This window comes from Chelonoidis abingdonii, chromosome 22 (genome assembly GCF_003597395.2).
Source record: "Chelonoidis abingdonii isolate Lonesome George chromosome 22, CheloAbing_2.0, whole genome shotgun sequence".
Classification (NCBI taxonomy): Eukaryota; Metazoa; Chordata; order Testudines; family Testudinidae; genus Chelonoidis; species Chelonoidis abingdonii.
This window is the reverse complement of record NC_133790.1, coordinates 5,934,059-6,077,403: the sequence shown is the minus strand read 5'-3', so window position 1 is coordinate 6,077,403 and position 143,345 is coordinate 5,934,059. Positions and strand designations below refer to the sequence as shown.

The 143,345-nt window shown below is 48.7% G+C and overlaps 1 protein-coding gene across 1 annotated transcript; it reads left to right on the top strand.

The window, feature by feature from the left end:
* The first annotated feature begins 44,798 nt into the window (after positions 1 to 44,798).
* CUX2 (cut like homeobox 2) lies at positions 44,799 to 139,007 on the top strand. The gene is made up of 21 exons (XM_032800608.1): positions 44,799 to 44,906; positions 48,967 to 49,014; positions 74,337 to 74,415; positions 87,929 to 88,066; positions 91,579 to 91,702; positions 95,734 to 95,810; positions 97,572 to 97,638; positions 100,427 to 100,475; positions 102,692 to 102,796; positions 105,435 to 105,626; positions 106,987 to 107,045; positions 107,569 to 107,617; positions 107,721 to 107,820; positions 109,042 to 109,701; positions 113,376 to 113,477; positions 118,827 to 119,569; positions 121,287 to 121,446; positions 125,549 to 125,818; positions 126,569 to 126,757; positions 128,165 to 128,438; positions 135,001 to 139,007. Exons 2-21 carry the CDS (start codon positions 48,979 to 48,981, stop codon positions 135,827 to 135,829), a joined length of 4,302 nt encoding a protein of 1,433 aa, XP_032656499.1. The 5' UTR covers positions 44,799 to 44,906; positions 48,967 to 48,978; the 3' UTR covers positions 135,830 to 139,007.
* The last annotated feature ends 4,338 nt before the right edge of the window (positions 139,008 to 143,345 follow it).

Sequence of the window (143,345 nt, the reverse complement as noted above, 5' to 3'; positions counted from 1 at the left end):
TAGGCGCAGGGATTTCATTTTTTTTCATTTCTTTTTTTCTCCCCTTGCTCATAGAAGGGGCTACTCACATTTTCCCAGATGCTAAATAATCAACATAATACTCGGCACTTGAGGCTTTAGAGTCAAATTTGCTGGCTTATATTGGTGTAAATCAGGAGCATCAGTGAAGTTACTTTGGATTTACATCAGTGCAACCAAGCTCAGAATCTGACCCTTAGGAGCCATAGCCACATGGTATGAAATTCATCTCTCTGCAGAAGGATGACATAATTTCACAAAAGCCCTCAAAACAGGGCATAGCTCTCTGCACAGGCTGAATATCATCTGTAGTACTCAAACACTGGTTAGTCTCATCCCCGCAGGTGGCAGATCTACCTCTATCCCGGTATTTCTGATGCTGCTAATTCTTATGCCCAACAGGCTTCAGCATAATATTGTGGCATACAACCTCATTGCTGCTTCTCCACGCCATGTGAGTGAGGTGAGGAGACACAATTCTGTTGCTATTGGGCTGATCGTGGGCAGCAGACGAAAAGGAACATGGTTTCATGTTAACATGAAGACAATTTATTTGAGTCCATAAAAGAACTAATTACTGATGCAGAAGATCATGTTTCGCCAGTAGCTCTAAAACAGTGGCGTCTTCAAAGCAATTCTGCAAGATAACATTCCTTGCTTATACGGTATCTGTCTTCTGAATTCTGGGATGGAACAAATGGCGAGAGAGCTGAAATACAGATAGACTGTGAAGTTTAGCTGCCTGGTCAGAATAAATATGCTTCTTCCAGAGAGAGGGGATTGGACAGAAAGATGCTGAAGGGAGTTAGCATTTAATACAGTGGAGATACAGCTCAAGAACCGATCATCCTTATATAAAGACTATCCCTGTAAAGCGGCCAAATTGACTAAGGCTGTGTTATCTGCCATGTAGATCTCTGCCCAGGAGCAACGTGGGCATGCTTTCCTCTCCCCCCACCGGATTCCCTGCTTTCCATTCATGAATTGGCGTGAGTAGTTCCCATTTGGGGCTGGATCCTCCCTGTTGCTGTCTCTTTATAATTCGCTCATTGCAGCTGAATTGGATAATGAGAGATTCAGAGTGGGTGACTATGCAGGGTTCACACAAGTTCAACAAGAGACTTTCTGCCCATTTCTGTTTAAATTACATACAAGCTAGACTCTCTTCCCACTTCCCCCCACGCACCAAAGGGCCCAAAATCAGAGGGTTATACCTTTTCCAAATAGCTCAAGGTCCAACTGTGGGCTAACAAAGTATATATACAACGCTCAGGGCTTTAAGGTAGAGCCCCTCCAGCCCAGCTCCGATGTGAGTAATCACAGGTCATCCTCCACCCTTCCAAGGAAGGCTGACAGCCTCACCGTTTTGATCATCGGCCCTCCTTGGTACAGAGGAATCCTTTATCCTGGGCCCCATGGAGGAAAATGGGACCATACTATCTCTGAAAGCGGGTTCCCATAATCTAAGGCAAAAGGATTTTCTTGCTGTCATAAGGGAGAAGTGGGATGTGCACTCAAAAAGGCAGAGGAAAGAGGAGAGGCCCCTACTCCCTGTGAAGAATAGTAATTAACACAAGTTGTTACAAGAGAAATATTTCCCTTCTGTGGAGGCAGAACATCCTCCCCCAGGAGACCAGGGACACTTGGCATTGTTCTTCCACTGTGTGCAGCCTTGCCGAGCTCTGGAAGGAGCCTCCTAGACACCAGGACTCTAAGGCCCTGATCCTGCCCTGAGAGCAGATGTCTACCTGGCCAGAGCCCCATTGATTTCAGTGGGCGCTGCACTGGTGCAGGATTCTGCCCATATGGTTTTCAGAATGAGATCAGGGCCTAAGGGTGTGTTCTAAAGGGGAGGGGAGAAGGCATTCCCAAAATACAATAGCTGCTCACAACAGCCCTGATCTAGCCATCCCTCCCTCCCTCCCTGATCATGCTTTAGTCTCTGAGAACTGAAGATGGTTGAAAAAATGTGATGGAACAGATTTTCACTGGAAAATGCAGTTTCATCAAAATGGAAACATTTCATGGGAATGTGTCAATTTCAATGACATTTTCAATGGGAAAAAGTTTAAATGGATCTGTTCCATGTTCTCGTTTCATCTTTCATATGACTGAAGTATTTTAAATATATTTTGTATGTTATATATTTCACATTATATTCTAACATTTTTGACATTATTGAAACCCAAGCATCTCCTGGCCACCTCCATCCCTCGTGATGGGCTTAACTGGCATTTCCCAAAATTTCCATTCATTCTGCTGGGAAGTTTGAAATGTCGGTCCTTTGGGCTGGTTCAGACCAAACCCAGATGTCAACACGTCAGAAATTTGCTTGGAACTAGAAATTCTGTTTTCCGACCGGCTCTGCTGAGAGTCTCCTAAATATTTGTGAATTTATCCTCCCAACCCTCCGTAATGGAAAGCACCATTACCCTGGTCTTACAGGTGGGAAACTGAGGCATGGAGAGGTTAAGGCTGTTACTTTACAAAGAGACGTAGGAGAGTCAGTGACAGTTGGGCTCCCAGCAAAAGTGATTTGCCCAGACCCACCTGCCAAGAAATGACTTCAGATCTCCTGAGTCCTGCTTCAGTGCCTGAGTCACCAGGCCATTCCCACTCCCTGCTAGCACATGTTGATTCTGTAATGATATGTTTTAATTCCTGAAAATGTAAATTGCGGTGGCTTTTTTAGCTAAAGAGATTTGAAGGGCATTAGGCAGCAATGCAAGCATTACAGAGCTTTGTGCTAATAGAGATTTGGGGTGGGAGTGGGAGCTGCACATGTATTTACTGTGAGAGATTCCGCAGGTGGGTGGAAATCATTAGATTTCTGCTGTGAGGCTGCAATTTTCGGCTTTAGGAGTCTTTCATTTTGAATGAAGTAGTAAGTTATTCATTCAGGATGCAGATCCCTTCCTTTTTATTTCACATCTTCCCAACTCAAGAAAAAAATCTCCCTCCTTTCTCCACAGTCCCCATCAATTCCCTGCCACGGAAATGGTAACAGGCTGCATGGTATGTAAAACAGACTCTCCCGGGCACAGGCCTTGGAGGATTTTGAAAAATTAAATAGGATTGCACTTCTGAATTGAAATGTACAAGTCCGACCCGTTAGTCTCTTAAGTTACCTTCAGCATTTCCACAGCAAACCATTTCCACCCCCTTTGCCTTTCCCCTCTCCCAGGTGTAGTAACGTGCCCTGGTTTAGACTGCATCGCATTAAGCGGTGTGTCTTGCTCCCGTAAGATGACTCTGCTAAGATGCCTTCTCTGTGGCTGATCAAATAGAGCCCAACTGAGGGGATGCAGTGTGTACTTGAGAACACTAGGGGGAGCCCCAGCAAGGGCAAATAATGAGTCAGACAGAAGTGGGAAGGAAAGCGGGTGAATTTACCATCTACAGATAAATCTCCTGCATTCAGCAGTCGGCACCTTGTCCAACAAGCTAACAGTGTGATCCTGAGTGGGTCTAGAGACCCAGCCTGAGGACTGCCTCCTACAGAGACTCTCCGCACCATTCAGGACTGGGCCTTGCGGGCTTAAGCCTGCTAGCTGTGGCCTGGATTCAGGAAAGCACTAACGCGCGTGTTTAACTTGAATCACATGCCTCACGTTCCATTGGCTTCAGAGGGAGTTAAGTCCCTGTGAAGTGCTTTCCCACATCTTGCCACTAGTGCTCTCAAAACGTCCGTGGCCATTGGTGGGAGTATTAGGTATGCGCAGATAGTTCAGACCAGTCAAGCCTCGGAAAAATCATAAGATTTTGAAAAATTATTAAACGTTGGGCTGCTTTGCTTTCTGATTCCTGAGCCTTTAGCATGCTCTTGGGTCACAGTTTCAAGCTTTGCTCTGCAACTGAGACTGTAAGTTCTTTGGGTCAGGGACTGTTTTTTCCTTCTATATCTGTACAGCACCTGGCAGACTGGGCTGTTGGTCCATAACTAGAGCTTGCAGGTGGTGTTGCAGTACAAATAATAGAAACCAGGAGGGCTAGAAACTTTTGTTTTTTTTAAATGAAAGCTGAGATTTTCATTTGATCTCTTGACTCCAGGAGCTGGGGCTTTAAATAAAAATCCCCAATACTTGCATTAAAATATCAAGAGTTGACAGTGCAGCAATGGTACAATTGATCCATAAACACACACCAATCACAAGCTGCTTAAATAGTTAACCATCTCTCCTGAAGTCAAAGAGCACTTTTCACCTAGTCAAGTTAAACTACTTTTCCCTCAGAGCTCAGGCTAGCTAAGCATTGCTTAAAGAGACACCTCCCCCCTGCACCTCCCAACCCACCCATGCAATCCCACGTTTTCACACAGGCTCAGATGTTTTCTTCACTGTATCCTCAACTAAGCAGAGCAACCTTCTAAATAATTAATTGTTAAGCAGTTGGTCTTGGAAGTGGAAGTCGGTTTGATGTAGGAGGAAGACAAAACACTGAAATGTTTACTGGAAAATTAGCTGCTACTCATCTTTTTTTGTATAAGCCCATCTATATTTTCTTGTCCGTTTATGGAGAAGTGAATAACTTGGTTATAATGGTAATAAGCATATGGGACTTAGGAATCTTTGCTACAGTGCTAAGTTTCCATTCACGTGCGCTCTGCGGTATACGTGTGCTCGATGGATTTGTTGTTTGGGTTATGGTAGTGCCTGGGAGACCCATGGACCAGGTGCTGCACAAACACAGAACAAAAAGATAGTCCCGGGGCCAAAGAATGTCTCTAATCTTCCACTTAGATTGTACAACAGCCGGAGACAGGCAGGCAGACGGACAGACAGCAGAGTGCAAAGGACCAATGAGGTATGGGTCAGCATGATAGACAGCGCTTGATGTACCTGCTTGCCGAGCTTGGCTTAATTTGTAACTCAAATAGCAAAATGTATGTCATCCTAAGCTTTCTTCTCTGCAGGACCCCCTCTGCCCAGCTCTGAGACCCCTGTGCCCCACAGAGATGGCAGGAACCCTCTCAGCAACAATCCCGATTCTGAAATCTGCCTCCCTCGAGTTTCCCCACAGCCCCAAACCAGACCCCATCCCCTCATTTGTGCTGGGCTCCCTGACAGCCCCAATCCAGCTCCTGCAAACCCCCAGCTCCTTCCTACCTCCCACATAGCTCCAGCCCAGCCTTCCCATCCTCCAGCTTCTGCCAGCTCCCTCCCTCGCTCCCTTCCAGTTCAGGTCAAGCCACCACCGCTCTTCCTCAACCCCCTTGCAGCTTGGTTCTGTCCAGTTCTCAGCTCCCCCAGCCCTGAACTAATCACCCCTCCACATCCTCTTAGCTCCCCTCCTGCCCCCCACTTTCCTGATCCACCCTCAACCCCGTTACAGGCTTCCACAAGCCCTCCTCCAGCTCCCCACCTAGGACGCCTCCAGCTCCACTCCAGCCACCCCCTTCTTTCATCCCCCCAGCTCTGATTCCAACCCCCTTCCCCTACCTTCAACAGTTCCGATCTAGCCCCCCAATCTCCCCAACCCTCACCAGTCCCCTGCCATTCAAAATGGCTGATGCTTTCACTTTTGCTCTATCTTTTGTGGGTGGCCAACATATCCCATCTCTGGGCCGCTCCTGCGCATCCTCCAGCGCTGAGATCCCTCCTCCTCCACACGTCCTTGCCGATCACTCATCCCTAGGGCTTGGGGCCACCACATCTGAAGAGCCCCCAACCCACTCGCTCCTGGCAGCCCCTCTGGTTGGGCCCCTGAAACCTGTGACATGGAGAGGTGAAGTGACTCACCCCAGAAGCGCACAGCAGCAGTGCTGGCAAGATAACTCTGGAGTCTTGATTCCCAAGGCGTATGTTTCATTGGGGGTCAGTTCTCCCCATGGTGGAGAGCCAGCAATAGGGACTGCAGAAGTGCCCTGGCCTCTGCACGGGGTGAATTGTCTCTGATGCCATTAGCAGTGACAGACGTGTCCTTTCCAGTTGCCTCTTTGGCTAGTAACTTCTTTGAGCCCTGCTAAGGCCCTGGAATCTGACACGCTGCTGTTTGTGTGCAGGGCTTGTATTGATCACTTTATTTGCCGGCTTCCTTTCCAGCTCTTTCTGGGAAATACTCTCCACTGGTGCTGTTTCATTGCTATTAATACCCTTCTCTAAGTGACCTGGCACGTGACCTCTGGAGCGGGAGTATGGCTGTAAGTTCTCACGCTGGGGTCCCATCGCGTCGGAACGTTCCTGGCTTTGAGGTTGCAGCAGAGTCTGATTTTCTTCCAGTGAGAGAGCTGCTGCTCCTCACCCCAACTGCCAAAGCCTCCAGGCTGAGTCCGCTTGGGCAGCCCCCCTGTTCTGCAAGCAGAGGGGGTCAGAGAGGCAACCACAATCGTGTGGACCTCAGCTGCTGCTCCATGGCCTGCAACACAGGGGGGCAGAGGACTTGGGAGGACCCTGCAAGGATGTCTGCATGGCAGTGTAAAGGGGAGGGATGGTGCCAGGACTAGATCTGGATGATCCCCCAATCCACCCAGGTTATAGGCTGTGAAGGCTGTTTCAGCTATTGCTTGGAGTAGCCTCCAGGGACCAAGGTTTGGAATGCCCCTGATCTAACCTGGGTGCCCCTGGAACTGTCCCGGGGTCTCAGGAATTCATCCTCACTTGCCCTGCCCAGCCTGCCCCATTGGGCTGAGCACAGAGCTCAGCATTTGCCTCTCTGGGTTTATGGCTTGAACCATTCCTTAAAACATCTTCCCCCATCTTCTCCCAGTGGTAGAGCTCCCTGTTGATTTTTCATTTATGTCAGTGTTTTATGGATGCTGCCTATTGCCGTGGCACCTGGGTGCCTCCCATGAGTAGAACACATCCACAGGAGTGTATAGGATAATACACATGCAGATATTGCCTGTGCAAATAACAGGGGCAGTTAATAAATAAGCTACATGGCCCAGTGGTGTTAGTCCATCGCTAAGTCCATGGACTGAATACATGGCTAAGCTGAAGCTCATTGGACTCAGATTCAGGGGGAGGATCTGGAGGCAAATTTCTGCATATGTGACTGATCTTTATTCTGGAGCTCAGCTAATCTGCCAGATTCACACACTCAGTCTCTGAGGGATCTGAAAGCCAGATCCAGATTTTCCAGCATAGTCCTGTCAGTCCCCAAATAAGATGTTGGACTTGTAGGATGCACCACCAGACAGGGGCGTGACCTTGCTGGGAACTGCCACAAGGAAGTTGCTGAAGGGACTGGGCCCACATTGGCTCTCGGATACCCACCTAACCCTTCCCCTGAAATCAGTGGGGTCACAGGTGTGTCGGGGGAGCAGCACAGTTTGGTCTGGCGTTTGGAATATTCCTGCCAGAGGAATCTCTTTCAGTGCGTGGCTCTGTAGAACCACGGTTCCAGGCAGGAATACAGTCCAATTGTATAGTCTAATGTGATATCAAAGTCACTAACGTGATTATGCTTTTATATCATATTAGAGGAAGTGAATACTAATTCAATACAAAATACTAATTCGGTAGAACAGAAAATTGCTGAGAGAATAGAAAACTGCTTAATGTGCTGAACCTCACATTCCAGCTCCAAGTAAATACAATGTGTTTCCCCCCACCCCCGAGTTATTTTCTGCTTTCTGTTGCTTTGTGGCATAGTTAACTTAAGATATGTGGAGTCAAATGTCCCTTGGTGAAGCTTTGTGGAAGCCAGTGGAATGAAGCCAGAGATGAATTTGACCCATGATGATGATAGGGTAACCATGACGGTGACTTAGAATATTGTCCCCAGGGCCAGATCGGGCACCTCTTACTGTGGGGCGTGCTGCTTACTCATACTGTAGTGAGACTGGAGTTCGTGGGCCCACATGCACCAGTGAATGCTCCTCAACCGAAGTGAGGGCTGTGGAATCGGACTCTAAATGGATTCTTCTTTTGATACAAGTGCAGCCTTGGAATTGCAGCAATGCTTAAAACTGTGCATTTAAATATTATTTAGTTGCAGTAGTGTCTAGATTGTTTGAGATGCTGTCCAACCGCATAGTGCAAACACACAGGCCTTATTCCGAAGGGCTTGCAGCCTAACTCGGCAAGATAGCCAAAGCGTGGGAAGCAAAACGACTAGCAGGTCAGTGGGACGAGAACCCCCATGTCCTGATTCCCAGCCAGTACCCTAGACTAATCCATTGAGTCCAACCTGTTACTCTGTTAAGTACAGGATTAGTATGGTAATGCACCTTCCTTGAAGACATCAGGGAAATTCCCCTTGGAGTCAACAATAAGATCGGGTCCTAGCTCTCTCTGGAAAATTGGGAATTTTTAAATGTATCAGAAAGAAAACTCATTAGCAGAGCAGGGCAATTGTTCCTCATGCTGCAGGTGTATGAAGAACAAAGATTATGACCAGCATCTAAGCATCCGCTGAGCTGTGGCATTAGCTTGCGAGTGAAAGGTGTTTTATCAGTTAAAATGTATTTTAAAAGGCTTTAGTTAACTTGTCCATCATTAATCATCAGTCCACTCCATATTAGTTAATATAATTCATTCATTTTGGGTGGAGGGTTGTGAGCTTCAACCAAGTAGAAACACATCCTAAACTCTCACCAGTCTAAAGCAAATACAGAAGTCATGAGAACAGATTCGACCGTACAGATTTGCATCCTAAACCAGTTCTTGGTTTAGCTCGTGAAGGCCATGGGAGTTTCTGCATTGACCTCCGTAGGATCAGGATCAGGATCTGGGCCTGGCAGCTGAAGGCTGTTACTCAAAGTGTATTTAGGATCGAGTGCTCCATAAAGCAAGCCTCCTCGCTGGGTCTGATCCAGGAATGTGCGTGGGTGGACTCTCTAGAGTACATTCACAGCTCATGGAGAAAGGCATCCCATTGCTTGTTCCTATTGCAGACACACTGTGCTTTCCTTGCGAAGTTTGGGTGAAATTGGAAGGTGCCATTGACTGAGTCTTTATGTACCCTCAGGCTCTAGCCGTCTTGTGAACTGATGGGCTGCTTTCTTGCTGTAGGATTGACAGGCATACATGATCACTAGAAAGTCAGGATTATTTGGTGCCTTTGTCTCCCCTAGCAACATGCCACCCTGGAACTCCTTGGTGATTCCAATCAGAGAAGCCCCCAAATCGCTGGCTGATCGGACCCATTTTTCAGTGTTGCCGGAATACTTTCTGCATGTATGGTAGCAATACCCCATCATAGATTACAAAGTCATGCATTCCATGGAATTATCTGTTCTTTTCTATGACCACATAAGCTGTGCTGCTGCAGGTTTGCAGAACAAATCTACCAGGATTTAATAAGTGTTGTAGACTTTCATAAAGTCTACAAGTTTGATAAAGGTTGCTGCTAATGCAAAATATACAAGACAGAATACTTGATTTATTCCTCTTTTATATTAGTTTTAATTATTGCTCATGTGAATTTTAGGGCCAGATTGAGAGCCCTAGAGACTGTCCAGGGAGAAGGTACAGCACACTCAGTGGCAGTGCAAGTCTGATGTGCCTATAAAATGTGTGCCACATCTCCCTCTAATGGCTTGTCCATATAGAGGATAACAGCCTTCTGCTGCTGCAAGTAACAGAGTTACTCCTTTAGCTCAAGTGGAAGATGTCTGCGCTGTGGTGCTGAAGAGTCCAGATTGGAAATCTGCTGACAACCTTTAAGGGTCCTTACGCCTGTTTTCCTGTCATCCTGAATGGGCCATGCTTCTCGTTAAGTAAGGGAAATAAATTTCTATGGCTCCTTGAATTCTCTGCTGAGACTGTCATCAAAGGAGCTGATGTGTGATGATGTGGACACTCTCTCCCATGATGAAATGGACTCAGACCCACCTAGCTCATTTTGCACAGGTGTCCACTTATTGAACGTCAGTCACTACCAACCCGCACTGGATTTGAACCTGCAGCCTTAGCCGGAGGGAAAAAAGCTATTGCCTGTTACTGATCCCCTGATCCAGAAAGTCCTCCTTTTCCATTACCATTTACATCACATTGTAAATCTTTTAGGTGAACGTTACATCTGTTATTAGGAAAGGGTGGAATGAAAGGTCTGTTTACATTGTCTGACTGAATCATCTGGTCTCGGGTCACTTTGAACAGTCCTGAAGATAGCTGGGATTCGGAAAAGTGAAATGAACCCCTTGGAGCCTGCCTTGCAGGGGGAATCCATTGAAGAACACTGAGTTCCTGTAACAGACTCTCCAGGAGGGGAGGAATTGTAGGGCTCCAGGATTTAAAGGGGAAAGTAGTGTGAGTAAGAGGGGATGTGAGCCATAGTGAACACAGGTGTGATGTGTGAATCCTTGCAGTCTAACCCCAGCGCCGTCCCCGGGAGCAGGGCAGATAGTGACTCTGAGAGTTGCAGTCTGGTTCCTGAAAGTAATTTGCACCAGCCCTCACAGGGTCTCAGATTACTCCATGTGAGCACATGGGGGTGTGGAGCCCAGGTTCCTTTCACTCCCCACCCACCAGCATGGGGTGGGAAGTATCTGCTCTCTCCCCACACAGACTGTAATGGTATGGGTAGCACATGCAGGGATTTAAAGGGTCTCTTCACACCTCCCCTTAGCAGGTGCACTGGAAGGATCACAGTTGAGCCCTGAATAACACAGTTTGGTTGTTTGTTTGTTTTTTTTTTTTTTTTGGCAGTGTGTGACTTTATTAGCCCCCAGGTGGCATGCAGGTTGAGCTCTGTACTGCACTCGGGGTGGTGCTATGTGCCTATAGCACTCGTCTTGGCTTTGGTTCACACAGGCTTCGGTAATGTAGCTTTGTCAAACATCTGGATGGTTCTGTCACTCACAGCACTGCCCAGGCAGCAAGTGAACAGCCTGTGCCCAGCGGGGCTGTGTGTATGCCATTCAACTACTTGCCTGGGGAAGGAGAAATATTTGTCTTTCACAAATAGTCGAAAAATTAGCCTTTGGATTTAGGGACCTGACTGAAAAGGCTCGTTTTCCTTTTCAACGTGTGTTTTTAAGCAGCTAGAATAGTCTGATTTTATTCTGATTCTGTGCAAATGGCACCGTGGGGCCTAGATGCGACCGTTTATGAGAGTACTAGAAAGGTCTGTAATCTGTTGGTCATTATAGATATTGTGTATATGAGAGAGAGATGTACGTGTGTGTCTCTCACACACACAGGCCTGGATTAAAGAAGTTTGAGACCCTCTGCACTATGGAAATTAGAGGGACAGAACATGTGAGATGCAAGATAATCACCATCCTAGGCTGAACTGCAGTGTCCCACCCCCTCCGACCTCCTGGAACTGGTTCTCAACCGGGGTGGTGCATTGGACTTTCCCCGGGGCATGGTGCATCGAGCCTTCTGATGGGGGTTATGGTAGAAGTTGGGGAGTCAAGCGCCGGGCCACATTGCCACTCACTAAGGTTTGGCCCGGTTGCCCCGCTGTTAAAACAGAGGGCAACTGAGCCATCTTTGAGTGAGTGGTACTGCGATATGATACACGGATGCAGCACCACTCGGGGATTTTCCTGCAGTGGTCGGGGGACCCCTGAGATGGTGGCCCTGTGCAAGTGCATCTCGTGCCCGTTGGCTAATCCAGGCCAGTGCACGCCCCCCAGTATAGTCTGATTGTTTTCAGTGAGATCAGTGAAGTTACACAAGTGTAAAACTGGTTCCTGTGAAATCAGAATCATTCACATATCATGAGCCAGGCCCTAGCAAATCATGAGATCGGCCTAAAAATTATGAGCTTTTAAAAGCCAATAATCAGTGTCGGGTTCCTTTTCTTTGCCTTCTCATTTCTGAGCCTTTGGGGAGGTTTTTCTCCACAACCCTAGGGGCAGAAACTTACTTAAAAAACCCCAACAACAACCCTGAGATTCTGACATAATCACCTGACTTCAGGAGCTGAGGCTTTATGAAAATCACAGGAGTTGGCAACACCGGAGAAGTGTGTGTCCTGCTCATCCAGGAGTGACAGAAAGAGCAAGGGAGAGAGATTTGCTGGCCAGTATCAATATAGAAGCAGAGAACAGAGGACTGGAGGTGTTGGCTTTTGTGTCGAGATTCTGTTTTGAAGATTAGGAGCCCTTTGTGCTCTACAATCTCCGCTGTGCTGCTGTAGGTCAGTCAGAACCCGTGATCAAATTGCATTAATGGTATTGATGCCCAGGACTGTTAATCCCTTCCAGATTTCCCTGGTGAAATTTCTGTAGCACTTTGAAATTGAGGGGAACATGGATTGATTGGTGGGCTCCTGCTTGACACACCTGGGAGGAGCACGCCTCTCCCAGGTCTTCTAGGCTGGGACATTCAGAAGCCTCGTTTGTAGGTGGAAGGTCTTGACATACCTGCTGGCCCCTTCTCAGTCTGATACGCGGAGCAATGTGGTTTCTGCAAATGGTACTGTCTGTGACGGGATGTTTGCCATCTCCTGGCCAACAGGAAAGAATGAGTGGCCAGTCCCCGAATAACAATCCGATCTCTACGGCACTCCAGTATAAAGCCAGTTCTTCTGAACCAAAGTCAGTTTGTTAACATGGCACCTGGCAGCTCCACCTTGATGGCTGCTCGGTGGGTATTTTTGTTGTTACAATGCCACAGAGCCTCATCTGGGCCATCTGAAATGCTCGCTAAGGTTACTGCTGCTGACGTCAGCCTTGGTAGGGGAGCAGAGCCCATAGACTTTCTCTCCCAGAGCTAGTCAGCAAACCAAGGCTCAACATGGTGAATTCTGTGCTATTTTGGGGTACATATCACCCCAGCCACCCCTTGTGTGGGGAAAAAATCATGTCAGCTCCAGGGTTCTGAGTATGTGGGCAAACCAATTCCGAGTATACTGATTCTGAAGGGAGGAAATGAACCTTTCCTCCCACCCTCAGTCCCCAGCCTTACTGCCTGTGATGCTTGTGAAATGTGCCGGAGGCAGCCAGCTTCCATCCACAGATCAGGTGCAGTGGTGCCAGTCAGCTGTGCAAGCATCCCTTAACTCTGGATGAATTCGGTCTACATTCGGTTGACAAGTCCTAGCTCTCACCAGATGAGGAATGAAAGGCAGAGACCAGGGTTTCCCATTCAATCCTGGGACCGCCAGTAAGGACGCTTGTTTGTGCCATTTGCACTCCCATCTGGCCTCTAGGACCTGGACTCAGACAATGAGCTCCGTACATGTACCCCATCACTGAACAGCCATTGGACTGTAGCTAGGAAAGTGAACAACCCCTCTACTGTACCTTACACCAGCCTGCTAACCACCAGGGCTGCCCTGTGCCCACTGTACACTTGTTTTGCACACCCAGCGCATACCAGCTTGGTGCAAGTCGCACTCCAGTAGCACTTATTCCAGATTTACACTGTTAATGGAGAGCAGAATTAGGCCCACTTACCCCTCGTGCGTAACATGCAGCACCATGAACACGGCAGGCGAATTTGGTCCTGAGATTGCTGTGGGAGCTGCAGTCACGTCTTCCTGTCTGCGTTTGCCGCCTGTTTCCCGGAGCTGAAAGTAGGCCTAGAGCATTGAACCATCCCGTGTCTCAAAGGAAACTGCACGCACCGAACTCAATGGAGCTGCACTGGCTCACGCCGATGGGGCAAATTCCAGTCATTTACCCCCAGTGCAGCTTCCATTAAATTTAGCAGGAGTTGTGTTCCTGTAACTGAGATCAGCATTCGGCCCCTGGACAGGGATCCTGCCAGTACTTTAAACAGCCCAGTCCGCACACCTATGTACACAGAGCACATCGATCTATTCAGAAGTGTAAGATCGCTTGCCTAGTTCAAAGTGAGCTGCAACTGGGAGTCTCAGCGTTTTGGCGCTAATACGGTAGCAGAGTCTTATTGTATTAGCAATTTCCCATCAGATCATGTCATATTAGTATTGGATTGTATTAGTATTTGTTTTCACTAATGTGATGCGAAAGTTGCTAATATGATAAGACTTCTGCATTGTATTAGTGAAAACAAATATTAATACGATAGGATGGCAAATTGCTAACAAGAAACTAAGTTGCTAATCCGACATGATGGGTCTCCTGGAAAAATGGGTTGTAGCTTCCTGTACTTTTCCAGAACCACCTTCACCCGTGCTCAGAGGGGAAATGGTGAAGGACATCTCCACTGGGGCCTCATGCAAACCTTAGGCAGAGCTGGATCCAAATAGCCAAGATGACATTCGAGCCTGAATGCCCACCAACAGTCAGTGGTGGGGAGGGGGCTGGTAGAGGATAATAATCATTAACAGCAAATCTAGGCCCCTCAATGCCCGCTTAGAAGCAGTGGGCCAGAACCTGCTCGCCTTACCCCGATGCTGTTTACCTTGCTGAAGGAAGGGAGCAGTCCTGTTGGTTTCACGGGGAGGGCTGGAGTGAATTGGATTTGCAGCAGTGGAAACAGCTTCCTCCTTTGTACAGTTAAACAGCGCAGTTATTAGTCCAGTGCACTAACCTTTGGCTGCTCTCTGCAGTGTGGTCAGTGGTTTAGAGCCACCGTTTGGCCCACATTGTTCCCTGCAAAAGGCTTGGTGGTTTTTAAAGAGAAAACATCCATTATGCGAGTGTGAGGATTGACGCACTGAAGCTGCAATAGCCTGGCCTGCTGGTAATACGTGATTAGAGGATTCTTAAAACTCCACTTACTTCCTCTCTGGTACATAATGACTCTTTTGGACTTTGAGTAGGATTTTATTTACTCCTTAATCCATAATAGTTGCTGAAGAAACACTGCACGGTCTGTACTTAGACCATTTCAGAGATGCATATTACACCCTGACTAGAGCTCAGCGGTTGCAGGTGCTAAGTCTGGTTATGTAAACTTTGGGGTTTTTAAAATAATACTATGACAGGTCGTAGGTCTAGCATGCAAATATTGGAATAAAATCCCCTTCTGAAATGATGCTGAGATGTTGCTTGGCATGAACAGTGGCTGATATTGGGACCGTCTAGGCCAGATTAGTGACCCATTGGTGAGCAGGTCCTCGTGTTAGTGGTCCCATTTGAAGTTTGCCCTTCCGAGAGGGAGCTGCACCGGCTTTACTCCACGGCTGCATAGAGCCAGTAACTCAACTGTGTTAATAAATCATTGATTGTAATATTTGTTTAAAGGACTTAGACTACAGGTAAGAGTTTGATATCCTTACTCATGTGGAGTAGCATCTTACTCCATAAGTAGTAGCACTGACTTAAACAGGATTACTTGTGGAGTAAGATGCTACTCAGTGTGAGTAAAATCATCAGAAACTGGTCCGTTGTAACAAACTACAATGGGTTAGATCCTTAGTTGGTGTAAATCGACTTAGCTCTGTCAATGGAGCTACTTTGATTTACATCAGCTGAGGAATCTATCTTATCTGTCTCCCTGCCAGGGATGTTGTGAAGGCCAAAAGTATAACTGGGTTCAAAAAAGAACTAGATAATTTCATGGAGGAAAGGTCCATCAGTGGCTCTTAGCCAAAGTAGTCTTGGATGCGACCCCATGCTGCGGGTGTCCCTAAACCTCTGACTGCCAGAAGCTGGGACTGGATGACAGGACATGAATCATTCAGTAATTGCCTTGTTCTGTTCATTCCCTCTGAAGTTTCTGGCACTGGCCACTGTCGGAAGACAGGATAGTGGGATCGATTGGTCATTGGTCTGAGCCAGTATGGCCATTCTTATGTTCTTATCTATCTATCTAATCTATCAAATCAAATCAAACAGCATTTGAAATCTGTGGGCTTGACTCTGATTTTTCACCTCCACTTCTTTTCTATGGGATCAATTTAGTTAGTTGGAGGAGCGACTTCTGATTTACACTGGTGTGAATGAATTCAGAATTCAACCCAATGGAAGTTTTCCTATTAACTTCAAGGGCAGCAGAATGAGGTCTTGGAAATGGACATTAAACTTGTTTAAATAAAAAAAAAAATTGGAGAGAGCCTGCTTCATGTGCCTGGTTCCAAACTGGATTGACTCATTTATGGTCAATTATAATTCTCTGATGATAGAATTTAATAAAAGAATTGCTGACCTACTGTTAACTATAGTAGAGCAAATGGCATTGCTATAACTTTGGTTATATTACTGCTAACATGGCACTGTCCACTAAGTCTGGTTGAATCATCTCCTAGAAAAGCCCATTAATTCCCTTTTTGTGGAAAATGCCACGCTTTATTTTTCCCCCTCTTTTAAAAAACACTTTTTCTAGTGGTCTGCACTATAATGTTACAGAGATGTGATCCGATACTCATCGCACTTACTTTGCTGTAATTCAGGAGTAACAGATCAGAACCTGAACCAGTGGGTGTGATTCTCCTCTCACTTGCACCAGCAACTATTTCTTTCAATGGAGTGACTCCTGACTTACCCCAGTGCACATGAGAGGAGACACAGGCTGAGTGCCTTTCGGATAACAAGGGAAACTCATCACATCACATTCAAAATATGGTTGGATGCCAGCCATCCGGGGACACGTGAGCATCTTGCACTGATATATGGTACAGCATCCCATGGGCTTAATTGGGTTCTGTTACCCCTGTGGAATTCCAGTGTAACAGAGAGCCCAGTTTGGCCCATTAACCTTAACATTTACTGGTCATCCATTTCCTTCTGTGGAAAAATTCAGTTTAACGTGGCTAGCAGCATCCCCATCAATGCCCCTGCTATGCTCTGTGTTGGAGTTATTATTAATATAGGAGACTACCGTGACACCAGTCTGACCACAAATTCCTTTATTAAATCTCATACTATTTCTACTGTTGCTCTGAACATGTCTAATAAGCCTAAATACTAAGCAATTTATTACATCCAAACAGTAACAGGTATTTAAAGCATTTGATTGAAATAGTCACAAATGAGCCAAACCCAGGGGTGCTTAGACACATGTTGGTCGGCTCCAGCATGGTCAGGCAAGTATTAGCAATGACCTCCTTTAAGAGTTTGCTTTTTGACACCTTTTAACAAACAAGTGATGTCATTGCCAATGAGCCGACCTTAGCTAAGGTGAGATGAAGCAGTTTTTTATAATATCTTAAACTTGTACAGCCAATTATTTATTGCATCAGGTACCCAGGTAACCATGATTTCTTTCTGTTGCTTCAGCCCAAACCTGAAATAAGATACCAGTGGCGTTTGGAAGGGTCACTGCGAGATGAACACAACTGTTCTGTCTTATGATCTCATTCTTTCTGATCACCTGCTATGGGCTTATTGCTCATGCTAATGTCCCAAAGCAAATTACGACCATAGTTCACCCAGGTCTAATGTGGGCCAATATTTTTACACTATGGAGCTGAACTTAAGAGCTTGGCTACCCCTTAAAAATGTTGCTGCTTTTATTCTGCCGATATAGTTACAGTGGCAAAAGAAAATCCCTAATGTGGTTGCAGTTATATGAGTATAAAAGTTCTTGTGCTGGTACAGGGTGAACCTCTCTACTCCAGCACCCTCTGGATCTGACCGGTGCTGACCCAGAGAATTTGCTGAACCACAGGTCAATACAGTACTGTAGTGAGCGGGTCTCTCTTTATTTTTATTTCACTGAGGCAGATAAACAGAACAACGTCCCGAAGTGCCTTTTCCAGTTTCTGCAACTATTCCACCTTTTGCTGTATCAATATTGACACATTAGCAGCATTACCAACACTTCCACGGCTTGCTGGTCTCTTAAACATATTTAGGGGTAAATTAGAGCTAAATAGCACAGAACACTGAGAACCAGGACTGGTGGGACTTTGCCAGACCACAGGAAACTTGGCCCCACCCACAATAAGTGGCCATCCGGCTAACTAAAATCATGCTGGACCACAGATGTTGCTGCACCAGAGAGTGCAGGACTAGAGGTTCAACCTGTGTAACTTGTTCTGATTCAGGAACCAAAATAAGCTATGCCAGTAAAAGGACTCTTATACCGGTATAATTGAATCCATTCTAGGGTTTTACAGGTAGAACTATGTTGATTTAAAAAAAAAATCATCCCATAACTGACATTTATACAGTAAATCTTCAACGTGTAAACCAGTCTCAGTGTGGTCTGCTTTTGTCTCTTATCTGACTCTATTCATCTCTCAAACATCTTGCAGAAGTTGTAGAAACCCCGTGTCACAGGTTTAACACACACACCAAATAACAAGCAAGTAGGCAGTTCATTGCTAGGTCCACTTTTCAGTATGTATCTTAGCGAAGAGGCAACATAAAACTGATGGAGAGTCCTTGCTCTCACATTTAGCGTGTTTAGGGGTCACTTCCTCCATCAGTGTGAACTCGCCAAGAGGAGAATAGATCCCTTGGTAAGCAGAATGGACATGAATTTATGGGCAATGTTCAGTTCTAGCCCACTCTGAAAGAGATGACAGAGAAATCAGCTTCTTAGGGAGCCAGGATTTCATGCTTTGTCTTTGGCGCTAGTGGATGTGGTGCTTTTGACGAAGATTGCCTCTGCGTTGTGATGAGCATGTTCTGACATAATAAGTAGTTTCCTAATTTTCTTCAAGGAATCTGAGCAAAATATCAATTTCTGTCATCAAGAGACAGAGTAGGCGAACCAGAACTAAATAAAAATAAACATTAAACAATTATTGGAATTTAGGTTTATTTTAAAAATCAACAGGGGTGAGGGAACAAGCCACCTATTAGCTAGAAAGAGTTACTGTACTTTTTAACGACATGCTGCTTCTTGGCTGAGTCTGGGATTTGGGCTATATAAGTGGTGCCAACCCTGGATATTATTGATTAAAGATGATGCATCAACGTGCAATTATATTGCAGTTTGTGCTCACTGTGGTAGCAGCGCTGGTCTCTCATTTGTCTGTATGAAGATTGCTTTGTTTACCTTGCTCCGCTGGATTTCATTTGCTATTTTTCCTGCGTTATTACTGGTTGTGGTTATCTTAGGAATTAAATGCACTGTGTTGCACAAACTTGATTTTCTTTTTGGTCTCTGATCTCCAGTGCTAGTTGCTGTCTGCCTTGACTGTAATATTATTTTAATTTGTGTCTCTTACCCAGTACTTTCTGTGCATACTGATAATTCAAGAGAAGTCAGTGCTTTTATGAGCCAAATCAATGCAAATAATGGGCGAATGTTACTGTACTTTTCCATAGTAATTGATCTGCCTGGACCTGATATTGCGTTGAAATATACAAATGGAGCAGCAATCCTACAACCTGGCTTAAAAGAATATGATTACGTTGGGTTATAGGGAAATAAATTTCTTGTTTTGAAGCGTCATGATCACAAAGAAGACAGTAAACTTCAGCATTGAGAGGCTCTCATTAGCTGCTTAGCCTGGGGTCTGTGATGCCCTGAAATGCTGCTTGCTGACATTCTTAGGTGGACAACAGATAGGGGCCATGGAGCAGTGACACGGCCTTTGGGTTTCCACTTGTGGTTCTGCAGAATTGGAATGAGGACAATGCATATTTCCCCTCCCGCTCCCCACTGGGATTGTAGGACTGGCAGAGACGCTCCTCCGTGGGGTCCAGAGAGGGAGAAACCCTGCTAGGGAGGCAGCTGAGGTCTGGGCGAAGCAGAGTTTGTTCGTGCACTAGGAGGGGCTTGTGTGGCATATGCTGGAGACAGGCAGGAGAGGGGCTGTTTCCATGCATCCTTAGGAGCAGCAGAGGTACACGCAAGCCCCAGCCCAGGAACGTCTTTCTGCCCAGTGTATTGTTCAGTTGGAATGTCGGGTGTGCGTTCAGTGCTGGTGGCAGAAGCCCACTGACAGCCTTGGAGTGCAAAGGCCTCGTTTATCCATAGAACAGGCAGGCCCAGGTGGCAGCAGAGTGAGCTTTGCCAGCATGGCTTGACCTCTCCTTGGAGGACCCAAATCTAGGCCTAGAGCCAGTTCAGGCTTCGTGGCCTATTCAATCAATTATTGCCTTACCAAGACTATCAACAGTCATTAGGGCTAGTTCTGGCAGGTAGGTTCTGACCACTGACTTACTGGACTGTGACCACCAAATTGGTTTTATGTGGGCCACTAAACTGCCATTAGAGGCTAGCAGCTTCCAGTCACTCCCAGCCTCATATGCAGTTGATCCTTTCTTTTCAGTTCATTGCACTGAGGACGTCCTTGTTTGAAGATGGAGAGGGATTCCTGCTTCCCCCCAAGTGGGTTAGACCACGACATGACTCCCCTGCCAAACAGCACAAGTCCTCCCAACAAAGTGCTCACTAAACTGTACATAATAAAGTTGGAACATTTTTGCAAAGCATTTCCAAAAAATTTGAAGCAAACCTTAGGATGAAAGTTACGATGTAATCTAAATGTCTCTGCTCTCCAGCTTTCCACATGCATGGAACCTCATGGATACCTTGCGGGGATTGTGCATCTTAGAATCAGTCTATAATGCAATCAATTCTGTATATCCCCAGTGAAACAGCAACATTTATTTAACGTCTTTTATAGAGCAGCTGAGTTTTATCACAAATCACATTCCATTTCTATTCATCAGGGACCCCTTGAAGGCTAAAATGCACTTACTTTTCTCAGAGGAAATTTACCAATTCTTCAATAAAGACCCATTTGCCTCAGTATGTAAAATTGACACATTTATTGAATATTAAACATTTGTTGGTTTATTCCGTACTTCTTCCAACTTTATCTGCTGCCCTGAAAAGTCGTTAGGGGAAAGATATATCAAAGTTGCAATAAAGGCCTATTTATGCACAGAAAGGAGAGATGTTTAAATTTCCTGGCGAGACAGGTTTTCGCATTTGTTTGGAGATTGCTATGGTACCGCTTGAATGTAGGTGGTAACATTAATCCTTGGAGTGACCTTGTTTATTTCTGTTATCTTTGTCTTTGGTAAACAGTTGGTAGCCTTAGTCTCTCTTATGATTATTCTGTGGTTTTTAATAAAAGCTTCAGTTTGTTGCATGAAGATCTGGGTTGTATAATAATCCAAAAGGCGTAGTAGTCTCCCAACAATAAATTGAACTAATTAGCATGAGGTCCAATAAAACAAGTTTTTCTTTTATCACCGTTACTAAATGCTGTTGTTAATCAATTAAAATGTATTCTAGTCATTCTGTTTTTCCTGCGCTGTTGTGGGTTTTCGTTTAATGGCTCTGTGTATCTTTAACAATTTTGTTAATGTGGGAAAAGATTGAGCTGTTACATTTAAGTTCTGAACTCCATGTACCCTTCCCGTAGTGAACAGTTGGGTGCACGGACCTCAATTTGTCCCCATTTTCTGCCATTAAGCCAGGTACCTCTGTATGTGGTTTACTGTTAGAATGAGGGGCATGGTATTTTTTTCTCTTTTTAATGGTGAGTGATTCCTCTTATCCTGAAAACATAAGGATAAATACAAGTGGTTATCCTGGTGATGAGCAAAAGATTGCCATTGTTCATGGCAAATAATTAAGATCGCCACCTTTGAGTCTTATCCTGCCATCATTACTCAAGCAACAGTAATTCAAAAGAATACTACAATAATTACCCAAAGCACTGACCTTATTGTAAGTTGTAGTGGTTAGACCCACTGCTTTGGAGCAAACAGCAGGTCTTTTTGCATACAGAAAAAAGTTCCAGTTGTTTGAATGGGTGACCTGCCTGAGTAAAGACTAGGAAACCAGGTCCTTTGCTTATGTATCTTCCATTCAATTCCCTTTCCAGCTCCCCTCTTCTCTTTATTTAATTAACCTGGCATAAGTGGAAAATGCAGACTGTTGTCAGGTTGTCGTGTATTCTGAATAATTGTTCCACCTATAGTAAATAACTAAAGAAGGATTGTTAGATTGGAAATTTACCCTCTGGTTACTTCAAGCTCTGCTGTGAGTGGTCAAAGTCAGGACATTTTGTCTTGTGGAGAAATTTACAGACTATTGAATGTCAGCATTTCATGACTACCCGTTTAATGCCAACTGGTTTTAGGTTCCAGTCTGTTGATCTGGAAGCACATAGTAGTTTTGGATGAAGCCATTCCCCTGCATTGAGCTTTTCCCCTGCAGCGTTGTAATCCCAAATGGCCTGGTGCTAGCTCATGAGAACTAGAAAGTGAAACTGACCCGTCCGATTCCTTTGGCCAAACTGATTGAAATTAAAGCATGAAACGAATCATGGGATTGGTGGCAAACATCCTGCCCTTTCCCCATTGAAGTCTGTGGGAGGTATGTCATTGACCTATCTGGGCATTGGCTCAGGCCTCACATATCTTAGATTATAGCCGTGATCTCAGTTCTCAGAATCTCTGGTGTAACTAACAGAACAAACAGAGTCTTACGCTGGTCACGGAGGTCCACTTTTCTAATGGACAATGTAAGAGATGCCCAGATCCTCCGCCAGCTTGCTCCTGTCGGCACCCAGGCGCAAACAATGGGCATCCAGGGACCTAGCTTTGCTCCCTGCTATTATAGGGCCCATCTTCAAAAATCAGGTCCCTAAAGCTGTGATTTTCAAAGCTGCCTAAAATTGAGTAGCAAGCATGTGTCTGCATCCTGCAAATGGCTTTGAAAATCTCTATCTAGCCCTTAGCCAAGGATATTGCAATACAAGTGGCTCTTTTAAAAACTCCCTGTGAGCTTCTCCCTGCACTGCCCCTTCTCTAAGGCAGCACAGTTCCCCTGGAGTGAGGATGCTGAGATTTTAGGGGCACTTTCTCTATTACAGCAGTGCTCTCATTTCTCTTTAGTTTATAAAACAAGCTGGCATAATAAATGTCATCTGAATAGAACTCTGCTAAACATACCACATCTTGAGTGTATAATTAAAATAACATAGCATTGCTTCTCGCTCCCTGGAAGTGCCGAAGTAGCCATAACATTGCCCTCCCCAGTGCTGGGGGGTAGAATGCGCTGCCAGCTTTTCCTGCATCAGAGCTCTGCCTGTGCTTGTCATTCATCCATAGCTTTTGCTGGCTCAAGTGTACACTAATTTCTCAGCCTCCTTTTTATTCCTTTTACTTTCTTTGCAAGAAACAATGTAAAAACAGTGGGGCTTGGTTGTCTCCCCATCCCTCCCAAGGGGAAGGGGTTTAAAGGCACAGTAGGCCTTTAAAAGGAAAGGCGGAGAGTTTAAAAAGTAACATGAGTTTTGTTTTGTTTTTAAGATAGCCTCTGTGTCCTGAGCCTCAATGGATGGCATGAGTATGGTGGGCGTTTCTGGAGCGTTCATGCCGTCCAGTTTGGTCACCTTCGCCTTCCTGTATTCTGGATAGCTTTGTAATCATGCTAGAGCAATGGCTGCGGTATTTTTCAGTTCCTTTTCCCTTCTCTGCATCACTCGCAGCCTGGAGGGCTGTATGCCCCCTCTAACGCTAGAGGGTATGTGCCTGTTAAGCCAATCCCTTGCGAATGAAGTAGAGAGGGCATCAGTGCTGGCCTCTCACCCTGTTGTTGTTATAGGTAATAATGGTAGAATCTAGAGGCCAGGGCTGCATTGTGTTAGGAGCTGTACAACCGTAAAACAAAGAAATAGCTCCTGCCCTGAAGAGCTTACATCTGCCACATGGCGAGCTGGCTGCGGCACACAAAATGGTGCCTGGGTGCCTCTGAGAGCACAATGATGAGGTAGAAGAAAAGGGAGGTTTATTCATCATGAAGCAGTTATAAATTGCCCTCCCCTGCATAGCCTTTAGATAAAGAAGGGTAACAACGTTCCTTTCATGTTACTGAGGAAGAAATATCACAAAGCAGCTCTCTATAAAAATAACTTTTCCAGTGCACAGAAGGGCTCTTCTTTATGGGTAAGGGAAAGTGCTTAAAATGCTTAGAGGGAATAAACAGCTTTTAATGAAGTTACATTGCCACATAATGGGTGTCATAAAATTGCCTTCATAGTACAGGGTCCCAGGATGGCTTTTATTATTGACTGAGTTGGAATCCTCTCTGTAAAGCTCCAGTAGCTACAGAAAGGAGAATGCAGAGTCGTCTTAAATTACCTGATTGAAATAACTGGCGAAATATTCTGCTTTGCTGCTTTGTTGAAGGGAAAGCTGCCTGTGGGGTGGTCTGTCAGACCTGGTTTGCCGATTCTGAAGAACACAGGAGTTTCATTGCAGCAAAACAGATGTTCATCTTGTTTCTCTATAGGCTGTTTGATGAGAAATTTATTGCTCTTCTGCTGGGCTGGAGCTCCTCTGCTGTGGAGTCTATTAGCCAGACCAGCAGCTGGCAGGAAGCCAGGAAAGCACTGTTTTGATGAAACCCATGAAAGCTCTGGTTCGAAGGCGCCAGTAATAATGCATTGGCTAGACTCTTCTGATTGGGCAATTGATTGCTCTGATTTGATTTATTGATCAATACCCTCAAATTTGGCGTCTGAGAAGCTGAACTAATCTTTAACTGCTGTGAACATCTCTGCCTGGTGGAGAATTAGAACTGATAAGGAATGTATGAAAGGAATCTGAACTTATCTTAATCACACAGTGCCTCAGTCTGCCTTAGCCGAGAGAGAGTCTGTGTGCAGAACACAATCACCAGGCAGAACAGAACAGATCTATAAATTGATGGAATTCAAAGCCTCCAGCATCGATTACCATTATAACAAACAGTGGCACGCAGAATGTCTGATTATTTTTAGACAAAGATTCTGTGGTCTCAGCAGCAATTTTGCTGATGCTGTCACTGTGTCAGATGTCTGTTGTTGATTGCAATTAGCTGCAATACAAAAAAAAATTAAAACTATCCCTGCCCATAGTTTTATTTCCATTTATTAAATCCCCTCCTTTGTTTGCCTTCTCGTAATGTCTACAGCTGGATGAAATATTGTGTTACCAGTAGAGATCTCCCATATTCAGTTGGGTGTAATCACTTTACAGATCATTGGATTATATCTGATATGGTTCAAATGATCCTGGGGAAATGTGGGACATTTACTCTGGCTTGTTTAAAATGGTCCCAGTTTTGGTCTGGAATGCTTTTGGTTTTCAAAACAGATCTCCAAACCTCCAAATGGTTTAATTCTATTTAAAATACTGGTTTACTCCCCTCTCACTCCATCCCATCATTCCATGTTCCCTTCAGCAGTGAATGTTAGGTCCAATGAGGATCTGTTCTTTCTTTTTTCTTAAATTTTGTTTGAAGTTGCAATAGCATAACACTGAATAGTTTAAAGAATTAATTTTTTCGAATGGAGCCCACATTTTGGAAGCATTCAGCAGTAAATCACACCTGAGAAGCAGGCTCCAGGTAACTGTGGATATGAACAAATTATCCAGAACTCTGCAGTTTAGTGTTCCGTGGGGCTATGTACTGGGATTCTTTCGTTGTCAAAGTTCATTCATCATCTTGATGATTTCCAGTTTATCTCTAGTTTCAGAGCCATTAGCCGAGTATCCTGTATTGCACAACAGCTGAAAACTTGCGACTGTCTAGGGGGTGTCTGTGATTGACAATTCATAGCCGAGCGAGAACATGTAGGACTTGTCTACACTATCAGAATGACTATGTGAAGGAAATGTGGCTTTAAAATAACCATTTTTAAAATGCCTTCCATGGCATAGCTTTGCTCCCTGCATGCACAGGCGTAATGGCAATTAAAATGGGGTTTTAGAAACCATTCTCGAAACTAATCAGATGCACCAGGGAAGGCCAAAGCCATTGTAACTGACTGTCTGTCCAGCACACACATAAGCTGCATGTCCAAGTGGAACATACAAGCGGGTGCTCGTTGACTATCAGACGCGGTGGAAAAATGACCACTGGGCTGAGAGAATTGTATATTCCTTTGTTCCTTCTCAAGGAGAAACTTCCCTTTGGAGTTCAGAGGAGTCCAGACTTGCTTGCCTTGGAACAAAACAGATTGGGCACAAAGAGATTCCAAGAGAGTCCATGGAAAGGCCCTGCAGCCCAGGAGACTGGAGAAGGTGGAGGAGGATGTAAGAACTCAGAGCAGCTCAGACCATGAAGCCTCTGGGGGCTGCTTGGATACCTCATATGCAGCCCCAGCACCTCATAACTTACCTTCAACAATGGGCATAGGCCTCTTGAGGTTAGCGCAGAACCATGCTCCCATTCCTTCCCAAGAACGAGTGTCTTCCTCCACGACTAGGCTCCAGCAGTATAGTGCCTTGTTTCCATTGCTTGCTGAGATTTCCAGGTTACTTAGCTACTGTTGGCTGTAACTAACATCAGAACAAACCCACTGGACAAATGTCCCTTGGAATATATTGACACAGGGATGGGCTGGACTTATTTATTCTGAAGATCAGCTTTCTTCTCCTCCTTGTCACCCCTGCCCCATTCTCTTCACCTTCTGCTGCCTCCCCTTTTTTCGCTGGATTTCATAGTTGTCTTCATAGGTGTAGTTTGACTTCTATATCCAGGGGCAGGGGGCAGCTCCAGTCAGGCCAACGGGATTGCATGGGGTGGGGGCAAATTCTGTGCCTGCCCTAGGCTTGCAATTTGGGGGAGAAGGGCAATGCCCCCTGCCCCACAAACTATATCCATGGTTGTCTTCTGAGATGTTCCACATATACTTCACCTGCTGGACTTCCCGACCCTTTCTCTCTGTCTCTGAACAGCAGCCTCTTGTTCATGAAGGCCAAGCTGTGCAGGAGTTGAATGCCGTCTGGACTCCTTTAGGGAGTCCCGTTAGATCCTGCTACACCCTACACAGATTTGGTCTAATGCTGTGAGGCACTTCATCGCACGGAACTCTACAGAGGCATAGCAATTAAAAATGGATGCCAGGAGCAAAGATGTCAGAAAGCAGCCACCTTCATGTACACACACAAAACCCAGGTGATGTGTTCTCAGATGGTGCTATCGTGATAGTTATATTTATTGGGGGGTGGGGGCAAAGTTGCATCAACATGTAGAACATTATATGTGATTCTATTACATCCTGCAAAGTGTTGGGGAAGAAAAGAATGGAAAACATCATGGAGCATATAGACCTATGAAAAGTGTAGGGGGGGGTGGGAAATCAGCTGCTGTCCTTACCCCATACTAGATGACATCCCTGGCCACTAATCAAAACCAGGGCTCTGTTGTGCTAGATATTGTACGTGCATAATGAAAAGAAGGCCCTTCCCCCATATAGCCGGTACTCCATGTAGGGTGACCAGATAGCAAGCATGGAAATTTAGGCTGGGGCAGGAGGTAACAGGCACCTATATAAGACAAAGCCCCGAATATCAGGACTGTCTCTCTAAAATCGGGACATCTGGTCACCCTAGTTCCACTGGTCCAGTGTATGTTACATGTTGCACTCCGTGTTCTAAGACCTTGTTACAGCTTTAGCTCAAATTGTATCAATTCATGCTTTAGCTCGGAGGTCCTGGCTAGTCCTGGGAATGGTTACTTTCCCGTTAACCAAGTTCCATCCATGAGCGCTGGGTCAGAGAGCAGATTGCCCAAAATAGACGCCTTGTGCCACGTTCCTGAGACCTTAACTAAGTTGTCCGAGGTCTGACACTTGCCATTGGACACAACTGGTAGATTAAGGGAACAGAAGGCCATCTTCTTCCTGTACGTGTCTGCATGCTGTGCAGCTGATGGCGAATGCGCCATAGCATAGGAATTATGCATAGCTGGCAGCTGGTGTTTTTCTTTCTTTGGGAAATCTAATCTATTGATTAGCTTTCCTCAGAACAGCATCAATAGACTGTATAATGGCATGGCTGGTGCCTATGGCGTCTCCCCCACCAGTCTGAAAACCTGCTGAAGCCAAGAAGCCTACATCAGCTACGTTGACTGCTGCAGCCCACGCATGGCTCCACCTAGTCTGAGATTCTGTTTCCCCTTGTCGTTCCTAGCAGAGCTATTGAAGCTTCTGCTCATTAAACAAATACTTGTTGGAAGAGCCATTCCGTAGGCAGGTTGAGAAGAGGTTGCTTCCACCAGACGTTGTTTTGAGGGGGATCTTTTCCTTTTCCTTCTCCTTGTCCTGCTCCTGCTCAGATCCCTTCATCACCACCACCGCCAGAACTAGAGGAACATCCCGCTTCCCAAAGGGTTCCGCGAATGTGGGTGACTGCCTGACAGCAGCATTTTAGAGGGAAGTGAATTGCTTAGTTGTCTGTCTGTCACTTTCTGCTGGAGTCCGTCACTGTAATGTTTGGTCCAGACACGTGCTTTCATCCTTTCTCCTGGATGGGCCATTTTGGGGACACACTGCTCTCTCTCCCCTTTTTACACTGGCAAGACTCCGACTCCTGCAGGAGTACAAAGGAGACTTGCGGGATAGTGTGGGTTGTTCTTGGTGAATTAGGTATCTTGTGCCGGGGCGGGGTGGCACGAGCAGCTGCATGCTAACTAACCCTTCTGGGCAAATCCCATGCATATTAACGAGAGGCTTGTGATTAATGTGTCTTCCTTGCTGGGTTTAATGCGGCTGATAAGACAGGAGTCCCTCAGTGGGGAAGGCAGAACTCCCAGCTGCTAAATGAATCAGATGCCATTTAGGTGAGTGAGTCAGTGGAAGGCCAGGAATAAGATTTCCTCCCCATCTCACTTTACAACCCAGCAGGACACCATCATTACCAAGTGGAAAGTGGAGTCTCTCAGAGCAGCAGAACACCCCCGGCCTGCCTGTCATCACAACATTGGGGCAGTAAGTGCTGGCATCACATCACCATGGCACAAGATGTTGATGCAACATCATGCTTGCGTATCGGCCCGATTCCCCTCTTTATCCCCTCCTGGCTACTGAGGGAGGCTGGAGCATTTCCCCTTCTTGGCTGGTGGGCTCTGCTTCTGTGTGCATGGACACACGTGACCTGTGCAAGAGGGAGCTGTAAAATGAATCTGCCACTACTGAGTCCATAGACTCATCCCTCCCTGCTCTGTCTGCGGCGCACACACCAGCAAGGTCCCTACTATCATTCTGCCTAGACTGCCGGAGAGGGAGCGTGGTGTGTGTATGAATGGACCCAAGAGCCACATGCATGCAGCAAAGTGTCATCTGGAGTGCGGCGATGGGTCAGGTATCACGGACTGAACCCATTAGCCACACCACAGGTAAATTTCCCATTAAAACGATCCATGGCCATAGCTGTAAGATTGGGGGGGAAAGGGGGTTAGCTGATCGATTGCAATAATGAATTGCATCCCAGAAATAGTTCTGAATGGCTGCTTGGCTGCTGGTAGCTGAATTTAAAGGCCTGGTTGGCTTTGAGCCTCATAACTACTTCTGTCAAACTGCAACAGCGTTCATCTGTAAAATATGCAGAAGCAAAGCTGAATCTTATTTAGCACTGTCCTAAGCATAGATCTGACCTTAGATGCCAGTGTCTTTAGGAATGGATGTCTTACAGTTGTCAAGAGCGCTATTATATACTGCTGTTTTATTTATTTCTTCCTGGTTCAGTGGCCAGAGACGCTGTTCTAAGAAAATGACCCCCACCACCAGGCTGCGCCTTGTCAAGAGGCATGGCTGGGTAAGACAGAGTGATCTAAGCTTGAGCAATCTTATTGCTTCCTTTTTGAGTGCCACATCACTTTTAAAAATATCGTTTGGGATCCATTCTGAGCCTTAGCTGCTGCAGTTTTCTCAGGCACCTGTAAAAATGGAGTTTACTCCGTGCATTTTGACAAACATTTGCCAGATTTTCTCTCCCCAGGCCGTGGTGAAATGATGCATAAAGACAGATTCCTTAATTTCTTGCCAACAGGATCAAAGGTAATGTAGGTCCCAGATTTTACCTTACCTTTGTGGCCGATCCAGGCATTGCATGCGTTGCCATGGAGAGTGATCTATTCACAAGAGGAAGCACTTTGCCTGGTAGCAAGTGCTTGTAGAATTGGGGCCTTTCATTGTTACTTGGTGGGAATGGAAGTGTCCCCCAGAACATTTGTGTACCCACCTCTTTGGGTATGAGCCTTGGGAAAACTCCAGGCTCGATTTGTATCATTTGCTAGCAGGAGCAAGGCAGGCTGGGGAAACCTGGCAGAACTTCTGGGATCAAGGGAGGTGCCGAATCGGGAGCATGTTGACTCTATGTCATGCCCTTCCCAGCTACCCAATCCCACCAGAGTTTCTCCACAGGTATACTGTGCTTTGGGAGGGACCCTGCATGGCATTTTACCCCTCGCACACCAGGATTACGTGGTGTGAAACAAAGCTGACCCATTGCCAGGCAAAATATTTCTTGGCTTGTCAGTCTCCTCCAGGAGGGCAGATTCCCCTTCTGAAGAGGGCTGCATGGGAGGGAGTTATCGGGGGAGGTGGGCCTCCTTTGCTGTCTCCAGGGCTTCAGGTTTAGTGGGGGTCAGTGAGGTGAACCCTCTGGCTGCTTCATGTGGCGGAGGGATGGAGCAAATCCCATGCCTAGTAGAATGAGTGGAAACCTGGTGGACATTCTCTCTCTATCTCTCTCCAAGGAATGCATATGGCCACTGTTATCATGGTAGCTCACCATTCCTGATATCCTTGAGGGAGCTGGCACGTGCCCCAGGAGGCAAACAGAGCTGAGACGTGCTGCCCTGTGTCCCTTGGAATGCCCGTGGCTGCAGTGGCGGGTAGCAGGGAAGTGTTGCAAATACTAGCATGCTAGAAACCAAGGAGAGTAGCATAAAATGCTGCCAGGAGATGAGCTCCGGGAGCGGCTTCCTCCAGCTCAAGCCAAGGAGCGACAGCTCTTTTAACTCGCACTGCCACCTCCTAAAGAGTTCTGTCCCACCAGGTCTCATCAGGATAAATGGTCAGAGCTCTGCATGGGGTTGGAAGTGTGCAGCTCCCTTGAAAAACAATGGGAGCTGCATTGCTAAAGCCCCAGGCAATGCTCTGTAAAAGTTGCCCTTGGTCTCTCCAGGCAGCTCTCTGTTCTCCTCCTCCACCACTTTTTTTCTTTCCAGTTTTACCTGGGATGATGATTTCTCTGGGAGGAAGGAGAAATCGAAATCTGGGGGCAGCTGGAACAAAGCACCAATTGAAGGGCTTGGGAACCTGAGCTGGGCCTGCAGCCTGCGTTGTTTTAGGAGTGCGAGTGGCTATTGTTCAATATACAGAAGTGCCCTGTATTATTGGGGGAGCAACAGTGGTCCCCTAGAGTCACCTAACACTTTCCGTTCTAGACATTCATTTTTTGGAGAGCGCTATGGCTTGAAGCATGAACTTGAAATTTGACAGGGGCTTGGAGGGTCCTGGAGTCAGGGAGGTGCCTTTTGCTGTCTCCCATGAAAATCCAGCCAGATTTGGGCTGTATAAAATACGCAGCAATTGTATTTAAAAGGTATAGCAGTGTTAAAGCCTGATTCTCCTTAACTCTGAGGCTACTTGATAACTCTCTGACAATGCAAAGATGCCTTAAATTGAGCATACAATCTCCTTCATGCTGCCAGAGCACAAAGGAGTCTTTGTGTAAATGACAGTCAGGCCCTCCAGCCTTATCTCAAAGCACTTACAAAAGTGGGAAAGTTGCATTATCCCCACTTTACAAATGGGGAAACTGAGGCACAGCACTGTGGTATCTAAACTTGCACAGCACATCAGTGGCAGTGCTGGGGATAGAACCCAGCTCTCCTGATTCCCACTCGCCTCCCTCTCTGCTGCTGTGTCCAGTAAAGTGAAAGCACCATACCCTTTCTGAACATCTTTCTATTAACTCATTTTGGGGGGAGAGAGAGCGAGATTTTTTTTGGAAAACTGATGGACTGTGACTATGGTAAGATGTTTTCAAAAGGAGAAACAATTTACAGTAATTAGAAATTTATAAAATATCTTTAAACATGGCAGGAAAAGGGATAAGGAAACACTTGCTGCAGTGTAATCAGTTATTAGCAGCTGATCAATTATCTCCATGGATAGTTGCTGCTGGTACATGAGACACGTAATAATAGGACTCTTGATTAACTAATTTGAATATCTTTTGAGCACAAATTCCAAATTCTCTTTTTTCTCCATTGTAACGGATCCGTACATCTGTGAGATAAACGCTGAATGAATATGGTAATGAATATTATTCTGTAAATGCAGCCCTTGAACACTCCCATCATCATTACAGCTCCGTCGTCGGGAGCTGCTGTAATAGATCTAATAATAAAGAGGGCTAAGTGATGTGAGGAATCTGTGATGGGTGGACCCAAGGTGCGGCATTCCAGGCAGAAAAAGCAGCTGATAGCTTAGGAAGCAGAATAACGTGTCATCGAAGGAATGGGAAACATGGCCATAATTCATGGGAGTGCCAGCTGCGTCTGTGGAAATGAGATTGTTGGGTCTGATCTGTTTACAGGGACTTTGGGCTGAGGCCACTGGGTCCTTCAGATGTTATGCCATCAGTGGAATTGATGATTTTGTATAGGGTTCCCGGGTGGAAATGAAACCGACATGTTATCCTATTGCCCAAACCTAACCTAAGACGCCCATCTCCACTAAGGACTGGGGATACCTCTGTTCTAATGGAAAGACTCCCTCTGACTCCAGTGGGCACTGGGTTGGGCCTCATTTTAGCCTTTCGGCTTGAGGTGCTCTCCTATTGGACGGCATAATCCAAGGAGCCTGATTCCACGCTGGGTTGCGTCCTGTGTCGTCCCTGACATCGGTGCAGCGTGGATGTAGAACGCTGCCCGATCGGAATGGTCGTGCCTCGGCCTGACTCTGCACGGGTGTAATTGCTACGCAAAGCAGCCAGCTGCTGAAGCATGTGTATTCTGCCTGGTGTTTTGACCTCCCAATGTGCCTGCCATATAAAGAAGAGCAGGGCAGCAAAACACGAGGGCCTGAAAAATACTGAGTGACTGGTCTATAGTGTGTGAGCTGTGGCTGCCAACTGGACGTTCGTCCATTTCTGTGGGGCGCCATAACACCGGATTCCCTCGGGGGCAGCTATCTGTATAATACGTTAGATAGCATTGCTTGATATTTTGAAACACTGCTTTTTCATATCTCCTCTGGAACGGAAATCTAACCCGCGTCTCAAATCTCAGCCCTCTTAGAGATCCCATTACAGCCGTTTTGATAAAGTACTGTAAACCGAGATTCCATTTTAGATTGTAAGATCATATCACTTATGTTTCAGCACAGTTTGAGTTAAGATTATTTGTTTCACAAGGTTCTGAATGAACAGGCACATCGTGGCCTGCTGATTCTTCTCACCGGACAAGACAAATCTGGAGATTGGCCTGAGCTGATTGGTGGCAGGGCCTGGCGAAAATTATCGATAGCAAATGCACTGCAGGAATTAAGAAGCTGCTATACTTTTTTCAAGGGACTCTGATTCTTCTTGCATTTCTGTTTTGCTTAAATGTGGGAGGTGAGATACAAAATGAACTTGGCAAATTTTCAGCAAGAAAGGCCCGGTTTTAATTCCTGGTTAACGGGTATAAATCTGGAATAACTCCACTGAAATCATTGGATGGGAAAGCGATCAGAGTTTGGACCACAAACTCTTAATTCACTTTATAAAGCACAACCTGGAAAGCAACATCAGGTGAGTAAGGGGAAATGAAATCTATTCTCAGTTATGCCCATTGGAGCCAACTGGATTTCATGAGTACGACTGATAGCAAAATTGGGCCCAACAAACTCTTCATTTCACAGGGAGAGTAAGGAATGGTTCATGTCTGTCAGATAAAATGAAGTCTGTTTCAACTGCTGCTGTTACTCTTTTTTCCCAATGTGCTTGGTTCCTGGTCCTTTGTTCCAGCCATAAGTGAATTCATCAGCTATGGAGTGACTTCTGCTGCTTGATATTTATTCGGGTCCTGAAATACTAATAGATTCACATTCCAATAATTCTCTGTGTTCCCCAGAATATTAGGATTCATGCCAGGTCTGAAAACTGAGAACATTTGAAAGCGAGAGTCCCAGAGCCGCTTATACATATGAATACTGGTTTTCTCACCATCGTAATTTCCCTCCTCTCTTCTATTGTGCTTATGTACCTGCTCCCCACTGCCACCTTCTGATGTACCCAATGTCTTTCCTTTGGCTGTATTGGGCCACTGGCCAGTACTGCATCCTGCTCAGCCAGGAAGTGGTACCTTAATGGGGTACAGTGTACAGTTCATTTCCCTCTTCCCCAGGGGATTGAGTATGATGCTGGGCTTCAGTGTTTGTGGGCTGGTGGAGAAGGGGCTTGAGGTCTCCATTTTTACCTCAATGATGGGCATCTACCCCAGAACACAAGCAGAGTTAATTATGGTGGTATATCAAATAGGAGTATGCGGGGGGTGAGCCAGAAGCCTTTTTGTAATGCCTGTAACATGACTTTTGCTTTTGAAGGAGAGGAAATGGCTTGTATGGACTAGCAAAGGACACCAATTCTGTCAATGGCAGGATCCCATAGGCTTCTGCAGTAGCAGGGTGGGCACTGAGAACCACTGGGTTAAGGTTTCAGATAAAACTAAAAAGACACAGTTTGGTGGTTTGATCCCAGATTAGAACCTTCTGATCCAGCTCCCGCTGGAGTGAGCGGGAGCCTTTGCATTGACCTGAATGAGGCTGCACCTGGCCCTCCTGAGGGTAACTGGAGCACCGATCCCACCACCTGTGAAATGAGTTGGGAGTTCTGCCTGCGCAAAGGCCGGAAGAAGTCACAGCTGTTTGCGCTCCAGAAGCTGTCCCTCATGCTTGGTGGCTTTGATTTCTTTCTGCTGCTAAAGTGCAATAAACAGAGTTTAGCTGGAGCTGTGCAGAGGCAGATCATTGCATTTTGTGGAGGATTTTGATAGTTCAAGATTTGGTTGCGTTCCTATTTCTAGTGAAAACCCAATATTCTGAGAGTGAGACCTTAAAAGGGCTGGGTGCCCCACTCCAAGCCTGCCGGACTGCCCTAGACTCTGGAGGCCTTGGGGTCTCTGGCTTAGTTTGCCCAGCAGGCTGTCCTGCAGCCACACACCATGGAAGACCTGGGCCTGCCCAGGATCCAGGTAGGTTTCTGGCAGGCAAGGTTCCATCACACCGCAGCCTGGATTACATCAGAAATTAGTCTCCATGGAATGTTGCAGTTTTGACAAATTGGCATATTCTGATGGAAAAAATGGTTTTGTCTGTATTTGTTTGTTCAGCTCTAATATATAATCCACAAACCAACCACCTGAGAGATGGGGGAAGGGAATGAGCCTAGAGTAGAAGGAATTTCAAGTCACCTTGGAGATTCCAGTGCCTGGGAGACTTCTCAGCTCCAGTGTTTCCTTTCTCCCCCTTTATTTGCTGGCTGGCTGGGATCCACTTTGAGTTTTCAACTTCACTGCTGCTTGGCTAATAGAACCGATCGAAAATTTCCCATCCAAACAAATTGACACTGGAAAATGACATTTCAGTTAGATCGAAACTTTCACCAACAAAAAATTTCATTTTTTGGGGGGATTGGTGACCTACAGTGTTTGGGTTTGGGGTTCTTTGATGAAAAAGGTGAATTTTTTTTCATTTCCCATCCAGCTCTGTCTAGTAACAGTGCAAGGTGGGATTTTCCAAAGTGCTTAGCATTTCCTAGCTCTGTTCCCATTGGAGTCAATGAAACCGAGCTAAGCGTTTTGGAAAGTCCCAACTTGTGCTCATGCTGGATAAGGGTGGCTATTGGTTGTCACCTTGGTGGGTGGAAGGGGAGGCTGCTTTTTTCTGTTTGTTTTAATACCAGAAGCTGATGAACTTTGGTGAGGGTTAGGCAGCTGGAGTGCTGAGACTACCCCCTGTGATGCTGCCCAACATAGTCTCATTGTTTTCTTGCACTCCTCCATCTGTCTGTATCCAGCTGTTGTCTCTTGTCATATACATTGACTGTAAGCTCTTTGGAAAGGGACCATCTTTTTTAGATTAGATCATGGAAAATAATGGCGGCTGTATCTGCCAAGACATTTGACCATAGACTGGACAGAACACTGGAAAATGCATTGTTCCCCTGGGAGGAAAAGAGAGGACCTAGAGAACCTTATGGATCACATTTTTAAATAGCATCTACCAGGTATCTAACTGTGCAGCTTTAACTGATCGGGACTGCAGAATTGGGGGTGCAAATTATGGCATCTCTTTGACTGCACCCAGTTCTTCTCTAGTCCAGGTTGTCCAGTGCAAATTGTGCTGCTCAGGTATTGAAAAGTGGGAGGGTTCCATTCCATCCAGAAATGGCCAGTGGCAAATTCCCCTTGCAAAGAGGAACTCCCAGCTGGCACAGAACTGGCAGAGAAGGCTCCTGTCCCACCCAGTGTAGGTGGAGTGCTGGAGGAGCAAGGGGGCATGGTGGAGTGGAGCTTTTATGTTGATTCTCTGCTACTGTAAATTTAGAGCAGTCCCGTGGCTGTTCTACTTGATGTTCCCTGCCCACCCATGCAAAGCAAAGATGTAGGGTAGAACAGAGCTCTGACGATCTAAGTACTTTTGACTGCACAGGGATTCATTTCTAGTTGGTGCTTTCGCTCTTAAAACATTGGAGAAAGAAAAAAGATTTGTCTGTAAAAATAACATAAGGTAAACCTGTGCCACCAAACTGAAATAAACCCCCCATCTGGTTGTGGCATTCAGTCATCTGTTCTTGAATTCAGTTGGTTAGCATTGTTATTTAAGTACCTTTGCTTATCACTTTTATTTCCTGCCGGTAGAAAGGAAGTCCTCGTGGTGGTGGGTACAGTTTATAGGTAATTCAGCTCAGCTTGGTGGGGATTTAAACATTAGTATCGATGCTAAAGTTTTGAATAAAATATAGGTCGAGAGAGGGGTATTGATTCTTAAAGGTTTTTTTCTTTTTATTGTAGCAGAGAAGGGTTGATGTATTGGTGAACAGGAAATAAGAATGTCCTGCGCTAGTACATGAGACTGCAGATGAGGACAGATATGCTAACAGAGGAATAAGTCAGGAAAACTATCAGGAAAATGTGTCTGGAATTGATCATTTGCAGCTTGCTAGAGTCGGGTGATGCTCGTATGCAAAAGGGCAGTGGACCTAGGCTAAGAACTGGTAAGATCCCAGACACGGAATGTAGCACAGAAGGTTTCAGATCATGGCATATTAATTTCTTCAGTTTAAAGGGTATTTTTTGATTCAGTTAGTGACTCCACCTTTCTGGACTCTAGTACCTGACTGTCACAAACTTGGGAACAGCAGGTTTGTGTGGGCCAGAGCTGAATTTGGATCATAGCTAAGGGATGTTGTGAGCTGGGCTTGGAGGGCACAAACTAGTAGTATTTCTCATCTGTTTTTAAAGTGGAATTTTTGAATGGAAGAACTTCAGTTGTCCATGCTACCTACCTCCTCTGAAATCAACTGAGTAGCCCACAAAGTAATGGTCAATCCAGTCTAGTTACAAGGGCGCGGTTTGATCCCTAGATACACTACAACTCCAGCCTGCTTCCATTGCATACGAGACCTTCCATTGCCACGTCCTTGGGCTTCACACTGAGCACTTGGGCTGCCCAAAGTTTTGGGCTGCTAGTGACTGGCTGTGCAGCCCTGCGTGGGATTGGGCCCTTATAGAGCCTCTCCCTGCTCAATGCACAGCACGAGCCAAACCTGTCTCCCAGACATCTGTGGAGATGGCCATCCCAAAGTGCTCTGCCCTCTCCTAAACCCCCACAATTCTCTGTCTGTGGCCTCAGCAGCCAGTACAATGTGAGACAGGGGCCCGGGTTTTCCCAGAATGCACCGCTGCAAGCATGCAGCGGGTGTGGACAGCTCAACATGCCAGACACGAGTTTGTGCTTCTGGGTGGAATGCTGCCATCTGGACATGTTGAAAAAATGGTGACTTGTAGCTGCTCTCTCTGGAGCCTGTCAAACCCTGGTTATGCTAACGGGATTCTGTTTGCAGGTGGGACTCTAAACAATGGGACCTATACTGTGCACATGTCACATTGGGCCAAATGTAGGAGTTACACCTGGAATGAGTTTGTGTTCCCAGGCCAGAGAGTGGCTCTGCAGCCAGGTCTGCTTGGCGGCTCATCTGTCAGCAAGAGAAGGTGGCCAAGAGGTGGATCAGAAGTACTGGGGGCATTGGAAACTCAGAGGCATATTTTGCAGCCCTCTCTAGCCAATGTATGGTGCCAGTGTACTCCCTTCACTGCTGGGGTGCGGAGCGCTGGCAGCACTATCCTGTACTGCTTAATAGCATCATTTCCCTTAGGGGATGGGGGACCCCCAGTAATCGTGGGACCCGCAGATAACCCCAGCCTGATCTTGTGTTTAATTCAGGCCTGCTGCGTGGCTCCACTTTCCCAGCATAGTGTTGCCTTGAGGCTAACATACGCAAATCAAATAGCTAGCAGGTACCAAGGGCCACTACCTTCCACCTCGTGGTCGGAAAGGCCCCCTTTCAGCAAAGCTCTTAAGAACACGCTTCAGTTGAAGTGTGTGCTTAACTTGCATTGAAGGCAAAGGAATGGAAGCACGTCCTTAAAGTTCTGGGCGTGCTGAGTACGAGCCTCTTGTCTGAATACAGAGGGTGTAGCCGTGCTCCCAGGGTAGAGGTGCCTGGGGTCAGATGACTCCCCGAGGTGTGAAGCCGGGGAGGAAGAAGTTCATCGTGTGACATTGGAGCCTGTCTTCTGGGATTCATAGAACCTCGCTCCCAGTTCTCTGAAGGGCTGACTCTGAATAGGCAGTCGAGGTCAAGTGGAAGCTCCGTGATTCTGATGTCAATTTATATGTGCTCAGCTCAGTTCATTAGAAGTGTGATTGGCTTCCGTTCCCCATCCAGAGGCCTCTCTTTTCTGTTGGCATGGCCAGAAAGCACAGGCCAGTCCTACATTTTGCTTCCAATGGGGAGGCTCCAGTCTGGAGGTGGGGCAGATCAGGCAGAGAATTGGTCCTTAGCAGAAATAAAGGGATGTATTTAATTGTGGCAAAGGACCTCTGGTTTCCTGACAAGTTGTACTGTGGAGGTGACTGCGTTTCAGCGCTGGAGGAAGCGATTCCCCTCTCACGGTTTGTACCGTCTGATAGGAAAGTTCGTAAAACACCTGGGGATGACAGGCACTTCATGCCACACATGTGAGATCGTTGGTGTTATAGTGAGTATCAGTCTGAGGAACAGCTGTTCTGCTGCCCATTCATCCCCGCTACAGACTCATCCCCGGGACCTATCACCCGCACCGCACACGCAGCCCCTACTGACACAGTGGGAGCTTGGCATATGGTGCCAGCGCCAGTATGCTGGTACCCCGATCTGAGAGGTCACTTTGACAGCCAGCAAACAGAAGGATTCTGGCTGGAGCATTTAGGTTTGGCTCTGTACTGTCCCAGGTTTTTTATCTCAGGGCCTGTCTGGCTGTTCTGTTCTGTTCTTATTTATAACCTTCCTAAACTGTTTGGAAATGTTACTGTGCACAAAACCAAACCCATGAGGCAGTGCTTGTGTTAGGAGGCTAGTACTGTATTTACTGTTCTTTAGCTTTTATTAAGTTATTAAACAAGGGAGTACAAGAAACAACCGTGGTTGTGATTTATTGGCTAATGATTACACCGAAGCCTTTGACTAAGTACTGTGTGTCACGGAAAGCCCTGGACAAGTCTACGAGAAATGGGTTTCCATGTACATTTCATCATTTCACTCTTTGATCTCTGTCATGGCCAGAAAGTGACAGTTAGAACAAGACACACAACAAAGCGGCTCAAAATTAAACACAGGAGCATGTCGCTCTCTGGCTTTGCTTCCATGCATTGGCACAGCTTTTACGCCAATGCCCGTTGCTCTCGATTTACTCTGGTGTAGCTGAGAACAGGCTTGTGTTTCCGGAGAGCTTGGATCTCTCAGGTTGCTTTCCAAACCCAAATCTTTCCATGTGTTAGAAACATAGGCTGCCACTGTGCCATCATGAAACCTACAATAACACCTGCTTCACAACCAATATTCCTGTACCGCACCAAAAGGACATTAAAAAGATGCTGACTGCCATTTTTTCACTCCCTGTTTCTCTGTATACACACAGGATTTAGTTTTATCTGCTTTCTCTCTAATATTTTTTATATAACAGTGAAATATTTTATATTGTCCAATAAAAGGCAGTAAGTTTGCAATCTCGCTCAAATTCATTTGAGACCAAGAGAGCTTCATTGTATGAATTTCACACCCAGGAGTGACCCCTGATAATTGACTCCATACATCTTTAGCATCAGAAATTTACATAATATGTAGGAAATGATTGATAGCTTCTGTAACCCGGCCTGTCTAACATCCCGTCTACTGTGCGCCCGTGTGCACCGCAATCTGTCTTGTGCACGGCAATCTGTCTTGTTCTGCCCTGCTTCACAAACCTGGCAGGCCCTCTGCCTCTGCGTCCCCTTCCCGCTGCAGCCGCGCAAGCAGAGTCAGCCATTTCCCTCTCTCTCATGTGGACGGATCCCTTTCCTGTGCCACATGCAGGAACAAGGAGAGGCTTGTAAAGAGGCGTAGGACACTGAGGAGGGTGATTCAGGGCCACACGCTGCTCTCAGTGACGTTGGTATTGGGAACGACTCCACTGACATTGGGGGAGTGACTGCATTTTCACTGGGGTAAGTGAGCAGAGTTTGCGTCTTGGGTTCTGTTCTCAGCTTGGGCCCAGAGCATGAGATATCACACAGCACAATTCCTCCCGGCGCGGTGGCCCCTTCCCAGTTGCTCTGGCAGATTCATCTCCAGGGACAGTTGATGTGATGGCTATATGCTGTGCCTGACGCAGAATTGTGTTGGTGACGTTCCCAGGGCAACATCAGACACACGATTTTTGGTGGCCTGACTCATTATTGTTTAACGTTGGAGAACTGCTGTGCTCAGGAACGTCCTGCACCGCCTAAGCCCAAAGAGCCGGTTAAGAGTCAGAGAAGCATATCGGCGCAGTCATTGCGAGAACGCTGTCCTGCCCTGCTTCTCTTTGAACGGGTGAATGCCTAGTGAGTCAACTGCCTATCACGTCCCCTACAGGGCAGGTAACTATTGAGAAGTTTTCATATCTGTGCAGGGCTGCTGTGAAGAGGACCATGGTGATCAGTCGCTCTCCATGTCCACTGAAGGCCGAACAAGAAGTGATGAGCTTAACCTACAGCAAGGGAGATTTAGGTTAGCTCTTAGGGGAAACGTTCTGACTATAAGGAGAGTTAAGCTCTGGAACAGGCTTGGAATCTCCGTCACTGGAGGTTTTTAAGAACAGATTCGGCAAACACCTGTCAGGGTTGGTCTCTATTTCCTTGGTCCTGCCTCAGCACAAGGAGCTGGACTCATTGACCACTCAGTGTCCCTTCCAGACCTACATTTCTATGGTTCTGTTGTTCACCCCATTTCACAGACTGAGTAGTTGAGGCCGAGAGATTAGTCTCCTGCCCAAGACCCCAGCGACTCACTGGCAGAGGTAGGGATACAAACAGGGGACCTGACTCCTTGTCCATAGCTCTAGCTGCCAGACCAGACACCCTCCTTAAAATGTTAGGTTAAAATGGCCTCCCGTCTCAGGGTTCAAGGAGTGCAGCAGTCCGGCCTCCGGTGCTTCATATCAGTACTTGCCTGGGGTGTTTTCATCCCTATGTCAGGATGAAATGCTGTGGCAGCAGGTTTCCTCATGGGATTTCCCCTGGTCCCGTTGTGGGAGGATATACCAGCCGATAGTTATCTCGTTGCTTCTGTCACCAACCTGGACAGGCGGTATGGGGCTGCGCTGTATGTTACGTGTGTGCGCGCGCAAGGGATGTATAAATAAACTAGGGAATAAATAAAAAGTTCATGGGATTTTTTTCTAACCTCTCAAAGGGTTGAGTTCAGGTGGGGCTTGGAGCCAAGTTTCTCTGTTGGATCAGTGCTTTTTGGAACTGAAGTCATGGGCACATCTCTGCGGCCCCTGCCCCTGTCAGAAGTCAGCGGCGAAAGCTCCTGTTGAGGTGAAGAAGAGCAGGACAGAGCTTGTAGTTTCAGCTCTGTTTGCTGGGCTCCCTACCAGATGTCGCGGTCATCCCGGGTGTCTGTTCTCGGTGACTCAAATCCCTTCCCAAGTTGTCCGCTTGTTGGCGTGTGGCTTGAGGATGTAGCCCGTCTGACCCTGTGGACGCTGCTGTGTTAGTGGAAAGTGGGATGTTTATTATTCAGAACGGGCTGCTCGGAGGCTCCCGCATGTCTGTGTCTGATGTGCCATTAATCAGAGAGCCTATCGAAATGGAAAGGTTGGCACAAATGACACGGTTTGTGTAAGCGCATCCCCCAGAAGATCAAATGAGGGCTGTGGGGGAGGTGACAGTGCTGCATATTCAGGCTGGCAGAGGGGTTCTCCTCTGCTTACTGAGTGGTCTCTTGTCTGAATTCTGGCCTTATCCAGGGAAGCCCAGCCTTGGCCAGAATTCGATACATGTACGGGGCCGAATGCTGTTAATGGCTGTTATCTCAACTCCTGCCTGGTAGTTTCACACCGAGACACTCAGTAACCGGTTGACCATGAGATAGGAAACTAGCCAGCCCCCTGCCCTGCAGCCGCCTTGCAGCCAGTGGCTTTCACGTGGGTAGGTTGTCGCTTTCTGCAGAACGAGTTTACTTTAAACAGTTTTGTCTCCTGAGCCCATTGCCCACGTGACGGCCACAGGGGTGTGCGGCTGACCAGGAGGGCCCTGGCGGGGCTCGAAGAAGGCCTCAATTGATGTCGTCCCCTGTCAGAGGGCAGGACAGAGAACTGGGGAACAGCTGAGCAGCCCCCAGAGTAAATTCAGCTGTGCTCACTGAGGTTATTTCTGCTCCAGACAGTGGAGCCCCGGAAATACTCATGGGTGACTTTGCTGCTCAGGCTCCTTGGCCGCACCCATCCCCGTGGGGTCCGAGCACCAGGGAGGCCCATTGCCAGATACTGGAGGTTGTGAGTGTAGGTGTATTTCTCCAGCAGGGCCGTGGGTGGGGAGCTCTGCAGAACCTGATCGAGGGGATAGAATAGTAAAACCTACACACCACGTTGCAGCTGAGGATCTCGGCATGATCCACGCTTTATAGATGGGGAAGCTGAGCTAGGATGTGTTACAGGATGTGTTCAAGGCCCCACAGTGAGTCAGTAGCAGAGCTAGGAGCAGAAACCTGGTCTCCTGATTCCCAGGCAGGTTCCCTGTGTACTGCACCATGTGGCCTGGCAGCCCCTCCGAGGCCTTTATTCCACCTGTGCTCTGGAGCAGCAGCCATGGTTCCTCTATGCTGCCAGTATGCATGGGCTTGGGCTCCTGACTGCACCTAGGGCTCCTGGCCACTCTCGGTGTGATTATAACACCTGCAGGTTAATGAGGTCCTGCTGTAGCATTTTCTTTTCCAAGCAGTGAACTGCAGCTTCAGTCCCACCTACTGGGCAGAGCAGGCTGCATATACAGTTCATTCCATTAGGACGCTGGGAGATGGAGGAACAATCTGAGACTAACGCGGATACGTTCTGACCCTCTGACATCAGCGCTTCAGCCTCCGATTTATCAAAAAGCAATTAATAGAATCTTTCCCTTCTTACATTTTATGGTTTGTGTCTCTTCCCTTAGACTGAAGGGTGGTAATTAGAATCTGTGTTAACAGATAAATTCTAATGAGGTTTTGATGGCTGGAATATATACTCTTACTGTAGTCCTGTATCAGGCAAAGGCCTCTACGTTGTGCCGAGTTTTATGGCACTGGTATAAATTTTTACTGGTCTCACCTGATAGGAGTCAGATAATTACTGGGTATTTCATGATTTGGGGGTGAAGGGAGAAATACTGGAAGAGAAGAAGTGAGATGTAGTGGTTAGAGCTTGGGACAGAATGATGGAAAATCTGGGTTCTCTGCCTGGATCTGCCACTGAATTGCTCTGGGACAAGACACTTAATTGTCGAATTGGGATAATGCTAGTTCCCCAGTTCTGTAAAGCGCTTTGGGATTTGGGTGGCAAGTGCACTGTGTTATTTCTACCTAATCGTCACCATGTTTCATCATCTGGAGGCCAGCCTTTCCAGTTGGAAGCATTGAGCTGTGCATGCCGGCTATATGGGTATAAGTGACTATCAATGTAACGGCTATTCCCACCAATTCCTTTGGCGCTGATACATAGCACTTTCCTCCAGAAGTATTTCCAGCATGTACTTGCATGTTTATAATAAGTGTGAATGCTTATGTCAGTTACGGCGCTGGGTCTTGACAAAGTAGGATTTGATCGTTGCTCCTGGAGTCCCAGGGTTTGCTATACCACAGCTTGACTTCCCAGCCAGGGGACCACCCCCCTGTGATGCAAACAGACAGCAGAGCACACCTGCAGACTAGGGCCTGAATTATGCAAATGAATTCCATGACTGCTAATAGGGCCATGCGCTCCCCTTGTGAAATTTGCAAACACTAAAGTGAAGAAGAGAAGGAGGGTGCGACTATGCATAGTGTATTATCCCCTTCTCCCCCAGCCTATATCTGTTGGCTTGGAGGGTGATTTTTTTTTTTAAATGCCATTTTAAATCCTGCATCTGATGGCGGTTTCACACATGCAGGTTAGTGTTCTTCCAAACCAGCTTGATCTGAATCCATAATTCTTTAATGAAACATTTCCCTGCACTTGAAGTGAACTGTGCATGATTTACTGCGGGATACCCAAAAGGTCAGTTTATTTAATATCCGCACCTCCATTTTTCCAAATTCTGCTGAAATTAAAAAGCCATATATATCTTAAAAGGCATATTTATGAACACTTAAGCATAAGTAAGTCATAGTTGGACTTCTTCCCTCTCTGCTGATATATGGAATCTGGCAACAAAGCAAGCTTAGAATAAAATCTGGCAATACAATATGCTACACTTTACTATTTTGACACTACCACGGTGATGTTTTTTTTGCAGTTACTGTGGAGCTTATGTCACTGTTCCTTTTGGGAGTCAAAGGATGGGAGGGGAGAGAATATTGATGAGCTGTTTCTTGATTATCTCGCTTTTATTTTAGTTTATTTTATTTTGCATTGAATACATAGTTTCTTCAATTATTCATGCAGCCTCCTTGTCGATATTGCAGGTCTTGGCTTTGTAAGGGAGGAAAATGAAATGCTTGGGATAATGATGTGTACAGTTTAAAAAAATGCATCAAAAACATTTTTTTCTTTCTTTCTTTCTTTTTTGTTTTTTGTTTTGTTTTGTTCCAGAAGGAGCTTAATTCTGTTGCTTCAGAACTGGCTGCTCGGCAGGAAGAGAGTGAACATTCTCATAAACATTTAATTGAACTCAGCCGGGAATTTAAGAAAAATGTACCTGAGGTACAGTATATTTGCTGTTATAGAATTAACTCAGTAGGATGGCATATTTTCCTCTGTTCAAACTAGATTTTGAAAACCGTAGACATAAGTGACTAACAAGAAAGGAAGCTAATTAGCCACAAAGACAAACTATAGTCTCTAACCTTTGGATTTTCTTTATTGCTTATTCTTGCTGCCTCTGATGGCTCCATTGTATTTAAAGGGGCTGATCCTGGGAGATGCTGAACAGGTTCTGCTCCCCCTCGGTCGGCGTTGAGGGGAGCTCAGTGCTTTGCAGCACCACTCAGAATTGGGCCCGAAAGCATTTCCATTAACAGAACTTTTGGTTTATAAAAAGCAAGTGTTAAGCGTTCGGAGATGAGATCCTGGCATCCAGCTCTCAGCCCAGATGGGGAAGGCACATTTTTATTTTTTTCTAAAATACGTTTTATTTTAGTCAGTTTGACTGTTAAGATTTTTTTCCCCCTCCAGTTTCAGATGCTATTTTCTTTCCTGCCTGTAAAAACAAAACCGTAAGGGGAGATATTCAAAGGCCCCCCCAGGCAGGTAGGTACCCAGCACCCACTGAGAGTCACTGCAAAGGGGGGATGCCCTTTTGAAAATCTACTCCTTTGTTCATGAGATTCAGGAGGCCTGAGGCTAGCATAACACCTTCTCCAGGAGTAGCCCTATGGCTTCCAGTGGGACCACGGCATGAGGTGTGATGTTCTCCTTTGTGGGGGTAAGGCTGGCAGAAAGGGGCTCAGAGAAATTTAGAGAGGGGGGCAAGGGCCTTTATGGTCCTATCTGATCCATTCTCAGTTTCCTCCTGTCAGTTTTCTGGTGTTCTGTCCAATAAGATTTAAGGCTGGGCCAAAGGGTGTTAGGCACTCCAGCCCCAGTGAATGTCAATGGCCTTTGGATGCCTAACTCACTCCCTCAGACACATTTGACAATCTCAGTCTAACTGCCCCAGGAAGGGGCTTTCCTCCTGCTAGTGGTGATGACGCATAGTAAATTTTCCTGATATGGAACCTAAAATCTCCTTCCATGAATTGCATTTTCTTGTCTAGAAACCCTGCTCCCTCCTTGATCTTCCCACTGTTCATATGTTTGTGATTTCTATTAAATAGATTTTGTGTGCGCTTAAATGATAACCAGCGTTTTCTCTCGCTACAGCATAGCATTTAAAGACCTTAAACCATGTATAGAAATTTGACACAGGGAACACACTTCACCAGCCTCTGAAATGCGCCACTCGTGGGGTGGTGGCTGTTTGACAGCCCTTACTAACAGTACAGAGCAAGTTAGGACTGGAATTGAAGAGTAACTTAACTGAAAACAAAAAAGGAAATGAAGGTGATCAGGATGTAGTGATTGTGTGTACTTTGGCCCATCACCATGGTTAACACTTCTAATCTGGTGAAAAAGTGCAAGGGGATTGTTAACCAGCACAAGGGGATAGAACCTCCGTGTTCTATCTGGCGTGCAAGTCGGCAGCTCCAGCCACCATTGGTTCAGTACTGATTCCAATTTAAAGGGACAGCAGGGCAAAAGTGAAAGGTGGCCAATGTAGATAGGAGCAGCAGCTTTAACGTTTCCTTCCTGTTAAATCCAGTGGGAGATTGGTGCTCTCTACTCTGTTCAGTCCTGTCAGGTTTCTGCTTCAGCAAGGGCTCTGGTGGGGCATAACACGAGTCGCGTACTTTGGGGGTTAATTTGTTTAAAAACAGTGGATGAATTGGGTGCCAGTGAAAGAGAGAAACCTTGGGCCTGATCCAAATCCCAGCAAAGCCAATTGAAAGCTTTCTGTCGAATTCAGTGAAAGCTAGACCTAAGTCTCTCAGCTCTGCCCACGAGCCATGCCTGATGCGAGAACGCACTGTGCAAACTTCCACCGCTTAGAAATGCCGATTCGTCTCCATTCTGTGTGCGCTCGCTCTAGTTGATAGCTGGCCCAGAGTGTGTTAACCGCGTCTCCCTGAGCTGAAAGCCCACCACAGGTGTATACCCTCGCTCTGGGGAGTAATGCAGGTTCTGCTTTCATGTCCATGTGAATGAGAGTAACTCCATTAAAGTCAATGGAGTGACTCTGGATTTACATGGGTGTGAGAGCAGGGTGTGGGCCAATATCCCGGGACCTGGCTGGGCTTTGCAGCGGTGGATTGTCCTTCGGAAGAGACTGCTGGAGTGAGCTTTCAAGGCCCTCTCTGAGCTTGGATAGAAATGGGCACCTCAGAGGGGAGTCTACCTTCATGGATTGAATCCTGGCTGTAAGATGCCCACATGCTCTTTGAATCAGCTGTATAAACTCCAAACTTCCCAGCTCTTCCCTTCCTTGGTTTTGGCTCCATGCCCCCATTATCTAGTTCGGGCCTTCCCTCAGCAGGGTCTGCCCTTCCTGCAGTGCTTCACAATGAGCCTCAGTGGAGGTCACCAAATTCATTTCCATTTGGGGTGCGTGCCAGGATTTGAACCCAGACCCCCAGAGGTGACAGACATATGCCCATTTCCACCAAGCCCCCGGACCATCTCCCCACATCGGCTGCACTTGAGAAATAGCCACCGATGCTTCTGCTGTTCAAAGAAAATAGATAAAGTTAGCATAGAGCTGATGGAAGGGGCTGGATAAGGGTGTCCCCTCGCCTGGAAAACCTCAGGTAGCAGCATTTCCCATCATGTCTTCCACCTTAAGTGAAGGAACCAACATGAGGGGCAAAAGGGGGCAGCCTAGGCTATATCTGCCCTGCGGTTACAAGGAGTGATGGCGGCTCATGCCGACATACATGAGCTAGTGTTCTCCAGCTAGCTTGGTACTGCAGCTGTGAAGCCGTGGCAGCACGGACATCAGTAATTACCCAGGGTTCCAGGTGACTTGTCCAGTCCATCGTGAAGCCTGTAATGACGTGTCTTCGCTGCTCCGGTACTGAGTTAGCTAGAGTAAAGTTACCTCGGGTTGTAGACATCCTATTCAGACCTTGGCTCCCCGTCTGACACCCTCGGTAAGGTACCTGCTGTGATGATCTGTGACCGGCTTCTCAGAGGCACTGCTCCCACTGACTTCAGTGCTCAGATCCGTCGGAACTGGCCCGAGACCCACCGGCTCCTGTTGGGTGGGCTGCTGCACAAGGTGATCATGCTCACCTTGTTGTTAGAATGGTTGCTCGCCAAATGCTGTCATTAGTCTGGCAGCAGTGTTTTGGTTTAAGCTGAGTAGTGTGCTTACAATCTGCTGGTCTCCCATGAATTGTATTCCTCACGATGTAGAAAGGTGAAACCACATACCCTCCTGGGTGGGTAGCTGTGTGCGGGAAGGACCCTCTGCGGCATGGCTATCTGGCCATTACCGCAGCCTCAGGGCCGAAATAGCCCTTCCAAGCATTGCCCTCCCCTTCCATCGCTTGGCCCTGCCTCGGCAGAAACAGGGATCCTGAGACAGTGATGTGTCCCTGTGAGCAATCGTACGCAGAAGAACAGCTGTTGTAGACGAGTATCAACACCTGAAGAGGACTAACATAGTTCAATGTCTTCCTGAATTACACACACTCCTTTCAGATACTCCTGGGCATCTCCTATTGCCTTCTACTCTGGGATCATGAGCATGGCCCCTGCTGAACTTAGCCCTAAGAATGTTCTTCTTGCAGGGCAGGGGACCCATTCATAGCAGCTCTGGGGCGCACCACACTTTGAAAGACTTATTGGAAACAGGTGCTGCAAAGGACTAATATGACTTGGTAGGCAGAGGATGGGAGGGAAGGGTTTGACTACCCCCTGTAAAGAGAGAGTGGGGACGGGAGAAAGATCAGTGCTGCTTGACTGGCCTCTTGCAAAGACTCAGTCGATGCAAACATCCAACGGTTAAAAACCGCTTTGCCCTTTGTCAGATTTTAGATTCCGGTAGGTTAAGAGTAGCCGTTGAGAAGATTAAGTCCAGCCAGGACACCAGCTCTAAAGCTTCAGAGAAGAGACAGGTAGTTGCCCGTGCCTGTAGTTCAGTATGTGTGGCTCTGTAGATATACAAATACCACTGCAGAACTCGTACAATATCTGCTTCCGGTGAACTCTCTGATCTCTCTTTCAGGAAATCAGAGAGATGGTGGCTCCTGTCTTACAGAGCTTCCAAGCAGAGGTAAGAAGCTGTCACTCGCAAGAGGTACTCTGTCGTGATGGTGTTTGCGACTAGCCAGATTAGACTGAGATGGACCCTGGGGATAAAAAAAAAAAAAAAAGCAGATAGACACCAAGACCAAATTGCACAATCACTGCACAGCATGTCCCTCACTTCCAGCTCTCTCACGCTTCCTCTGAGCTCACTAAGGCCAAATTCATCCCTTCGTTGCCCCCCTGCTGTTAGTGATTGCTCCTAGTTTGTACTGTCCCCCCACCTAATCATCTCTCATGACATTTTACATGTGCAGATGAACTTTCCCAACTCGGGTACCAGTCTGATGTGGAGAGATTTAAATTCTTCCAAAGGGGAGGGCAGTGTGGGAGAAATATCGCACTTCAGAACACGTTTTTTAAATGATTGCTCTTCTGGGGGCTGCTTTCTGTGTTCTTCTAATGTGCGTAGATTGAAACCCCTAGAGAGATGGAGGCACTCGGCACTCACTACCAGCAACACATTAGAATCTGTCATCTGCTGAGCATTACATTACTTGAAATCTGTCTCTCTGGAACACCGGAACTGCATAAGAAAATATGAAAGTAAACAATAACTGGATTTACACAAATGCGGCTGATTTCCATATTTCTCATCACTTCATTTTATTACTCAGTTTACTGATATGCTCATTTATTTATAGGGCAATCCGGTATTGATTCATTCCAATGCACTATGCATAAATACACAAAAGAAAGCGATAACAATAGGAATACATTTTCAGTCTTTTAAATACTGCGTTTTTCCCAATAGCTTTCATTAGATCTGCTCGGAGAAGATGAGCTATGTGCTTTGGGAGACTCACCCTGCCCTTAAAGAGGAGTGGCTCTGGATTTACGGCAGTGTAACTCAGATCAGAATCTGGCCGCCTGACTCCACATTTTCTTTAGAATCCCCCTTACTGATTCGGTTTCTTCCAGGAAGGTTTTTTCAGGGGATTTTGAGGAGTTGCCTCTGAATGATGAATAGGAAGATGCCTGTCTGGCATTAGGGGTGTTGGGCCCAGTCCTTGTCCCACTGAAATCAATACAAGTTTTGTCACTGAATACAGTGGATGCAAGATTGGGCCTTTTGTCAGCTGGTGTTGGAGAAACTCCAGACCTTTAACTCTGCTTTTGGCAAGTAATTGGGAGAGGAGCTGATTTCCATCTCTTTGCGAGGCTGTTTTCTGCCCTCACTCACCGCGTGCAAATCAGGATCAGAGTCAAAGTGGCTGCCCAGGTGACATTTGCTAATTTTCCATCCCATTTCAGTTTGGTTGACTCTGATCTTTGCAAACGTAGGAGCAAATCCTTCGTGCGTCAAAATCCTTGCTGAGGACACTGGGAGTTTTGACTGAGTAAAGGCTACAGCATTTGGCCCATCCTCAGCTATATAAGGCAAAAGGGGTGTTAAGTGGAGATCAGCATCCTTCTTCACTGTAAATCAGAGTAGCCCCATGGACTTCCACACAGCTGTGCTGATTTATAACAGCTGGCGATCTGCCTCTGTTTGCTTATTAGCTGGGGTGAAATTGTGAAATCCAGAGAACTCAGGATTTATGCAGCCGTTCTTTTTGCAAGAAATCCTCCACTCCCAGGCTCCAGGTTCTGATCACTGGATCTATGTAATCATGGGTCAGTGGCCCTGGTTCCATCCCCACAGATCTTGACTGCTTCTGCATATTCATAACCCCCCTCCAGTAGGCAGGAGGTGTCAGAGTCCCGCCTCTAGGCCATTCCAGTGATACCACTCATAGCCAGGATGGCTGGTGCTGGGGTGTTTTTACTATGGTTTAGATTTCACTAAACATGAATATTTACAAGGGAGAACACAGTACTACATCATATGTCCTGGGGAGTAGCCAAAAAGCCCCCCTGATGAATGTCGGGGCTCCCCCTCCTATTTTTTCTTTTAGATGGAAAGAAAAAGATCATTTTGAAGTAAAAACCTGTGTTTTTGCAGTCACCCTAAGCATCTCGTATACATTTAGGCACCAGTATCCTTTATATGCAGTTTCTTAGTGGGAAGGGGGAGTTATGGGGTGGAGAAGGGACTAAATCGTACCCACTGAGAATAAAAACAGCTTTTGTTTTCCATCCTGATTAGATAAAGGCCGGTTTATTTCCCTGGCACGGAATTACAAAAAGCTGCCCATGACAGTAGCTTAATGGCAACAGCTTGAAATGGACAAAGTTTGAATCTCCTTGCATGAAGAGAAAAGAGCAAACCGAAAGCCCTGCTAATTACAAAAGTTGCTTTATGAAAGATCATTCAAAGCAATAATTTAGCAAACATAATCAAGTAGCGCAGATGGGGATTTTGATGAATAGTTTGCAACATGCAATTAGCAGCTCTTGCAGTTACATATCATTAACCCTCAGAGCACAAAAATTATTTTCTCATTATTAGATGAAAAGGTAAAATTAAGCTGACTAGACAGTAAAGGAACAAACTACAATTAATTACCTTCATTTATTACAGTCATTATTTTAAACTTATTTTTTTTCTCCAATAGATAGATGAAAACATCTAAATTAAAAGTTTTGTTATGCTAAAGCAGAGGTGAAACTTTCCAATCCGTCTGTACACTGGAGTGTCCCTGTGCTGGGGAAAGGGCTGATTCATCTGCTAGGCATCTGACTGAGCGGGTATTTTATTTCAAATAAAAAGGCAATTTAGCAGTAATTAAAACTGTATAATACATCAGGTTAAACATGGAAAGCAAAGTTAAGGGCTAAGGATCAAAAGGGTGAAGGTTAAAGAAAACATGTCGCATCCTTTTTCTCAAGTCACCTGTTTGTACGTTGTTTGCTGAGATAGCTCACCAGAGCCAGTCCTCCGGTCTAGCTCTGTATCTGTAAAGTGGCTGTTGCATTTTAGGGCCAGTATAAATAGGTTTTGCTTTGGTTGATGTGAAATGGACACTTCTAAAAGGCTGTGGAAATGGAGCAGCTAGGGCTGGAATGTCAAATACACAAGACCGGATTCTCCTTTGTGAATCCCAGACAACCCCACTGAAGTCAGTGGAGTAGCTAGCAGCTGAATTCAGCTCTCATACCCTTGGGGAAAGGAAGTACCTAGCCACTGATGCCGGTGAAATGATGCTAGGAATGACTGACCACTTGCTTCCTGATGGGGAGGTGGAAAGAAGCAGTGTATCCAGCGAGCCTTTCTCGGGTAAAACTCCCGTTGACTGTGCTGGACAGCAGAGTAGGGTCTAAATGTTCAGCAGTAAGGTAAAACCTGCACTTTTCTCATGTGCAAAATCTGAACACTAGAGAAAAGTGCAAAAGGCAGGTAAAGGAAGGACGTTTGCAACAGAGCCACTTTTGAATCTTGGTGAGCTTTTTGTGGCAAACTCCCAGCCATGAATCTGTGCCCGACAGAGCTGACTAATGTGGAAATGAGAACAGCTGGAAAAACAACTTCATTTTTTCCTGCAAGAAATGTTCCTGCAAAGAACCAAGTGTAAAGTGTGGAATGTGCCCTGGGGTATCAGATGGGCCTGTTTAATGCCAACATGTTTTATGTGCATATTTGGGTGCTGTTTCTGAGTCCCGGGCACAGCAGTAACTGGGGAATGTATGCACATGCTGTTTAATTTCGTTAAGGAAGAGGAGGACGCAGACTTTGAATGAAATTGATGGAAACATGGCAAGTAATTAACCGATGTCAGAGACATAAATCCTGTACGGAATGACAAACCACACAAAAGGGAGAGACAGAGCCTGTATTTGTGCTCTGTGGATCTAATGCCGTGGCTGCACGTGTACTAGTCAGCGGTAGGTTTGCCTGAGTAAGGACAGCAGGATGAGTCCGGATGAGGGGGGTATGAATTGAATGCTAAGGGGAGGGTTACAGTTGCTCTGCACAGGTCTGCTAGAGGAGGAAATTAAATGTGTGGTGGTGGTTGAGAAACTAGTTTAATATCCCCCCACTGGACCCAAGCCTGACTGGTACCACTTCCTGTGGCTTCAGGGGGGACTTGGCCTGCAGCGTTCTGTGCACTCTCCTGACCTCGCCCAGTGGCTCCATTTGCTTTCTGGTGCCGTCTGAGATGAACACATAAGCCAGGGCCCTGATCCTGAGAGTTGCTGAGCACCCACCACTTCCAGTGGCTTGAGTGGGAGCTGAAGATGCTCAGCACCAATTGGCATCAATCCCGAGATGTCTCCCTTTTTTTTGGCAGCCCCCAGTCTGTTCTTAAAGGCTTATTCCCAACCCCAAATAATGCCTCCCTCCTCCCCAAACGAGCCCAGTTGTGCATTACCCCTGCATGCTGGCTTTCCCCTTTTGAGTTGGTGTGATGGCTCTCCAAACGGCTTTGAGTCCCAGTCCCGGATGTCAGTCTTACCAATGGATATAATGACAGGCCAGTTACAATTTTAGATGTAAGACCTTAGCTCAGAATTTCCTTGGCTTTGTCTTTTTTCTCTCCTGACCCGTAATGTTGTCTTTAAAGCACAGCAGTTTTTCTGTAGTAGTGCTAGTGAGATTCAAGTCACTTACTGAAAAGTAATTTGCTTGTGTATAAAGGACTTTTTACAGCCCAAAGCTTTTCTGGTGGTGTGCTGGCTTTTTGAAGTTTGAAATCCAGTAAATCCAGAAGCTCCTTCTCTCTCTCACCTTATCTCAGAAGAGATGTGGCAGAGGTGGAAGGTGACACGGGGGATGGCTCATTAAATGATTAAAGGCCTGGAAAGGCTTCTGTATATGGAGAGAGAAACAGAAGATAGAGAGCGTCTAGTTCGGAGAGGAGTTAGAGCAAAGGGCTATGCTAGAGAGATACAGACTCACAAATGATGATGAGAAGGTATGGCTGGCACTCCTATATACTAGGATAAGGGGCCATTCTAGGAACCACTTTTAAAACTGACAAAATACTATTTTCCATACTACAGAATTGACCTGTGGAACTCTCTGCCACAAGACAACACTGAGGCCAAGAGCTTAGTGGGATCCAAAAAAAATGCTAGACGTTTCCCTGGGTAATGAGAATCTCTAGCATTTTTTTTTTATCCTGTGCAGTGTGGAAGGGATTTAAACTCTCCCACATGAGGGTACAAGCCAACCTTTGGGGATTAGAGACAAAGGTTCTCTACCGGCTGTTTCTTCCAATAATGGTCCATGAGGGACAATTCTTCCTGGAGGAGCTGGTTCTGGCTTCTGCCAGAGACAAGATCCTGAGCTGGTTGGATCCCCTGTGGCAGTGCCTGTGCTCACCTGCCCTGGTCTGGAGTTATTCTAGTTCATGAATCTAACAGGGAGAGGCTCCAGCACACAGGAAGTTAGCAGGAGTTCATTCCTTGGGGGCCATCTGCATTTGGGGGCTGTAATTTCCTGCTGCTTATCCATCCATGGCAGGGACGAGGCCCCATTCCTGGCCACCAAGCAGTGGTGGTTTGGGAGCTCCATGTGTTTTCTCCATGGGGAGGTGATTGAGTGTGGGTTTGAGATGGGGGGCCTGAGGTTTTCCCCTGGGTGCTGGTGCCTGAGAGCAGGAAAGGGCATCATTGGTGGGCCTGTGAAGCAGTGACTGGCCAGGCACGCTCTCCTTTGGGAGTGACGCAGGCGAGCTGGAGGCAGTGTGTCTAGGAGGAGAGGGCTAAACCCCTTGTTATGTACCCAGCCTTCTGCCTCCCATACAGTCAACGTCCCTCTTTGCTGGGAATTCTGCTTACAGAGCTTGACTTGGACCCCCCGGGGCAGGGCTTACCACGTCCTGTCCATTGGAGCCTGGTGCTGTTGAAGGTGTTAGGCTTAGACTAAGATGGGGCCTGTAGAGTAGCCACCAATTCCTACTGTCATGGCCTCACCTGGCTCAAGGCCTAGACATCCCCCACGTGGATCCTCCCCAGGCTTTTCAGGGTTCGAAATCCAGGTCCAAATTCTGGTGCATGGGCCCATCTCCAGCCGTTTCTTCCCCCGCGCTGGGGGAACAATTCTCTCCCATCAGCTCTCAAAAGCATCTTTATCTGCAGCATCATCCATACACCCTTCTCTTTCCCCGCCCTCCACCCATTTCTTCTGTTCCACCAGTCAGAGCCTGCTTCCCCCATTCTCACCCCGGCCCTTACAGGCTTTTAGAAAGTTGGAAAAGAATAAAGCTTCCGCAGTGACCCTGTCTCACTGACCATCTAAAATCAATCTGCCTCTCACAGCCTTGTTCATTTCATTCTGAAGCCTTTCATCGCAGATTAGGTGTCAGTACAAGATTATTTACAGTTGCCAACTGTCAGTAAATGCACTTAAAAAAAATAAAATTAAATCAGTTAAAAACAAAACAAAAAAGTTTACATTGGTGAAAAGTGAAAAATAATCTTGAAATATTTCCTCCTGTTACCCTGCTATAAAAAGAACCTTTAATGTACTGTAAGAACAGTGCTATCGTGGCTAGGGTGGGTACCACTCTGGGATTTGGGAAAGCCAGGTTTAATTCCCGGTTCTGCCACAGCCTTCCTGCATGACCTTGTCCAAGTCACTTAGCCCTTCTGCAGCAGAATACATCACGGGATGCTGTGAGGATAAATACAGGAAAGATTGTGAGGTGCTCAGATATCTCGTTGCTGGGGGCCAGATAAGAGCCTTAGGTAGATAAGAGTTATAATCCAAAATTGCCTCCAAATAATCATTCTCTGCTCTAGACTTTATGGCCCCAGCTCTGAAATCAGTTAAGCCCTGGCTCTGCAGGGATGTGCCTGTATGGATCCACAGCAGGATCAGGGCCCATGTGTGCTGCAGGCTGCATTTCTTGACCTTTGAAGATGTGTCGTCATCATTTCTGAGTGTCAGGACAAAGCGTGAATATTCTCAGTAAATGTATTACTTGCCAGTTGGCATTCCTGGCTGCGGCAGTGCTCCAGCATCAGAGCTGTGGAATAATGCTTGCAGGTTATAATTTTTCATATTAATTTTTTCTTACAATATTTATATAATGCCTTGGCTTTGCTGGTCATTTTGTAGAGACTGAACAAGAAGTTCCTTGTCCTAGAGAGTTTACACTCTGTGGGTCTGATTCTGCAGAAATGTAAGCCCACATGAGTAACTTTACTCACAGGAGTAACCTCATTAAAGTCAATGGGATTATTCACAGGAGTAACATTACCTCCCCCCACTCCCAATATTTTGTAGATTTAGGCCCAAAATGGACACCCCAGATTTGGCTGTTGCAATAAGCCCAGAGTCTCACAGCTGGCTCTGGTGAACTTCTCTATAATTCCCCCTTAACTCTGGCCGCCGTGCCACGTAGGGGTGCAGTCCTGCAAAGTGCTGAGCTTTCGGGTTCCAACCCACCAAAACCCTTAAGCACCTGTTTATCTTTGAGCATGAGGCTCGTCCAGCGAGATCCGTGGAGCTATGTGGAGTTACACCGGCTGAGAATCTGGCCCGATAAGTTTTCCCAAGGCATTGGATGAAAAATCGTCTCTCCCAGCACCCTAGTGAATTGATTTCTGAATGGCTCCCAGTGGCACCATCAATGATCCCTCCCCATTTCCTCTCCTGTGGCGTGCGGCAGTAGCAGCTTTCCCAGCAAATAGCAAAACAGGGGAGTGCAAGTCACCAGAAAAATTCTTTTCAGCAGTGAACTGCAAGTCAGACGTGACCAATGGGGCCTGGGTATCAACGTCTTAGCGCTCTTCCCTCCTGACCTTCTGGTAGTGCCTGCCGAGACACCCACTGATGGCAGTGAGGGAACTGTTGCACTCTAGTTTTCTTTGCGGCTGGGAACAGGTGGAATCCCAACCAGTGGTCACTGGGTGCTGTAAAATCTCATCACCATCCTTTTGAGCCAGGGCTAGAACAGTTTCAAAGAGCAGTCTCGGGGCCTGCTGCACTTGTGCAGGACTCGGGTCTTGCTTAAAAGTCAGCAGCGGGTGTGTGTGACCCTTGGAAAGATGTCCCATTAGCATGGCATGGGGTACCCATCACAGGGCGCTTCATCTATCAGATCACACCAACCATGGCGATATTTTTCCATCTGATACAAATGGGTGCTTTAAAGAAAAGACATAATCTGCCTAGGGGTTTAGAGTCATGTGCTCAGCTGAAATTCTGAGGCCTGCTCCTCTGTGTGGTCTCCCACAGAATCCAGTGGGAGTGAGCCGCACACACAAAGGACTCCTAGGATTCGTGACCGGGGGGGTTGCCTATTAGTTGTCTGATATTTGGGATTGATCTTGAGCTCACAAGCCCTGCCTGGCTGAAGGTTGCAAGGTAGAGATCAAGGGTGGACCAGTGGTTAGGGTGCTAGTCTAGAACTTGGGAGACCCAGGTTAAATTCGTGGCTCTACCAGAGACTCCCTACATGTCCTTGGGTATCTCTGTGCCTCAACTACAATGGGAATCACAGGCACTGGCCTTCCTCACAGGGGTGCTGCAAGGATACATACATCAGATTGTGAAGGTCAGTCGAACAGCCACACTGGGTCAGACCAAAGTTCCATCTAGCCCAGTATCCTGTCTTCCGACAGTGGCCAATGCCAGGTGTCCCAGAGGCAATGAATAGAACAAGTGATCTATCCCCTGTCACCTGTTCCCAGCTTCTGGCAAACAGGCTAGGGACACCATCCGTGCTAATCCTGGCTAATAGCCATTGATGGACCTACCCTCCATGAACTTATCTAGTTCTTTTTTGAACCCTGTTATAGTCTTGGCCTTCACATCATCCTCTGGCAAAGATACTTCAGTAAATGGGGGCCATATATACCTTAAATACTTAGTCAGCTATCCAAGACCCTGATTATGTGATGGCTCGGGATCTCCCCTGGGACCTTTGCATAATTGGGATTTACCTGTAGTTTGGGGATATCCCCTGAGCTGTTGGGCCTGACCATTACTGCCCCAAATATCTCAGAGAGAACATTTGGTTTTTCTGCTCTCTCATACAGTCTCTCTCCTTAGGATTACTCATGTGCCAGCTTCTTGGTTTCAGCACTCTAATAAGTAAGATTCACATGATGAGATTTATGGTGTCTGAAAATAACCAGGATTCCTATCAAGTAACCAAAGCCAGCAAGACATTAGTGTGATGGGAGGTGGAATCTTTGGAAAAAATTCTAATGAAATTAACATCCTTAGACTTTAATATCAGGAACTTGGCCAAAGCATCATTGAACTTGTCAGGAAGTATTACAACAAAATTAAGAACCAGCAGCAATTTTCTTTCATTCAGTATCATATGCTTTATAAAGTAAATTATTAATGCTTTTTTTCCCCTCCGTTAAAGCAGTTATTTGCAGCGTCTTGGTATATTTCTCATTAGAAATAACATCGTCTAAAGAACTATATTGATTAATTTTTTTCATCTTCGATTCATGAACGTGAACAACATATTTATATGACATTCCCTTTAACTAGAATTCTCCTGCTGTATTTTTATATTATTGATCTTTTTGACGTGAATTGCTTTTTGGCCTCGTGAACATGTTGTGAGCTTTCTGACTTCAGAGAAATGGACTCCAGCGTGAGCAGCGCTGGAAAGAATGAGAACTGCCATGTCCCAGGGTAATATCCAACATATTTAATGACAGTTAAATGCAGCAGCTCCTTAGTGTGTCTTCAGAGTCTCAGCATTTACAAACATTTTAATGGGCTGGGTTACAAAGCCTGAGCGATATGTGGAAAATATTTAGAAATATTTAACCCCCCTTCCCAGCTGCTGGGTCACAGGGCTACAGCACGCTAGGGGAAAAGACAGGGATGCTCAGACAACAGGCATGTTCCAGATTTAGCTTTCATCCCAACATTTCATTTCATTTCGCTCCACTGGGGCTAGCTGTTGGGTAAGGAGCTGTGCTGTGCCTGAGTTCCCGTGGGATCGTCTGGTGCCTGTGTGATGACTGGGGAAATGTGTGGCCATTAGTCGCTAACAGGGAAGATATGGCCAGTTGGCAGCTCTTGGCCAAAATTGTCTCTGATCCCTGTCCAAGACCTGCCTGTGGGCCTGATCCAAAGGCGATGGGAAGACTGCCACTGACTTCGAAGGGCTTTGGGTCAGATACAGTGTTCTGGGGCCGTGGTCAGAGGTGGGGCACGTGCAGTTTGGTACGCTGCCTACTAAGGCCCTCTGGCCTTCGCCCAGCACTGCGGGTTGGCCATGGGAAAGCATCTCCCCCTGCTCCCTCCTGGAAACCTACCGCAGCTCTTTAGCCCAGCGCTGCTGCTCCAAAGCACCCTGGACTTGATGTGAATTCCCAGTTCTGACCAGACACTCTCCCTCCTTCCTCTCCCTTTCCACAGCCAGTGGGTAACTCTCCTGCTTCCTTCTCCTGCCCCTCTTTAGACACGATCCTGTCTGTCCTCCACCAGCCTGGCTGCTCATCTCTAGCACCTCCTAGCTGGGATTGTCCACAGCCCTAGGCGGCCACACGTTCCTCTCCCTCCTGGGAGATCCCTGGGGGATCCCTTGCTGCTCTGCTGTGTGCTGCACACTCACCCAGTCCCCTTCCCTGCTCTGTTTTCCAGCAATATTTCTTGGCTAGGAAACCTGTTCTTGCTTTCAGCACCTCCTGTCTGCAGCTCTCCGCCCCGGGGCCATGCAATGCTGCAGCTTCCCTGGCTGGGCAGGGGCCTTCGCTGCTTGCAGGGTGCACCTGCCCTCCTCCTTCCAGAGTAGCTGGTGTCTTCTGGGGTCAATGTTGAGTAGATCTCCCGTTCCGAGTTCCAGCTGATCCTGTCTCCCTTTGTCATCTCTCCCCTTGCTCCCCTGTATTTGTCTTTATTTTCTTCCTCTCCATTAGAGACTAGGATGATTACGCCCAGCTCCCCCCCGCCCAGCCATTATAAAACCCCCATCCTGTCGCCCTCGGTCACTCTTTTCCCTGATGGCTTTGACTGGGCCCCAGCCAAGAGTGATGCCTTCCTTTGCACAGCACCTGTTGCTACACTGGCTGCTCTTCCTTAGAATCTCTCAGCTATTGACATTACCTTGGAACCTGGGATCAAATGGGCCCCAGCGCTGAATCAGCCCGGATCTGGGGGGTGGCACGACAAGCCCCCACTGAGGAAGTTATGCAAAACTGAGCTGAAACCTGCCCCACTTAGCAATGTGTCCGTCTCTGCCAGATGTGTCGAGTTACCTGTGTGACTCTTGTCTCCATTGGATCTGAGCATCTCTCGGTCACTCCTGGGTTGTAACTCCACAGCCCCCACGAGGGATGGAAACGCGAGCCCCACTGTACACGCGGGGACCTGAGGCACAGGACGGATCAAGTGGCTGGTTCGATGTCACAGGGGAGGTCTGCGGGTGAGCCAGCAATTGGCCCCAAGCCACCTGTGTCCCAGACCTGGGCTCTACCCTAGTTTTATAGCTCAGAGGGGTTTTGCCCAGGTGCTGTATTGGATCGGTGCAGCAAGATAGGTGGCTACGTTGTGCGATGTGCTCCTGTGAACTCTTGTGTGTATGTATTTACGTCCCTTTGCGGCCTGTATTCTTATTTAATGCCACCTTAACCACTTGAGGCCAGTATAGCGCAGTATTGCCCAGCAGCGGGAAGGCTTTTCTCTCCTCAAGGCGTCTGGCTGGGGAGTATTTCCTAGGAAGCAGCCAGTTGCTTTAATGATGAACAGCTCCAAGGCACCTGAGTTTCAGTGCAGGTGCCGTGTCATCAGAAGACCTGGGTTCTATCCCTGCTCCTCACCTCATTGCGTGACTTTGGACAAGTCACTTAAGTGCTCTGTGCCTCAGTTTCCCTCTCTGTGTAATGGAGGATGATGACACTGCTCCAGCTTTGTAGAGCACTCTGAGATCCTTGGATGAAAGATGCTAGACAAGGCCAAATTATTATTTGCTCACCTGGCTGGCAAACGCCACCCATTTTAGCATCTGAGGCTGTTGCTCTGTCATTCAGATAGATTTCCACTGGAGGTTGTTTTATTTCAGCCAGCCATGGGCCTTTGCAGGGTTTTTTTCCTGCTGATTTCATTACCAGTTTCACTGTGGCTGAAAACCAATTACCATCCAACAGTCAGCCCCGTTACAATCCTTTCTCCAGCCTCTGATCACGCTGCCCTGCTGCCAGTAATTCCTCCACAGTGGTCACTCCACTCTGGTTTTTGCTGCTTGTACTTTGTAAGGGCTACCTGTCCCTGAAAGGAAGCAGCATTCGAAATTGGAGGGGCACCTCTCCCATCTTCATTTCCTTCAAGAAATGTAGCAGCACTTTTGGGGAGCCATTTTTATGGTGCATAAAGAACTCCCGAGAAGTTTTGGCTTTCTTTTTTCTAAGGAGATAATTTTATTCATGTATTTGCTTGTTTTCTAGGTTAGAAATTCAGGGCTTTGTTCACGAGGTCTGCAAGGAAGGACACAAGACACTCAGAAAGCTTTGTAGGGTTAGGACATCCCATATTTAAAATGGAAATCTGATTAATTGAAGTGATTGTGTATTTGAATTAGATGGGGTTAAACCAAAACAAGCGTTTTAAACGGAGCAATAAAAAGGTGGAAAAAAAGATCCATGTGCTAACTAAAAAAGCAAAAAGGTTTGAAGCAATCACATGGAGTTGCCAACCAGAACCAGGGAACATTAGGAGCTGCAATTTGGGGTGCTTTTGCAGTACGTAACAACAACTTTATTGAACCAACAGTCTTATGAACAATGTTACATACTCTTGTGCATCAGTAGATGGCGCTGTTCAGATTGACTGTCTACATACACAACAAGCTGTTTTTGCATAGAACTTTCCTAACAAGGGACACCTGATTTGACCTTCCTCATAAATATAGGGGGGAAAAGAAGACGAGTCCTCTTCTCTTCCCTGCCCACCTCTAGTCTTTCTTTCTTTATTCTTCTGCAGGCTTTCTTAATACATCCCAGAAAAAGAAGAGGCAGCAAAAAAAGAGTGCAAAACTCTGATTTTCTCTCCTTCACAATTTGCATTGAACATTTGGAGACCTCCGTTCCCGTGTTCCTAGTCTTAAAAAACATACACTCCTTTGTTTTACTCTGAGGATTTAGATTGAAACAACTGAACTGTCAGCCTAGATTTGATTGCATGTTCAAAATAATAAAACCACCCCAATGCAATTCAGATTCTACTCCTTTCGAGATGAGACGCTGAGGTGATCACACAATTGGTGGTTAACAAAGTTTTGATACTGGGAAGGATCAACAGAGATAGGAGAGTTTAACCGTTTAGCCAGTCAATTATAATAATATTTCTGCTTCCAAATGTTTAAAAAGTTGGCTTCATAAGGTATAATCATGGCAGAGAGGCCAGTCTGACAATAGTAATTAATTAGGCTATTATGCATTCTACAGTGATAATTGCTTTGCTGGAAAGTCACCAGCCATGAAAAAGACCCAGCACATAAATGTAATTCATCAATCCGAGTTGTTCCAGCACAGTTGCGTTTTCTCACCTGGAGTCAGGGTACACTGTGGAAGGAAACAAAAAATAAATTAATGTCACACCAATATATAATAGCTGAGTGCTTGCCATACCTCAGATCATTGGAGGATTTTGCAGGGCGAGGGAAAACAGCAGTTAAATGAAGGTTTAACATCTCAAATGGCCATCTCTGTGATCTTGTGGCTGGCAGCAGGCATTTCAGCTCCTCTCCCATTACTGATTGCAATCAGGAGGGTGGGAAGACCAGCCACTCTGACAGGTTACCGGTGAAACACCACACAAAGGAGTTGGGAGTTTGCATCTGAGTGAAACATATCCAACTGGCAGCAATGTTCTGATAGGATTATACCCATGTGAGCAGTGCCTCTTGCAGGCACTGAGACACGGGTGGGGGAAAGAGATCTCTGAAGAAAACAGCGTTGCAAGTTTCTGGGTGGATTTGGACCTTTGTTTTGGAGCATTTGCTGTTTGGGTGGATTTCACCTCTGGGCAGAGGGCTCAGCACCAGCTCTAGGTGCTACTTCAAAATAAGGCATAAGTGGTACCAAAGCCTGGTGCTGGGCCCTCTGCCCAGGGGAAAATTCAATCCAGCGAACAGAGAGACATTTGTAAATAATTCCACATCTGATCTGGGATGTGCTCATGTGTGTGCTTTCTTGTTGCTTCCTCCTTTTTTCCTTGTCTTAAAGTGGTGATGTCGAATAAAAATGATCTCCTTTTGAAAAGCACATTCCCTGCCTTGGGTGATTAACACAAAGTTAATCTAAGTAGCTTTCCCCCTTTTGTGCAATTGGTTTACTCTTTGCCCTTCATTCCACTGGAGCTATGAAAATCCACTGGTCAGTTTCACTTTTTTTTCTAGTCAGTTTCTCCTCCTCCTCCTGCTCCAAGCATCCTGAAGCAATGTCTGGGTGGTGGATACCGTGTACTGCAAATGTTGGTATAAATCCAAGCCCAAACCTTTCTATTTTCACTCACCTTTCTTGTTTTTAAATGCATGTGAATAGTTGTATTGCTTTCACAATTTTTAAAAACCTTTCTTGCTTGCTTTAGGACAAACCCTACATCTTGAATCTAAATTATCACTTGACTAGGTATCAAAACCCAAAATATTTTAAACGGGCTGGGGAAGGAAATCGAACCCAGCCACTCACATAATATAAAATGTCTCTATACTGTGATATATTTTTCACACAATAAAGTGATTTGAAATTAGATCCACTTTCCACCCAGCTGTAAGAAGAGCATAACTGATTACCTAAATGGAGTGGCACAGGCATATATCAGGGCTGAATTAGACTGTACTTCTCTCCCCATCCACACAAGCATTCTTGCTGTCTTTTCACCTGGTGAAGGACAGCCGGCTACATTGTGCTGTTGGGTTTTATGCAGAACTCCCCACTGGTTTCAAAGGGGAATCTTATTTTAAAGCCAACTGTATTCTATAGGTCAGTACCACTCGTGTGGGTGGAAGAGTTCCTTGTGGAAACTCAGACTTCGGTGCGGTTCAGCCCATGCTATTGACCCGTGTAGGAAGGGAGTCTCGGACAGGATAGTACCCTTTATGTAAAACTCAGCCCGAGGGGCAGCCTTGAAAAAGGAAGAGTGATCTGATCAGTCAGGATTGGTTGATTAGTCACAAACTGCTCTGTTTCGATTACAGTATGACATTTAACTTTTTTTTAGAACTCAGGTAAAATACCAACCTCCAGCCTGTCACAACATTTCCCAGCAAAGGTAATATTTAATCCCCAGGACTGGACTGGCAGAGCTGTGTCAGCCAATTAAACAGCCTCTGTGGGTCCTCACTCTCTTGATGACTTGTGTCTTGCCCACACGTGCTCCTTACGCTCTTGCTAAGGTGGGCGGTAGGGTTCTCAAATGGAACTGGTACTGTGCAGATAAAATCAGAGAGAGAATTTCTTCCCTGTTGGGTGCATCACTGCAAGTGGGGTTTTCATAAGTGCTCAGTGTTGGCCTAGCTTTGCACCCAGTGGGAATTTGCCACTGACTCCATTGAGAGCAGAGTAAGGCCAATGATGAGAGTGTTTGAAAATCAAATCCTAACAGAGGGCCTGATCTTACTCCCATTTAAATTAATGGCAAAACTTCTGTTGACTTAACTGGGAGCAGGAACAAACCCCAGATGACCAAACTCCCACCCCATCCCAGAGCAGGGGAGCTAAATGTTCATAAGTAACCAGGAAGTTAGTGTTTCATATTTTGTGCCATTGAGAAACTAGAAGAATTGTCCACACTCAGCCATGGGCCTGATCCAATGTGCAGTGAAGTTTGATGGGTGCTGGAGGTAGGCTTCACTTTCTGGTTGTGATGTATAAGCCATGTCATCTTCTGCTGGGGTTTATGGTACCACAGCGAAATATTCAACTCTAAAACTTCCACTGAGATTTTTTTTTTTCAATCATAAAAACAATTCAGTTCTGGGTTTGTAAAAGCGGTTTTGTTAAAAAAACAAAAAACAAAACAAGCACTAGGCCAAAAAGCTCAGCACCTTCCCTTGAAGGCTTTTTCAATGCATTTCATTTGCTTATCCTCAAAACAAACAGTTCCTAGCAATGTATTTTCTAGAGTAGTTTAAGGTGGCCCATCTGCAGGAGGGAAACATACACTTGGAGTGTCCCCAGAATGACTTTATTCTCTCCTTAAAAACTCAGGCGATTGGCTGATATATTTAGGTAGATTATCTCTATCCGGAAAAGGTCATTTAAATTTTTTTTAGCTGACATTTCCTGAAAGAGCAGAGCGAACTACTGGCTGAAAATACTAAAACGGGAGTAGCGTGTCTGAGCGCACCTGTCACATAATTCCGGTGTCTTTCACCAGGGCGCTCTCAGCTCCTGCTTTAATCCTTTGTAAAAGCACCTTTTCTGTAAAATGGGACTGAATTGGTGTCCTCTCCACGTGGCTCTTTAGCCATGCATGCGATGTCTGCTGTGATGCATTATTTCCTGTATCCCATGTTTTAGTCTGAGGACTGCAAAGGCGCTATATGCAGACTGCTGTCCCTCAGCAGCTTCATTTAACATTGGTGGAATGGGCACCTCACTGATCACATTATCTCCATTGTGGGCTGTGTCTGGTGAGTCCCGTTCAGCTCAGGGCTTCCCTGTGGTGGGAGCTGGGGTTGGCTGGTCACAGCCTTGCTTCAGTGCTGGGGAGAGGCCAGGCATAAAAGTCAGACTGGTGTGATGATCACCCTGCTGCTGATTAAACTGCTCACCTTTGAAAAGAGTCACTCTTGGGCTTCCGTTGCTTTGTGGCAACCTTGACCTCCCAGTGCCCTCCAGGAAAAGATTGCAATAGGGTTGGAATCAAAGGTTCTATAAAATGTAAGAAGCTTCCATAGAAACGATTGCAAAACCTATGAGATGAAATCCCGACCCCCTGAAGTCAACGGCAAAACTCCCGTGCAGCATTTCACGCATCAAATTTAAGCCAGTGATGTCCTTTCTGTGGATTGTTGGAACCAGCCCTGTGGAATTCTGTAACAAGGAAAGAGTTCTCGGTTAATTTTGGTGGGAAGCTTTCTAGCCCTATAGAAAGGCTCGCCTTGTTGGCCTTTTTCATAAGGGTTAAGGTTTAAGTCTTTTGTATATTTCTAAGGTGATTAATCTCAGATAATACATTGATAAATTGATTTGAAAGTTTAAAGTGCTTTGAAGATGAAAAGCGTTGTAGAAAGACTAATGTTAATATTATTTATTACTGTGTTTTAAGAAAGGCAGTACGGTGCTTCAGAACGCCCGCCGTGGTAATATTTAGCATTTGAGATCTTTGCCTGAGCATGTCCATTTGCTCTCTTAATTCTGCTTGTCACCCTACTCCTTGTTTTTACCTTCCTGTCCCAGGCAGGCAGATTGTGTAGTGCATAAGGCGTGACCTGGGACTCAGGATCTGTGGCTTTAATACTCAGCTGAGCTACCGACTTCCTGTGTGACCTTTGCCAGGCTGTATAATCTACCCTGGGCCTTGGTTCCAGTCTCTGTAATGGGGAGGGATTCTGCCCTCCTTCACAGGGAGGCTGTGGAGATAAAATCCCCTAGTGACTCTGAGGTTGCTCAAATATCATAGTGAAGAGGGCTATATAAAGTTCCTCTTAAAAAAAACCCCAAAACTTTTATTACCCTTTTACTCTTTAACTACATGTGTTTGTGAGTGTGCACGCAGAGGTGTTCATGTGTGTACTTAGTGATTTTGTTCTTTCATAGAAAAAAGAAAAGTTCAGTACTGGATGTATGACCTTCTATTGTATGTGAATTTTAACATATCTTTTACACAGAATTACATACTTTTGGGTTCTGACTAGAATGAACATTTGTCTCTCTTCCATTTGAATATTACAGATTTTATGAAACCCCCAAACCATTTAAAAATGGGGAAAAAAAGTTAAAGCCCCTTGAGCTCTTGGCTGATATAGATCTCAAAATGATTTCCATAAGCAGGAAGGCAGAGTTAGCCACACGTTGCAGAGGGGGAAATTGAGGCACAGAGGTATGAAATGATTTGCTCAGTGAGTCGATGGTAGAGCTGGGACCAGAACACAGATCTCCTCCTGAATCCCAGTCCAGCCACACTGCGTCCACTTGGCAAACCTAAAACCCAAGGAGAATACAGGATTCTGTACAATATCTGCTCTTTCCTAATTCATTGCTCCATGGGATGAGTTTATGATGCTTTTTGCACAAGTTGTACAGTCAACACTAAATAGTTCTCGTCTCAGCCCGTGATACTGAGGCGATGCTTTTATAAAGTAAAAATTGGGCTGCCATAACACTTCCAATAAAAGTCAATACCGATGATTGTTTCCTCTCCAGTGAGATCCCTCTACTTATTTGAAATGGAAAGTTACGTGTCACTGACATGGGTCATAAGGTTGAAATGTGGGTGCTCCAAGCTTAGGCACCTATGTTCACTGGGGCATCAGGATAAGTGGCCAGTTTTCCACGTCAGCTGCATGTTCTCAGCCCCTTTGCTAAGCAGGCCCCTTCTAGTGAGTGGCTGGGACCCAACCTGTGCCCACCAAAATTAATGGAATCTTTCCACTGACTTCAGTAGATGCCTTCGGGCCCTAGTATGTATTTAGGTGGCTAATTATAGGCATCCAAGTTTGAAAATGTTGACCTTGAGCCATCGTGCCCTTTTGTTGTGCTAGCAACTGCTAATGAATATTAGTAACCTAGTTCTCTGGTTCTTGGCTGATAAAACAACTGCACTAGAACGGTGAGTCTCTGGGAAGGCAAAGTCTGCGTTCATTGTAATGTACAGGCTAGAGATGGAATAGGGCTCCATAGGGATATTGTATTCCAGTGCAGAAGCATTGCAGTAGCCTCTCCTGCTGTAAAAAGGAGGAGCCTTAAATCGGCTTTTAAAACCACCAAGAGATGATGTGCAGCTGGATAATGCAGAGAACGGAACTTTGTCCAGTTAAAATGCACACAGAGCTCAGATAATTTTCCGCTTGTGTTACTGGCCTATTGCTGCTGTGTTTGTGGTGTTCTTTCAAACCCCCTGAAGCCGAATTTGTTTGTGAAATGCTAAAGAGAGCCCCCAAATTTTGAAGATGCTGAAAGCACTAGAATGAGAAAGTGAGTCTTTGTATTAGATGCTAAAAAAAGCCATGGCTTATGCAATTTTAACAATAGAAAAATGATCTTTGTGCTCTAGTGACTGTGAGCGTGGCTGGTGAATTACAAATGAGTGGTTTGCTTTTGTTTTGAATGACAAGCAATTTAAATTCACTCTTGTGTGGGGGTTGGAAGCTTTTCTAGCAATGGGAAGACTTCCTCCCTCCCCCTCCAAAAAACAAAACAAAAAAACCCAAAAAACAAACAAAAACCTCTCACCCCTTTAGATTGGTGAGATTGTGGAGCTGTCACTGTGCTGTGGCTGGAAGTTAGGACTTCGTTCGATAATGATCAAATCTGCGATCGCTGTAACTGATGATTACACCATGGCTCATACCACTTCTGCCAGTTGGGACCAGTTCAGTTGTAGTTTCAAACAGGACCTGGTTCTCTTTCTAGAGGCGCACAAGACCCCTGCTCTTCCTTGAGTGGAAGATGATTATTAATACAGACAAGCTGCTCATTGCCTTATTATTAGCTCTGAAGTTATTGCAAATGTTAGAGTACAATGTATCTGATGGGTTTTACCCTGAGATCAGCCTGGCTTCCTGGTGAGATTTCAGGGTATCTCTGTCCAAGGATAAATTAACACAGAGCAATGTTTTTTGATCCTTGACCTTTTCTGGAATAAACCGAATTCTGTTACAATAATGCGGTTGGTCCAGGGGCTTTATCACAACTCTGAGCACTTACGCAATCAGTGCTCTGCACTTTCAGAGCACGGAATGAACATCCAGTAATGAATCTGCCCAGTGCCCCCATGAGGATGGGGAAAAGGAGGCATAAGTGGTACCAAAGCCTGGTGCTGGGTCCTCTGCCCAGGGGAAGGAGGTCGAAGCCGAAGTTTTCGAATGTGGCTGTCTAAAGTCAGACGACGAAATCCACGGTTAGGTGCTGAGCTGGGACATGGGAGATCGTGAGGCTGTTCCAAGTTTTGGCGCAGACTTCCCGGGGGCCTTGGCAAATCACCGCGGCCTCAGCTCAGCAAAGCCCTTCAGAATGGGCTTAAGGCCCAGACCCCAGAAAGGAGTCTAGGCTCCTGTCTTCCAGGAAGCTAGGATTGTAAATCCCTTCATGACTCTGGCCCTAAGGATCTAACCTCTCTGTGCTTCAGTCTTCCCCATAAGTGAAACAGGAGTAATAATACTTTCCTACTCGAGGATAAATGCTTTAATATCAGTGAGGCTCTTGGGTACTCATGTAGTGAGCACCCGAGAGAGCCCTGTACGCTATAGCTCAATCCGTGCGTTCTGTTGTTATCAGAAGGGCTAAGTTCCCTGGGCCACTTCCTTTTACTTTCCTACCTGCCTCTTAAATCTAACATTCGCGGCCCAGAAACTGGCCCCAGACCTTGCCGGCCAGTCAGTGGAGGAAAGAGAATTAGAACCCTGTGATTCCAGGCTCCCAGCCTGGTTCTCAGCTAGCTACACCATGCAGCCTGCAATGACTTGGCGCTTCAACACCCTCCGCTGGAGTATGTGGCTAGACAAACGCCATCCCGGTCTCACTCGTCGCGGTGGTTTCAGCCTTTTCCCCTAACTTTTGTTACGAATTCAGGGCCTGCTCCCACAAGTGACAGCACGTGGGCGGATTGCCATGGCTACTCAGTGCCCCAGCGAGGTCGGGGGGGTTGCCTGGAGGCTCAGCTGGATGCTGCTCCTGGCAGGAGCAGAGACTTAGCGCTAGTGAAAGTGTCAGGTGATTGTTGATTATCCAATTCCAAGCAGGGCTGATACAAACTTTCTCCCCACAGCCTTCAGAGACCAGCTCGGTCTTTAGGCTCTGTGCTGAGACTCCTCAATTCAGTCTCGTGCTTGGAGCGAAATCCATGCGGTAGCACAGAGATGCTCTTTGGAAGGGGATATTTGTGCGTCCTGGGTTCCCTAATTTTAACCTCTTTTTTTTCCCCCATCTGTCCAAGGACTGGAAGGCGATGGATCATGCTCTCTGGCATCAGCAAATCCATCGAGGATGAACGTGAAAGTTCTGAACAAAGTCACTTTGATCCAGATTCTCCAGGTTATTTAGGCACCTAACTCCTACTGATTTTGATGGAAGTTAGGCACTTAAAAACCTTTAGACAGTCAGGATCTTAGTGAACAAAGAGCTCTGCAGTCAGGTGGGAGCGAGTGGGGAAAAAAACCCCAGGATTGTGTAGGCAAATGCTGAAAAATTAACTGGAGTAAAAGATTCATGCTCATCAATGTTGAATGGGGATGTTGTGGCAGGACTAATGTATTGGTCTGGTATTAGCCATGCAACGCAGTGGAGCTTAGTTACCTCTAAAATGCGCAGTGGTAGTCTGGCTGCAGCCCCTCTGGGAGGCTGCACACCCTGATGGGAAGGCCCCTGGGTTTGCGAGGACTAAAAGAAAAGGGGGAGGGGGGAACTGGGGTCTCAGCCATCCCACCCTGACCTGGAGATGTCAGCGTGGCTGAGGCTTTTCGGGGTGTGTGTTGTTGGACCCAGCTCAGCAGCCTGCCATTAAAATAAAAGGTGAAATTCTTATTTCTTATTTAAACTCCAGCATTAAATTATAATTTTCATTTACTCAAAGCGCATCAATGATTTATCTTGGCATGACATTACTGTAGTGTTAGGAATTTAGCCAAAGGCAAAGGACGCAGGGTGTGGATCCTGCACCAAGCGTAAACTAGTTACTTTGTTTAATTCCATGGATCCTTTTGACAACCTCCTCCCTCCTCACTGCCATGTGGGCACCTGGGAACTCCTGCCCTCCAGGGGCAGCAGACATGTATGGGGAGTAAATGGGGCAGAGGCTACAGAACCTCAGCCAGATAAACTTTTTCTGACCTCCTGACATTTCTCTGCCTGTTAACGCTGTCGTGGTCATTGTTATATTTATATTACAGTAGCGCTCAGAGTCGCAATCTGTGGTGAGGCTTTATTGCCCTTGGCACTGGACAGACTAATAGTCAGAGATAGTCCGGCCCCTGTCTACAATCTAAATAGATGGACAAGCAATGGCTGTATTGTCATTGTTCCTGTCTTGCAGTTGGGTAAACAGGCACAGAAAGAAGAAGTGACTTGACCAAGGTCACACAGTGAGTCTGTAGCAGAGCCATGAGTTGACTCGAGGTCTCTCGAATCCCTGTGCGGTGTTGTGCCTTAACTGCAAAGCTGTGTTTCCTGTCTTGCTCATGTCTGCTCTCTGTGGGGCTCCCCCTGAGCCATCTCTTGGGTTTGTGGGTTCCAAATTAAAATAACTGCCCAGTGCATGGAAAGTCCAGGTCTCATGATGGGACATAACGTAACAGACAACTCTTGGGAATGGAGGCACAGCTGCTTGCATCTGGCAGGATTTCAGGGCCATGGAGAAGGGTGAGGTAAACGCCTTGTGACTGGCCAGCCATATCTTTCTCTTCCTTAACAGCTGGGTGTTTCTCCTCCCGAAGGAGAGGGACGGATTCATGCACACAGGCAGTGTGCTGCTTCTTAACGCTGACTGCGAAGCATGTAGTGAAGCGAGGTGAGCGCGCTGGCTGGCCTCTCTGCCAACCCATGTCGGCAGGGTTGGGTAGCCTGGGGGCTGGTGGAGTCGTTTCTGTAGACCATGCTACGGGGGCCACACGTGTCTAACGTTGTGGGGGTAAGGAATATGCTCCAAAGGCAGGTTTAGCACTAAGCCACCTTCAGGTAGAAGCAAATAAAACCAACTGAGCTGCATAATTTGCTGGTCCAGTGGATACGGCACTGAACCGGGAGTCGGGAAACCTGGCTTCTCTCCTTGGTTCTGCCACTGACTCATTGTGTGTCCTTGGGCAACTCCCCTGAGCGCTCTCTGCCTCAGGTTCCTCTATCTGTAACAAGGGAGTAATGATACTGATCTTCTGTTGTTGAGCACTGTGAGACCTGCAGCTGAATAGTGCTGTATAGCAGCTGACTACGAGTCTGCCTTTCTCCTGGGGCTGGAATGGTCTCCACTGACACGGAGGGTATTCACCCACGAAAGCTCACGCTCCAAAACCTCTGTTAGTCTATAAGGTGCCACAGGATTCTCTGCTGCTTTCACAGATCCAGACTAACACGGCTACCCCTCTGATACTCCACTGACACGGTGGTTAGTGTTACGGCTGACATGGCGCATTAACACAGGGCTTAGGGTTGCTCGCACCAGATCACTGCTGTGATTCCTACCAGAGAGCTACAAGAGTCTCTCTCTTCTGGGCTCGTCGTGTGTGTGTGTTCGCTTGGGGGTTGAGTGGCAGCTGGGAAGGTGAGCTGAAATGTGCTATCTGTCCCCAGTGAAATTTCACTGACAGCTTTCCCTAAGGTGAGGCATTAGAGGGAGAACTGACAGGTTGGCTTTGCTTGGAGGTGCCTGGTGCTGATGTCCCATTAGGTTCTTCTAAGTGGGATTCTTTGTGCCGTTACCTCTGCAGCGAGGATGCCTGCGTGGGGAGCCTGGTAGGTACCAGTGAGAGTTTGCGTCTTTCATAACACAAGAACCCGGGGTCAGCCAATGAAATGAATAGGCAGCAGGTATAAAACAAACAAAAGGAAGTACTTCATCACACAGCGCCCTGTTAACCTGTGGAACTCCTTACCAAGGGATGTTGTGAAGGCCAAAACTATAATTTAGTTTTCAAAAGAATGAGATAAGTTCATGGAGGATAGGTGCATCAGTGGCTATTAGCCAAGATGGTCAGGCATGCGATCCTGTGCTTTGAGTGTCCCTAGCCTCTGATTACTTGAAAGTCCCGTTACCTCCAGGTATCAGAGAGCAAAGACCAACCCCAAATGGAGGGATGTGCAGTGCACTGACACATGACGAGGCCATCTTCCGAGGCAGGCAGTTGCTCTGTTGGATGGAAGAGGGATCTGAAAGCAGGGGAGACATTGGGTCTGTTCCCAAATGTGCCAGCTCCCAGCGTGACCTCATGCAAAGTGTGTGCCCTCTCTGTGTATCTACGTAGTCAGCCCCAGCACCTCCAAATGTTAATGCCTTTAACCTCACAGCACCCCAGGGGGCCGGGCAGGGCTGTTCTCCCCATTATGCAGTTGAGGAGCCAAGGCACAGATATTCAGAGGTAATTAGGCTTCTAACTTCCATTGATTTCAATGGAGCCTTAATTCCTCCCAGGATCTGGGCCAGAGAGGCTAAGTGACTTGCTTGTGGTCTCAGGGGATGTCTGTGGCAGAGCCTGTTCCCCACTTTCCTATCTGTACTACAGGGATAATAACAGTTCAGTTAAATGTTCTCCCGCATTTGATGAAAGGGGCTAGACACACATCAAGTAGCATTATTATTCATTCTGATGAGCCTGTATCCCCAGGCTTTTTATAAAGTGCCCACAAGGTCCGTCCCTGGAAATATCACTTCCAGTGTTCCTGTGCGAATATGCCAGTCCCATTTCCACCTCTGGTCAACTAGACAAACCCCATAATAGAACTAGACCTTGTGAAGAGCTCAGCAGAGGGGCAGCTCGTGTGGACGTGGCTACATCTTCAGGGTTTCTGTTAAATAAGAAAGTTAGAATATCGTGGGAGTTGGCAAAAAGTATAAAGGCGAAAAGCAAACAAGCTGGTGGAACAGGTTTGTGTGCTGTAAATTGACCTACAGGACCGGGGAAATACACACCAGGTTCTCCCTGTCTGTGGAATCTAAACACTGCACAGGTCAGCTAGGTCAGCAACACGAGCCGTTGTAAGCGTGGAATCTTTTTCTCTTGGCACTTCTCCGTCATAAGGACCTCGGTTTGGAGTTCAGTTCCTTCCCCCACCCCAGTTCCCTGTTAGATCCCTGTAGTTATGGTGGAAACAACTTGATCAAAGAGGGTCCTGCAGCGTGCCCTAGAGGCGCCCCGACTCTGCATTGCTCTGTTATAATCTTAAAGTCAGCGGTGACCTCTGCTAAAAATAATTCCTAGCGTGAGCCAGAGAAACCCCAGCAATCAGAACTTATGATCAGAAGCGGCACCAAGCAATAAAACGAAGGGTCAAAGGCTGTTAAGTGTTATGATTTTGTTTACTGGTTCGAGAACAGACCCAGCAGCTTTGCAGTGAATGAAGTTGCACAGCCCCTGCGGGGTGAGGCGAATGTAGGTGGTAATTATTAATTCTTTGTAGCAGGGCATGGATTCTGATCTCGGTTACGCTCGTGCCAATCTGGAGCATCCCTGCTGCAATCCAGGCATGTGGCAGGGAGTTCTGCCTGTGGCTTAGATGGGGGTGACTCCAGATTCATGCCGGGTTAGCTAAGCCCAGAGCCTGGCCTTCACGGGTTTCTTCTCTTCTTTGAAGTCCTGGTTTCGCATTTCCTCACCTCATATTTTTATTTTCCCTCAGGTGATTGCGCTTAGTAAAAGAAGCAAGGAGACTGAGACGGCTTTCCTCAGTGTTTACAAGCAATTAATTGGAGCACCAGGTAAGGAATGCTTTGGCTACTTAGCTGAATAATTAATGTTGAGAACAGACCGCCAAGCGGCCATTACAAGCCAGGATTGCTATGTATGCTGCATGCTCCGGCATCATTGCCTTGTCTTGGTGCTCGAGGCTTTCTGCAGCTCCATCTCTCCCATTATCCATCCCTCCAATTGCCCAGAATCGGGTCTCGTTCCAGTGTCCTTCGGGCGCAGCACTGCATCCTCAGTGTTGCTCTCCCTGCGTCGCGGACGGGATGGTGGCCACTAATTTTTCCGTGTTATTTCTGAGATCTGAGCGAGTGGAACAGACAAGTGGAAACATCTTTTGCCATCCTTGTATTTCGGCATGTGAGCCAAATGCATCTTGACGTTAGAAAAGGAATACGTTTGCTCAAGCCTTGTAATAACACTGCTCCTATCCCCAGTTGTGTTTTCGACGGTAAGTTAACTACAATGACTGAGCTCCTTTTACAGCCCAGCTCCCGACAAGGACATGTAGGGGGTTTAAACACGCATAGGGACATCCACTGAACCCTACACCTAGCGCTGTTCAGGCCCATCCGTGTGTTTGTCTGAGCCCTTTTGAAAGGAGAGCCAGTTAAGGATGACCCCAAGGTTAACATACAGTAACTAGGCATCCTGAGCCTAGAATGAACTGTCAGCCCCGCCGTGCCCAGTAATAACAATGCTTTCTAGCACAGGGTCTCACAGCCCTGTGCAAATGGTCTTCCCGCAGCCTTGCAAAATCCTGCTTGTTGGCTCACCTTGGATGACTAGTGAGGGTTTGATGGGCAAGTAAAATAACATTGATTTTTTTTCATTCTCATCACAATGGTAAGGGCGGGTGAGCAGATTTGCTGCCTGAGCTGGTAGATGTTCACAAGTGGTTTAGCAAGACTGTGTTGTCTCCATCTCATAGATGGGGAAACTGAGGCACGGAAAAGTTAAGCGACTTGGTGACGTCCAGCAGCAGAGCTGGGCCTGTCACCCTGGTTCTTGGCCAACCAGCAGTCAACTCTGCCTCCTGTCAGATTTGTGTGTGGAGCAAAGCAGTGTGATGCAGTGGTTTGGGTGCTGGACTAGCATTCAGGGGTTCTGGGTTCTAACCCTGCTTCTGCCTCGTTGGCTGCATGAGCTTGTCAAGTCTCTGTGTCCCTAGAAATGGTGCTGACTCCTGCCCAGGACCCTGAGGCTAAAACCAGCTCCCACCTCTAGTCTTTGGCATGGGTGAGCATCTTCCCCAGCAGTGGACCCATGCTGCTGCTCTTGGAGCTCCCTCGGGGAAAGGACTAGAAGCTCTGCGGAGTGTGGCCTTTCCACACCTTCGACAGGCTCAGACTCCCCAGCAATGGATTTGGTGCCTGGCCCTGCGTAGAGGGATTGAGCAGTAACTGCTAACAGAAAGCCCCACGTGTCGTACCAGGGGCTCTTGCTTTGCGCTAACCTCGCCCGTGCAGCACCTGGCAGGAAGACGTCTCCTGGTAGCAAAGAACCAGTCAGAGGATGAAGAGTCGTGAGGTGCAGGAGGGCTCCGGCAGAGGCACTAAATCATCGGGCAGACATTTAGGAATAACAAAATGTTTTAATGATTTCTTTAGGGAATTCAGGAGACACATTCCTGTCCTCATTAAATTTTATCCTGCGACACAAGAACCAAATGTCAGAGCCCGGATCTATTCGCTCGTCCTCCCCGCGCAGACCCCACCTCAGCGCGGGCGCTCACTCCTGTAATTTCAGCCATTTCGATGCTTTCCTTGACAGGCAGATTCTTTGTAGTCTACTTTCGAAGCGACACACAAGTCCTGATTCAACGTTTTTGTTTTGAATGGCTGCTGTCAACACGGCTCCCCGGCGGAGGCTGATTGCTCAGCGAGTGTTTTGAGAAGTGAGCGGGGCTGTGTGGCTGCAATTACGAAAGAAGATCGTAAATCTTTTCAATATTGTTCACACAGATGTGGCGTGAAGTGGGGGGGGGGAGCAGTAAAATGTGTTAAAAGCATAATTAATGTCATTGTTGCCGAGGGAGATTTGATTTAAGCCTCCCTTTGACTTGTGTAGCAGAGGCGGCTGATTTCTGTCTCGCGTTGGGCAAACTCACGAGACGCAGACCCAGGCTGGAGGGAAGGGGCTTGTTAGCGGCGCGACTGGGAAGAAGCAGGTGAGCACATGGGCTGAAGAAGAGAGAGATGCAGGGGGAACAGGGCGGGTTGTCTCCATTGAGGATTTGCCTCCGTTTCAGCCAGCGGTGTAGCTGCGCTGGTGCAGCCCATGGTGTAGACAGGAACAGCCACTGTTTGCACTGACCGAGCTGATACCAATGTCCAGCAGGGGCATACTTCGTCAGTGCAAACAGCAGCTGTGCCTGTCTACATTGATGGCTGAAATTGGAGCAAATCCCTGGTGTAGACAAGGCCTAGGATGACCAGATGTCCCAATTTTATAGCGACAATCCCGATATCCAGGGCTTTGTCTTATATAGGCTCCTATTATCCCCCACCCCCGTCCTGATTTTTCACACTTGCTGTCTGGTCACTCTAACAAGGCCTGAAGCTATATCCTCTGTCTGTCTGGCTAACTCTAACTGTAGCTTCTCCACTGTAACCCCTGAGCGTAGACGCAGCCTACAGCGATGGAAGGGCTTTTTTCGTTGCTGTAGGTATCCACCTCCCCAACAATGGGAGCAAGGCTGATGGAAGAATTCTTAGGTCAGCAGGACTGCGGCACTTCGGTTGTGAATTTTTCACACCCCTGAGCGCTGTAACTGGGTCAGCCTTAGTGCCGCTCAGATCTTAGTCCCAAATCCAGCCCCTTCCTCTTGTCCAGAGAGGCTTCGCTGTGCAGGGGGAGGTACCTTCTAGCTCTGCAGGGGCTGCCTCGGGGCATGTGCAGGATGGAGCAGGGGCAGTGGATCTGCCACTGGGTGGCTCCACCAGCCATTGGCTCCTACACAATGCCCCCAGGCAGTACCAGGTGTCTGGAAAAAGCAACAGAGAGTCCTGTGGCACCTTTAAGACTAACAGACGTATTGGAGCATAAGCTTTTGTGGGTGAATACCCACTTAGTCAGACGCATGCAAAGTGGGTATTCACCCACGAAAGCTTATGCTCCAATACGTCTGTTAGTCTAAAAGGTGCCACAGGACTCTCTGTTGCTTTTTACAGATCCAGACTAACACGGCTACTTCTCTGATACAGGTGTCTGGAGACTCTCGCACCCCTGAATCTGAAGCAGTCTCAGCCCCTGCTCCTGCCTGGACATGGGGGGGGCAGGTACTACGCAGCCCCCAAGGCAGGAGTAGCAGCTGCTATCACTTTACGGTGACCTTGTGAGCCGGAGAAATTCCTTCCCTCACCACATGGCCACTGAGTGACTGGGGCTGGACACTAGGAGGAGCATTTCCCCCTGGGAGGATACTGCCGCTTTCCCAAAGGGCTCAGGAAAGTAACTAGCCCTCCCCTCTCCCCCAACGTGGGGCTGTGCTCTCAGCAGGGCCACGTCCGGGGTCTTGGAGGGGTTCCATTCACCTCACCTGACCTGATTCACGCAGGGAGCGGTGCTGTGTCACTCACACTAATGCCAGATGACATGGGAAGACATGCTGTTCACTTTCAACAGCAACGCCACATGACAGGCCTCCGCGTGCGTGCAGGGGGCTGAAAGCGAGCTGGTGGGCTTGGCCTGCTCTGCTAGTGAGCTGCTTGTGGGACCAGCCCAGAGAGAGCCCTGCAGATGGGAGAGCGGGAAATGCCCTGCCAGAGTCAGCCAGTAGAGGCGGGGGAGGTTTCATGGTCAGTTGCATGCAAAAGGAAGGAATGAGAGTCCAGCTTCCTGCTGATTCCAACAGCAGCAGCATTTGGCCTCTTGACTTGAATATCAATGGGAATTTTTGCCCAAGCAAGGGCTGCAGGCCTAGGCTCGGAGGGGAAGGAGTCCCAGGTGGAGGAGCTGGCTCTGGGGAGGAGGAAACAGGGAAGATGTGGCAATGGAGGCAAGGACATGTGCAGGGTTCAGTATGGGGAGCACGTAGGGGTGTGTGGAGACCATAGGAGAGTTAAAAGCCGGGGGACGGCTGGGGTCTGGAAGTGGATGGGTAACGGTGAGTGAGGCTCTCCCTTCCTGCCGGTCCTGAGTGATCCAGCTGTCTGGAGTCCCTCAAACGTGCCAGGCACAATGTGGTTTGCTGGAGACACATCATTGTTCTGCAGCCACTCCATGCGGCTCCACAGCAGCTTTGATGTAATGTGTAATTAGACGTTAACTAGAGTAATGTTCCGTGAGTATCACGTGGAGCTGGAACATTTCAGGACCCAGAAAGGCGAATGAATTATTCAGTAAGTAACTCAGGTAAGAACAGCCAAGCTGAGTGGGAAAATACAACCTAAAAATCCAGGACAGCAAGATGTCAGGCCAAATTCAGTTCTCTCCCACATGGCTCTGCATTGACTTTAGGCTGGATGAGCAGCCTCAGAACATCCTCTGAGCATTAGCACTGACCTCTCGTGGGCCCTGTATTAATCAAAGCGGGGGGAAGGCTGGTTCTGAGGCAATAAGAACCATCCAGAATGTTCACCCAGCCCACCAACCCCAAGCAAACCCTTGGTCAGAGTTCTCGAAAGTTTGACCAACGTTTGTGTCTCGAGACAGGACATGAGGTGAGCTAGGAGTTTCAGCTTGAGTTACTGGCGAGAGGGGTTCAGCCTGGAACCCAAACTAACCCTTCAGGGGTTCCCCCGTCACTAGGGCTGCAGAGCTGAAGCGCAGTGAAGGTCACTTCCCAAGGGCACAACCTTCAGTTACTGACAACGTTTAGATTAAAAGATCTAAGTTATACGGCCCACCCCAGAGGTCCTTGCTCAGTTTGACTCCACACGTCTTCAGACACAATTCCCATTGGTGCCCAGGGGCCAAATCCTGGGGTATCTTGAGTGCTCACTGCTCCCCCTGACTGCAGGAAGGGCTTTGCTTTCACAAGGACTCAGTACAGGAAGGACATCTGGGTTCGGCCCGTCATGATCCCAACTGGAGCTCAGAGATGGAACCAAACCAAGACCCTGCTCCTGTGCATGACCACTTCCAGGATCAGAGCCTGAAGCCCCTGATGCAAATACCCCTGACAGGATCAGAATGGGAAATCTGCAGCAGTCCCTTCGCTAGGAGATATGCGAGGTCAGCTCCCCTTCCCTCGCCATTGCAGACATCCCCAGACTTTCAGCTCAGAGCCACACAGCTAGACGGACGCCATCCCTCGTCGGCACTCCGCTTCCCCAAACACACACGTCGCCAGCGGGAGCCTCGGTCTCTCTGCGGCAGAGTGTGGGAAGGTATTTTGTCTTTTCTTTACCAGGGAATTGGGTTTTCCTGGAAGATTTCTTAACGAAGCCAAAAACCCAACTCTTTTGGACGCATCAGTGAAAGGGACATTCCCCTTCCCTGTGAAGTTGTGAATGCTAAAATAGTGTGCAGTAGCACCAGCTAGTGGTTGTATTTGGCATCGATAATTTAAGAAAAATACCAGGCCAATTTTTAAAAAGACTGTTTTGTATTCAAGTATTTAAAAAAAAAAATCAGCTGGTTTGGTCTCTTGTGAGGTTAGGCTCTAATGAAATCAAAGTAAGTTAGTCATTTAATTAAGCATCGTGTGCACAAATAGATTAGAAATTGCCACACAAAGCCAATATCATTTTAATCCACACTGTTTTCATAGGACTCTGTTACCTATATGTGGACGGGCTGTTTAGCCCACAGATCACATAAAATCTCTCCTCTCATGTGGACTAGCCAGGAGGGAATGGTGGTGTGCTGCTTTAAGCTCAAATGTTTTCTTTAGCTCTCCCAGGTCCAAAAATACGTAATCAAAATGCAAACAGCTTACATCTGAAGAGGAAATGTTTAGAAAATGTGTCATTTTTATTTCAGCAAAGGCCTGGTTGGTGAAAGAAGCTAGATGGAAATGCTGATACAGGCAAAACTCCGTCGCAGCTTTATTACACAGGGTAGTGGCATAGATTTTTGCTATTACATTATTCCTTGTTACAAAGAGACAGAGGAATTTGCCATAACAGATTGGATCATTGGTCTGTCTAGCTTTTTATTCTGCATTGGCTGTTCCCTGGTGCTTCCGGGGCTAGCAAGAAAAGACCCTCTTGGTGACACATCTACCCCAGGGATCGGCAACCTTTCAGAAATGGGGTGCCGAGTCTTCATTTATTCACTTAATTTAAGGTTTCGCCATGCCAGTAATACATTTTAATGTTTTTAGAAGGTCTCTTTCTATAAGTCTATAATATATAACTAAACTATTGTTGTATATAAAGTAAATAAGGTTTTTTTAATGTTTAAGAAGGTTCATTTAAAATTAAATTAAAATGCGGAGCCCCCTGGACTGGTGGCCAGGACCCGGGCAGCGTGAGTGCCACTGAAAATCAGCTCAAGTGCCGCCTTCGGCACAAGTGCCATAGGTTGCCTACCTCTGATCTACCCAGTGTGTGCAGTGGGAATGAGATGGGGAATCCTTCACGACCCGGCAGTCTATCATCTTAGGCCGTGGAGCATGAGGTTTAATTACCTATATTGTTATCTTAGCTTGCATAGCTACAAATGTTATTAATGGCTGTAAAATTATCCTTTTTAAAATCAGCCACGCTATAGGTCTTCAGCTAATGACCCTCTGCAGCTGGGAATTCTACAAGTGGACGCTATGCTGTGGGAAGGGATGGTTTCCTTTTACTGGTTCTAAATTTATGGCCCTCTAATTTCATTGAGTGTCACTTTCTGCTAATGTGTGCCAGGTAGGATGCAAGGGTTAGTCAACTCTCCACTAACTTGTTTCTTTACTGTAGCTTCCATGTCCATGGATAATCCATCAGTTATACCTAGGAATCAGGTTTATTCAGTGCTCATATATGGTAATCTGATGCCCTTCTGTAGTTCCCTTCAATTCAAGGATCTCAAAGTGCTTTGTAAACATTATTTGTATTTATTTATTTCGATTTTAAAAAATTTAAAAGACGCCTATCCAAGGCTGTGGACATCCAAGACGTTAATAATACAGTAAAATCCAAGCAGCATTACAGTCCTCATCAGGACAGGGACTCAGCCAGGCAGCCACCCGCAGAAACTGCTTTCCATCCTATCATCATTAGGGGCATTCCCACCGTCTTGCAGCATGCCTGGAAAGTCAGCAAATCCAAGCTATTGATCAAGGAATTTAGCCTCCCAGCACCATGATGTAATCATATTATTGGCTAGTATTATTCTTCTCACCTAACATAGGGAAACTGAGGCACAGAGCTGGCAAAGCATTTATTTTCAGGACTTTTGGGTGCTTTAGTTTTGGGGCATCCAACGTGAGATGCTTGGGCCAGGCTTTTCAATGGCATTGAGCATCTGCAGCTCCCACTGACTTCAGCTGGAGTTGTGAGTGTTCAGAAGCTCTGAAAAGTGGGGCCAAGGTTTCCAAATCTTAATAATAATAATTATTGGAGATATACCAATCTCCTAGAACTGGAAGGGACCTTGAAAGGTCATCAAGTCCAGCCTCCTGCCTTCGCTATCAGGACCAATTTTTGCCCCAGATCCCTGAACTCACAACCCTGGGTTTAGCAGGCCAGTGCTCAAACCACTGAGCTATCCCTCCCCCCAAGATTTTGGATGAATCTTGGCATCCAAAATTCATCGATTCGTAGATTGCAAGGCCAGAAGGGCCCATTGTGATCAGCTTGTCTGAGCTCTTGGGTAACACAGGCCAGAGAGATGCCCCACAGTAATTCCTAGAGCAGCTCTTGTAGAAAAGCTGCTAGTTTTGATTTCAAAATTGCCAGTGTTGGAGGATCCCCCAGGACCCTTGGTAAATTGTTCTGGTGAGAAGCCACTTTTGAAAATTTGGGCCCAAATGACTTGTCCAATGGATTAGATATCCCTGATCTCCTGAGCCAGAAGCCCAAGACCATCCTTCCTTCCCTAGCTCGGGGACACTGGGATTTCCATTGTAAGCCCCTGGCTTTCATTGGTTCCTCTAACTCAATCATTTTTGCCAGGTTTTCCAATGAGCAGAGCTCAGACCAGACCGAACCTCAGTGTGGGGGATTCTTGGCCACTGTTAGATACATTGGGTCTGACCAGGGGCGGCTCTAGACATTTCGCCGCCCCAGGCACGCCGGTCCCACAGCTTCGGTGGACCTCCCACAGGCGTGCCTGCGGAGGGTCCGCTGGTCGCGCGGCTTCAGTGGAACCGCAGGACCAGCGGACCCTCTGCAGGCATGCCGCCGAAGGCACCCTGCCTGCCGCCCTCCTGGCAACTGGCAGAGCACCCTCTGCGGCATTCCGCCCCAAGCATGCACTTGGCATGCTGGGGCCTGGAGCCACCCCTGGGTCTGACTCTCCTCTCACGCCTGGGTAAATCAGGAGTAACTCCACTGGAATCGTAGTGTTCTGTTGCGGTAATACTGCTGCAAGTGAGTGGGGAATCGGAGAATTGGACAGCCAGGGAAATGGATGTCACAGGCCAAACAGAGAATGAGCAGCAGCTGGTGAGCTTCTACTCACTCCAGCCACCACCTCTTGAATCCCAGTGGAACTACCTTTAGGGATTAGTGGGTAGTCCAGAGCTCCTGGGTCGTGTTCTTTGCTTCGGCACCAACTCACCATCATCTTTGGGCAGTTGCTTCTGTGCGTTGCTTTGCCCAGCTGCCCTAGGGTAGCACAAAAGAGCCTTAACAGGTTTAGAGACTGATCTTCCATTAGTGCTGGGCAGTGACTCGAGGCTGCAGCGGTGAAAGGTGAGCACACGAGCTTTGCTCCTCACTTGAGCATGTTTTCTTTTTTCCCTGCTGTAATTATCAGAATGAGCCTTTTCTCCTCTCGGTTCTTGCTGAGAAAGGGGGATTTCGAGTGGTTCTTTATACAGCTGTTTTTACTGTAGTGAGAAGCTAGCTCAACATATATTTGAAAGCAAACAGAAGGCTCCTCTTCCCCCCCCCCCCCCACAACTTGTATACCTTAGTCACTCTGCCTGACATTCAGCTGATGCCTCAAATAATTCTTCAAGACAAAGTAAATGGGATTTCCTTTGGTACAGCGATTCTTCAATTACAGGCATTTTAAGTATGCATATTTTGACAGAGTCTCCTTGTTGTCTGGTCTTTTTATTTCTATAAAGAAAACCACCCGGCTGTGTTTCAAAATTAACAACAGTGGATTGTTGTTCTCTGGATTTCGGCAGAAATGGTGGTTGCATGAAGAAATTAATGGAGAATGGTTTTCATAAACTAACTGCAGCAAGAGATGGAAAAGAACAGTGTGTCCATCAGGGTGTGATGCCAGTGCAGGGATATAGTAATTTGCTCAGGGCCTGTTGTTCAAAGGTGCCGAATGCTTGCAGTCCTGCTGCCTTCATTTGAAATGGTGACCTATTCTGAAAACCAGGCGGTAGATTCCTTGGGCAAGATTCATCGTTGCGGTAACTCAATGAAGTTAGTGGCGTTCTATCAGGAATGTATTTGGCCCGTCTTGCTAGAATGAAAAAGGCCAGTGTTTCAGTCAATGGCCTCCATTTTGGCAGGCTCGCTAATCCTGCTCACTTAGCAGTGTAAGTGTTTGATGGGTGGGGATCATCAGAGACCTTGATGTTGACATGAATTAAATAGCGGGTGTTCACTGGTGCAGTTTTGCACCTTCAAAACTGTAGACTTGGATAAAGGTGCATTTAAAATTTGACCCAAGGGGCTATATCCGAAGCCTAGGGAAAGACTCCCATTAACTTTAGTTGGAATTGGATCAGGTCTTTTATACATAATGTCAAGGTAGAAATTGAAAGGTGTCAAAGGAGCATTTTGGTCTTTGACTAATATTTGCTTCATTTTGATCTTCTGTCCTGGAAAACGTATGGAGCCAATTCTCTGTTCTTCCAGAGGATTTCTTCATCAGAAACTGGAGAGTTCAAACTGGTCTTACAAGGAGACTTTTGTAACCATTTATACTCGGTAGAAAGCAACATTTAGCAGACCTTCACTGATATAAATCACTTTATCTCTGGTATAAATCAATTTATCTCCACTGAAGTCAGCCAGGCTATGCTGATTTATGCCAACTGAGGAACTGGCCTTCCATACCCAAGTAAAGCCTTGGAAAATATGCTTAACTGGCTAGTGTGGTTGAGGTTCTTGGTCATGGGCCACACCTAAGTCTTCTCACTGACTTCACTGAGCTTTGGGTAAGATTGACGTGAAATTGGATTAATTTTGCTCCAGTAAACCCCTGAAATCTGCCATCTGTTACTAGGATTCCAAGATGGTCTCTGAGAAGAGAGTTCAGACTGTAATGTCGGTGAGTGTTTCCAGCTGCTCCAGAATGGTTAGCGTCATTGTTGACGATTTAGAGAATTATTATTTCCAGCCATTTCAGCTTGTTCATTTCCTTGGCAGTGCATCTGGTTAGGGCAGTTGGGGCCCAGGCTATCACTGGGATTTTGTTCCCGTTGTTTATCTGAGTGTAGCGCCTAGAGGCCCTAGTCATGGGCCAGGACCCCAGCGTGCTAGGCGCTGTACAAACACAGAACAAAAAGCTGGTCCCTGCCCCAAATTGCCTCCGCTCTAACTACAAGACAAGACCACAGAGGGCTGCAGACAGCCTGACAGGAGAGAACAAGGGAACGAGGCAGAATGAGACAGGATTGGGCTCAGCACACCAGCAGCCTAACTGGTGTCAAGTTTTCATAGGCAAACCCAATCCGTACCTGAATCGCGGCATACCATGGTGCAAGCCAGGTCCTGCTGCAGCTGGAGAGCACGAGGATTGCTGCTTGTTGCGAATCGCTGGTTCCTAACCACTGCTCTGTGCACCACTACCAGCGCTTCAGGCTTTTGTGTGACTGTAGGCGGCTTCCTTTCCCTCCCTTATGCCCTGCTCTGCTAGAGTCCCAAGAGGCAGGCTGAGAAGGTAAAGGATTAGCTTGGTGAGTAGCCCAAGGAAATGGTCCCAAGAGTCCCAAGAGGCAGGCTGAGAAGGTAAAGGATTAGCTTGGTGAGTAGCCCAAGGAAATGGTCCTGGGTAGTCAAAGAGCATCTCCCAAGACCAATCTGAAGAGCATGTCCACTGAGGTCTTGCTCCTGTTAGTCATTGACAAGATGCCCATTGAATTCAATGGAAGCCAGATCAGGCCTCAGCTCGGCTGCTCACCTCCATTACAGCATCTGCCCTGGGTACAGACGAGATGGCAATCGTTCGAACAATTCACCCACTAGGGTGTTCCTCCAGCGATGGGTGCTCCAGAAATGCAGTACAGGCCCATTTATCCAAAAGGCCTGGGGGACCTCCGAAAGCTTCAAATAACCAGGCATACACATGTGGCCTCGGATAACTAGGACTTTCAGGTAAAGGGGATTCAGATAGCTGGCATTTAATTTCACATGTGCCCAACTTTCTACACACGAATAGTCCCGTTGACTGCAATCAGGTTGACTAATCATGGGTGCAAAGTTAAGTCGGTGTGTATAAGTGTCCGGAAGACGGGGGCCTAAGTATATAAATATACGTGGCTACAAGAATCCTGGCAAACATAAAGGGGTCAAATCCTGCTTCCCGTGGTTAAAATTCTCCCCCAGATAAAAGACAGACACAAAGCCCATAGGCCCAGATCGTCAAAAGTATTAGGCGACCAACTCCCAGTGAAATCAGCTAAATACCTTTGGGGAGACTGGGCCATAGGTCTTAAGTGGGACTTGAGTGGGGCATTCACCTTGATTGGTCAACCTTCTACACGGGGTGAATTTCCCCCTTTATACGAGCAGGGCCACTGGAATCAGTAAGACCATTATTGGCCATGACACTGGTGGAAATCCAGAGCAAACATGTTCACTCAGAGGACTTACTCCAGGTCTACCTCTGTGTAAATGAGATGAGGACTGGTCCAGTGGGCTCCTCACAGGAGTAAGGCAATCAGCATGGGCCCTGTAGCCTAGTTAATTGCCCTGCCTTTGATTTTAAACTGACTTTGCGCCTTGTCGACTTCTCACCACCAAATGTCTCCAAGCGGTCCCTGTACAATTATACGCAGCAAGGAAAATGAAAGGTCAGTCGGGCTGTCCACACGGCTGTGGCGAGCTGGCACCATTCGTTACTACCACCTGTAATTATTCTGCATTTGATACCATCGTAGGCTGAGGGAGTTGTTCTTAGCAACAGAGCTGGATTTTATTGCCAGTTGTTGTTTTGCAGTTGGATTTGTGCCATAGGTGTGGGTAGAAGGCAGAGAGCTTAGCTCTCTTCCACCTCCCTGTTTATCTAACTTTTTGACCCTGGAGAATTTGATTCTATTTTTTTCCCTCTTTTCCTCTTAAAAAAAAAAAATTAACCTGGCTCAATAGGAGGCATTTTCTTGAACTTATTAAAAATCCAGACTTGTAAATTAATTTGTTCATGTTGTACAATGGCAGTGCAGATGGACTCATTAGCATGCACACAACAAATAATTATAGATGAATTTTTAGCTGGACTGCTTAATGGGCTTGCTGGGTTAATTATGTCAATGTATAATTACATCAGCCCTGGGAGACATAATGGCACACCCTGCTGAGCAGACACTAGCTAATGATGGTGTAATGCTGACAGAGGAAAGACGTACTGTTCTGAATGCACCTGCTTACCTCTGCACAAACTGCCATTGTCTGTGCCTGCCTTTGCCTAAATAAACAGGCATCATCAGGAGTGTGTGTTGCTGGCTGGCATTCGAGCAGGTTTCAGGGTGGGAATGGAGGTTCCACATGACTAGAAGGAGTGCTGAAGGCCTGGGATGAAAGCCTTTATCCTCGCAGCGCTTAAGAGTGTGCTCAGACTTCAACAGGGCTCGTTGGCTAGTGTTAAGGACAATCTCAAAGACGCCACGTTTGGATTCTGATCTCCCTGCCCTAAGGCCTAGGTTTTAAAAAGCTCCCATGTGCCCCGAATGCCTGTGTCACTGAGGCTGCGCGGCCTAGCTGGTGGTTTGCATGCACACCGCTTTTCCAGGACCGCTGCGCTGTACGGACACGTGGGTGACTGGGGCAGTTAGAAATGGGGGTCTAAATCCAGAGCTAATCCATTGACCTGGCTGCAGTCGCTTCGGATTGATGCTGGTGTAACAGAGAGCAAAGTCTGGCCTCTTTAATTGAGGAAGGTGGCTGCGGCATGCACACTGTGCAGAATCGATACAGGGATTTGTAAGAGGAAACCCATCCTGCCTTCCCTGCTATGCGGGAAATGTGGGTGTGCAGGGAGTGCAGCCTGGGGCTCATGCCTAGCTGCCATGGCCATTACAGTCCGGATCAACTGCCCGCTAAGGGAGGCCTGTGTTCCCCATGACACAGATGGCCTTGATCCAGTGCAAAGGATCAGTTACGCTCACCGTAGCATTGGTCACCATCCCTGCCCAGGCATGCAGGCTCTGATCCAGGCTGCAAGCATCTGCATTGTTCCCAGACGGTGCGGGGGCAGCTCACTGCCAGCTGCTGCCCCTCACCTCATTGCCTTGCTCTCCTTTAGACCCTGTTCCTGTCCTGGAGGTGGCGCAGAGCTCAGAAGAGAGGCTGCAGCAGGTCCAGTGCCTCAACCCCGAGAACCCACCCCTGAAGGAGCTCAATAGGCAGCGGAAGAAGCATCCAGAGCTCCTTGGCACCAAAGGTATCTGCTGCTCCTCCCGTGCCCTGGTTCATTTCTGGCACCAGGAGAAAGGGGAGCCAGGGGCATTTCCTGTCCTGTCCCCTGGCGCTGGGGCAGGCAGAGGCCCTTGCAGGCCTCCAGTTGAGTTTCCAGCTGGGTGGTAATAATAACTCTTAGCGCTTGTATGGGGCAAATCATCCGCCCTGTCTGTGCTCCGCTTGGGGCACGGGACACCATGGTGACTGGGAGAGGGATGGACACTTCTCTGCACTCCGCTTCAGGGCTGCAGTCACCTCCACAGCCGTGGGTCGGGGCCAGGCCAGGCCAGCATTTCCAGGGTGGGAGCAGCTTCATGGGGCTTTTGCTCCAAACCAGCTTTTGCTCCAAACCAGCTCAGTTTCTTCCATGGAGCTTTTCTTCCAATCCCGACTCGGAGTCAGAGGTGAGAATGGAAGGCCGGGCTGATCCCCCTGCAGAGGAGTGGGCCAGCTCCCTGCAGCCTCGCGCTCTCCCTCCCCTTGGCCAGGGACCTGCTGGGATCCACTGTAGACTAATCAGTGCTCCCCTGTGCCCAGCGAGGGGCCGCCTGGGGGCTGGTTTGACGGGTGAGGGCTGTGCTGGAGAGTGCCTGTCACAGAACCATCCCTCCTGCCCCCTCCTGATGCCCTCTGTGGTATGTGGAATCTGTTCTGTTTGATGCTTTTCAGGGAGGGGCCCGATTCTGTGTGCCCCCAGGGAGTTGTCTACTCCCATTAAAGTCAAGGGGCCTGATCCTCAAAGTCGATGGAGCTGTGCTGATTTGTACCCAGCTGATTACCGTGAAAGGGGCTGGGCAGCCAGGGAGCAGAATCAGCAGCAAATGCCACACCCTGCTGCCCTCATGCAGGCTTGTCAATCCAATGGGCTTTAACGGCCTTGATCTGCATTTTCTCCCGGCCTCTGGCAGCCAAGGGACAGGACAGAGTCCTTATCTAGGGCAGCCCCCTGCCATTCCAGGTTCTGTGCAATAGTACCATGTGCTCATTTCTTTCTCCACGAGGGTGGCACTTCTCTGAGGGCCCCTCTGCAAACCCCAGTGAAATGTCATGTCACCGAGGGTGGAGAAAAAGAAGACGAAACAAATGAATTCTATTATTCATTAGCAACAGCACAGTTAACATTGGGGCTTAGTTTTAAAAGGGCACTGTCAGAATAAAAATCACAGACCAGTTCTTCAGCTGGTGTAATTTATACAAAGTTTTTCCGCAGTAGATCTCAAATGGCTTTACAAAGGAGATCAGGGTCTCTAGCCCCATTTTACAGGTGGGGAAACTGAGGTACAGCGAGGGACGGTGGCTTGCCCAAGGTCACCCAGCAGGCCAGTGGCAGAGCCAGAAACAGAATCCAGGTTTACTGAGTCCCTGTCCAGCGCTCTCCTCACGAGACCCAGCTCTGGTGACACTGATTTATGCCAGCTAAGGATCTGGCCTTGTACTTTCAACAAACTTTTGTTTCTTACCATATGTCACTAATGACTCCTCAGATCCTTAAAGCTGAAAAGGAGCCTGAACGGGCCCAAGTAGCTTATTTTGCACTTCTTGCAGCTTGTCTGGTTTTTTGTCTGTTGGAAATGCAGGAGGTCACTTTCACAGCTGGCTGTGGTCAGTTTCCCTGTCAGGTTCTCAATACAGCAGCATTTGGGGTGCGAACCACTTTGGGCCAAGACAGTCATTGCAGGACCCAAGATGATGCAGCCAGATCCTGCGAGGTGCACTGGGACTGGGAGGGTGCTCAGCAGGACTGTCCAGAAAACAAGAACTTCGCGAGAAATGTCACAGTTTCAACATCTGTTTTCCTTTTGCATTGGAACAAAATCTAGAGCATTCCAAAGAAATGGTTAAAAAGCAAGAGAGAGATCAAGCGCCAGCAGCCCAGTGGGTGTGGCGGTTACCTGGGGTGTGGGCAATGCAGGTCTGAGCCCCTGCCCTTCCTAATTCACCAGGTAATAGAGTTGGAGCTGCTCAACTTTGTATAAATAATGAAACATTCATTGAGCCAGAGAGGGAGAGACTCACGCTATGGGCTGGGTCGCCCACGGTGCATGCTGTAACCAGCAGCCTGCTGGGGATGTGCGTATCTCTCTCTGGTTTTGACCAGAAATTCTATCCTGGTTCTCAGAAACCTCCCCCATTAAAGTTTCTTTGAACCTGGTAAGTTTCCACAAAAACTTTTTGGTTTTGACTGTCATGGAGTTCCCAGGCAATGCTCTGGAATTGCTCCCTACAAAGCCAGTCGGGACACTTGGTGAAGTCTCCTCTCTGTGAGCAGACTGTCTCCAGGGCAAGAAGCTCCCACGGCTCCCACCTTTCTGGGTCTGACCTTGGAGCATTCAGCATCCTCTGCCCCTCCATGCGCTTCCCACAGTGAGTCTGCCCTGGCAGGGTCCTGAGGAAGCCGCGGGGTCCTGCACCCCTACTTTGCAGTCAGACGTGACTCTTAGCCAGCCAGTAAAACAGAGGTTTATTAGATGACAGGAACATGGTCTAAAACAAAGCTTGTAGGTACAGAGAACAGGACCCCTCAGCCAGGTCCATCCTGGGAGGCAGTGAGCCAGACACCCACGCCTGCCCTCACTCCTCGTCCCCAGCCAGCTCCCAACTGACTCACCCTCCAGCCCCTCCTCCTCTGGGCTTTGTCCCTTTCCCAGGCCAGGAGGTCACCTGATCTCTTTGTTCTCCAACCCTTTAGCTATCTCCTTGCAGGGGGGAAGGGCCCTGGCCATTAGTTGCCAGGAGATAGTGTCGGCCATTTATGTGCACTGACCCTTTGCTCTGCAACACTCTCACTCCCTAGAAACTTAAGAAATGCATAGGGGAAACTGAGGCACACACACAGTATTCAGAGGAAACATTAAGAACAATCCCACTTTGTCACATTGACCAACTAGCATTTCCTGACAAAAAGCCCTTTTTGTCTAAAAAATTCCCAGCCAATTCTGGTGCACAGCACCAGTATAGAGTAGCCTGAAGACTACCGGCTTCCAGTGTTCCAGCCTAGAAAGCTACACTCTTCCCCTCCCCCACCCCCAGACCCTCATGTGCAAATCGCATGAAAATCGCAGCCACGCAGAGTGTAAATAATGACAGGCCTTGAGCTCTGAGAGCTTTTTATGCAGAAGATTGGTTTCATGCAGGCATACTGTGCTCCAGGTTGGAGGCGCAGTGTAGTGTAGCGTAGACAGCTTTGCTGGTCATTTACAGACTTTCCCGCCACTAGGAGCTGAAGTGGTTCGAATGAGACTATTAGCAGATGTAACCTAGCCAGGAAGCTGCCACTTTGGCAGGCTTCGGGCTGCACTCAGGATTTCATGCCCCGCTGTGATCGTCTAACGCAATTGACCAGCGGAACCTGCAGAATGTATTAACTCCGTGGCTGAAGTTCTGGAAATCAATTCTTTACCCCCTGAGATTGATCTCTTGGCCCTGGAAGAAGCGGTTGCTTTTTCACTTCAGTCATGCTGCTTATGTGAATTTTTCTCTCCCCCTCTCCCACAGAGCAAAGAGGGGGAACGTCTCCAGCTGGGCTCACGGTGTCAGAGGGAGCCAGGCTCACTAGCATCAGCAGCAAAGCACTTTTCACAGACACCTTGCTGCAGAGAAATGAAGCCGAAAACCAGAAGTACGTGAGTAGCAGAGGATGGACCTTAAAACTGAAAAGTAAATACGATCTAGATCTACCTGGGGTGGGAATGTGAGTCTGTCTGTCTGTCCACATACATATTCCTCTGTCTGTCTGTCCTCCTTCTAGGTCCCCATACAGCTCTGTCTATCCATCCTCACCTTCCCTCTCGCCTGCCTAGCATTTATTCTGCGCTCTTCCCCCTAGCGAGCTAGGCCGAGGTTCACGTGTCCTGTCTGGCAACACAGGCCCAGACTCTGAGCTGTCACACCAGGCACCATCCTCTGCCTGCCCTACCCATCTCAGCTGTCTCCTCTACTGTAGAGGTTTGCTACTGGGCCCATCCCCATGACCTGAGAGTTTCAAAGCTCCCTAAGGGATGTGATTAACGTTTTTCACTCAAATGAATGGTTCTTTCCCCAGTTATTTCTGATATCTAGATTTCCTCACCTCACAGGCTGGCCTGTCAGCATGCAGCCTGCTCCGGCAGGGGATCTGAGTTTGAGTCTCAGGCCAGCAGGTGTGGAAGAAATGGGCCCAAAATCAATCCTGATGTAAGTGACTTTTGACCCCGGTGAAGTTACATTAGGGCTGGATTTGGTCCATCGGGCTCGTGTTCAGGTGCAGGAGCTCCAACAGCACTCTAGGGCGCCCCCCTCTGGCCGGTGCTCACAGTGGTTACCAGGATCCAAAGGGAGTTTTCAAACCCTCCAGGGATGCAACTTCATTCAGGGGAAAGGGAGTCCCCATCTGGCCAATGCAAACCAGTCTGAAATAGGGGCTTATGCTGGCCTTGGAAGAGATGCCCATTGGCAAAGATGTGCTTGAGTGAGAGAGACGTTTGTACACTAGTGCATACAAGATAGTGGGTGCGTGTGAGTGTGTTTACACGTGTATTTTGCATGCACTCTGTTGTGGTCATTATACTGCCATCCTTAGAACTGGGAGTTTATTTCCTATCCCCATCTGGTAAACATGGTAATCACCGACTCGTATCTTTCTCCCTTGTGTTGTTTTGCTTGGAGGATTCAGATAAATACAGGCCAACAGAGGAACCTCAGTCTTAACTGGCCTTTCAGTTTCGACAGTCTAAAATTTACCAAAGGCTCCTTTAATGGAACTTTGTTGTTACACCTTAGCGTGTTGAACTGATAAACAAATGAAGGAGCTTTAAACCCTCCATTGCAGTTCTTTTGGAGGAAGAACCTGCCAGACACAGGTTATAAATAATGCAAAATGACTTTTCCCTGATTGCTTTTTTCCCCACCTCAGATTAATTACAGGTGGGTTTTTATTTTCGCCTCTGCCTGTCAGAAAATGATTAAAAATGTGGCTCCCTTATCACCTGAAAGATGCATCCACTTTGTGATTCCTTACTGTCTTCTCAAATCAATCCAGCCCCGTCCCGTGCATCTCCAGGAGACAAGGACGATTTGCAAGGCACATTGCCTCATCTGTCTAACTGTGTGTGGTCCTGGCTCACAGGGACTTCTCTGGGAGTGGAGAGTGCTCAGCGCCTCTGAAAATTAGGCCTTTTGGCCCAGATCCTCCAAGGGATTGAGGCTGCAGAAGCTAGATGCCTAAAGCCCTGTGAGGATCTAGGCCTTGGAGGGGCTCAAGGTGGGCACCCAGGATTACTGGCTTCTTCTGAAAATATGGGCCCAACCTAGGAGCCCCTCTCACATCCATCTCTGGGCCTGCCAGTACTACGTATGCTACCAGAGATGAAGTCCCATCCAGCACAGCACGCACAGGGCAAGGCCTTTCCTTCCTTAGCAGGTTCTCTAGTGCTTTACACCTGCACAGTGGAACTCAGCCTGTTCTGCTGCTAAGGGACTCCTGCAAGGCAGGGGAAGGCCGTTTGGGGCCTTTGGGAGGTAACTCTCAAGATGAGTCAGATTCCACGTGGAGGCCTTGCTTCCCGGTCACTGGATCGACAGAGAGTCTAAGTGGAATAAAGTCTATCACGGGTCCCCGAGGAGAGGGACGGTGCAGACTGCGCCGTGACACCATGGTCAGGCTGTTCAAGGAAGTGTCTCGTTGGAGTATGCTGTGACAGCAGCTAGCAAGAGGGCTTGGAGGGGGGCTGAGGAAGCAGATATGCTCTGTAGGGACTCCTGTCAGTGCAGTCTCTGCTGGCCAATGGCTGGGCTGGGTACAGCTGGAGTCTGAACTGCCCAGGCTAGTGGGGTGTTGGCATGTCCCCGGGGAACCCAGGGGCAGTGCCGGTGCTTGAGAGGGAAGTGCTGACATCAGTTTTGACTCCTAGATCTGAATGTCCTGGTTGCTGGGGAGCTGCCACAGACTCAATGGATCTGGGGGGCTGGATGGCCTGTGCTATGGCGCTGTGGCTATTGCATCTAGCATTACGGACTCCCTGCTAATGATGCTGCTGCTCATAGGATCTTTGCCCCGCATCCGTTCATTGCATGGTGCAGGTCTGTCTGGTCAAGCCAACACCTCCAATGAAACAGGAGGTGGGGAAGGCCACCCCGATAATGGGCTGAATCACATGGGGTAGCCCAAGGGAGGGGCAACGCCATGCTAAAGCTTGCCTAGTCCCCGATGAATCATTTGCTCCAGGCAGAGTTTGCAGGACTGCAGAGGACCATGAGTCATGGCCTTCCAATCATGTGAGTGCCCCAAGCGAGGCATCAAGACTGTGTCTGGAAGGCCAGCCCCACTGGAGCTGAGCTGCCGTGGCCTCCCGACCTGTGCCTATGCACGGGTTCTATTCTCTCGACCTCGTCAGGAGGCGCTTGCAGGGTACAGAGCAAAATCTCCCAGGTGCTGAGGCTGACTGGGTCTGCATTCATTCCTGGAGATTTGCCAGAGGACGATGGCACACCGGGAGGAAGCTGTCCCAGAGCACTGCCTCTGCCCCCTTCCAACACCAGTGGGTTCGGCTGGTGGGAAGGGGTGCTCACACTCCGCTCCCCCGTTACTTTTACCAGCCACTCTTGGGCGCCCCCAGTGCCGAGGCTGAGTGTGTGCTGATATGTCACCCTTGCTCCAGTGGAGAAACCCTTCCACAACTGCTGTCTGTCTCTGGATCATACAGATTTCCAGCTAAGGAAGAGTATTTCAGATGCACACAATACTGGCTGGATTAGTTACGTGTGCGATTAGAAGGTCCTGAAAACCTAGATTCTCAAAGCACTGCCTAGCTGTTAGCTTGCAAGTAACTGACCCAGGAGGTGGTGACCAATCCTTCAGAGCCAAGAAGGTCTATTATGTCAACCCGTTGCATTGATCATTGGCTCGAGCGACGGTTACGCACGGCACTGAGCTTCGCCATCCCCCGGGTCAGCAGCGAGGCTGGCACCCTGTGCATCTGCAAAGTCTGGCTAGTGCAAATTCCTCAGGGACTGTTTAGACAGTGCCTGCATCTGCTGTGGTAGCGTTTGGGGTCTGGAGCGTGTGTGAGTTGCGCTACAGAACACAGCAGCCCTGGAGGCTTAGCAGAATGAAGGAGTCCATTAACGGCATGTTCTCGCTTCTGGTTCCTTTCCACTCTTAGAGGAACTCCATAATAGCCAAATGGATTTTTTTCTCTTCTCTTGCTCTCTCTCTCTCATTTATCTATAGGTAGATCTTTAATTCTTTTCACCAATTTTTGCCCAGAAATTTATTTCAAGGCTGAGATCCAACATGCCAAGTTTTTCAGCCTGAAGTGAATTTTTACGGCCGGGGCTATAAACCTCTGGAAATAGAGGTTTTTAATGGAATGCAGACAATTCTAGTGGCATGAAAATGTCTCGGCTGCAATAGCCGTATAAATTTTCTGGGGAAACTTCTGAATGATGAGGTTTAAGTACATGTTAAAAAAGCGAAATGAACAGCTCAATGGCCCGGTGTGGATGAAGCGGAGCTGTTCGTGCGTTGCCCATCCTTGGAAGAGCAGAACGGGAGTGATTCTGGCTGTCTCTGAGAGCCAGCCCCCATGGCTGCTGGAAGGCCCCATGCTGGCCAAGGGTGAGCTGTGTATGAGCACAGAAGGTGATCACTGATACCGACCCTTCTCTTCACAGGGGACTACAGGAAGCCCAGATCACTTTGGCGGCTAGGCTGGGGGAAGCAGAAGAAAAGATCAAAGTGCTACATGCAGGTATTGACAGATGTGACGTCTGAAAGTCCCGCCCAGTGTGGGTCCTTGAGCCTTTGATCCAGATGTGGGGGAGGGTCAGTGGTCCATTGGCTCTTCTCCCCTGGGTGCGCGGACATCGCTGTACTCCTGGCAGAGCAGCCGGGGGTCATGTGCGCGCCAAGGAGAGAATATGCTATAGGGGCACATCACACCTCTCTGGCCTTTGTTGCCATGGCACCACGTTCACATTGGATTTGTTTGCCCAGCCCAACCCTACCAAAGTAAGGGCCTGATGCTACCATCAGTAAAGTCAACAGGGAGAGTCTCACTGACTTCAGTGGGAACTGGATCTCTAAGGGCTTTACAAAGGAGGTCAGTGTCATTATCCCCATTTTACAGATGGGGAAACTGAGGCAGGGAGGGCCATGACATGCCCACAATCACCCATCAGGGCAGCAGCAGAGCCAGGGATAGAACCCAGCTTTTCTGGGCTCCACGCCAATGCTCTAGCCACTAGGCCAGTGTGACGCCATTGACTTAGTTGTGCCTAAGGACATAGTGGCCCCAAGTGTTGAGTACCTCCCCCTTGAGTCCCCCGGTCAGAGGGGGGAATTGCACCCACTCTGGTTCAGCTGCTGGAGGGGGCTGCAAGCAGGGAGTTGCTGAGGGTGCGTGTTCGTGGCCTCAGATGCTCTCCTGTGTTCCTGGTGCGCAGAGCTGCCCAGTAGCCTGTCGTCAATAGCTGCCTAGAGGCGTGTGCATAGACACTGTCATGCCCCTTTATCCTGCCACGCTGCCCGCCCCCTCTCTGTGGGGCTCTCTCAAAGGTGTGGACACACTCAGGGCTCTGCCACGCTCACGTCCTGTGTTCGGAACACCCAGGGCCATGGTGCAGGAGGAAGGGCAAACTGGGCAGGAAAAGCAGCTGCTAAAGGTCTTGAGCAAACAGCCACTGTCTGGGTTATGGTCACCCAAGGGAGAAGAGAGGAGGAGATCTGGGTGCCATGGAAGGGGACGAGCTGTGCAGGCTGGTACAAGGCAGCACAGCGAGGCTTGGAGGTGAAATGAAGTGGAGGAAAATTGGGCCCCATCTTGACCCCACTGCAGCCAGTGACAGCGCTCCCACTGGCTTCTGTAGGGCCAGGCTTTGGCCCCATTACCAGGAATAACTTTGTGACAGTATCAGACTCTGATCTCCCCATGGGAGTGGAAACTACTGTGGATAATAAACTAGGGGAGAGAGGGCCAGATCCTCAGCTGGGATAAATCAATGCAGCTCCATTAACTTCAACAGAGTGACTTTGGTTCACTGCAGCTGAAGATCTGGTCTGTACTGTAGGGCGAGGAATGGGCCTATTAGATCTCTCCAGGTTTAATTTCTCTGGTTCTTGCGCTCTATTTCTGCTGCCGGCGGGAACCCAGAAAGTCGCTGGTGCATGAAAAATGTTCATCCCCTCGCTAACAACACACAGGCTAATTGAATGTTTCAGGAGCTCCAAAAAGGTTTGGGTCGAAAATCTATTAACTGGTCCTAAAGTCTAGGAACATGGTGACTATTTTTTAAAGCCTGTTGGTTTTATTGTCTTTATTTGGATCTTGGTTTTGCATCAGTTGAAATAAAAATTAAAAAAAAAATTTCATTTGAATGGCAGCAGAACAGAGGGCTGAGTGGGAGCCTGCCAAAGGCTGCTTGATCCACCTTCCAACCAGTCGGTGCTTTACCAGCCACCAGTAAATCTCCTTGTACTTACTGTGTGTTGTTTGATCTTTCCATCTGGTCAGCGCTAAAGGCGACCCAGACGGAGCTGCTCGACCTGCGGTGTAAATATGATGCAGAGGCGGCTTCAAAGTAAGTCACTCGGTTTTGTCTGTCAACCAAAGCCATGCACAGTCCAAGCAGATACGTTGTGTCTGGTCACAGCCTTGGAGGAGGGTCTGGCCTTCGGGTTGCATGGGAGATGTGTCAAGAGAGACTGAGCTGGAACAAGGCCCGTCATCCCCAAGTTCCTGATGCCAGGGCATTGCACTCTATGGTGGAGCTAATATCTCTGGCCAGCTGTTTGCCACTGGGTATAGAGATGGATTGTGTATATCTTCATCCATGTCATTGTCACCACCTTTCTGGAGGCTCAATCCTCACCTCTAACCAAGCTCCACTCGGTGCACTACCCCAGGCGGCCGGGCAACTGTGACATCACACCACCTTTATTCCTCCCCCAAATCGGCCCCACTGCAACTGGGTGCAGCCTCAGGCCTACCCTAAATTGTACCTGGTCAGCATTTCATTTCATCCAGCAGCCTGTGATCTTCGGAGAGGCAGTTCCAGCCGTATTCTGTACATGCTGCCTGCCAGGAAGTGGGAGTGGGAGTGACAGGGATGTCTGTATTAATTTTGTGCCATTGGAAGAGTCCCCTTGCATTTAATCCAGTCTTTCACCACCGGAGCAGAGCGAAGGAACCATAACGGCTGAAGGTCTCCAAGCAGCATCACAGAGCTAGCCACCCATCTCTTCAGGTCCCAGAAGAATCACCTTCATGGGGGATATTTCTGAGACTGATGCAACAAACCCTAGATCAGCTACCAGCAGACTACTCCACTCTCTCTGAGTTTGGGGTCCCTACAGGGATCTGGGTCATTTTCACGAGCAAGTGAGCTATTGTAAAGCTGCCATGGCCAGGTGGTTTCTCAACCTGTGTCAGCCAGGTCTCAGAGAGGTGCTCTAATGGTTTGAGCATGAAGGACGGAATGAGGGAGCACCAAGTTCTAATCCCAGCTCTGCCCATTGGCTGCATCCACGTATCCAAGGGCAGACTTGAGTGGCATGGCATAGATGCTCACTATGGCAAGAGGGCACTGAAGATAGGGGCAGACTCAGCAAAGAAAAGACTAGAATTTCAGGAGCAGTTTCAATTGTCTGAGAAAGTGACTTGGGAAGTCAGCCAGTCCCAGGTGGGGCGTCGAGGTTCCTAGGTTTTCTGCTAAAGAGGGAACTCTAATAAGACCCCAGATCCAAAGACCTTCCGACTTCTGCACAGTCTTGTTGTAAATCTGGACTTCAGACATTATAATAAGGTAAAATCAGTTCTTCCTAAAAATCACTGGACCTTCCCAAGTCCTTCCAGACATGCAAATACACCTTGAGCCGTCTTCCAATGGCAGGGGAGAGCACAGTCACTGGATTATGTTTAATGGGCTCCTCCACTTCATTAAATGTACATTTGCTTATTCTTCTTTTTGTTGGTCGGGAGCCATTTACTTTTATGAGTCAGGAACATCTTTTCCCTCCCTTTGGCTCTCGCTAGCCGTGGAGGTTGCCAAGCATTTACAGCTGTTCAAACGTTCTGGTCTCGCTAACAGCGCGCACGCACACACACACACTCACTCATTTCCATTATGCAACAGAGTCAGAACACTTAATCATATCATACCAAAGCAGATGTTCTTTGATAATTTGATATGCCATTTGTACACGCGGTGCTGTAACTGATTTTGCCTTTGATCAGGATTGCAGTCGCCATGCACGGAATGACGGGGAGGAAAAAAGGTCTTGTCCCATCCCTTGGTATCTTTGCATCTTCCGGTATCACGTTTTGGACTCCCCCTTTGGGTTCATTTGGCTTGTTTCTCTATTGTTAATTCGCCAGCTAGTGGGTGCTGCGTGGCTGGGACTGGAGATCACAAATGGGAAACTTTGAGTATTTACCCTCCTACGTTAAACAAATCAGCCACCATGTACAGAGCAGTTGTGCCAGCTCTCAGCAACTGGTGAAATAGTGGGTGGGAGGTAATTAAACAGATGCAAATGTTCCTCATTGACAAACAGCCTGAGATCAAGTGGCCTTTTGGAAATAATCTGGAGGCCGTGGGTGGCTCAGAGAACTGACAGTGGGAGAAGGAGCCTTTCATGTCGAGATCCCCCACTCACATATAGGCATGGCTTGTTAATGACCTGAAATTGTTCCCATCTCATGGCTCTTTGTTGTCCGGCATGAAATGAGCTGAGAAATGAGCTGGGATGGCCTGCGGCCAGTTCCTAATGGACAGGTGCCCACTGCATAACACTCGCATCATAGCTGGCACGAACCGCCTCCTTGCTGGCAGTCTAGCAGAGACGCCAAGGCTTGACTGGGCCGCGGAGACTGAATTCCTGTTAACCCCGCGAGGTGGTCGCTCCAGAGCTGATTTGGTGGGGCGGGGTGGGGAGGTTAGCATGACTGCTACCCAGGTTGTACCTGACCTGTGGGTAACCAGCAGACTGGTCACCAGGGCTGTCAGCCTGGCACCTTGGATGAGCATTAAGCCAGCCCAACAAAATTCCACTCGTCGAGTGGGAATGTTATTTTTGATGGGTGAGTGAAATATCTTCAGTGTTTTCTTCATCAATCGATCCCTGCATCAGCCACGTCGCTGTTGGGGCAGGTAAGAAGATTTTGTGCCTAGGTCGGTATGTTTCCATGACAGTTTTGCAAGGCTGTGTTATGTATGTTGCACCCAGATGGCTAAAATGTCATATTTCAATTAAGTGTTTAAAAAAAAAAAAGCCACCTGGGTGATTAACACAATGGGTTGTTTGTGGGGACACTCTGCCACCTTCCAACTAATTTTTTTTTTTTTTCTTTTTGCTTTGCTGTCTCAGGGCAGATGAAGTAGCAATGATCATGACAAACCTTGAAAAAGCCAATCAGGTGAGGAGAAATTCTTTCCGTTGAATATTGAGCTGGCACGGCCCAAATAACTGATTTCCTTCCCGTTGCTTCCTGTGATTATCCAGAGACTGAGGTGATTCATTCTGCAGCAGGAGCAGTGGAGGCAGATCCAGGTGGGCGTAGGGTCCCGCAGCCATTGATGGCAGTGGCCGTGCTAAAGATTCCCTCCTTTGCCCTGGCTCTGTCCATGTCAGTTGCATCACCGGAGCCTTTGTATCTATCCTGCTGATCTGCCACCTTGGGGCTTCTTGGGATGGGGGAACTGACTCAGTGAACATGGGATCTCCTTACAGCTCTGGCAGCTGAATCCCAGGGCTGGTGAAGGGAACTAAACCCAAATCTGGTGGCCATGGCTCAGAGTGACGTGGTCTCTTGTTAATCCCTACCTGGAACACTCCTGCGTTAGCCAGGAGACATGCAGAAGGAGACTCCTTGTGAACAGTGCAACTTTTATCCATCGATGCTCTTTAAAACTACCTGGATTTGGTCACTCGGGCACCGGAGACAGCCCTGGTGTCCCTGACAGCAAAGTTTGACCCGATGCCTTTGGTTTGTGCTTTAGTTATCACACTGCTATTGGGGACATGCCACCATAGTCCAAGTGTCATCAGTATTATAAACCATCAGCCCCGGTATCCAAGGGGGTTAAGGCAGAGACATTGCCTGTAGGGTGACCAGATGTCCTGATTTTATAGGTACAGTTCCAATTTTTGGATCTTTTTCTTAAATCAGTTCCTATTACCCCCCCACCCTTTGTCCTGATTTTTCACACTTGCTGTCTGGTCACTCTAATTGCCTGGGGCCTACAGCAAAACAATGTATTCAGAGCTGTGTACATTTCTGGAGTATTTGCCACTCATTTTATACATTTCCATGAGGGTTTGGGTTTTTTTAAGTCACAAAAATGTATTTACAAACTAGGCATGATATTTATCAGTAGCAATTTACATGTAGATATGGCCTTTCATGCAGAAGAAGTCAGTGTCTTTCGTTGGTGCATCTGACGAAGTGGGTATTCACCCATGAAAGCTCATGCTCCAAAACGTCTGTTAGTCTATAAGGTGTCACAGGATTCTTTGCTGCTTTTACAGATCCTGACTAACATGGCTACCCCTCTGATACTGTCTTTTCAATGACATACAAACTATGTGTGGGACCACTTTGCCCACCACTGAAAGGCAGCCACCTCTGGGGCAGAACGTAGCAGCTGTTTAACAGTGCACAGCGACACTAAACAAGAGTTTTTAGGCAGGAAGAGAAGAAAAAATGTCTAACTGGAATGAGGAAGTGTTTTAGATGAGCAGGGAGTAATTACCCACCTTGGAATTTGGTTGGGACAGAGGGATGGACACCCCCAGTGTTGTGCCCGGCCGGCATTGTGAACGAGTACAGGTGATTAGGACATGGGTTCAGGCACAGTGACACCTGTGCTGCTGTATGGCATTAAGTAGCACGTTGAAGTGATACCAGGGTCCAAACCAAATCTGAATTTGGGGAAGTTTGTATCCAGACCAGGACCTCGTGGCCAGCCCTGTTTCTGTAACGGGCCAACACTGACCCCTGGGTCTGAATACACCAAACACCGAGAACCTTGTGCACTTCCTGGCTGCTGCCCTTGGCTAGCTGACATCCATGTGGACAGAGAGCCCATACAGGCAGTCTGTTCTCTCACCCACACAGAGGAAAACATCCCCTCGACACCAGTGGAAGCGGTGGGCACTTGCTAGGGTGAGCACCCTGCTAACCACCTGGTCTGGCTTTCACCGTCTGCTTCCTGACTGCGGCAGGCAGCAGCTAGACTCTTAACAAAGGCGGTTTGGGCTCCGTGTACCCAGAGCCTGGGTCGTTGCTGAAGTGTTGTTCTGACCCAACATCGATGTTATCGCAGGGTGGCCAGTGCTTAATTTGTGCCAGAGCCTGGCAGGTCAGGGTCCTGGCCCCCCTGGGCCTGGCAGGTCAGGGCCCCAGCGCTGCTGGGGTTGCTGCACCAGTTATGAAAGTAAAAACAATTGCTTAGGCCCTGGCACCTCTTTCATTACAAATTAAGCACCCAGGGCACCCCCTGCTCCCCTGGCCATGCAGCTTTAGGCCTGGGCGAAAAGCTCAGCACAGGAAGAGCCTCCGACGTGTCCCTGTTTGGCCAGCTTAGCGAAACAGAGAGCCCTGCTGACGCGCGTCATTTTCTTCCCTTGCAGCGAGCGGAAGCAGCCCAGAAGGAGGTGGAGAGCCTGCGGGAGCAGCTCGCATCTGTAAATAGTTCCATTCGCCTGGCCTGTTGCTCTCCACAAGGGCCCAGCAGGGTAAGGGACAGAAGTGTGACGTTCAGGAAGAATGGCACTCAGCAGGTCAGAGCCTCAGCTATGGGAAACTGGCTTCACTCCATGCAGGGCCGGCTTTAGGCCTATTCCCGCAATTCCCATGAGTCGGGCCCCACGGCTCAGAGGGCCCCGCAGTGTCTGGAAGAGGGGGCCCCACAAGGTAAGGCCCTGGAACACAACTGCTGCCAAGGAAGGACCCTCCGCTGAAGTGCGGCCTGAAACAGTAGCAACCAATCGAATTACTGCCGAATTGCCGCTGCTGTCTTCAGTGGCAGCCCAATGGCTGCTGCTGTCTTCGGTGGCATTTCGGCAGCAGCTCTTTTGAATCAGGCCCCACACATCCTAAAGTCGGCCCTGATTCCGCCGACCTCGCTGCAGCCAGGCCGACCTATGCCAGCTGGGGAGCTGACCCAGAGTCTGCAGTCAAGGGCATAGGAAACTTTGAGGGCCACGGTTTTCCAGTGCTCTTTAAAACTTCCCTGTGCCAGGGCCCACGTGGCCTGTGCACATGGGGTGGGTTTCACGTGTGCACCTGCAAATAGCTGAAAAGTGACATAGGAACCAAAAACTGGGCTCGTCGTTGGTTTCGGAAGGACCTGGTTTTTCAGAGGGTGATAAATGAAGCACCTTTGCTGCTGGATGCCCATGCAGCAAGCGGGCCATAGAGTGTGTGTGTAAGTGTTCAGGCCCCAATCCTGAAGGGCGCCTCAGCTAGCAGGGGGAGAGAGAGAGAGAGAGTGTGTGTGTGTGCGCGCGCCCATCCAATTAGGCATCATAAGTCCATCATCAGACAGGTAAAATGTCACTGCCAATGAAACAAAATCATCCCTGTGAAGCACACGGCTGCTTTTGTCCCAAGGGGGATTCGTAAACCCTCCCTCTCTGGCTCCGTTCTAATGTTATGCAGGTCGTGTAGAAGAGACTCTGTTGCTCCCGAATCAGCGGCGTTACTCAGCTGTGGATGGGCCCTTTGCACAGAACCCGGGTGGGAAATGTCAGATTCTTGCTGGCTAGACGCCAGCCCAAGCAGAACCTCCTGCTGGAAACTCCAGAGAAGCTCCCAGAGGAGCTTGAAACGTCTTTGGTGCTTTTAGCAGTTTTTCCCTCTCATGTCTGTCCCCCCTCTCCCCTCCCAACCTTTCGCTCTGGTGGGATGGATTTAGTGCTGGTGAAAGTCCCGGGTCACAGTGCTTTAGGCTGAACCTTGGATTTCTTCCAGGCATAGCGTGTGGTTTGCCGGTATAACTGTACAGGTAGAGCTGTACTGTACCAGGATGGTTGTAGCCACAGACCCTCCCAATGGAGATACAGCTGCACCAGCGAATACATTTGCCGATATAGCTTGTACCAGCATGGGAATCCCAGCATTCCTGCCTAGCCTGGGCTAGGCCTCAGTTGCACATGGCTGGGGACGAAGGGAGTTCCTGTTTCAGTAGATAATGCATGTGCTGCTGGCAAACCTGATCGAGAGCCCGCTGCAGTCAGTGGGAGCCTTTCCACTGGATCACTTGGGCTTAGCATCAAGCCCCATGTCTCCTGAGTTCAGAGATGCAGATAAAAGCCCCAGGACCCAATCCTGCGTCGCGCTGAGCACTCCCTGCAGAGGCTGCCCTGGCTTAGTCCTTCAGCAATAAATCATCCCCTAGTGTGGAGACACCGAGTTAGACTTGTGTCTGTCTGTGTCTGGCCTCGTGTTTCCTTCCCCCGCCCCCTTCAGCCCCCGGAATTCAGGCAACGCCCCTCCCTGCGCAGTGTCACAGCTTGCCAGCTGGGGGACTTTGCCTTTTTATCTCCGATCTCACCCCTGCTTTGGCCCCTTGATGCCATGGCAAAAGGCTGGTGAGGTGTGAAGGGATCTGGCTGGGGGAGGATTCCCCCGGTGCAGACACTAGGGACGGCAGCCATAAGGCTGTTTCTCAAGTAGCCCCTTGCAAGCCTTGGGGCAGAGGGTTGGTGTCGCAGTGGTTGGGCTGCAGTGCAGGGCATTCCAGGGAGGCTGCTGGAACTTAGACTGACTTCCAGGCTTGTCTCAGGTATGCCAGGGGCTTCTCCAAGCCCTGGACTAGCCCAGTCCTGGAAGGGTGCTACGGTGACGTAAAGCCATCCAAGGAATAGTGCAGCTCCCCGATCCCTTGTAATACCGTAAATGTGTGTCCAAAATCACTAGGCCAGGTGGAACACTGGGAACAGAAGTGATTTGAAAATCTGGTTCCTTGACCCCAGCTTCTCGGAGCTGGCTGGATGATACCCTACCTCATGGGCTGTGAAGCTGGCAGCTAACCAGAGTGAAGCCAAAGCCTGTGCTTGTGCTCTGCAAGACAGAGCCCAGGGGCTCCATTGCCGTTCAAGACAGCTGCTGAAATGGAGCAGCTGAGCTGACGTAGGGCACTGGGTCACGCCGGCTTCTGTTACCTCGAATGATGGAGTATAACCGGCCACCACGCAGCAGGCAGAGTTACAGCGACCTCTGGGGAGCAGCAGGTAGCACCACGTGGTGGCTATTTCGCAATAACCCGTGGGCTGGGATCGGGAGCTTTCGGGCTGCCAGCCCGGCTCTGCTCTGATCAGAGTCTCAGGGCAGCGCAGCTGGACAGCTAATGCTGCCCTGATCTTCTTGCAGGATAAAGTGAACTATTCGCTGTGCTCAGGGCCTAGGCTCGAGGCTGCGCTGGCAGCAAAGGACCGGGAGATTCTCCGACTCCTCAAGGACATTCAGCATCTCCAGAACTCTCTGCAAGAGCTGGAAGAGTCCTCGGCCAACCAGATCGCAGACCTGGAGCGGCAGCTCACGGCCAAGAATGAAGCAATCGAAGTACGTGCCCCTTTCTGTCCCTCCAAGTAGGAACAAAGGCTCCGGCTCGGGCACCTACAAAATACACAGTGAAGTGCTGAGTAGGGCGCAGGGGATTCCCCTGGGGAAATCCATCCCTGCACCTCTGTAAACAGAGGCAATCCGAGGGGCGAGGACAACCGCTGCATGGGCCTGATTCTGATCTCAGTGACGTGGTGTAAATCAGGAGAGACGTCTCTGAAGTCAAGAGAGTCCCACTGGGTTTGGTGAGATCAGAAACAGGCCCTTGCTGCTGGAGCCGAAAGAGAATCTCTGTCAAGGCGAGTAATGCTCCAGGGCATGGGCCAGAGCGTGAGCTGAGGTAAATCAGCCTCGTTCCAGGAAAGCCAATGAAGCTGTGGGCCTGAGCCCCTCTCTTTGTGGGGCAGCTGAGCAGCCCATGAGCTCACACTCGCCTGAGGGGATTAGCTATCCTGCCAGCACAATGCTGGGCACAACACCCCCCCCAGCCCAATATACTAATCACCCTCATTAGATGTCCCCACCCCTCCTTGGATGAGTTTATTTTGCATGTGGGCCACATGTCCTTCCCTGGCAATGATAAGGCTGCTGCTGTGCATTAGCGGTGCATGTTCTCCTCTTTGCACATGCACGCAGCAGCAAGAAGGGGACAGAGCCTCTCATTCACGTCAGTTCAAAGGGATCAGGACCATTTCATGTTGTGCATCTTCAGTGCACCATATAAAATAAATATAATGGAGATATACCCATCTCCTAGAACTGGAAGAGACCCCGAAGGGTCATAGAGTCCAGCCCCCTGTCTTCACTAGCAGGACCAAGTACTGATTTTGCGCCAGATCCCTAAGTGGCCCCCTCAAGTAGGAACTGACCACAGCTGTAAGGGGCTGGCCAAGGGAGGGGAAATGGGTTATTAAACCAGATCGTAGACTCAGGCTAATGGGTTTAGTGGCTCTGGATTCTCAGACATCCTGACCACTGATGTTAACGGGAGCTGCTGGGTGCTGTGCAAATTATCCTTACTCACCACACAGCATGGGCACCTTGTACTGCATGTCACAGGGCCCCGGACTGATGCTTGGCCCAAACTGGGGTCCGAGGGTTGTGAGGCTGTGAGGCTGTCGAGTTAATCGGTTTGTCTCCCAGTGCGGCATCCCAGTGGCTTGACTCACCAGCCGAGGTCAGCGCCAGGGAGGAAGTGCTGTTCCATGACTCTTGGCAGCGGCTGGCTGACTGCAGACAGACAATGTGGAGGAGCTCTAGTAGCGAAAGCTCCTGGGCCATCCTTAGCTGACGTGGAGCTGAGAGCTGGGAGAAAGACCAAGCAGGTCTGACTCTTGTTTCACTCTCATTCCTTGTTTAGAAGCTGGAAGAAAAATTGCAGGCCCAGTCTGACTACGAGGAGATTAAAACTGAGCTGAGGTAAGGGCCGCAGCTGCACGTGATCCCTTCCCTGCCCACGTGCCTGGCTGGTGTATGTGCACCGGAGAGCGCAGAGAGCCCCGCAGGCTGCTCTGAGCTGCGTGGAGCCAGGCTCCCCCAGATGTCTCCCCGGAGCTGCCAGCTGGGAGGCACCGCAGCTCTGCAGCACACTTGCCACCCTGTCGCCGAAGGCAGAGAGCAGCCTAACCTCCCAGCTGATGCTTCTTGACCCTGGGCCCATGGAGGTCACCTGCAGATACACAGTGAGGATGTCACACAGCATCGAGCTTGGCAGCTCGATGGCAGCACGGCAGGAAAAAGCTGTGCCAGTAGCTCTGATGGGAAACGTCAGCCGTTAATTAAAAAACCTTCCCCCAGTTTCAAAGGCAGTGCTTGGAGGGGACAGAGCAGACCTCCCGTCCAGATCTCATGAGCCATCTCTGTGTATGTCAGGCTTTGATCTGACTGGCAATCAAGGGGGAGAATTAGCAGCAGGACTAACCCTGTCTTGTTTCTCTCCCAGCATCCTGAAGGCCATGAAGCTGGCATCTGCTAACTGCAGCCTTCCCCAGGCAAGTGCCGGAATCTGCTCGGGACCCGCTAAGAATCGGTAGCGAAATCCTTCCTCTCCAGGCAATTGATAAACATTCCCAACTGCTGCTCTTTCTCTTTCAGAGCATATCAAAATCGGACGAGGCGCTGCTTCTAGACAAAGAATCTTTCTATTCATCCCAGAAATACCTTTTGGAAAAGCCAAATCTCTTAGCCAACACTGGTAGGGCCACTGAGTTTATTTTTTTATTGTAACCATGCAGTTTTCATTGTTGGTTTTATATTTATAATCCTTCCCCACCAATGTATTTATTGTTAATGGTCGGAACCGTCCTTAGGTGTGTGCAGGACTCCTGGGTCCCACTGCAAACTCTCCCATCGACTCATCCATGGCAGTCACTGACATTCCTGGGGAATGGGATACCTAGTTCCCTTTGGTTCCTTGAAACTGCTACGCCTTAAGAACAGCTCTTTCTATCAGAGACTGCTGAGTAAACACCAGAACAGCCTCACAACCCCCTGAGGCAGGGGAGAGATATTATACAGTTGGGGAAACTGAGGCACAGAGCAGGGCTACGACTCATCCCAGCTCACACAAGGTGTCTGTAGCAGAGCTGTGGAGAGAACCCAAATTGTCAGAGGCCTAAGCCGCTGCTTTAGCCCCAACACCATCCTTCCCCACCTGGGCTGCCATTTCCTCCTCACTAGCCCTTCCCCCAGGTTTGTAAGGTGTGTTGGCTTCTTTGGACAGACGCTTCAGCACAGCCATTGTCCTGAGGTTCACCTCGGGGGCACAGCTCTCTGTCGGGCAAATGCCTGCGAAAACCTGCGGGCCGGCTGGCCCAGGCTCGGCCCTGCCCCTCCCCTAGCTGTGCCTGCTTTAGGGCTGATGGCAGGAGCTCCTCAGCTGGCATCCCCTCTCTTGGGGAGGGTTGGCCTCTCCCTTTGCATGTGCAGCCAGGGCTTGTCCCGCTGGTATGCTGACACTGCCGTTAGACACCCGTGGCTGGCCTGTGCCTGCTGGCTCGGGCTAAGCAGCGGTTTAATTGCTGTGTAAATGTTCTGGGACAGAGCCCGAGGTCTGGGACTCGCCCAGGCCGAGCCCAAACATCTACAGCACAGTCAGCTGGCATGGGCCAGCCGTGGACTTTTAATCGCAGTGTAGGCAGCCCCTACGGGTCCAAATATGGCCTGGATTCAACGAAATAGGGCTCAGCTCCACCCAGCTTGGAGTCACTCGGCCACCCTGTCCCCTGTAGCTGGCCGGGCGCTGAGGGCCCCGAGCTCAGAATCAGGCACGATGCCCAGCCACAGCGAGGATCTGAATGGTGTGGCCATGCCGGCGACAAAGGTTGTATCGCAGTCCCTGCTGCCTGGCTGGGAGCACTGGCGCAACCCAAGCGCCCTGCGCTATAGTGTGTGTGTGTCTCTCTCTCGTCTCTAGAGGAGGATCACTCTGAGGACGAGTTGGTGAAGGATTCCGTGGGCCCGGAGCAGTCCTACCCCTCTCCCCAGCAGCTCTCTCAGCCCCCCGGGGAAGACCCTGCCTCCCTCAGCCCCCTCCAGCCTCTGCTGATCCCCACCATGGCCCAGGAAGCCCAGAGGACTTTCTCGTTGTCCCCTTTCCCCAGCATGGCTGCGGGCGAGCGGCTGCCGATGGACGCCTTGCTCCCCAAGCAAATGGTTCCGCCAGCATACAAGAGCGAGAATGGCAGCATGCTGGCCTTCCCCTCCCCCTTCTACACAGCCAAAGGCCCCCTGCTGCCCACCAACCCCAGCCACGCTGCCTCCGCCAGCGACTCGAGCCCTCCCAGCGACCAGTCGGAAGGCAGCAGCGCCAGCTCAGCCGACGAGGAGCAGCTGGACACGGCCGAGATCGCCTTCCAAGTCAAGGAGCAGCTGCTGAAACACAACATCGGGCAGCGCGTCTTTGGCCATTACGTCCTGGGGCTCTCGCAGGGCTCCGTCAGCGAGATCCTGGCCAGGCCCAAGCCCTGGCGCAAGCTGACAGTGAAGGGGAAGGAGCCGTTCATCAAGATGAAGCAGTTCCTCTCTGACGAGCAGAACGTGCTGGCGCTGAGGACCATTCAGGTGCGCCAGCGAGGTGAGTGACCCGGAGGGGGTCGGCTCTCACGCTGTGTGAGCTATGAGGGGGCAGCTTTGTGGGGGGCAGTTGTAGGATTTTCACTTTGCCTTGCTGGGCTACGACCCAGGGAAAACTCCCTGCTTTGCATTAGCAGCTGGAAGGAACCACAGCCCCAATTCCCAACGCCCGTGAACAGCAGCCCAGGGTCCGATTCTGCAAGGTGCTGAGCACCTGCCGCCGTTGACTTCTGTGAGCGTGGAGGGAGGCTTGGGGCCTGGTGAATAACAATGATTGAAAACAAACCTGGAGGGGCTGCGTCACTGAATGCGCTTTATTCATTTCTTCTGACGAGTGGCATTTAATTATTCATGGTAATGTTTCGGGGAGTCCCAGTCAATGTGCAGGAGAATGTTTTGTCAAAATAACAAAGTCTTGACGTGAGACTTTAGCCATTTAATAAACAGTCTGAGCAATTCTCTAGCACATCCATGCAAGGGAGTGTTGCAAACACTCTCAGCCAGGGAAATCTTAGCCCTGGCTTATAGCAGGGGAAACTGAGGCACTGAGAGGGGAAATGACTTGTTTCAGGTCACACACAGTATATGTCAGAGCTGGGACTAGAACCCAAGTAGTTTGGCTCCTCAATCCTGTACTTTAACCGCAAGACCAAGCAGCTTTGCTGTGAGGCAGGATGGGATGTTCCTGTCTTTTCAGATTAGCAACATGAGAATTAGGCAGGTGCTCGGCATCTCTGGACAAAATGGAGCCACTTTTATTAAGGAGCTGAATTTGGCCTGTATTTCTCTAGTGCCTGGCTGCCTGCAGCTCCAGGCCATTCAGAGTTGAACAAATACAGACTTGGCTCCCTAAAAACGCACCAGATGACATTACGCGGTGGGCTAAAGCCATTGATAGAATCAGTGCCCTCCGCCAGTCAGAAACCAGAATGCCGCAGGGTACAGATCACCCAGCGTCATCTGCTGTGTACAGCTCAGTGGTGAGAGGATCTTCTGGCTCCTGTGTGACAAGGGGCAGGACCCTGACCAGACAATATAAAGTGAAACTCAAGATGCTGCTGCTCCGTTGTCCATGAGGCCCTGGTCCCTTGCAGACTTTGCCCTGCTGCAGCCTCTCTCCTCCCGCTGACAGGCAGGCTGTGGATTTCACTGTGTGAGACGCTGGAGCGACTCACTGACGTGCTGCTGCTGCGACTAGGGGCTTGGGACTAGTAGCATTTTCCAGGGGTCTCGTTTTTAACCCCTTGGTCCCCGATCCTCCCACAGCTGCCCCTGCACTAACCCAGGTTGGGCACAATCCAGGGGTATGTCAGATCAGTGCGGCACCGTTGTTTTGGCTTCATCTCTCTTTGGAAATGACCTACGTTAGAATTTACCAGGCACATTAGAAATCTCAGCCCGCTGGGCCAAAGCTGGGCACAGGCTATGCAGATGGAGATGCCTGAAAAGCAGAGAACTGAGGGTACCCGCCCCAAACCTGCAGCATTCAGAGTCCATAGAGGGTCCAGGGGAGGACTGGAGGGTGCGCAGCTCATGCAGTCATCTAGTGCAGCAATAACTTCAGTCCTAGTTATCAGGAAACACTTCTCCAGCCAGCCGCTTCTACACTTCCCATGGCCTCTAGCACGGTACTTTCCACCAAATACCCAGATGGTGCCTGGTATCGCAGAAGTCACATGAGCTCCCCGGTCTTTGCTGTACCGTAGGTGGCACATTACGAGGGGTAGGGGAGAAGCGGCTACCCCACTGCGTCTGTTAGCATTTCACATGGTAACGGCTGCAATCAAGATAAGACCACTTGGCTCATTCTGCTTCAGGAGCCATGAGTGGTGGAAAGTGGTTTTTTGTCTCTAAGGGGGACTGACCAGCAGAGCTGCTCTAGAACCAGAGAAATGTAGGACAGGAAGGGACCTAAAAAGTCCATCACCCGACACGGAGGCAGGACCTGGTATACCAAGCCCTTCCCTGACAGGTGTTTGTCTGATCTGTTCTCGGAGTAATTGTCCCAGAATAAAATCACCTTTATTCTGGAATAGAGCGGTCCCGCTGGGGAGTTATTCCAGAATAGCTCAGTCATACTAGCACAGGTCTTCTGCAATAGCTATTCCTCACTAGCGATGCTGGTCAGTTTCCCCCAGGTACACAAGCCCTGATCTACGTACTGTGGAATCACAGAAGATAAAAACCCACATGGCCTCTGAGCAGATTGGAATCCAAGCCCAGTTATGGTCAGTCTAATTGAAAACTGTGTGCAGTTGTGAGAGCCGTTTGTTTGTCAGTGTGGCTGGAGGGTTTAGACAGACCCGGGCAGTCGTCCTAACAAACGAAAGTATCCTGCTGCCGTGTTGCTAGTGTAAGATCCAGGGGCTGGGCCATTCCTGGGAGAGCCTGTAGCACACAGACGTAGTTCACTGGCATGGCGAAAGGCGAAGAGGCCTTATCCGGGACTGAAGCCTGCCCTCTGGCAGCTCCTTTGAAAGGCACCGTAGGAATGTCGGTTCTGTGGAGGCATTTCACGACGTTTTCAATCTAGAGCCGGTGGCAGGCACTGGATTCATACTGTGAAGACTGGACGCCGCTATTTATTGCCAGGGCCTTGGTTAGACTGGGCCTGAGGAGGGATTTTCGCATGCGTTAGCTGGTGTATCCTGACGGGTGTGACAAGCCTAGTGCAGACAGGGTCCTGCCTTGGACACACGCTAAGCAGGCTGAGGTAAAGCTCCGGCTCCTTACGAGGTTTTTAGCTTGGCCAGTTCAGCGCATGCTAAAGCACCACTTGTGAATCTAGTGTAAACAAGGCAACGTGTGCCTGAGCCGAGGCCCAGAATGGGCGTGTTAGCAAACAGCAGGCCTTTAGCGCCTCTCCTGGGCCCATCACTGTGGTATCTAGGCATCGGAGCACCTGATGGGTTCCGTGCAAACACTGATCACTGACTTCCTGATGACAGCAGGCCTAGTAGTTCGGTGCCCTTGGCGTGTCTGCCAGTGATGGGAGGAAGGCGGGGGAAGATCAGCAGGAGGGAGCAGTCACAGCCAGTGGGGAGAACGGTTATAACGCAAAAGCAGAAGACTCACCAACTGGGGGGTCAGCCCAGCCCTATGACCCCCCTGGCTGTGAAGCCTAAGGCTTCCAAAGGCACTTTGCCTCCTGTACCTCCCCAGCCCTTCTCCTCAGCACCTGCACGGGGGAAGGGAGCTGAGCCGGGATTAATCCCTCGTGCACTTGTGCCCCTACCACCTGGCCAAGCGGTGCTGGCAGGGTAAGCTCAGCTGAGAACACAGCCCTGTGAAATCCCCCTCGAGTTTATTCCCTCAGAAGCGAAGTTTATTCACAATGTATGACATCCCCCTCCCCAACTCCAGCATCCCTGCTCCGTTTGTATGGTCCTGCCTTTGTTGCGAATGGGATTTCAATGCCCTTCAAACAAGAGGGCGGTGGGATGGGGGGGACGAGGCCATGCTGCTTGGTGTAGGAAGTGAACGAGGCAAAAACTGACAGCCAGTTACCTGACCTCTCTTCAGTCTTGCTAGTGACTAATGGGGAGTGACATTTCCTTAAAACTGGCGTTCCTAAAAATAACTGAACATGAGCATCCGTAAATACTTCCTGACATACAAGTTGAGCTTGTAAAAACAGCGCAAGTGACAAACCTGTTATCATGCCTCTTTGATCAGGTAGCATTACGCCGAGGATTAGAACTCCAGAAACCGGCTCTGACGATGCCATCAAAAGTATCCTGGAACAAGCGAAGAAGGAGATTGAGTCTCAGAAGGGAGGTAGGTGAAAAAGTCACGGAGCCAGGCGAAGCTTCCTCACACAGATGTGTGTGCTCCTCAGTGCATACCTGGGATTTACACCGCCAAGCAGACAAAGCGATGCTTGTGAGCTGAGACAGCCAAGAGAGGCAGTGCCTGGGATCCCACTTCTCTCTCATTGTTCTTTTCCTCTGGAGATACCTCACCTGGAAAACAGAGTCCAGGACTTGTTAAATGAGCAAAACTATTGCAGGTGCCGGAGGAGGAAATGAATGGAGGGCTCAGCTGTGTGAATCTGACAGCCACACGAATAATGAATAATGAGAACAGTAATAGTATCCCCAGTACCTTTCTAGTGTGTGGTCACCGGGGTGAGGCAGCTTTGTGACAGTTTCATGGTGTGTCCTCCACCCCAAGGGTTATTGCTCCTTCCAAGCCGAGCAAAGTGGGGAACAGTCCCTGCCTTCCATGCGTCCCACATTGCAGCTCGGTGTTCGCACACAGAGAGCCGGGAAAGGAAACTAACCTGCCCCTCAGCATTGGTAAGCTGGAAAAAACCCTGGAAGGGGGAAAACGCCACCAATAAAGCAACTCCAGAGTGGCTGAAAACCCAACGCACACTCTCCGTTTCATCACCTGGGTTAGTTTGTGCACAGGTAGGGGCGAAAGGTTTTTTCAGCCCCACCATTTTGAGTGCCTAGTGGGGTCTGACTGCCAGAAGGTGACTGCTCCACACTTTCTGAAGACCAAGCCCCGTTTATGATGTCTCAGGTTGGAAGCCCAGAATCATTCGTTCTTTTTGAAAACCTTCTAGGCCAAAATTGTCCGACTTGGATACCAAACTGGAGGTGCCGACCATACATATGGATTTAGGAGCCTACCTTTTAAGCATCCAGGTTGGAAAGTGTTGGCCATAGAGTTTTTAATCTGGAAGCGTCCCTTTAAACTGAATTCCCTGGTAGTCTTTGAACTACTTAGCCCTGAGCATGGTATGTATAAAATGCAAGGCTTCATTTCCAATAGGTCTGTTGAAAGGTATGCTGCATATGCTGCCCTCTGCTGGACACAGGCATAGAAGTGATTCTGGAAGTAATTCCGTAATTGGGCTTTCCTTGTGGTTTCATGTCTTTGAAGAATAATCTGGTATGGAGCAGCATTATCTTGCTACTGGGTTGGATCTGATTCTTAGTAGAACCGAGACGATGTCATTTTGCCGAATCCACATGCACAGTTGTAATAAAATATTAAATCTTCAGTTTAAGTTTGTGACAGTAGAGGAGAGCAATGAAAACAAACCATTTAAATGTTGTGAGAGAGGAAACAGTTTTCCCCGGTTCTGAGAGCTGCTTCACCTCCCTGCCTGCACAAGGGCAAATGTAAATGGAGTTGCTCTGGTATGTGATCTTTTAAAAACTTCAAATCTAACCTTTTTTCCCTGAAACAGATGATTAAATGAGAATACACAATCCATATGGCACAAGGAATCATTAAACCAGCTGTGTTCAGAGTCAATTACAAGAAGTAAAATACTTTAAAACAGGTAGTCTGCTGAGAAAGCAGAATCCCCAAGAATTAAATTAGATAAGAATGGTGGAAAAACAGACAGGGAAAACAAACATGTTTGCATATTGGCATTATCTTTCATGGGATTTAGTTTGCAATGGTAGAAATTGAACGCTGGCTGTATATATGTGTGGCAAAACATACGCTCTTCTGGGCACTTACGTCCAGACAAACTCTGATTTTGTGTGCCTGTGACTTTAAAAATCAGTCCCAATAGAGCTGACATTTTTTAAGATAGATGTGTGCCCAAAGATGAATTTTATTAAAAAGATTCAAGGAAAAGCTCTTCACCTGGGTTTGAGTTATGGGAGAATTTAAAAACAACTGAAATCATTTTCCGTTGTGAAGATATAAGATGCATCATGTAGACAGCTAGGTTGCTGCCATATTCATCCAGGAATTCAGGAAACTGACTCCAGTTACACAATAGCAGCCAGTGTGGAAATTCTCCTACCCGCTTAACTTCAACAAGATGCAAACATCACATCCAGACTGGGATGATTTACGTGCTAATGATATGAAGCAGAGGCAGTTTTTTAAAAAGGCAAGGAAATGAAATGCAAAAAACGGGGCTGCAGAGATCAAATCCTAAAATGGGAATTGTAGAATTTAAGGGGTCAAAGGCAATGTTCAGAATTAGATGATTAGTTGTATTATGGTAGTACCTGCAAGCTGCAGCTGAAATCAGGGTCCCGTTGTGCTAGGCTGCGTACAGCCAGGTGGTGCGAGAGAGTCCTTGCCCCAGCGAGTTTACAATCTAGATAGACTATAGAAAAGGTGGGAGAAAAAAGTGAGGCAAAGTGACTTGCCCAAGAGAACAGCACAGGTCATAGTGACAGACTCGGGATTAGAGCACAGTTCTCCTGACTCGCAGTCTAGTGCTTGAGCTACTGGATGTCAGCCAGGTTATCACCCCTCCATCTGGAAACTGTTCAGCTCCTCTTGTTTCAAGGAACCCTAAAATGGCTGTGAGAGCTGAGAGAAGGGAGTTATTTTTCTATTTTCAGTTTGGTTACTTGGTGCACTTTGTGTCTAGTCAGTTTCACCATTTCCCTGCAGACTAGTATGTCCCTCAGTTCTGGGGCTGACAACATACATAAATGTGTGCAGGGATTGGTCTGTTTCCCCCCTTGTTTGGGTCTTTCACATGCCAACAAGGGAAAGGAAACCTAGTTTATGAGAAAATGAGATTATGAACCCACAGATATTGGCAAGGGAGCCTTTTAGGGGCAGATGTGGCACCCGAAACCATGTTTAACAGACTGCTTCAGTGACTGACTAGACTTTAAGTTGGAGCTGCCCCTCTATCTTGGCCCTGCTGCACCTATGCATTGTATTCTGTTCCTATCTTTGTAGTTAACATGCAGTGTAATATGTTGCTGGTTTTGTGAAAAACTTTATTATGGTGCATGTCCCCAGGTGGCACTGTTACACATAGTCTTCCAAGTTCTTTTCCTTGGCATACGAGCAAATGTTCAGTCCTGGGAAGATATGCTCTGTGTCAGGATGTTAGTTTTATTATGCAGAGCTCAGAGGAGAGACTGGTATGGGAGCACCAGGGATTTTCCTCTCTGCCTTGGTCTCTGAGGCTATGTCTACGCTACAGACCTTACAGCAGGACAGCTCTACCACTACAGCTGTGCCACTGTACGGTCTCCTGTGTAGCCACTCTTTGCTGGCAGGAGAGTGCTCTCTGGCCAGCATAATTAAATCAGCCCCAACAAGCGACGTTAGCTGTGTTAGCAGGAGAAACTCTCCTGCCGACATAGTGCTGTCCACACCAGCACTTTCGTTGGTGAAACTTATGTTGGTCAGGGAGGTGTTTTTTTCACTCCCTGACTGACAAAAGTTTTACCAACAGACGTGCTAGTGTACACAAAGCCTGAGTGAAGTCAATTCCTGAGGCAGAGTTGCTTCCTGGGAACCAGGCATTGAGATGGGCTGCGAACCCAGAAAGAAGGGATTTCTCTGCATGCTGTTTGACTCTCTCTGTTTCAAGACTGGTGTATGTGTGTAAATAAAACAAGTTACAGTCAGAGTATCCCTAGACACCACATTGCTGATTTCTCCTCCACTGGAGGGCCCCAGACATCTGCTACCTCTCACTAAACAAGCAACAATCTGTTCCCTATGTGTGTACACAATGCATAATGGGGCTAAGAACCTATTGCTTCTGGAAACATTTGCCTTTCCTGACTCTTGTGGTTTTAGCCATGTATCCCATTAATAGAGATTAATTGAATTCTTTATGTAAATATTTGCATGGCGTTCTAAATTCCCCTCTGGATTTTAGAGCCAGGATTTTCCAAAGTGGCTAGTGATTTTGGGCTGTCCAGTTCACGACATACTACGGAGTAATTGTGTAAAGTTTCAACCCCAAAGGGAACATGGTTCATAAAGCTAAGCAAATGAAAAAAGGGGAATACAATGGAAAAGCTTTCCCTGTCCTTCGCCAGCATATTAGCAGGCTGTCGTTAGATTGCATTTGTCACAGTTACATAACCCAGCAGTTTCAAAGATTTTATGCTACCTGCAAAAATAGCTTGGCTTTGTTCCCTCTCCACTCATGAACATTCAACTTTTGATCTCTGCAGAAGACACTGCACAGGTGACACAGTGAGTGACACCTTAGTGAGTCAGGTTATAATGCTTTTTAGCAATTTTTTCTATGTAGGGTGCACAGATCTATAAATAGCTTCCATTGTTGTTTGGAGTGATGATGTAGCCATGTTGGCCCCAGGATATTAGAGAGAGAGAATGGGTGAGGTCATATCTTTTATCGGGCCAAGTTATGATGGGGAAAGAGACAAGAAGAGCTCTGAGTAAGCTCGAAAGCTTGTCAAGTTGGTCTGATAAAAGATATTATCTCCCCTACCCTGGCTCTCCTAGATATAGAAACAGCATCCCAGAGATCTGCCTGAAATACCCTATACTATATAATCGTATTTGTATATAAGCACCAGGTTTATTATTAATAATAGTATTTTTAACAAACATAGCTCTTATATAAAGATATGCTGGTGGTGGTGTTAAAGGGACTCAGTCCCGTGTATTTTAACCAGAGGCCGCATCCTCAGCTCCTCCTCACACAAACGCCCATAAGGGATTTCAAGGGCGGGCTCTCTACAAAGAGCGCATTGACATTTGTTCCGAGTGTTCATTCCCAGGAAGGGTAGGGCAGCCCTTGGCTCATTTCTGCCGGAGGGATCATGTGTACACTCTTTTCAGTGCATTTACAACCAGCTCATCCTATTGGTTTAGCTTGTGTCGAGTCCAGCATTGCGGCTCTGGGCTGCTGAGCCAATAGGGCTTTCCAGCTGTAGATCTTAGAGCTCCTTACAAAAAAACGTATCCCCATTTCGCAGACTTCCCATCAGCATTCCCTACAGGTGCTGAGCTTGTCCCCCTGCCATTGGCAGGGGCGTGTGACATAGGGGATGCAAGTCTGTGACAGCCCCAGCACGGTTTAGTTTAAGCTATGCAGCTCGTGCTTTTAGCTCTGGGAGTTCCCGGTTCAGTCCCTGGTGTGTCCCATCTCCTGTGCAGAATGGGCTCTGCTGGATCGTGGAGAGCTGGCCTTCCCCCACCCAGCCAGGCCCCCGCTCCTTCGTTTTCCAAAATACTCTCCGAAGTGAAGAGGTAGTTCTAACACACTGCCTAAAACCTCCCTGGGCCTTCCTTGGTCTGCAGCCAGCGGTGCTGCGCCCAGTGACTCAGTGGGGCCTGCCCCCACATTGAGATGCCCATTGCCCAGTGAATTTCCGTTTCCCTGCCCCCTCATTCCTGCACTGTCTGCCCCATCCCCAGGTGAAACCAAGAGCTCGGCTGCTCCCCAGGTGGTCAGCAACAGCAACTCGGAAGAGGCCATTAAAAGCATCCTGGAGCAGGCCCGGCGGGAGATGCAGGCCCAGCAGCAGGCCCTGCTGGAGATCGAGTCCGGCAGCAGGCCCATGGCCACGCCGCCCACAGAGCGCTCCACCTTGGCCGCCGTCAGCCAGAACATTGTCCAGGCCTACATCAAGCAGGAGGAGGGGACGCTGGGCACCAGCTCCAGCTCCACGCAGACCCCCCTGACAGTGCTCTCCCCCGCCGCCTTCGTGCAGAGCATCATCCGCAAGGTCAAGTCGGAGATAGGCGACGCCGGCTCCTACTTCGACCAGCACTGGGCGTCGGAGAGGAGCCTGCTCAGCCGGCCCTACACCTCGGTGTCGCCCTCCCTCTCCTCGTCCTCCAGCTACTCCAGCCTGGCCAACGGGCGGGCCTGGCCACGGGGGGAGCCCAGCGAGGAGGAGCTGGCTGCGGGCGAGGACGAGCCCCACAAGGCCGTGGAGATGAAGTCCGAAGGGGCCAGCGCAGAGCCACAGAGTGCCAGCCGCCTCTCCTATTACCCGACGTATGTCCCACGCACCCTCAAGCCAACCGTCCCACCGCTGACACCAGAGCAGTACGAAATGTATATGTACAGGGAGGTGGACACCCTGGAGCTGACCAGGCAGGTGAAGGAGAAACTGGCCAAGAATGGAATCTGCCAGAGGATCTTCGGGGAAAAGGTACCGATCCGGCTGGGGCTGGCCCATGGCCTGGCTGGAGCCCCAAGCCCAAGCAAGCCCCAGTTTAAAGCTTGGCTTCCCTCTCTGGTCTTCTCGGCTGTCTCAGCTTCCTCCCCTACCAGCCATCCCCAAGTTCCTGAGCTCCTCTGCTAGCAGTGCCAGAGGGCCCCCAGCATCTCCACACCCCTCGAGCACCATGGGGAAGGATTTACACCTCTCAGTCCAGCACACATCCCCTTTCCCCTAGACTCATGGGTGGGAGGCTGCTGCTGGGGGCTGGACTCTCCCCCAGCTATTACTGATACCTGCCACAGAAAACCCACTCGATGGGCCTGGAGACAGGGTGGCTGGCTGGGGCCTGTGGAGAGACAGGGAATTACAACCCAGTTTCTCTGGGAGGTGGGTCAAGTCCCCAAGTAAAAGCCCAGCCCCTGTCTCTGGGGCCCTCTCTGCAGGTGCGCTTTGCTTCCGCAGCCACTTGTCTCCTGCTCCCTGAGCCGCTGCCTCCCCCGAGTGCATTTCCCATCTGTCTCCCACCCTGCCAGGCCCGGGCCAAGCTATACTGTTCATGGCTCTCTGCTGTGCCAGGGTCCTCTCCCTGCTGCCAGCCACAGCTTCCCCTCAGCTCCTAACAACAGGCCTCTGTCTGCCCCCTCTGCCCCTCTCCTTCCCCCGGCCCCCATAGAATCCGCCACAGACAACTCTGAGCCGTGCCCAGGCCTAGCCTGGCCCCTCTCTCCCAGGCCGGAAGCACGGCACCCCCATTGGGTGGCCAGAAGGGCTTCGGGGCTGTTTCTGGTTGGAGTGCCCCCCTTTTCGGGGGACTTGTGGTGCTGGCTTCTGCGGGGTGCCAGGTGCTTCTGGGCCCAGCCAGAGGGAGATTCTTTTTGGAGATCAGCTAATGGAGCGGCATCATCTCCGTTCCAGACGTCGTGCTGATCTCACAGCACGGTGCGCTTGGTGCACGGGAGCAAGAGGATCTAGAGGTGTTCTCAGCCCAGATCTTCCTCTGAGTGCTAGGCACACAGCCTGATGCCCACAAATAATGTGTAAACTGCAGGATTGGACTCTGCCCCCTGTTGTTCTCTCCCTTTCTCCACCGCCAGGCCCCTGTACATGGGTCAGAGAAGCCCCATAGCTACCTGGGAGAATTCTTCCCAAGCACGGGCTTTCCTATGAAACCCCCGCACACACTGTAGAGCCCCAGCATAGGGGGCATTCTGGCAACGAGAAGCGTTCGCCCACAGTGCGTGGCACCACCAGCGGCGCCTGGCAAGGGTGCCATCATTTAGAGCAGCCCAGGAGGTTGACTCTATTATGCTGGTGTGAAGCAATCAGGAGGGCACAAAGACAACATCATGCCACGTTCCCCCAGGGCTGCGAGTTCCCAGCACAGGCTCTGAACCAGGGGTGGGACATGACCAGGGGATGCTGTGAACACCAGGCCAGTTTCCAGCCTCAGTTTTTGGATGCTCAGTGGCACGGAATCTCCCACTGAACACTAGGTTGTTATGAGAGGAATCTGTGGGAAGAAATAGCAAAGATTCATAGAGTTTAAGGGCAGAAGGGACCACCAGATCCTCCTGTGTGTCCCAGGCCATTATTTCACCCAGCTACCCCTGTCCTGAGCCCAGTAACTTGTGTTTGACTAAAGCATCTTCCTGAAGAGGATGCTAACCGTTCAACCCAACCTATCCTCCTGTGACACCTGCTCTAGGTGCTGGGCTTGTCCCAAGGAAGTGTGAGTGACATGCTGTCCAGGCCCAAACCATGGAGCAAGCTGACCCAGAAAGGCCGGGAACCATTTATCAGGATGCAGTTGTGGCTTACCGATCAGCTTGGCCAAGGGATCAGCCAACAACCAAACCCGCCACAGGGTAAGTTCACACTGCTCTTTGTCTGAAGACTGCACCCACTGCCTTGATTATTGTATGTAGGGATGGGCCTAAGCCATATCTGGGATCCAGGTTCCAAGTTGGCCAGAGCTTAGGGATGTTCAGAGGGTTTTCCCCATCTGTGGTCTGAACTAACCAGCAATATTCATCTGGTCCATTGGATTGACCCAGGAGATAAATCAATAGATGGGTCAGTCCACCTGTTAGACTTGTCAATCAGTCTGATCACTGATACTTGTATCAACCATAAGCCATGGAACGTCCAGTGTTAACCTGGAGACTTCAGTTACTTTCCAGCTCTCTCCTCTTTAACCAAATCCAGAAGCAGGAGCACACCTAGCAGGATAAAATATCTCAATAAGATCTGCCCTTCCCATTCTGGCAGGTAGATCAGCAGGGCAGGGGCTGTCTCTTGCAAGGTGTTTGCAGAGGGCCGAGTTCAAGGGGCTCTGGCCTCTCTTGGCACTAACCATAATACAATGATAAATTATAGCAGAAGTGCCAAAATACGAGAGGTGGGTGACATTTTTCAGAGGAAACCTTTTTTCATCAAAAAAAATGCAGATTCAGTGACACCGAAATGGTTCATGGATGTCAATTTTTGCCAAATTGTTCATTTGGCGGGAGAGAGGATTCTGAAAGCGTCAAAGCATTTCCTTTCAACATTTTCTAAACAAAACATTTTGCTAAATTTGAAATTATATCTGGTTTCAAAATGTCTTTGAATTGTAAGTATAAAATTCAGATCATTTTAAGAGTCAAAATTGAAAGAAAGCATTTCATTCAACTTGAAAAAAATTTTCAACTCTTCCATTTGTGGAATTCTTTAGTTTTCGATCTGAAACAAAAAATTTTTTTTGACTTTTTGAAATTGCTAATGAAGTAAAAAGTCAGTTGTGAACCCCTGCAGAGACCAGTCTCACAATATTATTTCCTGACTAACAACAAACAGCGCTGTACATTTCATAAAACAGCCTGTGCTTAAGAAACTTCCAGCCTAAGGTAGTTAGAGCAGAGTCATTAGGAAGAGAATCCAAGAAATGTCTGAACGTTTTGGGGGCTTATGTCTATGGTTATTTAACAGCATCCATCCAGAGGTCTTCAGCAGAGTTTGAACCTGAGACCTGTGCCACTTGAGCAGGGCCGGCTCCAGGTCTTCCGCATCCCCAAGCGGCAAAAAAAAAACAAAAAACCCACGGCAGCACAATCGCGCAGTTCCACTCTTTAGCAGCAATGCAGCGGCGGGTCCTTCGCTCCGAGAGGTACTGAGGGACCCGCCGCCGAAGACCTGGACATGCCACCCCTTGGTATTGGCCACCCCAAGCACCTGCTGCTTTAGCTGGTGCCTGGAGCTGGCCCTGCACTTGAGCTAAAAGAGAAGTTCCATTAGGGGCACCAGTAGTAGGTTATTATCCTCTCTGTGGCACAGCCACACAGGAGGTGCAACCCACAATGTACAAGCATGTTGCAGATATATATGCACACTGAACTCCTGTAGAGTTGCATGCATGTAGCTCAGAGCAAAATGTAGCCCTCAATGCAGTTGCAAGGCACGGGTCTCTCTCCAGGTGTGCTGCCATGTGCCTCATTCATCTTCTAGTAAAGTCAGTGGAAAGACTCCCATTGACTTCACTGGCCTTTCACGTGCAGGATCAGGTGTCAAAGCTTGTTTAAATGGAGAAAGCAAATATAGCCAGTGAGCACCAGAGACTACAGGGGCGCATGGCATCCTGCATTAGCAAACCAGTCTGGGAGATTGCCAGTCAATCCTTTGTACCATCTCAGAGCCATTAGAGATGCTGACATTGCTCATCACAACTATTCCAGGCGCTCTCTGCATTGACCTTCTTTGAATTCTTAAACACAGGAAGAATTTGTGTTCTTTAGTCCATAAAACCCAGCCTCCCCTCCCATGCTGTGTTCTAACTGGAGTGCTACGTCTCCAGGTTAAAACAAGGCACACTCATATCCCCCCAACACACACACACACACACACAGGCGCGCGCTGTCATCTTTCGGAAAGGATCCTTCATACATTTTTCCAGAGCCGTTGTTCTGACACATCCGACTCATTTCCAACCCCCTTAATTAGTCTGTTAGACAAGATCAAGTGGTTATACAGAGCTTTCAAATGTTGTTGTTTTGTCAGAAATTGGTTTTGAAAGTTGTCTAGTAAAAAAAAACAAACAAAAAAACCCAACAGCAGCAATAGTCCACTGGCTGTGTGCCTAGAACAGAGAAGGAACTGCGGGGAGAGTAATGCTCATGTTCTCTCTTCAATTATTTCCACCACCACAGGATCTGTATAAAAAATTTTGCCTTATTTCTCCCCTACTTCCGTAAAGAAGAGACATGGCATTTCTCCCCCCTCCGCTGTTCTCCAGTCTGCGCGTGTCGCAAACGACAAATCACAATAAATAATGTTCACATTATTTTATTTCTCATTGATTTTGCTTTTTCCTCCCCCTTCCACCTCCACCAAGGTGAATGCAACACGCAAGCTGGAGATTTACTGCAGAAAGGGATTCTCTGTCAACTCTTGTTTGCCCCCAGATGATCTCAGACTTGACTGGAGTTGACAATTGTTAAGAAAGGGGGAAGGACCTGGCGAGACGGCATGCCGTGAGATTAGTCTGCGGCTGCGCACAGGCAGCTGACAGATTTATACAGAGGATTTTGTTGCCAGTAAACTCATTCAAAATAATGTTTCAATTGCACTTAAATGTCTTCCCCTGTGATATATCATGGCGGAGAGAGAGTCGAGATCTGGAGGGGAGGAGAGAAGGGTCAGCGGCCAGGGCAGAGTGAATATTACGTTCACTGTCACACACCTGAGCTCTTATTTCTATGAATTTTTTGGCTTGATGCTCACACGCAAACTTTCGCTAGTCGTGAAAGGTACACCGGCGCCAGATTAACACCATCCAGCATCCTAGGCCCACATGGGGGGCCCCCAGTCAAGCAGAGGTCTGCTGGCTATGGCCCTAACCATGACGAGATGGGCAGCATCCTCCCCCAGGCTCTTCTGCTCTGGCGCTGAGTATGGGGCCAGATGCCTTTCTGGCTGGCTGCAGTGACTGTTGCTGCAACCTGTGTGTAAGGCTGTCAGCAGACTCAGACAGACATTGCTGCATTGGTCACATTGGATCCACCTTCTCCAGCTTTTCCTCTCAGCCAGGAGGGCTAGAGACATAAAGGGCATTAGAAAGAAAGCTTCAGTTCTGCTGCCGTTGTAGGACTGTGGGATCCAGGGCCCTGGGGATGGGCCTGCTGTGCCCACAGATTGGGCTTTTGTCCACAAATCTGTAGGTATCTCATGTGGCACAGTCAAAACCTCATGTTTGCAGAGAACATTCGGGTGATTAAGGCTCAGTCTGACCCTTGTGTCTCACATGTGGCTGACTAGGAGACAGCAGCCAAGCGCAAGCGACTAGCTCATGGTTGAAAGTCAAAGCCATGGCCTGGCAGCTAGAAATAAGGCAGCAGTAGGAAGTGGTGCTGGTGAGTCACCAGGCTGTCCTCTTGCCACTGAGTCAGGGCTGAGCTCTGGACTCCAGCCCAGTGCTTGGGGCTAGTGTGCTGCTGAGGAGAACTGGGTTTCTCAAGTCCTAACTGCTTATGGCTAATAAAATTCCTGCGGCACCTTTTGCAAAAGTCAGGGTGTTAACCCTGCTATCCCAGCCAGATTTCACCTTATGTCCTTCCATCCTGCTTTCCTAAATGCTCCCTTGCTGTTTGAAGTGGAGATGATATTCTCTTCTCTGGTGCATAGTGTTGCTGGGTGCTGTTAAATAGTTGCTGTGTTTTGCCCCAGAGGTGGTTGCATTTCAGTGACGCGGGAAATGATCCCTGAGTATAGTTTGCCTGGGATCCTTGAGGTTGAAAGATGCTCTGGGATGTTATCAATGACTGGGTAGGTTTAAAGGATCATTCAGAAGCCTCTGTCCCACACAGGGCTAACTAGCAAAAAACCGAGCTGACCAAGATACACTTAAAATCCCCAAGGGCGAACCCTACAGCTAGGAGGAAACAGGATTGTGTGAATGGCAACAATAATGCTTTCTGTCTCCCTGGTGTTTGACAGCCAGCCCTGGGGAGACCCAGTCTTCCCCCTCCCCACCGCCCAGCCCTTTGGAGCAAGTCAAAAGCCCCCCGGAGCCACTCACTCTAACTCTGGAGAGCAGCAAAGAAAATCAGCAACCGGAGAGCAGGTCGGCCTCATCACTGAGTGGGAAGATGTGTCCCAACAGCCAAGCACCCGTGGGCATCCAGGAAATCGTCGCCATGTCGCCCGAACTAGACACTTACTCCATCACCAAGAAGGTCAAAGAAGTGTTAACGGACAACAATCTAGGTGCTGATTTCCAGATGCCGCTTGGCTAACCGTGGCCTCTGCAGCAGTGCGTCTGCTTAGCTGCAGAGATGGGCTCAGCTGGGGAGGGCTCCGGGGTTTCAGTCCAGCCTAGCACAGGGAGAAAGGTCAGGCACACGGTTTGGGCATGGAAGCAGATCCGAGGGGCTGCATTGCAGTGCATTGGTTTGGGCCTCTCAGTAGGCCTAAGGGTGGGTCTGTGCTCCCGCTGGAAAGGCGATTCCCAGCTCGAAGAGCCAGACCTCGTGCAGCTGCAGCAACGTCCGTAACTAGCATACTGGCGCGAGGAGCACTAGCCCGGGTCTGCCTGCTCGAGCTGGAAGTGACACCTCCATCTCCAGCATAGACATCCTCTCACCATCAGGCCCCAAGTGACGGCAAGGAGGACACCCCAGCTGCCAATAGCAAGGAAGCTGAGCGTGGCTGGCGACAGGCTGCTTCAGCCGTCTCCACTGCACAATATTCTGTTCATTGCTTCCTTCTTGAGAGCATCAGCTTCGTAGCAGCAACAGACAGGCCAAATTCCCCCGAGATGGGCCTGCTCCTGCTCCCCTGAAGTCTGTGGGAGTTTTGCTGCTGGCTCAGATAATCAGGGACAACGTCATTGCAGGCAGCGGTGCTGGCAGAATAGTCCAGCTGGGATTAGGGACTCTGCTGAGCTCTAAACCCCCGTTTCCAGGCCTGAACCGTGGTGGCGTATGGTATAACCCCCCTGTGCTTCTCCTCTGCCAGGCCAGCGGCTGTTCGGGGAGAGCATCCTGGGCCTGACGCAGGGCTCAGTTTCCGACCTCCTCTCCAGACCCAAGCCGTGGCACAAGCTGAGCCTGAAGGGCAGGGAGCCCTTCGTCCGCATGCAGCTCTGGCTCAATGACCCTCATAACGTCGACAAGCTCCGTGACATGAAGAAACTGGAGAAGAAAGGTGAGTGTCAAAGCCCATGAGCTCACCGCAGCGCCAGGGGGCACCGAGCTGGGGCTGGGGTGTAAATCTGGAATCACTCCCTGAAAGCCACACGGGATTGACGCTGCTCTGCACCAAATTCAGGCTTGCCTGTCTATCTAGTTGTGGGCTGGTCTTTATTGATGGCAATTCCCTGTGAGTTGGGATCCGATTCTGCTCTCATACTGGTTTAAATCAGGAATGACCCTACTGAAATCAATAAAAGAACAGGAGTACTTGTGGCACCTTAGAGACTAACAAATTTATTTGAGCGTAAGCTTTCGTGGGCTACAGCCCACTTCATCGGATGCATAGAATAGAACATACAGTAAGGAGATATATATACATACAGAACATATAAATGGAGTTACCTCAGTGTAAACCTGCGGGAAGGCGTTTCGGAATCAGGCTCGCAACCTCTGCTGCTCAGTGTCAACAGTTCAACCAAGCAGGCATCACAGCTAGCAGACTGCTGAGACTAACCTGAGATTTGTGTGTTTGCTCATTGCAATCTGGTGACATACAAATGACCTTGACATGGAGATAAATAGTGTTCCGGGCAATGTTACTGAATGGTGGCAAAGGGCTGACTGCACCGATCCAGGCACTCAAATAGGGGCGTGACCAGAATATTCCCGCTCCACCCCACAGTGCAATATGCTATTGCTGGTTGACTAGAGGTGGCTGCATTTCACCAGGGCAGGATGTATTTGATGGTGCTGTTCTCTGACAGCCTTCAGGGCTGGCAGGTGCCCCACAAAGGAGAGGTGTCAGAAGGATCTATTGGCTGTAGCTCGCCAGTCTCCAGCACTTGCTCTGGCCTTATCGGGGTATGTTATCGGGGCGGGTAACTGTCTTAAAATGACAGGATTGCAAGCTACCGAGATACAGTTCCTCATCGCTAAGGAATGACAAGAATGCTGTGGTCAGAGAGGGGTTGGGGCAGGTGAGTGGCCCGGTAGAGAAGGATTGATGAGAAGCGTGCAGGCTCAGGGTCAGTCATGTCTGCATCCTTGCCAGCGATAACCCTGCTCCTAGGGTGAATCTCCCCCAGTGCAACCCAAGATTCAGGCCCCGGTCTCCAGAGGGGAAAGCTGATGCTTTGACCCAGTGCAGCACTCACTTGCAAGGCAGGGAACAGGGAGCACGCTTTCTGGAAGCTGCTTGCAGCTGCTCTGAAATGGACTGTGGTCCCTGCCGTTTCTGTCCATGCTGCCCTCAGAGGTTTGGTTTGGCTGGTTTAAGGGCCCTGGCCTCTTTGTTGCCAAGTTCCCCATTGGCTGCCCACTGGGAGAGCCCAGGAATAGCAGCGCGTGAAGAGACAGGCGGAGGGGTGCTGGCAGCACAGGGCATCTCATGGATGGGCTGCGTCTTCTTCTCTCCCGTTAGCTTATCTGAAGCGTCGCTATGGGCTGATCAGTGCCAGCTCCGACAGCGAGTCTCCCAACACCCACTCCGAGTGCACCAGCCCCAGCCTCCAGCCCCAAGACCTCAGCCTTCTCCAGGTCAAAAAGCCCCGGGTGGTCCTAGCTCCAGAAGAGAAGGAGGCCCTGAAGAAGGCCTACCAGCTGGAGCCATACCCATCCCAGCAGACCATCGAGCTGCTCTCCTTCCAACTGAACCTCAAGACCAACACGGTCATCAACTGGTTCCATAACTACAGGTATGGTGGGTTTGGGTGGGGTGGGGCCGTCTCCATCTTGGCAGGGAGCGGGATGGGGTGGGGATCTCGCGAGGCTCTGAGCTTCACAGATCCATAGCTCCATTTTCAGCGGCGAGACATTGGCCGAGGGAGTGGGAGAGGACCTTGGAGGAAGGTCTGTGTGTTGCTGCTCATAGACACAAACCAGGTTCTCCCGAGATATACCTAGCCCTGGCGCGAGGGTGGGGGCAGTGGGGTGTCGGTGGGTGGCATTTCCATGTATCACACAGTGTGGCAAATTGCCGGTACTGTTCTGCTGGGTCTCGCGCTTTCTCTTCTCTGGGGTAGGTTCAGGGCGCTATTGCTTGCCTCTGAACCAGTTCTTAATCATTCCCCTAGTGTCCTTGGAGGAGGGGAGTGGAGAGGAAGGGAGGGACCTGGCCCGCCCTCTACTGCCAGGTCCCAACCCAGGGGCATGGGGTTGTTGGTGAACCACTGACCTAGCTGGTTTTCTTCCCTTGGGTTTACTTCCCTCTTCATACCCGTCCGTTGCTGAAGGGCTTCTGCCTCTCTTCCTCTATACAAGCCTGGTGCCCCTTACCCTAGGGGTTTCTGTTGGGGCTTCCCAATCCACCGCAGCACTCCTCCAAACCATTCTATATTCTTTCTCTGGACAAACTCTTTCTCTTCTGGCAATCTGCACTCGCTCCCAATCAAACCTTTCTCCTCCAAACTACCACGAGCTCTGTCTGACTGAAGCAGGGGTTTATTACTCCCATTGACTGGAGTCAGGTGCTCTAACTGGAGTTCAGGTGCTCTAATTAGGCCACAGCTGTTCTAGTTTAATCTAAAGCAAACTTCCCCCTTCCCCTTGGCAGGGGAAAACATAAGGCCCCTGCTAACATCTTATGCTGCCTTCTGGCCATGCTGTATCACATATGCCCCCTCCCTCCCCCGCTCAACACAAGGGGTTGGGACTACTCGGACGAGAGCAGTGTTTGGCGTGATGAGGCCATCAAGCGTTTGCCGTGTTGGCTTCCAGCCCTATGCTGGACCCGAAAATTGGAAAGGTTGCAAGGAGAGGAACCCACCGGCATCACTCTGGCGTTTCTTTCCTTGTTCCGCTATGCATCCACTGGAGCGGGGCGTGATCAGTCACAAGGGTAACCGCCGCCCCAGGACGATATAGTAGCGGAGAGTCTCATAGCCATTTTATCGCCAGACATTCCTTTTCAACAACAGCGTATTTTGTTCCCTGGGAGGAGCTCCGGCTGAGGTAAGAGATGGGTGTCCTCCTCCTACCACCTATGGGAAAGGACGGCACGAGTCCCACCTCCGAGGCGTCCGTCATGCAGGATGAATTCTTCTCGAAGTCTTGGGCCATGAGTACGGATGGCAGCATAGGGCTGTCGCAAATCTGCAAATGCTGCTTCCGCCGCAATCTGTCCACTTTCACTATCTCGGGGCCCGAGGTTTTATCAGAATCCCGTCAATGGCCCCGCTCTTGTGGCAAATGAGGGATGAGATCTCCAGATAGTATCCACTATACCCAAAATGCTCTGACCTGCTTCTTGCGATTGGTCGAGGCCATCTTGTATGCCCACCTTGTTTCCATGGGCTTCACACCCCTTCCTACCACATGGCCCGAGTATTTGGCCTCAGTAAGTCCTATCACGCATTTCAGAGGATTAGGTGAGACAGCCTTTCGCAGCAAAGCGCTCAGCACTGCTTTCCGACTTTGTCCAGGTGTGTCTCCCAATCAGGGCTATGTATACTATGTCGTTAGATAGGCGGCGGATGTTGGCATGGGGTCGTAAATACTTATCCATCAGTCTTTGAAAATGTGGCAGGGGCCCCATGGAGTCGAAAGGAGGACAGTGTACTGGGAACGGCCATCGGATTGTTTAGAAAGCAGTTCTTTTCCCTGGCATCTTTGGCCAGGGGTATTTGCCCAATATCCTTTGTTCAGATTCTAGGGTGGTTAGGTATTTGGCCATTGCTAACTGATCAAACAGTCGTCATGCGTGATATCGGGTAGGCATAAGTGCGGATACTCTTTAATTTCCGGAAGTCTTTACAAAACTAGTTAGGGTGACATCAGGCTTGGACTAGTACGATCGGACTGGACTGCTGGTGGATTCTTCATTGACAGCCGATATTCAGCATCATTCGCATCTTTCCATCATTAATTTCTTCCCTTTTAGCTTCCGGTATTCGATATGGTCTTATCGTACCCTTACTCCGGGCTGTCTGGTGACAATTGATGTTGGACTAGTGCCGTTCGAACCTGGTTGGGTACAAAATACGTCTGGTTCGGTGGATGCATTTCAATGACTTCCATTCCGTTGTTCTGGGTTAAGTCAGGAGATATTTTACCTGCTCTGTGGCCGTCTGCCTGAGGTAGAGCTCCTCGAGTGCCAGACACGTCTCTCTGTCATGGCAGGGCTTCAGTTAAGTTGATATGTGGTATATTTGCTGGCTTCGGCGGTCTGGTTTGTCTAAACTTATAATTCATTTCTCCAATGGCTCCACTATCTCATATGGTCCGTGCCAACTGGCTAGGAGTTTGCTTTCTGTGGTCGCACTACACCATCACCGTTCCCGGCTGAAATTTCGATTTTCGCCCGACGGTTGTTAGTGTATGGTCGCTGTGCCCTCTTGTGCTTTTTTTAAATGCTCCCGTACTATCGGGGTTACTCGAAGTATCCGCTCTCGCATCTCGTGTCCATGCTCAATAATATTCTTTCCTGGGTTGGGTTGTTTCCTCCCAATCCCTCCTTGGCGATATCCAATATCCACGTGCAGGTGGCGTCCATATAAGAGTTAAAGGGGAGAAAAACCGTGGACGCCTGGGGAACTTCCGTATAGCGGAACATTAGATACGGAAAAAGAGGTCCAGTCCTTTCCATCCTGTGCTACCACCTTCCCGGATCATACTTTTAAGGGTTCGATGAATCTTTCGACTAGTCGTCTTGTTTGTGGATGGTAGACTTGAGGTCGAAAAAATGGCTTGTATACGGAGCAGGGCACATAAGTCTTTCATTAGTTTTGACGTAAACGGGTTCCTGGTCTGTCAGGAATCTCCTTAGGGATGCCCACTCTGGCGAAAACCTGTAGTATTTTTTAGCTATTGCCTTAGACGTGGGGTTTCTTAAAGGGATGGCCTCTGGATACGCGTGTGGCATAGTCAAGGATGACTAGTACGTTTTCGGTGGCCCGTGCCCGACTTTTCTAGTGGGCCACTATGTCCATTAGCTATCTCTCGAACGGGACAATCAATAATAGGTAAGGTACTAGTGGGGCCTGCCAAGTTGAGGGTCGGGGGCTATCAGCTGGCAATTCAGAGGCAGGAGGCACATAACGCTGGACTTCTGCTCGTATTCCTGCCAATAAAACCTCTTAGTATTCTATTCCAGCGTCTTGTCTACCCCTAATGTCCCCCCAAATAAATGACTGTGAGCTAACTCTAGTTACGGCCCTTATGTGTTTCCGTGGGGACTAGGAGTTGCTCTACTTCTTCCCTCGTATTTGCCCTTCTATTCTGTACAACTAGATCACGTTTGAGCACGTAATATGGCCTTGGCCTTTTGACTTTTCCTTCTACAGCACTCCATTTACTCACTACACTCTCCCTCACGTTTGCATATAATGGATCTTCGCTGGTCCTGCCCAAAGGTCTCACGTGCAGTGCTGAACTGACCCTAATTCCAGGGGCCTATTTCAAACTCTTCCCCTGGGGTGCTCCCACTTGGCCAGGAACTCCTCTGAGTCCTCCGTGACCCGAACCTTCTTGTTCCTGGGCGGTTCGCCTACCCACAAGGGAAGTCTTTTGATTAGCTGCCAGAATCCTGGTCCTAACTTTTTTAGCCGCCCCCTTCGTTCTCCGCGCCTAGCCCCCTGCGGGTTTTTTTTTTCCAGGGGATGAGAAACATTCTGGAGCAAATTCAGCAAACATTGGGGGGCGAGGCTATCTTAGTTGCTCTGTCTCACCTGGGGGTTGCTACCCTCTCCTGCTCTCTATCTGGGTCAGTAAGTCCTTCAAACCCAGGGAAGTCTCTCCCAATCAAAACAGGATAAGGGAGCTTGGGGACTACTCCTGCAGAAACTCTGGTGTATTCCCCTGGATTTCAATCCGACTGGAATTGTAGGGTAAAATTTTCACGGTGCCATGTACGCATGTTACCCCTGTGCTTTTGGCCGAGTTAGTTGGTCTGTTCCACAACCTTTCCGAGACCAACGTGACAGCACTCCCGAATTATTTAATGCTATGGTTTTTATACCATTCATTTTACTGGTCTGGTAAATCCATGTGTGAGGTCAATGTACCCTACCAGGTTTGATCAGGCACATTGCTCCCCATAACTCCCCAGATTTACACTGCATAGGCACTCCTTGTTGGGACATTGGGCTGCTATAGCCCCAATTCCCCACATTCATAACACCGCCCCCTCATTCCGGTTAATCACCCCTGCTGGGGCTAGTTGGCCGGCCCCCACCACTCTTCCCAAACCCCCAGGTCCCTTCTGGCCTCGAGCATTCCTCACTGTCGTTCCCCTCCGGTTATAGTTTTTCTAGAGTTCTCGACAGTCCGGGGCTTGGGTTTGGGTTGTCTTCCTGGGTTGCCGTGTCTCCCCGCTTGGAGTCTGGAACAGTTCGCGGGCTGCCAGTTGTCTTTCCACGAGGGAGACCAACTCATCATAGGTAGAGGGGTCATTCTGACCCACCCAAGTCCTGAGTCCTGGTGGTAACCCGCATATACCGGTCCAATATTAGTACTCCATCATCTCCTCAGAGCTATGGGCTTCAGGGCGCAGCCATTTCCGGGTCAGGTGGATCAAGTCAAACAACTGCGTTCGGGTGTCTTGTCCTCCATATATCGCCATTCATGGAACTCTGGGCTCGTAGTGCCGTTGTCACTCCGAACCTGGCCAGGATCTCTGCTTTAGCTGGGAATAGTTGCTGCAGCTTCTGCAGACATATCGTAATAGACTTCTGGGCTTCCCCACATAGGAATGGGGCAAGGATACCAGACCATTGTTCTCGGGCCAGGCCTCCCGCAGGGCTGTTCTCTCAAAAGCCAGGAGGTATGCTTCCACATCATCCTCCCTGGTCATTTTTGTAAGTAATGGCTAGCCCGTATGGTCCGGGTCCCTTCCCCGTGGTGATTCTGTTCCATAAGGTCTTCATCTGGCTTATTAGGTCTCTCAGCAGGGCTCGGTCCTGAGCAGCCTGACTCCAGCAGCAGCTGATTATGGTCTCTTGCTGCAATCTAGTCGCCTCTTGTTGGGCGGTTGCCTGGACCCTGGTAGCCTCCTGCTGGGCCGCGGTGGCATGTATAAGGGCCTTGACCACGTCGTCCATCTTAAGGGTGGGGTTATGTCTCCCCCTGGACTATGTCCCAGCGCGCAGATCCCACCCCTGACCCACGTGTGGCAAATTGCCCCGGTACTGTTCTGCTGGGTCTCGCGCTTTCTCTTCTCTGGGGTAGGTTCAGGCGATATTGCTTGCCTCTGAACCAGTTCTTAATCATTCCCCTAGTGTCCTTGGAGGAGGGGAGTGAGAGGGAGGGACCTGGGCCCGCCCTCTACTCCAGGTCCAACCCAGGGGCCCTGGGGTTGTGTGAACCACTTTGACTAGCGGTTTCTTCCCTGGGTTACTTCCTCTCATACCCGTCAGCTTGTGAAGGGCTTCTCGCCTCTTCTATACAAGCCTGGTGCCCTTACCTAGGGTTTCTGTTGGCTTTCCAATCCACCGCAGCACTCCTCCAAACCTTCTATTTCTCTCTGGACAAACTTTCTTCTCTTCTGCAATCTGCACTCTGCTCCAATCCAACCTTTCTCCTTCAACTACCACCCTGTCTGACTGAAGCAGGGGGTTTTTATCCCATGACTGGAGGTCAGGTGCTTCTATTGGAGTCAGGTTGCTCTACTTGGAGTGTGCTCTAATTGGCCACAGCTGTTCTAGTTAATCTAAAGCAAACCTTCCTCCCTTGGCAGGGAATAAGGCCCCCTGCTAACACTCTTATGCTGCCTTCTGGCCATGCTGTATCACAACAGCAACAAGCAGAACCCCACTGCCATGGACCTTACAAACCCGAGTGAGGAGTCTGCATGCAGGGCACAGTGGGAGAGTTTGAACAAATGTTGACAGATCATTTCCCTGTGTTGTGGCCTATTCGAATATCAACTGTCCAGAGGAGTTGGGAGCCTTTGCTCAGAGTACACTAGAAATGCTGCAGTGGCACGGCTGTGCCTCTCGAGCACTATGGTGTAGACACTCCCTCCAGCGAGAGAAGGGGTTCTTCCATCACTGAGGTAAACTCACCTCCCCGAGAGGTGGTAGCTAGGTTGACAGAAGCTCTGTCTACGCTGGGACTTAGGACAGCTTAACAACGTCTCTCACACCCCTGAATGATGTTGCTAAGGCGACCTGACTTTCTAGCGTGAACCAGCCCTCAGTAATGTGGCAGCCTGGGCTTGTGGAGAGGAGAAGGGATTCAGAGGTGATGACACCCGCCGCTCTGAGGTGCTCAGCTGGTGGTGCACAGTGCTGATGTTACCGTCCTGTTGTGCTTGTCCTGCAGGTCCCGGATGCGCCGGGAAATGCTGGTGGAAGGGGCCCAAGACAACGACACAGACCTGGAGCCGAGCAGCTGTGGGAGTGTCGTGCCTGGCAGCAATTCGCACAGAGTCCCTAACCCGCTGAGCCCTGATTCGGAGGGGGAGGACAGGAAGCCCGTCTTCAGAGACACGAAGCACAGAGGGCCGAGCGAGACCCTGATCAGGGTCAAGCAGGAGCAGATGGAGGTGGGGGAGAAGGGCGACCGTTACAATCACCGGGACTCTTGCAGCCTGGAGCGGGAGACGGAGCACATGGTGGCCTCCATCCAGCATCCCCGGCTTCTCAAAGAAGAGGAGGTAGATGCCGCCTGTGCAGAGGCCACTCAGGACACTCCCCAAAGCACTGCCAGCCTCACCAGGAGCAGCGCTTTGTACAGCACAGCGCACGCCGCTGGCACTCCCGACTGCTCTGCCCTTCATCCACCCCAGGAATCAGAAGGTGGAGAGCGGCTGCACCCTGACCCCATTAGCTTTAAATCCGCCTCGGAGTCCTCCCGCTGCAGCCTAGAGGTCTCTCTGAACTCGCCCTCAGCTGCCTCCTCTCCGGGCCTCATGATGTCCGTCTCGCCAGTCCCATCCTCCTCTGCTCCCATCTCTCCGTCACTGCCAAACACCACCTCCGCCAAGGTGCAGAGTTCAAGTCCTGCCGCAGATACGGGCTCTTTACAGCAGAGTGTCAAGCTGAACACAACCATCCAGCGGAGACATGAGAAAATGGCCAACCTCAACAACATCATCCACAGGCTAGAAAAGGCAGCCAATCGGGAGGAGTCCCTGGAGTGGGAATTCTGAACAGCTGGGCGGCAGCTGAAGAACAAGGATCTGATTGGTTGCTTTTGTTGGTGACAGTTATAAACTTTCTGGAACACGTTGATGGAACAGGGAGCCCTACTGGCGTATATATATAAATATATATGTATATTTTGTTAATTTCATCACATGCTGAGGACAAAAGAAAAACCCATTTGGTTAATAAGAAAGGGAAGGAAAAACAGCACGTAGCTTCTGAATCTTCACACCTGATGAAAGGGAACAAAAATAAATAAAACCTGAGCTTTGTTTTAAATGTGAAAAACTGGATACACTTTTAGAAAAAAAATATTTATAGACCTCTTTTAGATATTTTAATAAAAGGATACTTTGGAATTTATTAACAGCTTAAGCTGTTTTGATATTAAAGATAGCTATAAAATCAAGATGATGTAGCAGTTGTGTCATTAAATGTACACTGAAGTCTTGTAGTTTGCCACTGGAAGAGATTAAAAAAAAAACGACTTATTGATCAAAGCCATCGAGAAGCACTATAAGACTGACCAAATTTAATAAACTTTTGACTAGCGGTTTTTCCACATTTGTCTGTAAGACACTGCATTGCTACTCTCCGTTCCAGAGACTGTGGTATAGTCCGTGAAGACTCTAAATTGAAACCCTTGATGCCATCGAGTATATATTTAATTCTGGTGGTATGTTTTGAACCCTTTGTAACACAGAATGTCACGTGCAGTTGTATATGTTGTAGAAAATGTCTGCAATAGCCTTCCTGAACAAGCTGTAGCATGGTCCCTAACCAATTCCTTCCACTTCCTCTCATGCATAACCCGTGACAAACCGAAAAGAACGAAACAATTTCAGCGGTTGGCGGCAAAGTTTTCTGTCCGTTTGAAAAACAAACAAAAAAATGAAATAACCCATATCTCTGATTTTGAGAGGGAGAAGGGAAAGGTTCATGGGTGCAAAATGTCTTTTGACGTGTCTGGTTTGATAGTAACGTACATTAACAATGATCATGACATCACAAGATTTTTTTTTATGCATGAGCATCACCTCCTTTGGTGAATGGGCGTCGGCCAGCAGGACACGTTAACTCTGAGCTTTCAATGCCAGTGCTTGAGGGCAAGCACTCAAAAACCAGAAACCACTGGCTCGCCTCCGGAGTCGGAATCTGTTTGTTTTTACCTTAGGCAGTTCCAGCTTTTGAGGCAGAAGCACCTTTATGTTGCTAGATTTTGGGCTCTAGAAAGAGTGCCAAGGAATGAGGATTATCCTCCAGGTTTGAATCCGTCAGCAAATGGCTTTCTTTACATGTTATGGCTTCTGCATGTCAAATAGGTCCTCAACTGTTCTCTACAGCAACACTTGGTTGAAGTTACAGCCTAAGGCCAACCGCCTTCCCCCCGCACTGAGTGAAGGGTATAAATTCTGGACAGTAGAAAGGCAGTGCTGCAGCACCTAGGGGCACTTGCTTCCACCCCACCGCCACTTTGCAGTGGGCGCCGTTACAACAAATTGCCCTCTGGTACCAACAGTGTCTTCCCGTGCTTAGATAGGAGGTCCTTGGTAATCGACCAGGGCCCTGATTCAGCAAAGCCCTTTTAAGCACATGCTTTGACTTCAGTAAAGCCTAAGCATGCGTGTGAAGTTACGTGTCAGTGTGTAGCTGAACTGCGGCCTTCGGGCCTGATCCAGAGCCACTGAAGAGTGCAGGAGTCTTGCCATTGATTTCCAGGGGCTTTGGATCAGGCTTTCATTACAGAGAGGCACATGCTGAGTTATCAGCCATCGGACCAGACATTTTAGCAGCATCAGTTGCGTGTATATCTCTGTGCTGTTGAATTGCCCCTGCAATGGATTTTTCTCCCATTCTCGCAGCTAAAGACTGTTGAATAGACCAAGATCTATCTTAATCTGTGCCAGTGATCAAGCCCCGGCTAATGCGATGCCTTTCAAAGAAGACTGGTTTAAATGAATTGTGTTGGTTTGTTCAGTGCTGGGCGGGGGCTTTTAACAGCCTTTGGCAAGGACCAGAATGCAGCATGCAAAGACCTACCCGTTCCCTCCCTTCACAGATGCAGCCAGTTAAAAATCTCCACACCGAATGGCAACTGAAGTGTCGTGAGCGCACATCTGCCAGGCACAGAGGCGATGCATGGAATACTTTTCCACTGTATACATTTTTATCAGAATAGAAGGTATTTTTATACTTGGGTGGTAATTAATGACCAATTTTAAAAGCAAATCCATTTGACTCCATGACAGCCAGGATCCATCTGCCATATTTTAGCAACCATAGCACTGTATGAACAAGTGAGAGCTTGTCTAACGGAACAATTTGTACGGTTTCAAACCCCAACATGCCATAGAAGGGCGAGGCATACACGCTGACTACTATTCTTAGTGTGCTAGTTGTTAGCTTTAGTGGAACGGGATTTGATTAAGCACTTAGTCTAGTCTTTTGAACACAGAAATCCTGTTGTACTAAAAGCTAGTGGGACATGTTGATCACTTTTTGTTAGGCTCATGTACTATACTGAAAAAGTTTCTATGAGATTGATGAACTTTGTTAAAAATTTTAAAAGGAACAAGTTCTGTAAAGAGCCACTAAATACAGAAGTTGTATAATAACTTTGGTGTTTCGGTCTGTTGTGTTCTGAGTTGTTCTGAAGCAATCCCTTTCCTCCCTCATCTCCCTGCTTTCTGAACCTGCAAGGAGTTAGTTTTTGATGACACAACACACCATGGATATATGATGTGTCATGTCTAGGGCCCAGCTGCATCCTGTACAGTCCTCCCCCAGTGCTGCGCTAGGGATGGGTTGAACCAAACCCCTCGCTCCAAACAGCCGTGGACCCGGAGCAGCGTTCAGAATCCAACTGTGGAGCTGGATTTGAATTCTGCAACCATCCCCAAGCTAACCATGGCACAAACTAACCCCCAACAGCCAACCCGCCCCAAATCCAAAGCCCAGGGGCCATCTCTACCGACACCTTGTCTTTCCACAAGCAGTTCACGCTGCGCTTCCGCTGCAGGTAAGTCTCTGGGGTGTTAAACCTGCCCCTAACCAAGGCAGTCCACCTTCAGCTTCGACTAACACTTTGCATCTTAGCAGAGGATTAAAGAGCATCTGTTTTCATTGCAGGCTCTTTGTTTCTTTAAGGAGCTGGCTGACCTTACACAGATTCATATCGCTCGACTGTTTTGTAGCTTCCGACAGGAGACAGGGTGTTGCCTTTGATGAATTAATAAATCCATATGTTGTGGAGCTGTTTAAGTGCGTTCGGCTGCTAACATGGTGAGGAGGATTTATTTTTAATGAATATCTGCAAGTTCTCAAGAAAGCTCAGCCTGCTGCCATGGCAACCGTTTTTCTGTCTTTGTGGACAATTGAATGTTACCAAGTTAACCCTTCGGATGCTAGTGGGGAGGGAGGGTTCCCCGTACTCCAGCTGCGGTGTTAGACAGGAGATCTGAGCTGGTTCTACTGCAGCACTTCGTTTAAAAAAAAAACCAGCAGCATTTATCTAGCAAAGCAAGGTAGATATTGGAAGGCCTGTAAGGTAGCCAAAAGACCTCAGTTCTGTTGTTGGCTTTGCTACACACGCCCTGAGTGACTTTGGGAAAGACATCACCCCCGTGTGCCTCAGTTTCCCTAGCAGTAATAACTCATCCCACTGGGTTGTTGCAACAATTCTCGTTGGCAAAATGAGCTCCTCGGACGGAAGCAGTGCTCGCCACAAAATATAGGATGGTTCTTTCTTGCTGTACAAATGTGTAGCTACACAATCGGAACAGATCTGGGGGTAGCAATGAACAGCATTACAGCATCACTCTGGAGGTGCGGGGGAGGGAGCTGCGGGACAAGCACCCCTAAATCCACGTCTGAAATCAGGGCTAGGTTTGCTTCCAGGGCAGGCTGGGCGGATTGGCACAAGTCTTCCTCCCCTTCTCAGTGCCCTTTCCAAGCTGGGGCCTCTCTCCTATCTACCCCAGCATGGTCATGGGTAAAGCAGTAGGGACGTTACCACTATGAGTGATACTGGGGCTGGGCATGGCACCAGGGTGTGGCCGAGTCCCCCCGGCTACTTGTATATTGATGGATAAGCAGGAGTTGTTACAGGAAAACTTTCCTGCACTTTGGGCTAAGCTGCCTCTAACCAGCCAAGCCCAGCTCCAAACCTCTGAAGTGTGTGGATCCAGGCACGGTTTTGCTCTGGGCTTTTACAGCCATAAAGTTTCAGTGATTTGGATCCAGGATTTTGGTTTGGTCCAGCTCTGATTCCGTTGAAGTTGTTTCCCCTTCTCCTTGGCAAGGGACCATCCTGCCGTGGCGGGGGAGTAGTCGCAGGCTCACGCCCAGCGCTGAGCCCAGCAGATCAGTATTTCCGAGGCTGTCTCCCTGCCCTTTTTATTTCAATGCAGCCATGCCGAGGCCAGCCTGCTCCCTGTTTTACGAGGCAGCTAATTACCAGTGATCCTCCTGCAGTGGATACCAGAGGCCAGAAGAGGCTGGTTGATGCAGAAAGGACTTAGAGACAAGGGCCAGGCCCCATGTTGTGAGCTGGACAATTCAATATTAGGGAAGAGACTTGTGAGCCTGGACCCCAGACAGGCTGCAGGAAGGCGAATCTCCCATTGCATAGGGGCCAGGATTGGTGGGCTGGCAGCTCACTGGAGGATCAGCGCGGGAGAAAGGAAACCAGGGCGGTGAAGTTGCCTTTCCATGCAAAAGCACATGTGCAGAGTAGCAGCTGAGAGCAGTGCTAGCTCACGGCGTTGCGGGGAACCAGAGTTCTCCTGTAGGAGAGGTCAAATGCAATGAGTTTGGAGTTAGCAGAGACACCCAGGGCTGAGCGAGGCCCGCACTGCTTTGGGGCCAGCCGAGTGGTGTGCAGTGAGCCCCACGTATAACCCAAAGCAGCATTCAAAATCCAAAGGGGATCTTTATACTTTAACGTCCATGCTTTGTTTTGCCCAGGGATGTTCCAGCTGCTAGCCGGCCAGCAGGGTCAGGCAAAGCCAAATCCCAGCCATGCTCATGCTATGAGCTCCGGAGGCCCAAAGAAAGCGATGAAGCGAGGCGCAGAGGCTTTGGATTAGCAGGCGTTGCCGTTCTCTTGTGTTGGGCTTTGGTCATTCGTTCCCCATTCTCCCCCTGCCCCCAGCACACCCGAAAACGAACACTGGCCACCCAAGAGACAGCAGCGGTGAGGTAGCAGGAGCTGCACAGCTCCGGAGGGAGAACAAGCAGCAGCATCTCTAGCGCGGCAGTGTGAGAGACAAAGCAATTCCTGCTGCATGGAGCATGGCTACAGCCTAGGGCAATGTCTTTCCCGCCTCCCTGCAGGGAGCCAGCCCCACCTGTGTTTGCACCTCAGCATGGAGCTGCCTTTCTGCTCGGGCTCACAGCTCATTTTCCTGTATCGCTCGCCTCTGGGCTTTACCCTCCTGACGCGGATGCTGCGGTTCACACTGGCATAGATCCCACCTGTGCTGCCACCATCTCGGGCACAGCATCAAGGCTACTCCCGCTGGATTTCCCCCTTCATGGGCTACCAAGAGCACCTGGCTTCAGGCTGCCGGCTCCCACAATCATCCATAACCTTAATGTGACCAGGGCATTCAAGGCGATTGCCCTGTCAGTTACAGGTCGTCTCAGAGGCCCAGTCGCTGATTGGCTGCTAGATGCTTCACAAATGCACAATGGGGGATGCTCTGTAATGGGGCGGGCTGCCCCCTGGAAGGGCCGGGAAGCAGCCAGCCCCGTTCTGAAGAGGAGCCCAGCAGGCAGGTGCTGGGAATCGCCTGTCCCAGCTGGATAGCATCAGGTGATTGGAGCTAAGCTAGCTAGGAGATATAAACAAGGGCCCCGGCAACCTGTGCATGCCTGGGCCCAGGGGAGGGCTGGAGGATGCTCTCTGGGGACTGTGATGAGGACTGGGAAAGAGCAGGCAGACCTTGTGAACACCCCAGGCTGGGAAATTACCTGCCCAGTAAGCTGATGGAGGCCTGAGGGTCCCATGGGCTAGGAGGGGCACTTCATATTACTTGATCTTATGAACATAAGAATGTCCAGACTGGGTCAGCTCAAAGGTCCACCTAGCCCAGTGTCCTGTCTTCTGACAGTGGCCAATGCCAGGGACCCCAGAGGGAATGAACAGAGCAGGGAATAAAGTGATCCTCCCCTTTGCCTTGTTTCCTTTCTTTTGCATGAGAGATTAAACAGGGCCCGGAAGTAAAGGCTATGAACTGACCAAAGCATGGCCAGTTGCTTTCCCCAGGCTGGCAATTGAATCCACCAGCCTCCGCGATCTCTGCCCCAAAGCTCGCTCTCCTGCTATTGGCTCTCCCGTGTGCCCCACTGAACCAAAGGCAACTGCAGCGTCAGGGCATAAAGTGAAGGAAGACCAGCCAGGGAAGCACATCGTAAAGCTTGGTGTATATTTTAAGGCTGGGAATGAAACTCAATGGGAGTTGGGCACCTCACTCTCCCAGGTGATTTTAAAAATCCTGCACCCAAATCTTCTCTCTCTGGGAGTGACATGGCAGCCACAGGGCAGCTGTTTGCTTCTGCTAGCTGTAGACTTGCGGTTTTTGTTTTGTTAGGTGCTAACAGCTACGTCAAAAGGGCTCAGAACAAACTGCAAATGGCGCAAAATACTCTGGTGCTCACCAGATTAGCACCAGGAGCCTGTCTTGCTTTCAAAGTGGGCCTTGTCCTAATGGGCTAGTGATACACATGGTGGAAATAGAGGTTAGAAAAATCAGAGATAAGGAACCGGCCATGATGCACAATCCCCTTCTGATTGCAGGGCCGCGGCTCAGTGCTAGGAATGGCAGCTAGAACAAGGCACAGCAGATGGCAGGAAAATGGAGTTGCAAGAAATTTAGCCCAATGTCCTGGTTTAGGGCAAAGAGGTGATGACTAATTTTTTTTTTTTTTTTTTTTTTTTTAACACTACAATCCATTTCCCCAAAAGAGAGTTTGAGCGCAGTTCTGGGTCCTCATCCAAAACCAGCAAAGTCTCTGGAAGTTGTTGACTTCAATGGAGCTTAGATTAGTCCTGTCTATAAGCAATAGCTTTGAAACTGCTTCCCTATTTTGCACTCAGTAAAGTGGTGTTACATAAGGGGTCTGATTCTGAGCTCAGCTAGGCAGGCATAAAATGAAGCTGGCTGAAAAATGCAGGAGAGAAAAAATGCAATGAATATTTTTGGAAATGCTTTGCAAAAAATTGTTGCAATTGTGACTATCTGAGATGCTCTGGTTCCCCAGCTTGGAAAGCTGAAACCATTTTTCATGAAATATGTTGAAATATTTTTGGGGAAAAAAGTGTTTTTGAAAAATTTTGACACACTCCAGGTGTAAAACTGGAGTAACTCCAGTGGGTGCTTTAGGACCTCAATGCTCCTGAAAATCCAGTCACGACTGTGCCCCAAACAGAACGTTTTGGCCTAATACGTTTGGGTCAGGAACCCCATGGCATGGCACGGCACATCCCATAGCTGAAGGTTAACCCAGTATATTATACTT

Bases quoted from the DNA above. Each gene is read 5' to 3' on its own strand.
- CUX2 (XM_032800608.1), top strand. From the start codon at position 48,979: ATGGTGGCTCCTGTCTTACAGAGCTTCCAAGCAGAG. The intron at 107,046-107,568 runs GTAAGGGCCGCA...TTTCTCTCCCAG, and splicing joins GAGATTAAAACTGAGCTGAG to CATCCTGAAGGCCATGAAGC. The intron at 128,439-135,000 runs GTATGGTGGGTT...CTTGTCCTGCAG, and splicing joins AACTGGTTCCATAACTACAG to GTCCCGGATGCGCCGGGAAA.